Below are 144,179 nucleotides of genomic sequence, written 5' to 3' on the forward strand. Positions count from 1 at the left end.
ATTGAATTAAAGTGTTCTGGAACTGCAAGGTTCGAGCTATGGCAGTGTGAAACCGTCATTTCAACAAAGCACATGCAGAAGAGGCTGGCTTGGGCTCTTTCTGGCTTTTTTCTCTCCAATATATTGTGCAACCTTGGGAAGGCCTGAAGAGTCATGTTTTAGACATGACTTGCTTCTGTGGTAAGGAAGGTAGAGCTGTCCCCATATCAGGAACAGGCAGATCACCTGCATCCAAGGGCTGTTTCTTGGGGCCACTGCTCTTGCTGCATCTTCAACACTCCCGACTTGCAGTTAAACAGCTTATCCTCAAAGATCATTTCCTATTGTAAGGAAAGGACTCCACTCTAAAAAAAGAACGTAGTAGTGAACTTGTGACGTGGTGTGTTTGTGTCTAAAAAGTGCAAAACAAACAAAGCAAGGCAAATAGCTGATTTTTTTTTTTTTTTTTTTTTTTGAGCACTGTGTCAAAAAGGGGCTTTTCCACAGGGGAAGAAAATGTCCATGTTGCAGCAGATTCAAAGAATAACTTGCAGGATGCTCTGAAGTTTTGTTCTGTATAGCTTAATAGAAAAAGAGTTGTGCCATCAATGATGTATTTAAAGTGAGGTTTAGTAGTGGGGAATATTTTCATGTCACATCTTAGTTGGATTGCTGTAATTTTGCTCCAGTAAACCCATCTCATCAGTGGAAGGAAGGAGGGTGGTTGCAGGTCTGTTGCAGAGCACATCACCCTCACTTGCAGCAGATCCCGCTGGGCCACTTCAGGCAGTAAATCTTTGTCCTGGCTTAAGAGACTTCTTTGGTTACTAGTTTTCTTACAACATGATTCATATGGAGCTGCAAATGTTGAGCTGTTCTTATTGGGTTTTCTTTTCGAAAAGGAAAATCTCAGAGGGCAGGGGTAGCTACTGGATCCCAGCTTTCTGCTTGCTCCAGCCAGAGCCAGGCCTTCTCTGTCCACATGCTTGATAAACCCAAATTACCAGATTTAGTTCCCTCTACACTTTGCAGGTCCTGAAAGGAGAATCAGTTGACTGACTGTTTTTACGTATGTATACAGTATAAGAGGGAAGGAATGCAGAGATTTGTGACAGAACTCGGGGGGACAGGAGGATATTTTGTTTGTCTGTGCTTTCCTCAGGTAGAAGGGCGCTACTTTTTCAGTGGTACTATGAATCCTATTTCCCTTGTCACTTCTTTTAATATTGTAGGACTGCTTTTAATGGCAGCAACATAGCCAGAATTAGATCTAATAACAGCCATAGTATAGATAATCCTAGATGCAGCACCACATAAATAAACCAGACTGGGTATTCTTCAAAATTGTAAACATGAAATAAGAAAGGTGTGAAGTTAGGGGGTTGATTTATATGTGGAAAACTAGTGCCAAGAATATTGTTATGGGCCTGGCTCCTAGAGGCAAGATTTGTTAGCAGAAACTGTCTCCAAATATTTATGCTTGGCTGAATAATTGCTAAATAATTCCAGTTCTCAGCTGGAAATTCAGGATCAGGCCTAGCCCGAATGGGTGGCTGAGCAGGATGGTATATTGGTATTTTATACAGCAGGCCTCTTATTCAGTGACACTTGTAACTTTCAGGATATAATTAGTCTCCTTTTATAAAGTGCTTTTCATGGTCTGTCATTGGAACACTTCTTTTAGAAGTATTTCTTTAAAATAAGTGAAACACTTAAAAGCAATATATTCAGTGTTATTTACTTGGGAATTAGTGAAGAAAGTTGTGCTTTTCTGCTCTGATTGTGTACTCTGCTTTGCATGAACTCTATTTTTGTCAGTTAACAACTTTGTGTGTGAGCGTGAGATTATGCTATTACTGTCGTTATTTAGGCTTCCGCAGCTTAGGGACAAGATTTTTTTTAATGTTCTTTTTACCATGTTGGCTAATACTTACTGTGCTCAAGATTAATGGTGGGCTCCCTGTAAGGAGTTTTTTATGGAGAGACTCTAGAAGAAATTACCTCTTATGAACATACCGGGAAGAGAGAGCCTCATCACTCAATGCAGCTGGGAGACAGACATCTACAGTACAATATTCTTGTATTTTCCCCATCTCAGAGCAGTGTTACACTGATGTGGCAAAGGGGACTATTTTGAGTTTATGATCATGAAACAAAGAAACATTTTAAAGGGACCTTGTCAAGATTGGGAATTCTGACACTGGTACAGGCCCTCCAATAAACTGGTTTTTGGTTACCTCTGTCCTCTCCCCCAGACCATCCTCTCCACCCCACAAAATCCCTTCTGTAAATCTGTTGAAATAACCCACTGTTGGGATTCATAAAACAACTGATAGCAGCAAAAGGGAGAAGAATTGCTTCTGAGCAGAGGACCTCCAGGGCCTGGGAAGGAGCAGTGGGCATCACCATCTATTCTACAGACATGCTGTGGGATCTGAGGGCTAGGGATACCAAACAGTGTGCTCTTGACAACAGTAAGCCAATGGATTAGAGTTTTCAAAAGGCCTTATCCTCAGAGGTGAAATGGTGTTGATCACTCTTGAAAGTCATGTACTAGGAAGAAGACATATTTTTCCCAAATAGATTCTGGGGGATTCGTCCAGGCTTTTACATGAGTGGATTTGTAACTCACTGGCGTCACCAGACTTTTGGACAAACCTGCCGTAGGTTGTCACAGTAGAACCAAAATCTTTCCTTGTCCTCCCTTCTCTCAAATCCCTTTTCTAAAGTGCTGGGCTGCCAGAAGCACTCCCTCTCCAAAGGAGGGAGAGGCAGTTCTCTGATGTTAACAAATGACTGGTTGAAAAATGCACCCCAAAAATTGAAGACTCTAAAGAGACGTTATTGGACTTATGGAAGATAAGATATCTTGTATCACTTACACGTACAAAGCAGCACCTATCTTCTGAACCAGATATATTTTGAATATTTATGCAGAAACAGCTCCTTTATGCACTTTCAAATGTTCCTGATCTAGTTTAATCAATTAAAACAACATTAAATGCATTTGAATATCTGAGCTCTTTCTCTTATCAATATAATTCTCAAATGTTTTCTTTTCAGAGCCCAAGGTGATGAAAAATAGATTCATTTACTCTATTACTTCTTATAATTGTGGCTCCAAGATTTTTTTTCCCTAATTTTGAAGCCACAAGACTTTATGTGGCTCTAAAACTGCTGTTGGTTTTCATACCACAATACTCAAGGGCATATCTCTCCTTCAGGCTGCTATTGTTTGCAATCTGGAGATAAAGGCACACTTGATAAAACTCTTTTAATGATGTTAATATTAATACTTTGGTGGAATACTTTATCCTCTAGTAATAGCTTTAAAGAGTTTGTTGAGATTTTGTCATCTCATACATTTTAATAGAATATTAGGTTTGTGATTAACAAGAAAAATATATCTACCTGTTACTTTATTTTACTTACAGTGTCATATAACGGCTGCCAGTGGAATAATGTATACCTTGCACCATATGTAGTTCAGCACTCATGATGAATACTTGATGCTTTAGACAGAAAGTGAGGTGCAAACTAGTTATGAGCATTAGCATAGGCCACACTGTTCAGTGTCAGTCCCTTGGGAAGCTTTTCATGAAGATAACCTGCTCTGAGGGCAGGGTTTGAAGCACTTCTGTCTGAAGGAGGGAATACTCCCTATCCCATAGGTAACACAGCTGCTCTGATACCCCCTTTGAGAACAGAAGGTCATTTTCTTATCTCTAAGACAGCAGCATTGTATAGGCTCTGGAACTAAGCCAGGAGCCTGTAGTTTGTCCCCCTCTGCTCTTTTGGAAAGATTTTATGCACAAGGAAGTAAGAATATTGGCTTGAGAACACTTAACTGCAGGACCATGAGGAGGAGGTAGATGAGTCCCGAGCTGTGGAGAGATTTTTTGGCTGGAAACATCACTGGTAACTGTGTGTGACTGCAGTTGCTGAAGCCATCCATTGCCCCTATGGAAGGAAGCTCAGGTTAGTCTCAGGACAGGGAGAACCCACGCTGGCTCCAGCTCTTGAGGAACTTGTGCTGCAGAGTATGCAGCACAGTATGACATCTGGATCATTGCAATAAGGTCTGCTCTCATAAAAACTGAGATAAAGAAAGAGTTTGGGGCTGATCAGAGCTTAGGGACATGCCTTCACTACTGCCTATCTAACAGTCATGATGCACACTCCTTTGGCTCCCATTTCTAACCCACTTTTGCCGTATTTGTAATGGATCTCCTGGGTCTCAGCCAAATCAGCCATCCTCTGAGCTTTAGATTCAGGTGGTCACAGTCACATTTCACTGTACTGTCTCTTTCAGAGACAGGAATACTGATGGCACTATTGAATCTGCAGCCAGTTCTCCAACAAATATACAGGTGGGCTAAAGTGAAGGCTTCAAGAAAAGGACCTATGCTCCTACATGAGAAGCCTTTCCATAAGCTGTAGCATTGCTAACAGGGTTTCTTAAGGAACATGGAAGCAGACCTGCTTAAGGCAAATCTTATCTGAACAGTCAGTGGTAGTGAGGAAGCATTTGCCAAATAGGCCATATTTACTTGGCTGTGGGGGAGTAGGGAACCAAACTCTGGTCCCCTTGGTGGAGGGCAGCACTGCTCTGCCCGGCATGGGTCTGCATCAGAGCAATGTGAGCGATATCACTATCCTTGCACGGGTCAATCACTTCAGATGCTATTGCATTCCCAGCTGCATAATTTATTGTGGCTGCCACATGAGGGCTAGTGAAGACAGCCAGAATGAAGTGCTGTGCCAGTAACAGCCTTGGTAAATTAAGTAGTGATGGGTCTGAGCAGTAAGATTCTGGTACGGATCTGAATATTGAGCAGCTCGAGTTCAAGGGAGCTGGGATCCTGGTTTTGGGCTCTGTCCCATTTAGAATTACAGCAAATGAACCCATCACCATTTTGAACCCAATGTTTCACACTGTGATAGTGGCTCTGGGAACACTTGATGAGCTGCTGTCAGTCAGAGCAATAAATTGGCCAGCTTTGTGTCAGCTGATGAAAATGCTGCAGGAAAAAGTGCAGGCTCTAAATGTCCTTCGGTCTTTCTACTCTCAGGCCAAAAACCAAAAGATCTTCATAATAATATAAATGAGAATGAATTCCCCATATTCCTCTCTCTTTCAAGCTGGTAAAACAATCCTCTTCTTGCAATGCTTATTAGAGCTCAATTCTTTGGGTCACAGCCAAGTATAGCAAAGCCACTGCAAATCAAGGAAAATAAACATTCTCTTCTTGCTTGTCATTTGAAGTTATCTTAACCTGATTCTAGCTGAATGCCACTTTGCAGAGACTCATTACAGACCCCAACTATTTCTTCACCTGAAGGAACTTGACTCCTCCTGAAAAGCTTCTTGGAGAGGAAAAAGTTTTCATCCCTTGTATCTGGAAGGATTTTAATCTTGATACTAGGCAATGTGCAGGATTCATGCTTCATGACAAGCTTCCACCATGAACTAGTATGGGACTTTAAACCTTTTAGGAGTGGTGTAATGTGTCGAAACCTAATCCTGTTTGGAGCTCCATAAAAAGGTCTAATGGCTGGTGAGCAAATCAGGAAGACTGTGCTGTTAGTTCAGCAAGCTCAGTATGTACAAGCCTTTGGATTGTTCTGAGTGTGTCTTTTAATCTTTCAGGTACATTATCCAGTGTGTAATTTTCAGGTGACACTTCAGTGGTATGTTTAGCCTGGGAATAAAGCTTCATTGCAAAATAGTGTATGTCGATTACTTTGCAGGAGCCGCAGATAAGGTGCTAAACTCTGTCAGGGAGTGTAGCATGACAGGAGGCCTTCAGGTTGGATTAAGAAAATATTATATAGACAATATGGTAGCCTTCTTTTATTTAGTGAGGAGCTGGACTATTATTAAACTAAGCTTGACAATCTCAAGTATTAACACTCTCCTTGACCTGTGTTAGATGTCCTATATGTGCATGAGTACTAGAAATATCGAACTAGCAAAAAGGAGTGATTTCTTGCCGAATGCTCAGTATTCATGACACTAACTTTTTCCTTTCTCTTTCTGCTGCTCCAGAATTAATTAATACTATTTTCTGGACCTCTATGGCCAGGGAAACTATTTATCAGTTCATTTACAGTTTGATTTTGCTATTCTAGATGTAATTATTATTCCTGGGAATTTTTTCTTTCTTTTAAATTTTTCTTCCAGCATCATTTCTCTTCCAGATAATTCACATTGCCCAGTGTAACCTTGCTATCAAAGATAATGGACTTTCTGAAAGACTCTTTAAGTCCTTTTTTCTATGAATAATCCTGATTGCTTAAACAGCCCATACGGCTTCCATGAGATTACTTGTTTAACTAATGGTTTCTCTCTCTTGCCTTACTGTCTCTTTCAATCCATCTGGTAATCCAAGGTTATAATTGGTCACAAATACTTTGTTAATTTGTTTTTGCAGTTCAAAAAGGAAAAAGTAATCACTGAATGCATGGTTCTTCTTTGCTCCCTTTCTAAGGCTAGCAGTCCTGGACAATTCAAAATTCTAGTGAAAACCTCTAGCAAATTTTTGAATTATTTTCAGCTTCTCAGCTCTTCTGACTAGTTTTTTTGAACTCCTTTTTCCAATTATAAATCTACTGGCCTTACCTAATACATATGCATGACAGTAAGTCTGACAATATCACACTACCAATATGATTTAGTAAACATGGTTATTCTGAGGAAGGTATTTCTGTCTTGACAGTACCATCATGTATTGTGGTCCTACAGAGCCTTTTAAGCAGTTGCTTTTTCCTGTCTCAGGAGAATTTTTCAAGTGTGACAAGGTGATAATCTATAATAGGATTTCTGCCTACAGAGTACTCACAGGGGTTTGAAGCTAATAACTTTAACTAAAGATATTAAGCATTCTTGAAGGAAGCATGCCCAAAGAAAGACTAATCTCAGTTCTGATGCAGAACAATAGATCACCAACTTAAAGGCTAACTGATGAGTGCAGATGTTCAGAGATCATGGCTAATTACATCACAAGCTGGCAACCACTGGATTCTAAGTACCATATGCTGTTTCTCAAAAATAAGTGATGCTGCTCCTATCCAAGAGGCTGCCACCACTGTCAAGAAGCTATTAAAAGAGTCTGGGGTCTCAGTGGATCTGCACTGGAGCCAACGATGTAACTTTGAAGCTGCCACTTTACAGATACAGCCTAATTTTTGAGTGCCCAAGATCTAGACAGCGTGCCTCAGTCACAAGTGTGGGTTACTGTCTGTTCCTCCCAAGAACAATCTTGCTTTCTAGTATTAGATGGGAAATTTGGTAGTGAAATAGGGTGCTTATGGTAACAGTAAAAGCTACAACATTATTAGAAGCATTCTACAGTCTACTGTTTGTTCTGTGAATCTTATCACCAACCAAACATTGGAAGAGTTTTACCTATTTATTCCGCTACATATCAGCGGTGAAGAAAATAAAATATTCCACAGTAGTTTCACATTAAATTTTTCAAGTAGCCCAGTTGTAATGATCTGTATTCTGAGAGAATATTTGTGCAAGAAAAATTACATATTCCATATAAATCAGTGACCATTTTTAGTGTTGGTTGGATGTTCTACTTCTTATATCAAAAGCTGATCATAGGAATTGAACAACTAGCAACTGCAGTAAAAAAAACCCAGAACACGGGGGGAAAAAAGGGTGAGTGCCAAGGGCTCTGAAGTTTCACCTCCTAAACACAAGACTTCATCTTATGTTTCATTACAGTAAATGGCAACTTGACCTGCAATTTAGGGAATACAGCCGTTAAGAAATGCAATGTTAAACATCCATTTTTAAAAGTCCATTCTGTGCAGTTTTTATGATACATTATTTTCTCTGAATTTCAAATGTCAGCTGTCTCATATAGGAAACACTTTCTTCGAAATAGATTCAAATGGAGAATAAAAAAAAGGGGGTGTTTAGCCAAGACCAGATATCGTCAAAGTAGCCATACTTCAAATAGGAGGAGCTCTAAAAGGGCAGCACAGAAAGTTAGTTACCCTAACAAATACAGACATGAAGTTTCAATAAAACATGAAATTTAGTATTTGAAAAGGCAAACCCTTTACATTCTGACAGTAATTTCTAGCTCATAACACCTCACAAAGCAATTGCTATCGAGAAAATCTTCATTGAGCGAGAGATGCCTCATCAGGTGTGCTGGAGCGCTTGCTACACTTGCACCTTCCTGAAATTGCTTATAACCATGACACTTACTGTCCTGCTGTTTACTCGCATTTAAGATTAAGAAATTATTCATTGTTTAATACAGCATGTAATGCCTCCCCTAGAAAACACCTCCTCTGTTCAAACATACCATGTATTTATTATGAATGAAACTCATTAATAAGTAGTGCAATCAATATTTGAGCTCTCACAAACATCAAATGCTAGGGGCTGCTGTTTGGCTGCTATTCGTCTTAATGTCAGGATTTGGAGAACAGGTTGTACTTCAGCAGAAGTATCAATTTCCATAAGTCAGAATCAGAAGTCGTGTCACCTGTTTTGCCATCTATCTATCTACTAAATCTTTCATCTGCCCGTTATGAATACGCACACACACTGCTGTCACTAGTTATGGCTGCAATACTTACTGGCTTCACTTCCATAGTTTTCCCCACCACTGTGTTTATGCCTGAGTTGGGAAGATCTTCGTCAAATAACTTTCCATTGGTTTCCTCATTCTTAACCAGAATCTCATTGCCATCCACACTTGTCTGAGGCACTTCAATCTAGTCCATCTCCCAAAACCATCCAGACATCAGGCTACATAGTATCACTGTAAGTAAACATATAATACAGTAAAAACTAAGAGTGTAACAAGATCAAAAGTATAAGCAGAGTTCATAATGTCCAGCTGGACTCATTAGTTGTGTGAAGGCAGACACCACAAACCGTCACAGGAATATAAATGCATGCAATTTAATTCTGTTACACAAGTATTTTAGAATGTCATTGCGGCACTTTCTAAATTGAAAATTTAGTCTTTTATTTTGGGTCTCTTAAGCAATAAAATACCTACATGTTCCTATAGGAAATATAGGTACAGATTTCCCAGCTCATTTTCTGCTATAGATCTAGAAATTTTCCCCTGTCCTTATTTTTCACATTGTTTTTCTTTAGGTATTTAAGAAGCACATTTGCACAGCAGTCCAATACAGCCTGTGTAAATCAGTGTCATTCCATCCAAACAAGCAGAGCTACACTGATTTACACCAGCTGAGGCACCAGCTGAAGCAGGTTGCAAATTTTGTGGTGGTTTTTGACTTCAGACTTCCTCCTTTTTCAAGGATATATGTTATGAGATCTCTCCTGTAAAAGGTGGACAAGTGCATTGTGCTATTCCTTTTGAGAAGCTGTGTAGGTTTGTGCCACATGTAACTCCTAAAGGTGTTTTTAAATGTCCTTGATTGTTCTACTAAGTCGGCAAGTAAGCATAGCTCTGAAGAGACACAGTTTTCTTACTTTGACTTTAGTCTTCCATGCTTCCTTTTTTTTTGAATAGTGACATCTGTAATGCACGACATGTTAATCAAATAAATACGACTTCAAGCAGTGCATAGCTGAACTTAATTTTTAAGGAAGAATATTCTCCTTCTTAAGCATCACTGAAAGCTTATACAAAGGAAAAAGAACAGTTATCTGCTGAACTGTATCAGCGTCCTCTGATATAGCCATCTTTAAAGCACTCCTTTGGGTAATAGTACTAATTAAATCCTGCAATGCTTATTCAGTCTTCTGTCCATAAAAACTCCCACTGATGGGATCTGAGAGTCCTCTGAAAAGCAGGGCTAACTTTATTTACGTGTATAGATAGGAATTCAAATGCCTAACATTACTCAGACTTGGAAAATGTTGGCCTCTATGCTCAAGAACCACAGAATAAGAGACTTTAGAGATGGACTGACAATCAAATAAGGTCTTTCTCAGCCTCCTACCAGTATAAAGAAACTACAGTGTATACTGCTGGGTAGAATTTCTTTCAAGGGAAAAAAAATAAGAAGCATTGAAATCACAGAAAAGGAAGTCAATAGTGAGATTCCACAGTACAGATGGAATTTGTGGGACATGAGTTTAAGGTAATACACAATTACAAGGATAAGCTGTTTCAACTATTCATACATAATGCTCTGTTCCAAAACATTTGTAACTGCTCTAGAGAAAAGCTCTACATAAAGCCATCAATATCAGAAAAAAAGGCTTGTAGAAACACTGTTTTGATGGAAAAAATCCAACTAAATTAAATTAAACTATACAGTAATGTGAGCTAGTCCTATATGAATAAGGATAAGTCCTTAAAATTTTGTCAGTTTGGTGAATAGCTCATGGCACAATGGTGATTCTTCTGTCAGCCGTGGTTTAATATCTAATGCACTGTCCCAATTTCTGTGATTTGAGCAACAGAGTTCTTTCCCACCTGAATTAGATCTTGTTAGGAATGACTTTTTGATCTGCCTGAATCTTTCCAGGTTTGGGGGGTGGGTCCTATATTCTCCATTGTTGTTTACATGTCAAGTCATTGTGAATGTCACAATGTCTTATTAATGTCTTCACAATGTCTTAATAATTCCGTTTGACCTTGCCAGACCCTAGCACCTCTGGTTTTGAAACTTTAATGGAAGATCAGTGAGACTGCCACTCTGAAGTCTTTCAAAGCTGTTTACATTTTGATGATTTGGATTTCTAAGTCCTGAGCGTTAAGCATCTAAATCCCTTTGGCCTTGCAAAGCTAAGAGGACTGAAGAGAAATGGGGATGGTTTCTGTACAGCACTTGGAAGAATATCAGGTAGTTTATTTTTGCCTGTTCATCCAGCTGCTCAGCCATTTACCATCCTAATAAGTCTAAGTAGGCAACCTTCTGTTTCCCTAAGGAGTCTAGATTGCCTGTGGCTACGTGGATTGGTCTCTAATAGACAAAATATCCTATATACAGAGGAGGTCATGCTGGTGCACTGATGTTTACTTGGGGAAGGGAATTTGCCATCACTGTCTGTCTTCTCAGATGTTTCGCAGGACTTTTCTATCCCTTCTGAAAAAGCTGTGTATCTTCCATGTTAACCTCCTACCACATGCTGAGGTAAGCCTCTCCCCTCTGCTTGTCTGTGGGCACTGTGCTATCCTGAGATACAGGAACTCTGCACCCTGACATGGGACTGGGGCTGATGCAACTCAGAGAGCTGCTTGGCATGCAGTGTGCCTGATGTGCTTGGCGGCCTGGTGTTTCATGGCTAATCAGCATGTGCTGGAACACAGACAGCACCATTTACAGTGGAACTGACCCTCAAATGTCCCTTTCTGGAAAGAAAGCAAGGGTCAGATTAAAGCAGATCTCGTGATGGTGGTGGCTAGGCTGGAAGCTTTCTTTGGTCTTGATCCTCGCTCCAGGTAACCTCTAGCACAGCAAAGGCCAGCTGGGAGACTGCCCAAAAAGAAGGGCAAAGACATCTTTGGACCCCCTGGCAGCCAGCCACTATGGCCCCACCACCCCTGTTCACAGGCTTTCTGGGCTAGCCAGTGGGCTGGCAAGCCCGTAGGGTAAACCACTCCTGCACAACTTGGTCTTTGGGGACAGCAGGCTTTTATATGATGTCAGTTACATCAGTCTGACATTAATATCTCCAGCAATTAGTGCCTTGACAAATCAGTCATGAACCGCAGTTGATTTTAACAACCAAACAGAGCACGCTGCCACTAGTAAATGAAAACAAGTTTTTCAACAGCAATATTTTAATGCATAGGAAAGAGAAACAGATAGTACCTGTTGCTGAGTACTTTGCATTGTGTTTTGAAGAAAACAAGAGCTTTGTAGTTTTGTTACATTTTCTCCCTTTTTTTTTTTTCTTAGTAGAAGATCCATTTTTCAGGCTGGACACAAGACAGCAGAGGAGAAACTCTCAGGCTTGTAATTCCCTTGAACAGGCAGTGAGCTTGCAAAGCAATTATGGACTTCTGTCGATCAGGATAAATAACCTCTCTGAACTACAGTGTTGTACACAAAAAACCAAAGCATATCCTACAGCAATCTCTGCTGTGCTTTGGTCTAGTTTCAACTTGCCAAAGACTAACTAAATATATATGACTTTCTCATAAGCTTAGCATGGTGTTACATTCTCATGAATACCCTGAAAGAACTGCACCTGTGTCTGGGGATGGTGGGAGACCAGGAAGAGCAAAGCAAGAAGACACAAAGAATTCCTTTTCCAGTGACATTTGGTAGGAATTTTAGGAAAATAAAACCCAGACTCAAAATTTCCAGGAAGATGACAGAATATGTGATTGACTGAAGGTTTGCTTGGATCTTAGTGACTGGGTAGCTAAATGTCATATCTTTGATTCCCATGTATCTATCATGACATTGCTTTTATTCCCTGACACAGAAAGAGATGTGCTAGTATCCTCTTTCAGGCTTCTGGGAGAACTCAGTGGTAGGGATAGGAGAAAGGAGCAGATCCCATGTTTCAGTAGTGTTCGAGGGCTTCTGGCTTCCAGACAGTGAAAAAAGGAAGTGGGGTAGTTAACGAAAGCAGAGGATAGGGAGCAACAGCATGCTCCTTAATGAACAGGTTTTCTCCCAGGATCAGACTCCAGCCTGTGGGGTTGTGTGGGAATCTCACTGTCGGACCAGGGTGTTTCATCTGAGCCCTCTTCCACTTACCATCATTAATGAAACCACAATCTTTTAAATAAGACATGACTTAGCCATTACTTTCTGGTTATATTCCAAATGAGTAATCATATTTTACACAGGTTGCACACTCTTCAGGGAGAGTTTTTGATCTATACTCACTATTAATAACAGGGACCTTTGCAGAGGTAGGTGATAGCTGATTAACATTCTTCCCAGGACCTTCTATGTTTAGATGTTGTGTTGATAATGCTGTCTTCTGGTACAAGTGCTTAGAAATAAAACTCTAATATAATCGGCAAATTAGCTGCAGAATAATAAGCTTCATTACAGCTAGCCAGCTACTCCAGCCTTCTGCTTTTATCAATGAATTAAAAGCTCTTCATCTGCAGTTATTACTGTAACATGACACGGCAGCAATGCTGAACAGTTGAGAAGGCGATTTTGCTGCGATAAGCATGGTCCCCTACAGACTCTGTGGTTCTGTAGCATGCATCCCTAGCCATGGGTTTGTTCTCCATAATCAAAGATTTCATTTAAAAATAAAACTGCATTAAATCCAATGTGCCTGTAAAGGCAGCTTTTAAAATGGTCCTCTAGTGTAGGACAGCGTCAGGATGTCAGTCTGAGTCTGCAGGCAGACAGGAAATTATCAAGCCTAATTCAGTCACTGCAATCTATGCATTTTTGCAGGGGACAATGAGAGAGTGCTCAGGTCCCTGCATAAAGAGTAGCCGTAGCAGTTAATGTTTATAAAAATCATACTTTCTCTTTGGACTTCTGGATTTCCCAGCGGCTCTGTGTGGAGCACGGGGTCTTCACTGTTGCCAGAGTCTTTTTCTGAAGTATTTGTATTTGTCCTAGGTAAAGACTGTAACTTTCAATCCTATTCTTTTTTGAGATTTAGAGATCTTTATGCTGACACTTTCTTTCTGTGATATATTTCCCATGATGTTTGCTAGAATCCTATCTAGCCTTTTTGGGCTTGCGTTAGTAAACAACTGTATGATGAAAAACAGCTTGAAAAAGATTTTGAAAAATAATTTAAAAGCAGTCGTCAGCTCAAAATCTGATTGGAAATCCCTACTGAGTTCAGTAGAAGTTAGCCCAGGCTTACATCTCCCACATACCTAACTAGAACTCAGCTCATTTTGAAAGAGATCTTGTCACTCCCTGGCTTTGGCAATAACCAAACCCTTGCCTTTTCCAGGTGGAAATTCCTTTGAATGGTGGTCACAAGACGCAAAGACCTTGCGGCAATGGTGGCAGAATGGATGGCTTGGGTGCTTGATGCCCAGGCCTGAGAAACTCCATTTAAAGCAAGAAGTCTGCAGAAACCTCTACTACATTTCTCCTATAGCAAATCCTCCTGCATTTTTTCGTGCTCTAGGCAATGGTAACAGTGAGATGGCATTTTACTGGCTCTTACTAAGTTTGGGAACTGCTGCAAGAGAAAGTAAGACCAGAAGAAAAGAGAGAGGTGTAATGTTGAGGCTGTACTGCAGCCACCCTTTCCCCATTGAAACTTTTCTCAGGTGTTAAAAGAAAAAATAATCACTAAGTAATGCAATAACACACTGAGAAAGCAGGGATACGAAATCCTTTTCTTTTAAAACCCTCGTTCTCCCACTCCATCTCCAACAGATCCAGTTACAATATTTTTGTTATTCTTCCCCTCTTCTTTCTTAAGCTCTTCTGAAGGTGCTCCTGTATGGTACATTAGCTGAGGCACTGGAATCGACCTGTGTTAACTTAATACAACCTAATACTCCCTGCTGGCACAAATGGAAAGTTGACATGAAGGTGCAAATGAGTATCCAGCAGATGCTCTTTAGGCTGCACTGCAGTTCAGGGAAAGTTGTATGCACTCATAAGTTATGAATTTAAAACTGTGAAAAAGCCATTCTTTCAACATCTAGAAAGTCCTTCTTCCTTTTTGGAAGTTTCTAGCCTTTAAGCTTCTTTCTGCAAGGATAAGCGTATGCATTGAGTGCACCCTATGGAGTCAAGAACTTGGAAGATCTTTACAAAGACCCTAAATCCTTTTCAAAATGAAAAAACTGAAAGCAATCTCAGCCTGATTCTCAGTGGCTTTTGAATGCTTTAGACACGACTACACAGTTCAGTATCTGGAAAAGAATAGCTGCCTTTTTTCCTTTTTGCAGAAAATTGTATTTCTGAAATAAACTCTTTTGCTGAATTTGATTTTGTGTGTGTGAGAAAAGCATCATTTTTCAATGAAAAATTTCAGCTTCTGTGCAAGAATACTCAAAGAAATGTACTTGGTTTTTGTTAGTTAGCATGACTTTTTTTGTGCATGTATTTTGGAATACCAGTTCAAAATGAAACGCAATTTTGAATTTCTTCCAGACTTGCCATGGGAAAACAACATTTTTCTAATAAAACAATTATTTTTCCACGGTTTTTTTTTTTTTTTTAATAAGGAAATGTATGTGGGTTTTGTTGTGCTGTATTTTAATCAGCTTTAATAATGATTAATACCAGACATCAGTTTTTACCAAGTCTTTATTGGCACACGCCACAGATAGCACATATATTATATGTTGGCTCCAAACAGAAACAGTCCAATCCAGGTAACATTAGCCTTTGCAGGTGCTGATGGAAGGTAGGACAGGAAACGCTCTGCCCCTCAGACAACCCTGCTGCTCATTGCCAAGGAGCAGAGGGGGCCTGGCGTTGCCAACTAGCCAAACTTCTCCTCAGCTGAATCAGTAACACTGCTGGTATGCCAGAATTTATGGGCTTCCTGGTCATCGATATCTTGTGATGGAAAAAGGCCAGCTGCTTTCATCCAGGCCAAGGCAATGGTTTTCCAATGGATGGTCCATCAAAGAGCCAGTTAGTATCTATTGCACTAACTCTTTCAAGGAATTTTTATTCAGCTTCACTGGGTCTGAGTGTTGGTTTGATTTCTGTTGCACATTCGTTTCTGTGTAAAGATGAGGCAGGACTATTTCTGCGCCAAGGAGAGGCCCATCATTGCAGGAGACAAGAGAACAAACATTCTCACAGTATAATCAATCTTATAGAGCAGATGGATACAGTAATTAGAGCAAAAACAATTTTGCCAAGAATATTAACATTTCAACAGTTTATCAGAAAGGGGGTGTTGACACCGGTCAATAATTTTCTGATTATTGCAAAAACATCTTAAGTTGTTGACTATTTTGTGCGAAATAGGACAGACTAATTTTGGCCTCCTGACCTTGTTTACAGCAATGGGAGGTAGCATTGCCACCAAAATCTCTTTCACAAAAACAAACAAACAAACGTGTTTTCCCATGATTTGAAGGTATTGTAAGCCATAAAGATGTATGGGGTTTCCAAAGAGCATATTTATTTATGTTTTGCTCAGTCTCATGATACTTGGGTGCATGCTGCAAAAAATTAAACGACTGTTGCCAACAGTTAGCACAAGTCAAGCTTACCCATTCCTCCCCCTCTTCCCATGTATGGATGAGATAAACATTATGCCTATGAGCCCAAAAGAAAGAATAATAATGAAAAAGAACTTAGAAGAATCCAAGTCCATCAAAGTTTTAAAACACTCCCTTCACTGGGGAGGGAATAGCTTCTGTTTTGTTCCTACCAGCTAACTGAAAAACAGGCAAATCTTTGTGAGACACGGAGGAAATACTGGAATAAAATGAGTATAGATGAGGGGTGGGACATTTTGCTGCCATTAGCATATATTTCAGTCATCTGCCTTTAATTTCCTTTTTCCCTCCTCTATTGTTTCTTCCAGTTTTTCAGTATCAAGGCAATCCTTCCCATTCACATGTTTTCTCCACTGTGCTCTTCCTCGCTTGTCTCTGATGGTGTTCACTTGTCTCTGTTGCTGTTCTCCTAGCACAGTATCAGTGCTGGGCCATTAGCACCGTTACTTGTGTTACCCCAGCGGCTTGAATCATTATGCTGTACTGAAGGACCCTTTCACATACCTGCTGGAAAGAATCCCTCTGTGCGGCAACACCATGCCTTGATATAACTGTTGATTGCACATCTGGATGTGAACATTTGAGAGAAGTCAGCATAAATTCCCCTAAACAATTTCTGACCCTATAGGCAGCCCTATAACTCACGTTCAGGTATTGTGAAAGGACTGGAGATGCAGCTATGAGTTCACTTTTTGCCCTGTTTTCCCTTAATGCATCACGCGAGCTGGGCTCTGACAGAGCCCAGGAAGGAGAAATCAGCAAAAAGAAGGAATTCCCTTGATGTCAGAAATGCCCTCTATCCTACCTGCCAGTGTTGAAGAAGTGGATAGAAGACCAAGCACATGTCCAGACAGAAATCTGCACTTACATTTGCTCATCTTGCATGTTGCATACAATTTCTCACTAGCAGCAGTAACACTTAGCAGCTGTAACTTCACATCCCTAAACTATGGTGGTACAGATGGTTTGATACCGATGAGCAGTGCTTGCAGCAAAACTGAAGAGGTGTGGGGTAGTATGGCCTTAAATCACAATTTTAGCCTGAGTCTCAGTGTGAGGTGAATATAAGGCCAATTTCTACCATAAGTCAGAACAACACAAAGGCTGTTTCATGTTGTGCTTGGTTACCCTTGACCTCTGTGGGACCACAGCAGAACTGAGGGCTCAAGTGGATGAGTGTTTTGCCCACACACTTCTTTTTTCCCAGGCACAGTCTTATCCTTGGGATGTGAGATGAAGAGGTTCAGTGCGCGAAAGTGTGAAGGTTGGCATCAGATTGCTTGATCCTCCCCTCAGAATAAGTATTTATGACTTGTGGCATGTTTCCTCCTTTGTTTTTCCTCTTGACATTATTCCAGTGGGTTTGCTGAAGCAAAGTGAAGTTCAGGAGGCAAGTTTGAAAATGCCTGCTGTAGATTCTTGTTCAGCAAATAAGTTGGAAGCCAAGGGCTGTAGGATCCCAAGTCTGAGACTGCTCCAGATACCTTTAGGTTGTAGGAACATCTGCCCCTGTGCCTATTTAACAAGCTGAGGTGTTAAAACTGACAGTCAGAAAACTTTTGTCTCAGGTCTTGAGCCTCTTAGTTATTTGCTGGCTGTGTGAAGGGTAGAGCTGGCCCAGTTCACATTGTGGCTGCACTGGGTGGGAATTGGATGTCACATTTCACATCCTTTCTTACAGCAGCAGAAGCTTAAGGTTTTTATTATGATGTCTATAAAAGAAAGCATCTTTTCCCCTTGCCCTAGCAAAGTGGCCAGAGACCATCAGGAGAGCTGCTCAGCAGCTGCGGTAGAAAGGGGGCAGCTGCTACTCAGAGCTCTTGCAGCTGCTCCATGTTGGACCCGGTGGGTTGAAAGTCTGGACTTAAAAGTCCTTGTGAGAATAAATGCCCCATCTACTAGCTGTCTGGAAGTGTTTGTGATCAACAGCTGATGTATTGATTAAACAGGGGAGGCAATGGGTAAGCAGATAGACTTATAATTGCAAAAATAAAGAGCAAACAAAATTGAAGCTAAATCACTGGAAATCTGCCCCTTTGCATCTTTAAAGGTCAGGAGTGTGGAACAAAGATCAAGTAGTGCAGGAAGTGGCAGGGGAATAAATGCCCTGAAGGGCCTAAAACAGTTTGAGTTTTGGCCTTAAAAGTTTGTACAAAGCATCTCCCAAAAGGAGATGGAAAGGAGGAGGGCAATCTGAAGCCAAGCCCTAGAGCAGACAGTGGCAGATGCCACACGCTGGAGCAGTGCTCCATGGGACACGATGACAGCCCGAGGGTCTGCCTGCACAGGAATGATACATTGGATTAGGCTATTCACCCTGGCTTCAGGAATGAGCTGTATCAAATGTGAAATGCAATCGCATTGCTTTGATCTGCTTTCCCACGGTGCTTTTTTTGCCCAACAGTGTGCTTGCAAGTGGTGTCAGGCTCATGTGCTATGTGGTGCCCTGGGGAGGTACACCGAGCTGCAGTGACCATCACTCTGCTTATTGCTCCCCAGAGTGTGCTGCAGAAAGCCCAGTGACAATTGGAGAAGACCTGGGATCTGGGATCAAACCAGTACATTTCTGTCATTCTTCTTCCAGCTGTCCTATAATGCACCCTAAGAAGATTGGGAGTGATGTTTCGTGAGGGGATGATGTAAATACGTACATCTTTACTTTTTTTTTTCTCAATCCTCCCTGAAGCCCTCACCTTTCCCTGGTGTGAACCTTTCCAGTGGGCTTTTGAAGAAGAGAAAGGAACAGGTCAGCTAAACCTGAATGTGTCCAGAGGAGGTTGAAAGAAAGGTGTTACCACATAATAAAGAACATCCCAGTTTTGTAGGTGAATGGGGTCAAAGGATCCTTACTTTACTCTTGCTGCAGTTAAAAGCATAGTTGTGAACAGTGGATGCACTGGTACCATGGCAATGGCCAAAATGATTTGGGTATAACTTTTTATGCTGAGTGTGTGGGAGGGAATGTTTTGTAAATATGAGGTGACTTACTCCTCAATGAAATTATTCAGATCAGTTGTTTTAAAGTCTGGTTATGAATAAGATACGAAATAAAGCACACTAACTGCATTTAGCATACCTGACCAAGAACAAAGTGCACATTTCAGCCCATTCAAATTCATCTCCCTTGTGACTACGGAGGACTCAAAGCAACCCTGTCCTTGGCTGGATGCCAGACACTGCCCACATGGATACCATCGGTGCGTCACAGAAATACAACAGTTCTGTGTAATCTCCACATGTTGTCCGGCACTATGGAGGGGAAAGCAGTCCATGGCCTCTTTAAAGCAAGGTCAGACCAACCCTTAGCTTTCACAAATTCTTTGAACTTTTTTAAGCTGTTTGTGCTTTTAGTATGAAGGGGCATGTATAGCAGTGAGTGCAGCAGTTACAGCTGCTCCCTTTTGCTGTTTTTTAATCCTGATAGGTGATAATTTTAACATCACCGCTAGTTGTGTTATGAGAAATGTGAATTTCACCACATGATTTTGCAGGTTTTTGATAGAGCAGCAAGCTGCCATTACCTTTTTCTAAGCCTTCTCTAGTTAATCTTTCCTCTGAAACAACTCCATTCACTCTTTCCACATTTTTGCAGGATATCCAGTATGTCAGCCACAAAGTGCTCCTCACTTAGTTTTCCCTGGTGGCTAACTCAGATCCCCTTCAATTTAAACTAGTCTCACAATTCTCCAGTCATCTCTAGGCATGACTGCCTCTGGTAAGTTTTTATCTAGATATTTCTTCTCACCTTTCCTCCTTTTCTATCTCCTTCAGCCTCTCAGCTAATATTAAATTGTTATTAGGCTGGGGATATAGCATTTTGCCTGCTAAGGCAAGCCAACACCACCACCTGTACTTATTTCAGAGTCCAAGCTGTCATGCTGATAATGATAAAGAATCACTTTTCCTACACTTGTGAAAGGACATCCTCGTTTACCTTTTCCTGCCGTGGTTTGCTCTAAGATAAGTTGTTTTCTAAATTGCTTTCTCTGGGTAAAAACATTGACTGCAGATGAAAGGAAGTGTTTAGGTTGATGATGGGAGGCTAAAGAAGAGTTAAGCCATTTTAAGGCATGCTACATGCAGGAGAGCCCCTCAGGATGGGGCAAGAAGGGACACACAGCAGTGGGTAGTGCTGCTAGTGATCAGGATAGTCTCCTGGTGTAATAGGGACGTGAAAGAGCAACATCTTTAAGGCTGGTCATGCAAAGACTCTTTATTTTATAATGAGAATAAGAACTTCAGTGCTCCCTTCTTTAAATTCTGTTCTTAGAGAAGGTCTCCTGCTAAGTTTGTAGGACTTTGCATGAATTTCTCTGGCCCCGACAATTTCAGATCATTGCAGCTGATTCTTTAAGATAACTATAGCAGTATGAATTCTCTCTCTGAAGCTTCTTGGAGCAAGTTACTTGCTCCAAAACCTCAGAATTGTGTGTGAGCTTTTATAAATCTGTGCACCCACAGAGGTCATGGGGTTTTTTTTTCTATTCTCTTGAACTGCGATAAACATCTGGGCTATACAATACATTTTAATTTTTTTTAACTCCCCGGCACATCTGGTCTGAGGAGGAGTGGAGCTGTAGGAGACAGTTCAGAAAAGTAAGCTCATATTGCTTGTGGTTGGATGTGATCCTGTTTTGCAGCCTGGATGTTGCTTTAGCACATTATGTGAGTAAGCAAGTAATCTGGAAAGAGAGTCTTAACAGCATCTGCCATGGTTGCTGTTAGTCTGCAGCTGACGAAAAGAATCCTGCATGTCCTACACACAGGGACAGTACCAGAGGACAGTTAGGGGACCTCTTTTGCCAGCTGAGGACAGCTGAGGAGGCTTTTGTGTTATCCTAAATATTGCCTGCCAAGACAAATCCCATGATTGGAGACCATTGTACCATTTCAGGACAGAAATATTTTCCATGGAGTCTTGGCAGTACCTTGAAGTATTTCTGGGTATTGCTTTAGCACAGCTTGCAAAAAGAGCCTGTTCATCCATGCAAGGGTAGCTATTGTGACTTTACCAATGCTCCCGTCTTTGTTTGGTACCTTCCTCTTTCCTTTTCCTGCTTCTGTCTGGTATGCATGTCCCGTTGCCCCCTCTACTCCATCATCTCAGAAACTACTTATCTGCCAGTGGCTTTGCTCCAGTTGTCACTTTCTTTCTTATGCAAGTGGCCTATTCCAGCAAGTCCTCAGGGCTCACTCACAGTGTTGATGATAAAGGGTAGGTAACATCAGATATATACAGGACTTGCTGCTTCATGCTAAACTGTGGCACATATACGTGAGTGCTAGCATGCAACTGGGAGAGATGAAATTTGGGCAAGATGACCCAGAGCAGGAAGGCAGCAAAGGCCAGGCCAATGTGAAACAATGCAGAGTGGGATAGTGGGAAGAATGCCAGCAGCAGAGCAGGAGGGAAGGCTCCCGTATGAACCTGAAAGCAAACAAACTCGCTGCCAAGTAGCGCTACTCTTGCTCCAAGGAGGATCACTTATTGCAGTTTGAATTATTAGCTCATTTGTTGTAGTAAAGGAACTGTGTGGACACAAGGCACTGTGAGGAGGCCAAGCTAAAATTACATCTCTGTGTAAAAAAAGGCCTGGGAGAGTATTTATATCCCTCCTTTGCCATGGGACTCTTATTCAAAGCACAATATAAATCATTATGTAAAAATCAAAATACCTTTGGTCTCTGCAATGTGCCCAACATCAAAGCACAAGTACAATAAGTTAAGCAGGATTGCTAATACTTGATATTCAAGTAGATCTTCTGTAGTATCTAATTTATACTGCTTTTAACATATGGGGCATTTGCTTTGGCAAGTGAACTCAGCAATGTCTGATGCTTTCCCAGCACACAACCAAAGTACTGACTTAGTAAATCACTGAAACAAACCCACCAGCTTGGGGGAACCTTGCCTTCTTTCTCCATTTGCTGCACCTTCCCAACTTAAAGAAAAAATTAAGTGGAATGATTTACTTTAAAATGTGTACTTTTCTTCTGCATCATCTGACCAATTGAAAGTATCTATACAAGACACCAGTCCAAAATCCTGCATTGCAGGGTAGGGAGTCTTTACAACAATAAGCAACCTTTGTATGTATGACTGGGGTTTGAAACTGTCCCCAAGCTTAGAATATGGGGCCTCTTTGGTTTTCTTTCAGGCTTGAAAAGCTTACACTGGGCACTATAGTATATACACATATATCCAGTCAGTTAAATATAGATTAATGGGAATCAGCAGGGAGTAAAAATACTCCACTTTTAACAGCAAATGCCATAAAACATGGCAAAAACTTCAGTTTTATAACAGAAAGTAAGTCCTGCCATCCCCACCCAGTTTCCTCTTTTTTAGGTACTTGGACTTCTTTTCAGCTTAAATTCTATTTCTAGTAAGCAATACTCTTTCTACATACTTTCTTAAGTACATACAAAAGAATAACTTCATACATTTGCAGTGAAGTCCTACTCACTGAGTTTTGCTAACAGCTTCCCAACCAGTAGTGTTCTGTTGTCTAAATTTGTGTTATTACAGAAGTCCAGTTTGATTTCTTAATCTTTGCAGAAACAGAACAAGGAACAGAAAAAGACATAAGCTAATTTTGTAGGTAGTCTGACTGGTCCATGCTCGCAGTGGCTTAACTCTGAATGGCATAAATGTCTCACATCTGCATAAAATTGGGATCCTTCATACCTGTATCGCCTTTGAAAATGCTACTAAGAATTTAACAAAAATGGGTTTGGTCACTTAGGCCAAGTTAGAAGAATGGACCCACAGCCCACTCACTGGGACACAAAAAGGCAATGATTCAAACCTCTGTGCAGGCAATATGTGACTACGGAGGCTGAACTACTTGGAAGATAACCTTAGCTACGCTAGGAGAAAGAACAAGATAATGGAAAAGAAACAGCTATAATAACCATCTGCAAGCACACATGGCCTCCACTTCAGCACCCATAAAACTTAGAAGAATAAAAGAAAAGGAAATTGCTTTCAAAATAGGAAAGACAATTTTATAAACATTTCTTCTTATGTTTTTGTAGCGTGTTGGACATGTTGCCCTGTTTCTGGTATTAGGAGTACTGTGTGTATTAGCTTTTAGCATGAACAGGAGTATATTCCAGGAAAGTCTTACTTCACCTTCCCTCCTACCCTGCATAGGCACACATATTAGTTTTAAAGTGTATTCTTTTTTTTTTTTTCTCTTGAGCATTCCTACTGTAATGGTCACTTGGCACTTCAGCCAGCCCAAAGGTGCCACTGGTATCATCCTGCATGTCAAATCAGCTTGCACTGCCTGGGCTACATTTCATCCTGTCTCACGGCTGTGAACAGGAATCTGTCCTGGCCCTGCATGGCTGCCTGGCTGTACAAAACAATGATTCCATTTGAAATAAGTGAAGAAATCCAAGCATGATCACAGTGGCTTCCCTGGACTAGGCTTAGGTTTTGCCCTTTTGCAACCAGCATTAGTTTGGGCTATCAATAGCTTTATAACTGCTGGAAGTCCCCCACAAGCAAGGGCATTGATTGTCTTTTCCTTGGAATGGAATGCGAAGTTACACATCCCTGTCCCTCCTAAGCCTTGTTTCCATCCTAGAGTGGTATTAAGTCTCATCTCTTTTAACTGGACTGGTTCCCAAGCCCAAATAATGGTGCAGCCCCAACAGCCTTGGAAGCAGCCAAGACGTGCCACAGCTGGGAGCTGCTCAATGAACCCCAAGGGCACTGAGACAGAGCACCTGGGCAACCTGCGGCAGTTTTAAATGCATGGAATGAAAACCTGCTTTGCTGCCTAATATGTGTCTTCCTAAAGAGGCTAATTAAGTGAGAAATTTGCTGCAACCTAAGAATCGTTTGTGCCTTTGAAACTCGAGTTTTGCAAACTTTCAGTCATTTTAGAAGAACTGAGCTGAATTTGAATCCTGAAACACACTGGGTGCAAGCTATTTCCCTCCTAGGAAAGGTAGAACAATGTCTGCTCCACAACTTCTAGCTGCAGACTTTCCTTTAGCCTAGACATGAGCCCTGCATAAATTCAGAGCTCACCAACTGTTATGGCTTTATCAACAACCTTATTAACAATCATGAAAAATAATCTATCTTAGAAGGGGACCACTATGTGCGAAGCCCATCTTTCCTATTTACTTTGTGACTATTAATGTTTTTTTTAATGCTTGTACATTAGTGCAAGGAATAGTGTTAGCATAATTCTAGTGTAAAATAAAATCAGCTGTATCCATTATAAGTGCATTACTGCCAGGAACTGTAAATATGTTTATGCCTGATAGCCTTTTGACTCAATAATATCCTGCTATCTCTGTTGGGCAGGCAAGTTTTTAAACCAAGAAAAGACAGGTTATGATTTTCATAACCAAACTGGGTTTCCTTTTGAAGTGCATTATCTAAATTCAAGTTTTAAGGAGGTCATTAAAGAAAATCTGCCTGTGATTTTAAAGGAGAACAATTGAAATGTCATCTTCAAAGTGGTGGCAAGAAGGTACAATGTGCACTAAGAACAAGTTATTCCTCCCAGATACACACATACACAGACAAACCCTGCCATATCATACCATACAAACAATTTTAATTGTGTAGTTACAGTCAATAACCACTCCTAGTCAGAACATTTCTGCATAAAGAAAATTGTGATACACTTATAAAAACAGCCAGCTGTAACAAAATAACTGGTGTTTTCATAGCAATAAACTCATAAAAAAGAAATACACCTTTATACAGAAAATTTATACAGCTGTAGCTTTAAAATTGATTGTAAACCAAAGGAAGACACATTGCAAACATCAATTATTTTCACATTAATTGCATAAGTTTCTAAGGTGATCTATTAGTTTTATTTACCTAAGCTTATTTGCATGATAGTAAAAATTGCATACAACAATAAGAGTGAAGCTTATAGTATGAATTGCTTGGATAACATAGAGCACTTTTTATAGGCAACTGTGTAAAGCACATTTTCTCTATTTAAAACTTTTAAGACACTTTGTTTTACTGCCCATCAAAATACATTTATAAATAGAAAAAAAAAATCAGTATGATAACAAGAGAAGCAATATTACATTTAACGGAAACTTCCAAAAAAATTAATTACAACATGATGCTGCAGGATCTACAAATAAATAATGAGGACTAAATTGTGTTTCACATTTTCTTTTTCATTTTCTTTAAAACCATGTAACAATAAGAATGGAAAAAAAAAAATACAGTGACCTTTATTTCCAAAAGAAAACAAATCTGAATTACGGCAGTGCCATATAATACAAGGCATTTGTTGGCATATGTTATCTTTAAACTGCATTCCACAGTCTATAGTTCTTTTGTAACATACAATAGTACAAGAGTAACAAACTCTTTTTATTTTATTTTTTTAAATAAATGTGAGTTTCCAAAGATCAAGTGTGGAGTGCTACAGTAATAATTAAAAAAACAAGAACAGAACAGAAATGAAAAACAGTAAATCACAAAAGTTGTAATGCTTGTCTGAAGGCTCCAGAATCAAAATCACTGGTATCATGCTTATTGGGTACACTCACAGTGTATCCAGTGAACACAAATTAATATCAAACAATCCTCAACGCCTCATCTGTTGCTGCGAAGCAGTTTGTAAAACAGAGTAAAACATCTAGTGCAGTCTGCATTATCCTTTTTTCAACTTTTGTGCAAGTTTTGGAAGATTCATTGGCCAGACAATGAATAATAAAGGTTTTCTGACAGAACTCAAGATGGAATTTTCATTTCATTAGTAAATACCAGTGGCACTGTTGAAATAAAATAATACTTTTAGATCAGTCTTTCAATTCAGCATTAATCTCTGTGTTCCCTTCTACTGATAACTCTTCTTCTAGTTTAACTGAAAAAAGCGTGTTTGCATTTTTGTCTTGGATGCTGTCTTCTAAATCCTTGAGCAACTCTTCTTCCTTGTACTCTGCAACATCTACCTCCAAACCAGAATTGTCCTTCAGCTTCCCATGGTGCTTGAGATAATATCGCTGGTTCTGAAAGAACTTGATAATGGTGTACTTGGGCAGGTCAAGCTGAGCGGAGAGAGTCTGGATTGCTTCTTCATCTGGATACAGGCCTACATCTTGTATGAAACTCTGTAGGATCCCTAGGGCTTCAACAGAAATCTTTGTTCGTGGTCGGGGTTTCTGACGATTTTCATCCTCAGATTCAGCTGGTGATGCTACTGTTGGTTGCCTTGGGGGTAGTCTGGGACCTGGTTGCTGCTGCTGTTGCTGCTGTTGTTGTTGCTGTTGCTGCTGCTGCTGCTGCAAGACAAAGCACAGTGATTTTTTTGTACATGTACTCCTGCTTACATGTTATGCTACCAAGAAAATCCGAGGTGTATGTGTGGGGTATTGCAAAGCTATAAACAAAGACTTAGTAAGTTTAAAGAATAAAACCCAAAGCAAACAAACAAAGAAACAAGGTCCATTATTGCTGAACCTGAATTAAAATATGAGTTAGTAACTCTGCATACCTCACAAGTGTCTGTCTGTGTGTCAGCAGAGCTGGGGATAAAGGAGTGGTGGGACAGAGAGATGGAAGGAACACTCTGGCTTTGTCTGACTGAAAACACCTATGATGTGACATCGACGCAGATAGCTGACAAATTTTAATGAACATGCTTCATGAGTCAAGTGCAGAGAAGGCAAAATGCTAAGTAGGTGACATAGTGTAGGATTAACTTGACCAGCTTAGCCAGAACTGTAGCGAGGGCAAAGTGAGAAAAGTGCCAGATGAGGGCAAACGAACAGGAGCTCTGCCAGCAGCAGCAGCTGCTGCCCGAAAACAAGGGCTGCAAATCTCTAGCAATAGCTAGACTAAGGGGCTGGGGGATCAAGGAGAAGGAGAGCATTTTAGCTAAGAGTGGAAATATCTCACTGGTGATCTGACCTTGGTGTGAACTGAAGTCTTGTCAAACTTGCAACCATTACGACAGAATGTGTTAGCTGCAAGTGCCTGATGTCATGCTGTCAAACCCAGCCTCGGCAAGGACAAAGGGATCTGAAGGTGGGATATTTGTATTTCCCCTTGAGGCTCTGACCTCTCTTGCCTGTGGTTTCAAAGAGGGTCTGTCTTGCCTGTGTTCAAGTATCCCAACGTATATACAGGGAACAAATCCATTTACCTGCTTCTGTGCTTGTGCTGGGGATTATTTAGTTAATATTTATAAAGCACTAAGATGCAAAGTTCTAAATAAGTTGCACCATTACTATTAGAAGGGAACATGCTGCATTCTAAAAACTCAGGCAATAAAAATGAGCCAGTATGCACATCAGAAGAATAAGATAAAGCAAATCATGATGTAAATAATTAACAAGAGCTTAAAATCAAGTTTTGCAAGCATGGATTCAGAAACGTTCTTAAAAGGTGAAGCACTGAGCTCTAGGGAAAGAAATGCTCTTCTCATGTACCACCAGAATACAGCACACTACAGATTATGTTTGAAATCAAAAGTAAATTTATCAGCTACTGTTTTTGTTGACAACTCTTTGCTTCACAGCACAGGAAGCACTGGTTAGCAAGATATTTTGGATCAGCAAATCTCTTGTCATACGGTACAAACCACCAGTTATTATTAAAAAACAACAGCAGCAAAACAAGCAGTTGCTATCACTACATTTAATTTCCCTTTGTGAGTCTCCCCTCAACAATTTTTTGTGTGATTCTAGGGGTTTCCAAGCTTGCAGTTGCAGCTCATTTGGAGATCCTAAGAAGCACAAAATACTGTACAAATAGTATTGTAAGTATGGGAGGAATTATAATTCTGCTCACTTTGTAGTGCACTTGTGGGTGTAGAGACTTCGCATAGGTTTCAACACCCAGTTTAGAAGCCACTGCTTTAAGTGATGATCTTATTGTAAGATCTGACACAAATGCCAGTGGAATTAGGGCTCTTGCCTCATCCCTATTCACAGCCTTTCATGTTTTATGGTCTGTGAGCAGTCCCATTCAAGGCTTCAATCCCAAAGAGATTCAAGACTACTGCCAGCACATTATATTCTTATAAGACTGAAGGCTTTGTATATACAGTTTGAAAACTTGTGTCTTAGCTACATATTTATGCATCTACAACAGCTGCCACGTGGAAGAGCAGAGACAAAACTTGGGCCCAATCTCCTAATCCTCACTCTTACAAGCCATATTAAGAGATTACAATGCAACTGCTTGTGTGAATAATATTTGCGAGATCAAACATACAACTTTCATCAACAAGGCAAGAAAATCTAAGTAAGTGACAGAGTGGTTGAAGGTTTATACTCTGCATAAGCTTTGCCTTTTATCCCTTTAAGAAGCGATTTTATTAAAAACAATGTACATTTTCAAACAAGTGCTGCTTTATTACTCAAAATAGATCTTTGTCCTTTGGCTAAATCAAACAGCAAGTTTCCAGGCTTTCACAATTATTTTAGTACTTGATATCCTTAGGGATTGTCTTATTCAGTTTGCTTTATCTTTAATATATACTCATGTTGTTTCTCGCTGCGAGATAACTCTATCCTTCCTAGCGCTGTAAATATTTTTCTGTATAGGTAATACAAATGATACACTGGGTCTCAGCTGAGGTTGGGAAAGCATGGGATAATATCTGCCCTTTAAGAGGGAGCAGTTAACGGGCTGACCTCAAGTCTTTTGTGAGAAGGGATTAAAAAGTCCCCAGCTTGGAGAGACAGCAGTCCGCATGGCCAGCCTGAGGCTTTCAATTTGCAGTGCCAGTGTGAGCAAATGGTGTGCTCCCCTCTGGAGGATGGGGCACCTCCAGCAATGCCCCAGAACAGAGCATAGCTGTTTCCAAGCCCAGTGGCACGGGTCCTACACCCCTCTTCTCTCTCTGACACAGTGCCCTTGTGCCAGCTCACCTGCGGAGCAGCACCCAGCCAAGGTCCAGCGGTCAGCAGGCCTGGTAAGAAAGCGCCTCTATGCTCTCCTTTCCCAAGGATGGTGGGAGAGGGGCTCTGAAGGAAAAACAAACAAACATTGGCTCACACCAGCCTCAACTGGGGATAAAGTGGGATGAGGAACCCTCTTCCCTTCATTCCTACGAGGTTTGAGTTAAGCTTTTGAGCAGCAGGACAACAAGGTCCTCCTGCTTTGCTGATAAGGAGTTTGACAACCAGTGCCAAACACCTCTGCCTGTTGGTCCTGCAGCCTGTCCTGCCAGGGACAGCTAGCACGGAGGCTCACCCTGCCCCGCACACCGCGTCCACCTAACCCAAACAAAAGCCATGGGTGGTCACACGCTCTCCACTGAACTCTGGTGGTGGACGGCAGCGCGCTCTTATCTCGTACCGGGAGACCTGCATTTAGCCTGGCTGGGAGGAAAGAAACACTAATTTCCTTTGCTTCATTTAAAGCTTTATTTACTCAACACTCTGCGGGATTGGCCAAGGTAAACTAACCTGAATCTGTTCTGCTGGCACATGGATAATGTGGGAAGGCCTGTCACCATGGTGATGAACTGCATTGCTTTCTTGTTCATAAATGGCATCACGTTCAGGCTGAGGAAGACTGAGGAACCTTCGGATCATGGAGAGATTCTCCCAGAGGGTCCTGTTCTCTGGTGAGGGATCTTCTTTCCAACGTAACAGCTCACAAAGCCACCCCTTGAAGATAACACCAGCAAAACATTAGTTTTTTTCCTCACTTCAGGAGGGGCAAAATGAGGGTGAAACACGTACTTTAGAGGTGCTGCATTCTTTCACACTCTCCCCAGCGGGAAGGGGCTTTTACTGTACAGGCTGGGCTTAAAGCAAACACTGATACACCGAGAGGCTGCTGCGCTATCTCACAGATCCTTGCCAACTGCAAGTGTTTCAGAAAGCACCTTCCCTTTGGTCCAGCACCACAGTGTTGCTGTTTGCTTGCTCTGAAACAAACGGTTGCTGGAGGGAGAATCCCTTACATGCTTCCCACTGCAGGACAGAGGTTTCACTGTTAGTACATTCTCTGTGGTATTTTCTTTTATGCAAGGATACAGCTGCCCGAGAGCACTGACCTGTGTTTTTGGAGCTGGCTGATTGTCTGCTGAGCATTTTTTAAAATCCTGGTACTACTAAAGACAAGGAAGGACTTCAAATACCTGCCTTGACTGTAGGGCTGCCTAATTCAAATCATAGCAGTAGAGGAGCTCCCTAACATCCTCTGAGAAGACAGGAATCCTTTCACTAGACAAGTAATATCTGCCTATACCTGCTACAAGTAGAGGTGGCTCTGCAGATTAACTTATTGCAAGTGACAGATGATTATCTACTTCAGGATTTTTCTTATAGATCCAGAAAAAAACTACTCTCTCAAGTTTATGTACAGAAACCATACGGCTGGGGGGTGGGGGGAGCAAGATATGCTCAAGCTTCTGACATACCCTTTATACCATTTCCATACAGCAAACTGCCTTCTAATTCAGATGTGGTTTTGGGATACATACTACAAAGTCAGCTACAGAATCTCGCACAAGAACTGCAGTGGCTGCTAATTTGCTTCTAAAAGAGACATACAAGTTCACCTTGAAAATTTAACAATTGTTTTCTTATGTCTTCTTAAAATTTAATTGAGGGTTTTTTTCTCAACTCTGTACTGGTAGCTTTAAGAGAAGAGTGCAGACACTCCAGCTGCCACAGTGTGCATCAGCAGCAATTTTTTGGTATAATAAAATTTAGAAAGAAAATATTACATATATAAAACACACATACTTCCTTTCTTTTAGCTTCAAGAAAGGATCTGTTTTCAAAACTAGGTCCATGCAATTTTATTTCTTAATGCTGTAGGAAAGATAATGTGACATTTTATTGAATCAACAAATAATATAAATGTACAGAAGCTTTTAGATCCTTTTTATATATACTGGTAGTTGGAAGATGGTTTACCCAGACTAGTTTACTAATACATACAATAGAAACACAGATACAATATAGACATGTATTTTCTTGAAGACATTCATATATTTAGCTAACAGTTAATAAATGAAGTGTAAAAATATTGCCACAATAGAAAGAGGTGAAAGTAAACAAACAATCTAATGCAATCATATTGTATACAAAAATATTTAGTGAGGTATGTATAAAAATTTGAAGTATATTCTCTTGGATGTAAGTGGAAAACTGAACAAATTACATAGGAGAAAATGTCCCCGAGAAACAGAAATAATCAAAATGACAAATGAGCAGAGAAAGCAAAAATTTAAATGGGACCAAAATATACTGGGTGCTCACTAGGTGTGTGAGGGAGGGCGGAGAGTAGTGGCAGCAGAAGGGTTCCTCTGCACCTCATTCTTTGACCACATGCTAAGGGTGGATGCTGGGTACTGCCCCAGGGTATAGCAAGCTGACCGGGAAATGTGGCCAAATGCCTTCAAACAGAGCACCTAACATATAGCCTGCCGCAGCTGGAACTGAGTGGCATGTTTTTAAAACAGGAGCAAGGGTCTGTGGATTCTCTCTCCCCACTGTAAGGCACCCTGCTAACAAGTTAATGCACAAACTCCCGGTGACCCTAACAAAATCAACTTGTTGCTCATAGTTCTCCGCCCACCTTGCCTCTGTGGGTATATGTGCTGCGTTGCCTCAATAGCAGGATTAGTTTTCTGCAGTGAGTTAAAATTGATGCAATCAGAAAACATGGGTAGTTTGCTGGGGCCAGAAGAGAGAAGATGATGTAGGGAAGCAAATCTAGATATTTTAATTGAAATGCAGGTCTTAAATTTTTAATTAAAAGCAAACAAACCCCCCAAACAAAACAAGAACTAAAACCCCACAAAACCCCCGAAAAGACCCCGAAAACCCCCCGAAAAGACCCCGAAAAGACCCCCCAAAACCAACCAAACAAAAAACACACCCTCTCCCCAGAAAACCAAACCAAACCACACCACACCAAAACAACAAAACACAACAACACAGGCACAGAAATAATCAGCCCATCCTGAAGCATAAAAATTGCCCTTTAGTTGTCTGGAGTTTGCACTGTTTCACATTGAAACTGTTGGCCTTCTTTCTAATGATGGTGAAACAGGGAGCAGAGCTCACTATCGTGACAATTTGGTAAAAGTAAAAAAAAAAAGACAAGACAAATGTCCCCTTCCATGGCACCTATTCAGACACACTGGAAAAGAAATTGCACCATGCATTTAGAAGCTGCACATATTTTGCCTGGTGTTCACGTGAACTACAGGTATCTTTGGGGAAAAACAAAAGATGGTTGAAACTGTTTGTAAATATCCATTAATAAAAACAGTTCCTAAGCAATCACATTTTGTGTTGATTAAACATATTTCATAATAATTTTGTTAACTAAGAAATTCCTTCTCTCATGTCTTTTCTGTTGCTACATTTATTAGATCAGACCTTATTTTTATTAATTAGTGATAGCTAACATTCTATTTCCAGTATTTCTCTATCAACTTTTGCCCCAAAATAATACTTCTAATTCCTTGCGTAAAAATGATTTGATGAGTTGTAACCTGAAGCATGTCTCTGCTAGCCTTTTGCGGAAGCAGTGATTTTGAGATAGTGAAATCAGATGTCTCTGACACGGTACACAGAATAGACTGATATTCTACAAAAATGTCTTTTGCAGAGGGTTTATCACATTTTTAAAGAAGTAGACATACTCTTACGAAACATACGATGGGCCACATGGAAACAACCAACTGAATTCTTCTAAAATTACAAAGATATAAACAGGTTTTTTGTCTTCATGGTATTTCTGAAAATGCTTATGAAAATTGATCTCACAAATATTCTCAGAACAGATAGTGATAGGCTGTAGGGCTTTACTTTGTTAAGAGACTAAAAATTTTGTGCCGATATGCTTTGCTTTGGCTCAAATTAACCAAAAAACCCCGTAAGTATTTAATTTAGTTTCAGGTTCAGAATTCTGACATAAAGCTCATTTGTAGAAGTCAGCTAAACGAGAATGCTTGAAATGCTTTTATAAGTTTTAAGAAATGTAATCGCACAGATTTTTGTAATTGTGAATTTTAAGTTCTGTACAATTTTTAAGTTTTGTTTTGCTTCCATTTGACCTAAAGAAACCTAAACTGCTGTAGTTAATGCAGTTCAATTTACAAGTGAATGTAACGGGCTGGCTTTTCTCTTCTGATGCTCATTTAAGTCTAAAGCAATTTGTCTAGTTCAAATAATTTATTTTGAAGGAGGGCTTGGATTTTTAGTATGTTTGTTTTCTTTACTGTCTTAGAGGAAGTGGAAAGGACCACCACAAAATAATAAGGAAATCTTTGTAACTCAGATTAAATCACAACCCATTTATACAGCATATATAGTGTACTGCTAAAAAAAAAATAAATAAATAAAAAGCCTTAAAATAATTAAGCTGATATATCTGTGCAGTAAGGCAAACCCCCCAAAACTCTGCAATGACATTGGGAACAACCTTGATTTTTAAACAGAGTAAATTTGCCAGGCAACATTACACTGAATATAAAGAGAGTACAAAGCAAAATATAAACATTAGCCACATGTAAATATGTTTGGAGAACTTTCAGGATGTTACTACTTTTCAAACTGACAAAGTTTAATTTGACACCTTCTGTTCTAAAACCTTTGTTTCTATTCAAAATCACGCCTTTAGCTGCTATCAATCACTATGCTCTCCCTATTACTTAAAATACTGGCATGGGCCCTGGATAAGCTGAAAATGCCATGCAGATGAATTCTGAGATAATATGTTCAAACCTGTTATATACAACACAAATCCTGTAAAGTTATGTATTGTAAACCTACATTTATTGGGAACTAAAAGTCTTAAATCCATCTGCTACAAAGAAAATACTGTTATGCACTTTCAAGTAACCAAGTACCATCTGCAAAGGTCTTGCTACAGTAAGCAAGAAAATGGTGAAAAAAAAAAAAAAGATGCTAAACCTAAGATATTTAAAATAAATAAGAGTCTTCTGTCTGGTTTTCTGATAAGGATTTAGTAAAGAAACATAAGACAGTAGGAGAAAAAAACCTGTGAAAGCCGAACTGCCAAGCTATTGCTGGAAAAGCGCAAAGAGGATAACTGCCAAACATTAGACTCTGCAAGGCCCATGAGCATGCTTATTTTAAAGAAAGCATCTATGATTTTTATCTGTGCACCCAAATGCTATTTTATTCAGCCTGACCCGAGCTGTGTTTAAATAAAATCTTCTGCTGTTTCACATAGAGTTTCTAACAAATTATTCCTGCTTTCTGGTATCTTTCTTATTAAAAGAAAAAAAAAGAAAAAGAGATTTGAAATCTGCACTTAAGGTGTAAATACCCTAAGTAGATCAAAGAGAGCAGCATTACAATAATGAAAAATATTCTCTGGGCAAAGCTTTCCAAATCAGCAACAAACACATCTAGTCTGCGAAGAAACGGCTTCAAGGTAGAGCAACTAAACTCTTTTAATTTGGTGAATTTGTTAGAGTGATAAAAATTTGCTAACTCATTAATATTTCTTACAGAATAACAAAGACTCCTCATTTTTTAGAAGAGCTGTAATTTGCCTAAAAATGCAAAACATTTTAGAGTATAACTGCTAAGACATGAACAGTTTTTCTTCAGTATAGTATATCTAAGATTATTTTGTATCATTCTCTGGGGCATATAGTATAATAAAAATATATGGTGTTAAAAGAAAGCAGTCTAAATAGGGCAATATTTGATACAAACATTTTAGCAGAAAGTGTGAATGCATTTCAGGATCTACTGCGAACAAAGACTAAGTACATAATCCATTAAACAGTACTTCTAACTCAAAAAAAATTGAGTATTGTAGACTAAACTAAAGTAGGCATTTTGAATGAGCACATTTTCAGCAACTAACTATAAAGCTAGCAATTTATCATTCAGCAAATAATTTTCTACTTTTAAAAGAATCTGTAAGTGTTACTTATGCTAATGAAGACTGTTTTTAATCTGCCCACAAACATGCTAATAGAGGGCAATTTTTTTTATTTACAATGCTGAAGGCACTCCAGTTTATAGAATACAGATATGAAATTACACTTGGTAAAATGGGCTCTTAATTGTCTGAGCAACCCAAATCCTTCACCTTTAGCACAAAAGCTTATAGACAAAACAAAGGAAAAGAACTCATGAACTAAACTTCAAATATTGGCTAAACTTTAAATATTGATTTTTTCCCCTTCAAAAGCCATCCAACTCGCTTTACAAATGTCATTATTATTCCAAATGCTTGCATTCATCATAGATATTTCCATTTCTTTTCAAAATAGAATCCACGTATAGAAAAGAAGAAAAAAGGCTGACATCACCCCTACTGTATATGTGTATAGTCTTAGTCTTTAGTATTAAACTTGTAAGCTGCTCATTGCACAGAAAGGTTGCTTTTGGAAAAGTCATAATACTTTGAATGTGATACATAATGGTAGCAAAGGAGTACTGAAAGCATTTTAAATTATTTACTAGGTTAAAAGGGTGAAATGGTACTTTAAATACATCAAATTTCATCATCTGGGCCATTTTTTGGTGGCAAAGTGGTATTGATCTTTCCAAATGCTTAAAATTAACTATTTCCAGAAGGTCATTATTTGATTAAAGGCATTAAAGTTGAGGGCAAGAAATGATGCACTTTGTCTTCTTTCCCATTCAAATAATTGTGTAATTTAATCAGAACTATCCCTTCATGTCCTGTAATAAAAATGTTTGTCTTAAGATATTGTTCTTTACCTAACATATTAACCTTTAAATGTTATGAAGTTCTTAAGAATAATCTCTGCTTAGAGAAAATTCTTCCATAATGCAATGAAAGGATCTCCAGCATTTAAATTGATAAGGCCAAATTTCCCCTGCACATTGATTGGAAAAAGCATTAAACCCTTCAACTGAGGTTTCTCACAATGTTCAACAGGATCAAAAATGCAGGGAGTTCTGAATCAGAAAGCTCATGCATATGGCATTGAGAAGCAAAATAAGCAAATGTCACTTTAGCACAAACAAATGTGACAAATAAGTAATGATGGACACTGCTTTAATTTATCTGGGAAAATGCTGTTTGTGTTACATTGTACTATCTGGAAAAGTACAGCAGGAAAGAACACACAGGGTAAGAACAGAGTATTTCATTCAAAATTCATTTTCTGGCTGAGATTACTTAAAGCTGACTTCTTTCTGGGTGTAATACCTGTGGGTTCAGACATGGAAACAAGCCTAGATGACAACAGTGGTCCTTTTTAGCCTTTAAGTTCTTGAATTTCCTGATTGCAACAAAATTTATTCTGACTGCAGGCTTCTCTTTTCTAAAATACAGAAATTGTCCCGGTTATCTCTTATGCAAAACTGAATAGTCCTAAATGCTACATGGAAGAACTGAAGCCTGTTAAAAGAAAGGCTACTGAATACTTTTCTAATGTTTTACAAAAAGTAATACTCTACTAATCTAGACTTAGTAGGTTTTGATACTGATAAACACATTTGTTAGTGAAAATCCTTTCAATTCAGGTGGTATTTTCAAGTAATTTCAAACACTGACTTCTGTGAGGCACATACTTTTGAGCCATTTTAAAAACTACTGTGAATGCTCAACACTTGGATTTTCCTCACAAAACTGGGTTCCTTTAACTCAATAAGCAAAAGCCCATTTTTCAGCCCGTTCCAGGAGACCAGTAGAGATAATAGAATATGAATGCCTCTTCTTGAGATGTGGCCTTAAGTGATAATAAATGTCCCACAAAAGATGGTTGCTTTAGTACTTTATTTACGCTAATCAGCCTTAAGATTCAGGCTTTGCCTTTGAGCATTTCCCTAAATCAGAGAAAGTTTGAAACCTGAAGCTGTCCTTTATCTTCAGATATTTCTGGTTTATCTATTTTACTGGCTTTCATTACTAAAACATTGAAAGGGGAAGCCAGATGTGAATTTTAAATAAATCTGTATCTGCCATCATAATAGATGAGATTTAGCAAAACAAACAAACTGAAAACCCCACAACCTCATAGGGCTTTTCAGAAAAAAGGTAAACTTCACTAGCAGGAAAAAATTCCTTTGAAGAATACTGAAGCAGATTATGCCATTTCCTTAAATGTCTTATCCAACCTATTATTTAGTTATACCATCTGTCTGGTTGTTACCTCCACCTCTTCTTTGTGAAAGTGCAATGACCAAACAGCTAGCAGTAATATTGATTGTATTTCACCACAACATTTTGGTGCTATCTGGGGGGTGGGGGAAAGGATTCCTAACATCTCTTTTTCCCTCTGCCTTTCCTCCTCCCCAGCTGCAGCGCTTAAACATTAAATACGTATTTCCAGTCTTGTAAACATCCAAATAAATAAATAGGAAAAGGAAACTTGCTAAAACAACCTCTAAGATTCAATGAGCAAACAAGTACAGAAACAAAATGACCTGGAGAGCTGTGGCCCTGCTTCCACAGTCTCGACCCTCCTTCTAGCTGGAGTCATGGTGAGCAGCCAAGAGCCACTGCTACCAAAAAACTTGTCAGATTAAGGTCTGAGACTGTATTCAAACCTGGTGGGTACGTTGCTTGCATGTGAGCACCTGAGACGTACCACCAGCTCATAGAAAGAAAAAACCCTAAAATATAACTCTAAAACTGACTGAAAACGTAAGTATCATTAGTTTTAAGCTGACTAGAGAGGGAGTTGAGTAATCTGAATGAAGGGCTTCTCCCAAGCTTGGTTTCTCTGCTCTCAGCCTCCTCCACCTTTCCTTTTCCTTGTTCAAATGTATCTTTTTTACAGTACTGCCTTCAATTGCCTAGCAATGATAGATAGGCACAAGCCCTAATCAGAAACATAACGTGCATGTCTTTGAAATCTTACATAAAATGCAACTGCATTCATATGTAAAATGAAGGGAAAAAAGTAACAGATGCAAAAATCAGTGGGTGAAGCTTTATTCTGCCTTCCTCTACTCCAGATCCTTCCTCTTTCACTCACACAATTCAACGGGCACTGTAACCATGAGACAATGTGTGACAAAAATGGACTTAACAATAAAAAATAATCTAAACAAAAAACCCCAACTACTAATTATGAAATAAGTCAGTCTTAGTCTGGTACATTACTTTTTATAGTACAGGCATATAAAATGGGTCAGTGGGTTTCACAGAGGGTGACCAGTAATATATAGCCCTTTATCTTCTGTTTAAGTAGAGAGAAGTACTGATTTCACTGCAATACCGATGCTTCCCTTGAAAGTAAATACAACCCTAAATCTAACCACGACCCTTAATAGCCCGTATTTATTTATTCTTAAACATGCAATCAATTTTTGTATGGCAGCTATATCTGCAGTTTAGTTAGAGAAGAGTCTTTAATAGAAAGAGCCTGGCAATTTTAAAAATCTTTTTTCTACTATCAATTTACAAGTGAACAGCAAACGTTTATTATTATGTTGCTAAAAGAGATTTAACATTTTGCTTGAGGAAAGACCTCCAGTAAAAAGGCCACAGGGCTAAAGTGTCACTTCCATAATTACTTATACTTCTGTATATCACACTGTTGGAATTTCTTAAGATTATAATTTTCCAGAAGGAGTAATTTAAATCCATGGCTTCTTGTCATATGTTTTTTCTTTCCAGAATTCATTTTGGATTGGGGGAAGATCTACCACACACTGAGGAATCACAGGCTCACAGATATTTGGACTTCATTGTAAATTCAGTTCAGCTGACAAGATGTTCCAACAAGCGACATCATTCCAAAACATACACAGCTCAAATCCATTCTCAGACATCCTTTCACATTTTTATGGCCTAACTAAATGTTTTCATGTAAATTTGAATTAGACATTTAAATATTCTGAGCAAAATTTCTTTTAACTTGTCTCTTGCAGTTCAGCTGGCTTCTCTGGCTCTCAGTTTTGTAGTGAGGAATGCTTAATGCTCTGATAATGCCAAGGGTGAGTGGAGTCTTAAGGAAACTGAAAAGAAACTTTTCCCTGACTTTCCTCTAGATTTTGTTAAGCACAGAAACAGTCAAAAAAATTAATAACACCCATTACCTCCACGCAGTTAAAAAAAAAAAAATCTTTAAAATCCACATCTGTGAAAGACAGACACCTCCCAGCAAATGAGAAGGGAGCAGACACAAGCTTATATCTCACCCATGGAAAGATAACGGCAGTGAAGTCCTCAGAAAGCTGAAATAGCCTTACTTGTAGCATGCTTGCTTGGGGCATAGACTTAAAAGAATAGGAAAGCTGGATCAAAAGGGAAGCTGGAGAGATCAGATTTCCCCTTCCTCGGTGGGAACCAACATGAGGGTTTTCCCATAGTTTGCCATCAGGATGGGGACGAGCAGCCATGAGGGAAATGCTCCTAGGCAGAGCAGCTCTTAGTCTTAGACTTTTCCTCACTGGCCAAGGAAACTGCCAGCCAAGCCGAGCCCCACCTCTACTTTCAGGCCAAAGCTTCTGCCCTTAAATCAAGCACTGCATGGAGCAGGCACCCTTCTTCCTGTCCTGATCCCTCTGTCCCCTTCTCCCAGTGAAAAGGATCAACCTCTTTATTTAATATGAGGAGAGAGTCTTAATTACGAGCAGCAAATGATTTATGCTGCCCCAAGTCAAAAATAAAAAGAATCTCACTTAAGCCCTTCATAGCTTAAATGAATAAAATAACTGATTTTACATAAACATTGTAAAGTTCCTGCACCTGTAGGGCTTTGGCTTGCATGTTACATATACTAGAGATGCTAAGCATCAGGGCTCAGCAAAATATCCAGTTACCTAAGTAAACCCACAGACTTAACTGATACGTTTGCAAATCTTGCTCAGTGGGGGTCCAAAACTTCAGTGAATTTGCAAAGGACCACTCAACATATTTACTTCACAAAGATCCTGAAAACTATTTTCATATGCTTCTCAAATGCTGTGCTGAAGTAAGGGAACATGACACTGCACAGGAATAAAACTGAGATGAACACTGAATAACAATGTGTTTTCAGATAAAATTTGGCAGATTTGGAATTAGATAAATATTTGCAAGTTGGAATTTTCCCCACTTAGCTAGCTGCATGCTTGCCCTAGCCTGATCATATATGCCAACAGCCTGGGGTAATTCCTAACCAAAAAATCTAAAGTTTGACTTAGAGGTTAAATTGGAAGAAAATAAAAAAATGAGAGACAGTGAGAAATTATTTGGAACAGTGAAATTAAAAATTATCTGGAACAAAACATTGTTTCCCTTATCACTTGCACCTAGAGATCCTGTAACATTCTTTCAGGTGTAGTATGTTTTGAATTTACCAGTTTAACATGAAAGGAGAAAACACACATCTATTATTGTTCACTCTTTCCTTTGCCCAACAACCCTTCATCTGAATTGTAATCGGCCACTCCATTAACAAAAGTTTTCTCGGACTGTTACTGTGTATTTGTGTTTACATAAGATGCCTTTATCCTTTGCAGCATCGTGTTTAGCAGCTTTCGTTTTTTCAGGACGAGTTTTACCCTGTCATTTCCTGTTTAGTTACGGGTTGAGCTCGCTTTTGTTTTCTGCGCTGTTTACTTGTACCCTGCTTCCCCCACTGCCGGGAACCACGGGCTGCTCGCTAACTCCTCAGCCTCCTCCTCAGCTCTGCCACTACAGCTTTGTTTTCATTTCCATACATCATTAACTCTCGTACAGCTCACTCAAACTTCACCCCCTCTTTTTTTTTTTTTTTAAAGTGCTTTAGTTTCTCTGTGTTAAAGGACTGATATGCTGAATCTTCAGAAGCCTCCTTAACCAGTGATCTTCCCACAGGAGGCACGAGCATCCTGAGAAATCAAGAACACAGCTCTTTCCCTAGCTAAATCTGCGTCACCATGTGGGGAAAGGAACGATGTTTCACCCATGAAGCCAGTAGCACTGGCAACCAGCCCTTAGCTCCTCACCCCCCCAGCAAAGCCCAAGGGCCTGGGGTGCCCATTCTGTGCCCCAAGCACAAGAGGATACTTGTACAAAGTGACCGTGTGAGGGGATGATGTACCTGGGATATGACTCCTGCATGCCGAGCCAGCAGTACGGCAGGAGAAAGAGGCAAATGGAGTGAGTGAATGGTGAGGGTGTATATGGCAGAGGAACAGGGTGGGAGAAAGAGGACAGCTAAGAGAAGAGCTGTAATGAGAGGAATTACTGAGGATGGTGAGATGAAAACAAAACAGAAGGTGAGCATACAAGAAAGCAGGAAGAGAGATTAAGAAAATCCATCCTGCCAGAAACAGCACCTCTTGTCATGCAGACAGCAGGTGCTGCTTGGGGAAGAGCTGATTCATACATCTGGAGTGTAGGAACCGAAATACCTCTACCTAAGAATGAGAAACTAAAAATAAAAGACTCAAAGGAGGTGGGAGAGGGTACCATGCTTTTTTCCTTTCAGCAATCTAGTGCTTCCTAACTACACTTTTCTTGTATAGTTTTGTGAAGAAATGAGAGCTGGATTTCTGGACCCTTACAAGAATCCTGACCGCTCATTTCAGCATTATCTCTTCCAATGCAAGCCCTTCCTGCCCTCCTCTTTGCCCTACTCAAGACTCATTTTTGAGACACCTGCAGCCATAGCACCTCCAGGATGAGATTCCCCCTTTGCTTGAGGTCTGCACAGACCCAGGGGGCTGAGTAATGGAGGTGGCACCGCGCTGCCAGGAGGCAAGGGACACTGACTGCACACCTACGCTGACCTACTCCAGCTTAGCTCTGGAGGACTCGTAATGCAGCCTATAACTGCTGGCCAAGTGGTGCAGGCATGGGTCTTTAACCCACTCTGCAACAGTCTTAAGGGGCATCGATGTAGCCAAATTTTCTGCTACAAGCAGTGCCTTCAGTGGCTTTCAGAAACTATCCTGCTCACCTTTTTCTGACTGACTTTAAACAGAGTCTTAGCTCCTGTCTCCTCCACTTTCAAAATTGCCACTGCATCACAAATCACTGGCAATGATCACTCTTAGTAAAGCTATGGGGTTTTATTAAACCTTTCCTGGAAGCCTTATTACAAATTAGATTTGATGAATTTCTATCAGATGCACTGGACCACTCCTCTTGCCTGACAATACCTGCAACAGCTTCTGAGGAATGTGCTCAGTTTCATTCTGCACACTTACTTTTTTTTTTTTTTTTTTTTTTTGTCCTTGCTGTAAGAATTGTTTTAGAATCTTATAATCAAAACTTTGGACCAACATTTCATTCATTTTGTCTCTGTGTAGGAAAAGCAGCCAACAGTGATCTACTAAAGGATAGTTTAAAAAAAACCCCAAAACAACTTAATATTGAAGGCTGTGTAATTAGGGGAAGCTGCACAATTTAATTGAAAAAAAAAAAGTTTATAAAAAAGAAAAACAATTTACAGACAACATTTAGTTTCCTAAAAGCTAACCTGAATCTGTTCACGTAAGAAATACTGGGATGTTTTAATAATAAGAGACATAGAAGTTTTGTCAAAATTCTAGACACTTTGAGGATTCTTTTTTAAAATTAATCTTTCCCCCAAAAGAAGATGGGAGGGAAGATTTTATCAGAGAAAAAAAAATCATGGTGAAAAACTTGGCAGAAAATTTTATTTCTACTAAATTTAGGCAGCAGTGAAGACTACATTTTTGGTTAGAAGCATTTCTTACAGCAAGGTGTTTGCTGGCATGTTATTTTAAAAAGCCAGCACAGTAGGATGACTTCTTTAATAAGTGGGCATAAAACCCAGAGATTAGAAAGTCTCAGAGCGAGACACAAAACCCCCTGTGCAGTATCTGATTTCTTTGCCAAAGCAAGGAAGGTTTTTAATAAAGGTCATGGAGAAATAATCTCCAAAGACGGCAGTCTCTTCCCCCCTATATGTTTACTCTTTTATTTCACTCCTTTACAGTGAAAGCAGACCTTAACATACACACACACACACACAAAAGGAAACAACAACCAAAGAGGAGGGAAAAAAAAAAAAAGGAGCCTGAAATTTTAGTTACACCACATGTGGTTTTCATTTGTGAAAAATGAACAAGCTGTTTGTGGTTAAACTGTCTAATCTGCTGTTATCAATCTAGCGCTGCATTCAAGATTTACAGGATACATCAGCTTCTGTGCCACATTAGCTGTAAAAGGGAGAGGGGGTGGGAGGAAAAAGGAGGAGGAGAGAGTTTATCCTGAGGAATAATATTTCCAATGCAGCCACACTCACACTACATCTGGTTGTGCTGGTAGCGGCAGTTAAATTGAAATATTTCACAGCGTGTGTCAGAAACATGCAGAATGGTAATTATGACAGATCTGATTAAGCCTGAGTGCCACTAGCTCCCTGGCCAGCTCCGGTTGTGCAGGTGTGACCTTGTGCGTGCCTGCGTGTGTAAATAAAATTAATTACAAGCGAGAGGGCGAAGGCTTCGGTGACATCACAAAGCGGAGAAACTCCCAAGGGGGAGACCTAATGGAATATTTTCCCTCAGTCTAATAATACAGTTCATATTGACTTGAGGTAATTAGTGGGATCATTAAAGCAGTTTTCCCGGCGTATTTGGCTGCCTGATCAGATTAGTGAAAATGTTCTTCAGAACAAGCCCTGTGTGGTCTGCCAGAGAAGGAGGAAATAAAAAGCAACAAAGCATATTTTGGAATGATAAGCAGTGCTGGACTTTTTGCACGGTATTTTGCAGGGCCGGTCTCGGGAGCTGGGGCACCCAAGTCTCCTGTCTGGTAACATCTTTCATCCTGGGCACACGTGCTCCCGTGGCATGGCATCTAAGACTTTTTAGATTTGTTCCTTTACCCTTCGAAACTACACCCTCACTGCTTACAAAAACCAGATAAAAGCCTTGCAGAGCTGCTAGCCTCTAAAGAACTACATTAAGATAACTGGGGGAAGGAAGAAGAATATATGCATGCTCAGCTCCCCCCTACCTATCCCCCAAAAGCTAGCAGAAGATTGAAGGCACCAGTCTGAGAATTAGTAATGGTTTCCTTTCATAACAAGCTTACCCCAGCAAAAATCAGAGAGAAAAAAGAAAAAGTTTAACTATGATATAAAGTCTTCCACGGTAACAGAACACAGAGCCCTAATCAAGAAATGGACCATTTGTTTAAAAACAGTCTATTGAGCATGCTCTACCTTGCAAATGGAATATGCCAAGCTCTGTCACAGATGGCAAGCTTTGACAGTTCCCATCCGTAGCGTCGATACTCGACAGTTCAGCACAAGATCAGTGACATTCTGTCTCATTAGAGCCACGCTAATTATCACAGCTAGTTTCAGGGGAAACCATGTGTTGCAATGGTCAATTTGAAGGAGTCTGTGCATCAACAAACTGGTAATAAGGATCAGACACCTTATTATATGACAGCATGCTGCCTATGATCTGATTTACTGAATCAGAGGTACTGAGGCAACACTGAAGCCTGATGGGTTATGGAATCGCGTGTACACAATGCGTATCTAAAATATGCTTTAAAAATAAAAGGGAGCTATATAGAAACAATACAAATAAAAATTTTAAAACAGTGAAGTTATAATGAGAACTTCTTTCATTTGTCATTAAGACATGCAGAGATGTTCAAGATCTTGTCAGCCAGTTTTATCTTTAATCAAATCATATAAGATAAATAATTCAAAATGAAAACTGTGAAATTATGGATTATGCTAAATTACAATTCATTCCATACTCTGATTTTTCAGTTTCAATAACATGTACCAAACATTCCTTATGTTGTGCCGTCTTGCTGCTTTAACAGAATTTCATATTTTGTAAAGAGCTTCCTCTACTTGGCTCTCTTTTTTCATTTGTACATTTAATGACTTCAACTTGTACTTCTAGCTTCTCCCACACATCCGTGCTCCTTCCACCAGACAAAAATCAGCCAAGAGCCCCCCTTTTGCTGTTTCTAGCCACCTGCAGGGCCACATCCTGCCAGGCGCTCAGCAATCCTAGCCCCAGCGCCTCCCAGGGACATGCTGCAGGCTGAAGCTGTGACAGCATTAACTCCTGACCAGCGCAGGGCAGGTGTGCACTGCATCCCTCCAGGGAAGCTCTCCTTAGGGCTCAAATATACAGCATTTCTTGAAGCTGCTACCTGTTCTTTAAATGGCCTCTATGGGGATTGTAAGCAGCTTCTGAACGGCTCATGCTGCCACCCACCTGCCTGGGAACCTCTAGCTGGACCCCACATGGAAAGCATGCTCTGGAAACACACTTTTTCATCAGTGTGTCAACAAATCCAGCCTTTGCCTTACGTGTTGAAAGGGCTGCATGGCCCCAGGGAGCTGTCTGAAGAGGTCAACGTAATCCTTTTCCCTTGGCTTGAACCACTTCAAGTTTTAATGCCTTCCCAACACCCCCCCCACCGGCAGATTTCCATGGGCAATCGCACATTTATATGAATCACCTTGGAGATTTTAAGGAGGTTCCTCTTCAGTGCATCTTTGTTTACTTTTTACTAGCGGGAACCCAAGACTCACTGAAGTTAACCCACTCCACCAAGGTCATGCCAGTAATGTGGGATATGGCCAGAATCAGTGCTGGCCCTTCTCCAGGTCTAGCCAGGGTGAGTGACAAGTGAGTTAACTGAACTCAATTTTGACACCTTTTTTCTGAGAATTGATTAAAAAAAAAGAAAATCCTGAGGAAATTTTCTGAAGTTTTAACCTTTACTACTGAGATGTAAAAAAAGATGAGGACATGGGGCAGAGGAAGCACCTCCTTAAGCATTCATTTTGTTCCCACAATAGAAACCCGAAAACCTCCTTCCCTCTGACCTGGGTGAGACAGAACATACTATGACTCTGCAACATGGTATTCTGTGGAAGAAACAAATCAGCTCTATCTGCCAAGTTTCACAGTTTCACTGAATGACACGTCGCTTTATGGGGCAATTCCTGATCGCGCGAAGAAGCCCATCTTGCTTTCTCAGTTCACACTCTTCCTCTCCAATCCCTGCTGACACCCGATCCCATCCCGACTCCTGTTGCTCATGGCACCTCTTCAGCTGCCAGAGCAATCACCCAAGGGTAGCAGAGCGGGGAGGAAAACAGAACAAAATAGTAAAATAAAATAAATGGAAGCTGTTGTTTGGTGCAGTTCTGCAGAGAGTGCTTTCCAGCCACTGTATCTCACCTTCCCATGAGGGCAACGGATTTATTTCCAGGTGGACCAGTGAAAAAAAGGCAGACATCAGAGCACAATTTGTTTCCACCTCGCGTCTCCCTGTGCAGTATTCCTCCCCGCTCTACAGAGAATTCACTGTATGCCAAGGCGGAGGGGGGGGTGGGGGGGAAGAAGGTTTTTAAGCCAAGACTTAAACCCAGGAAGTGACTCAGCTGCTCTGAAGGAGACAAAGGCAGGAGAGGACCCGACAGAGACACAGGGTGATGGGAAAGGACTGAGACCACTCCCGCTCCCTAGGCTGGACCCTGCTGGGGCAGCCTGAGGTGTTGTGCCCCGAGGAAACAGCTTTGGAAATAAATTTCAAGATCTCCCTCTTAAAGCCACATTGTTACCAGAGGGTTACTCTTGGTGATAAAAAGGTTTCTTTTCCCCCAGCTGGAAAATAGTTGAATAGATTGTTCTATATCTGCGGTAATGGCATGTTACATCTTCGTGCCAGATCCACAATACCGTGCTTGTTCAGTGTGGGAAGCTGTTTAAAAATGACTTTCCTATTAGAGTATATAGCTTAGTCTCTAGATGGAAAAAGCCAGATCAACGATATAGCATTTATAAAACTGCTGGTTAAAAAGATAAAAAGTGAGATAACAGACATCAATTTTTCACTATAAATCTCCGGGTTTACTACAACATTAAAATTTCCAGTAAAAGCAGGGTTTTATATACCTGAACTCTAATGGCCTATTCTGAAAATATTTATGTCAGGAAAAGCATGGTATTTGCATGCCAAAAGCAATTTAGTGCCAATATTTAGCATTCCCTTCCCATTTAACTCCTTCCCTTCTACTCAGAGTGTTAGATGCTCTGCTTAATGCCTACCTGGTGTGCCTCTGCACACAGCCTTTGGAGGAGGACACTCCACGTGCACACTAAGGTGAAAAGTCAAATACTTCTAATAAAATACCACTGTACAAAATACTTGCCTGATGGCTTAGAATGGAGTCCCTGGCATGGACTGAACCAGTGATTTTACCTCTATGTCTTGCATGCAAAACAGCTCATTTCCAAGGGGCTAACCGTCTAACCAAAATGAAAGATGGGGGAAGAAGGACAGGAAATTGGGCAACACAATGCAACAGCTCAAAGTAACGGGTCAGAACTCTCTGTAATAAGATGAAGTTTCTGGATGTATGTGTAGTACTCCACTAGCTTTATTCTAAAACTAAAACTGGAGCACAATTCTGTGAGAGGCAAGTATCTCACCTTCAACATACAGGCATTTTTATTCAGTGAGAAGGGGGGACATTTTTTCATGTAGCCAGCCACATTCAGCAAATAACAGGACTGATGCTGCAGAAAAGCACTGACTTTAGCTATTTATTCTACTATAAACTCATTTATAGGTATAATAATGCAAGCTAATGTCCTTATACTGTAACATATGGGACTCTTGGAATACAGAAGTTTATATGATTTCAGTTTTTGCAAACTGTAATTTTCTAAATTTAAGAAAGCTTGAGCAACATAGGATGATTTTCAGAAAAGTTTTGCTTTCTTCCCAGCTTTGTACCAGCATGTGTAGGCCCCAGCTTTTCAGGATAAGCCGTTAACATAAATGTAACTTATCAAACCACAGCAAACATACAGAAACACTAGAAGTCTCTACTTGCTTCATCTCTCTGGGCTTTTAGGTTTGGGTTTTTTGTTTGTTTGTCTGTTTTTATGGAATAAAATTAAATTTCAGCATCTGTCACCATCAAGAAAAAAAGCTCATTCCTGGCTCCCATGTGAAAACATTGTAACCAATGCACAGTTACTGAACCATGATGCCTTAATGATCATTACACAAATAAACTTTTTTTGTTTGAAATAACGAAATTAAGAATGTGCTTTTATAATCACTTGAATCAGGCTGTCAGGTTATAAATTTAATAAACCCCCCCGTATGATTAAACTGTAAAAGTAATGTGTACCACACACATCTATGTGTGGATTCTTTTCATTTTGACTTATTCAGGTGTGCTGATTCAATTTTAGTAAACAATGCTGTTAGGTTTGCCATTCTGCCACAAAAAATCAGCAACCTGGGAGCAGGCACAAAGCATTTGGTAAACCCTTCTGTCTTCTTTTTTGCATGCATTTTTCTAAAGCTTCTTTTCAACAGAATCTAAGAAAAAAATACGCAGACCTAATAGGCAGTCAACTTGCAATAAAAACATGAGGTTTTCAATACTGACATTAGTTTTTTGTCAACTACAGTTCTAAAACTCCCCAAAGATACAATGTATTCAAGCAGTCTGAATTACAATATCTTCCTTAGCTCCTCAGTAGAACCATAGTAACTTTTAAAGTATATATTTTGAATTTAAAATAATTTCAATTTATGCTGCAGATAATATATTGATCCTTAAAAACATAGAAACTTTAAAAATATATACAATGCATACAACCTTATACAGGAAAAGAATTCAACATCAGAAGGAATATTCTAGCTGAGTCCCCAGTCTTGTTGCAAAGACAGTCTCTTTTCTTTGGGAAAGCCAACAAGCCACTAGCAAAGAGTGCCATGAACCTACAAGTAAGCAAATCATCACTCACCTAAGCCACAGCTCGACCTCACTAACATCACTGCAATCTCTTCTTGTTCCCCCCAGCCACCATTGCCCTGTGCTATGACCTCTGCCACACCGAGCCCCCGTAGCCAGCTGGTTTGTTGGGCATCAGGTCTACATGTGGTCCTCTGTCAACCAGGTAACTTGCCAAATGCACTAACACAGCAGAAGGGAAGTTGCTTGTTTTTTACCTCAGCACTAGCTAAATAGAAACTTCTGTAGCGCATCATTTAATAACTCTTCTGTACAAAGTGCTCTTGTCAGCAGAACATTATCTGCAGTCTCCTGGCTCAGGCAAACCCAGCCACCTTGCAGATGCCAGCTGCTTAGACACCCAATCTAATGTTGACCCAAATCAGTTTCTCAAAAACCAAAATTAATAAAAAGGCCCTCCAGCAAACAACTATCTTTGGCCACTGGCAGAGCTGTTTTAGGTCACACACTGTTTTATACCACAACTCCAGACTACACTCAGGAGTTAATCAAGTTTTTATACCCACAATATGATAAGAGCAGCAATGTTCAGTTTTAGTGATATTAAAACCAAAACTATTAACCAACGCATCCTTCTCTAATATGTGTCCTCCAGACTTTTCACTAACTGGAAGCTATTACTCTAGGATTTCCAGTTCTAAGCAGGAAACCAATAATATCTCCAAATTAAAAACAAAACAAAAAAACCCCAAAACCCAACAGCAACCCCAAACCAACAACAAAACAACAATGGATCTCTCTCAAGTGAGGTTCTATTAATAATATGTTTGATTGAGCCTCCTTTTTGTGCAAGGGAGACTTCTTTATCCCTAGAAATATTTCTCTGTACCACAGATAAGCCCCAATGCAGATTTTTTTATGATACAGATAACTCCTTAAATATATGTGGCTGGGCTACATATCTTAAGTCTATTAATTGGGACTAGTAGGCAGCTGGTTAGAGATGGCCCAACACATCCAGTTTACCTAAAAGGTTACTTCTGTGAAGCAGTTTTCTACTACAAATGGCATCGCTAACTACAGACCAGGACGCTTGCTTCACATGTAAGTTAACACTGCATTGCTTAAACTGGGGAGAAAGATAACCTCTGAGAATACAGGCATAATCTCCACAATAAAAGAGAAAAGAACTATGTGTTTGGTGTTGTTTGTTTTCTATACTTGGTAACAAAGTTTGTACAAGAAACTAAATTTAATACTAACGGTCTAAAAATACCTGCACCACATCTTCTGGAAGCTTTTGCGCTTCTCTTTGATTAACTGTCTGTTTTAAAGTCTGCACTGGAAGAGCTGTCCCGCCTAGCAATTTTAAGACTATGCACTAAAATAAATATACTATCACACAAATCAGATCAGATTAAAATTATGTGGACCAATAGATTGGCTCCATACCTTAGTTTTGTGGAGAACTGCAGTGGAAAGGGGAAGGTGTAGAAAATGGACAGTTCTCTACCCCCAAGTCTTGACATGTAAATAAAGACATCTGAGGAGCACACAGGTTGGAAGCTGCTGTAACATTCTATCATAATTAGAAACATTTCAAGAGCCCTGTAATTTCCAATCAAAATTACAGTAATTTCTGATATACAAGCCATGATTCATGACAGAATTTTTACATTCCATGGGAGATTATAGTGGCCTGATGTATGACACACTGAGTACAGCACTAACATAAACAATTCAGTTTAATGTTTAAACAGCACTTGGTGTTTAGAATCCCACAATAAAAGAAACATATTATTGTAGAAATTATCACTTTGACAGTGATTGAAGGGAAGGCAGGCATGTGGCCTATAAAGCTGTAATTTTTACAGTCCACAGCTTGAGTTTAATCATTTTGATATAACATTTCCAAAATATCCCTTTAAATGTTCCTTACAGCATATAACTTAGGAGACAACATCCTTTCTGTACAATGAAGTGAACTCAAAGACATGAACAACATGGAAGTAAAAAGTTAAAAACTGTTATAAAGAAAACCAGCACTAAAATGCTGATGGCCCAAGAAACATTAGTCTAACTTCATTATCAGCTTTCCCTGGAAGATGCTGTATTTCCCTATGAAACAATTTTAGCAAAGGAATAGTGATTAAGTGGACTTAACATTTAATCTAACGTGAAAATTCGACATTGTAAGCATTGGTACCTATACCATTTCTTTCAAATGTTGGTATAAACATAGTTCTAGTCTTTCGCATTTTTCTGTATGTTTTCAATTACTTCTTGAGCACATTCTCACTTAAATCAATGCTTTTGCGCACTCCGGTGATCTACCTCAGAAGACATGCCACTTACGATAATCACACCCAACAAGTGCTTGCTGATTTCCCTCTCTTGCCACTAAACTTGACAGAAATTCTTCACTTGAAGAAAACAGAACAGGAAACCAAACAGCAAAGGCTTAAAACTGAATATGTAATATATACACACATGCAGGTAAACAAGCAGCCATCGTATTCCATAATGATCATTTATGTTTTCTCAGATGTAACCTGTACAACTGTTATTTGCTGGTTTTTTTTGTTTGTTTTTTGACATGGACACTGCTGCTCCACATCCCATGCACAGCCTCACCAGCCAGTCCAAGTATTTCCACAAAAAAACAGAACCTCAGAATTCAACAGCGCCATGTAACTGCAAAACACCAAGGCCTCAGATGAATTTGCTAGCACTACACAGAACTTGCCCACACCTTCTGCCATGTCCATGCTAGCTAAGAACTGATGAACCTGATACTTTCTGAGACATGCAAGACTCACGGGCATGCAGAGAAAGCATCTCACAGGTGGGGAAGAGGGAGGGATGCGTCTCAGAAAGATGCTTCTCAACCTGCCTGGCCAAGGGTAACCAGAGGTTACCTTTGGACTCACAAGGAGCTCCAAGCTGTGGTACCAGGCTGGTGTGCTAAACCAGCCATTTGTTATAACTCATACAGGAACAGATCAAAACCGGGATGGGGGAAATAATCACACAGACAGGGAGGCTATTGCGCCCTGGGAACAAACTTTACCTGGCTTTTGGTTGCCGCAACCTTTGCAAACAGTGCTTGAGACACCTTAGCTCTCTTCATTTCCTGCTGAATCTCATCATAAATGGAAGCATTAATGTTCATGGAATTATTTTCTGTCTTTCCATTCCTCTCTGTGGCAATAGTAGCAGTTTTGACCTAGAAAATAAATTTTATGAGATATTTTTCATTATGAAGAAGTTATTTTCCCCTCTTTCCTTCCCCAAGTAGCTTCCCTTTCCATTTTATTCCTTTTATTCAATCTTGCTCTGATGTTCTTTCAGCTTTTCAGATATCTATCATTATAAGTTATTCGTGGTTCAGGCAACTGGGAAACAAGAAAATTCAGCATATTGTTAACAGGTGAGTGCATCTGAAATATGAGTTATCATTAACTGACCACTTTGACTTTCAACAGCATAAAACAAATTAGGTGCAAACCTGTCAAACAGTCTTGTAAGGACTGGTGAATCCTCACATGATTTCTTCATGCAAGTTAAGTGAAAATTGTAAGTGCAGCATAAAAGAACCTCTAATGAAATAAACCCCTGACAGATATATCTTGATTCATGCCTTATGTCCAGTACACTCAAATACATGATAATGCAGAAAAGTTGTGGCTTTAGATTTAACTTTAAAAAAATATTATCTTACCCGTTGGATTCTTACACTGTTTTTAAGAAAGCATTAATTTAGAATAATGAACATTTTAGCCATTCATTTATGAGATTAAGGTAGGGCTTTTTTAAACCTTAATTGCAGTTGTATTTCACTTATATACAGCAAATATTTATTCTTCTTGCAGTCCAGGTAAAAAAAAAAAAGGCAAAAAAAAAAAGCACAAAAACAAGACAGAATGATTACACTACCACATCTGTGCTGCATCTGCAGCATTAAGGAAAATAACAAAACATACATCAGTAGTGACATGATGTGCAGAAGAAAATCCTTTCCTTCAGCCTCTGGAAATGACTGAAGCGATGTTTTGACATCAAGAATCATCCCACCCGGGCTACAGAGCAGTTTCTGCAATATCAGTTGAGAGGTACAAAAAATCACCAGGTACTCAGCTTATCCTACAATATTCTCAATAGTTAAGGATAACATCTTTCTTTAGCAGCTACTCTTGCAATGCTTGCCCAAGATTAGTGGACCTAATGGACCACTAATCCTAAAGCAGACCAGAGAAAAGGAAAGATTGGATTTCTGCCAAGAACCCACAAGGTGATGATGCAAAATCAAACCTTTACATTTCAATTCAAATCTAGTAGTTCATACGGAAGCTCTTGAGAACTGCATTAGTGTAGCCATGCAGAAGTTACACGTCTAGCCTAAGTCAGTCATTCAGGCTACCTTGAAATGTAATGGACAGAGCTTGGCACTTCCAGAGGGTGATTCAGTCTACTCCAAAGTAGGTGCCTAAACCCACACTTTCGCTATCAGTTTAATCCAGTGCAAGTCAGCATCTTCCTGTGCTCTAAAGTCCCTTGAGGTTCAAAGGGAAATCATGACAACATAATTTATCTTCTAATCTGACTCTCTATGAGCTTTCATATGTCACAGGTCTCACAATATGAGTGCCAAAGGTGAGAGATGTACTTAGGCAAATCATCAGCCCATCTTTTCCTAGAAATGTCACACTCAATTTGTGTTAACTATCCTCCATAGTGCTTTCAAGATAAAATAATCTAGCCCAGGAACTCGGAGTGCACACCACTTTTGTTGAGCCTGATTTGTCTCTGAGGCTTTTCAAAAGGAGATGTGCTAACACATGCCCATTAGCTGCAAGAGACAGAACCCCAGCAAGAACAAGGCACCAACACACACCTCCACCTGCCACCTTCTGTCAGGCATTAACAACTTTCTGGTATCTGAAAACATGAGTCCTAAATAAAAAGGAAAATGAAGAGAAATCCCAGAATGTGGCATAAAGTTTATGTTGTGATTTGCTTTCACCTGAAAACAACTGGCACTTTGCAGACATGAGCTGGAGAGAGAGGTGTTACCTTTTCTGCAGTGAGATATTTTCAGGTAATGCCACAGTAAAGGATGGCCAAGCCTGGTCCAATGCCTGCTCAGAAATATTTGAGGCACTTGGCAGTGGGCAGTGTGAGAAGCAGCAAACGAACCTCCCTTCTTCCTACCGCTGAGCAGGAAACACATGCCTCACACTGAGCAAATCAGCATGTGGCCACAGGAGCAGGTGCAGCTCCTGAGTACCATGCAGTGAAATCATTTGGGAATTCCAAAATCAGTGGCAATTTTATAACCTTTAAAGTAAAAGATAACTGGCAAGCATTGGTGATGTTAAATATACAACTGGAAACAGCCTTCTCTGCTTGCTTGCAAAAACCAGGCTAAGATAAACTACAAAATGAAAATGAGAAGGTTTTGTCAACACACCTTCTTGGACCTCACGTTTAAATTTTGGCAAAGTTATTTCACTCATTCCCAAAGAAATATTTCTCACTTGTAACTAATCTTTCAGGGTCCTAAGGGGAAGATGAGAAGATGATGGTGTTCAGTTAGCACACACAAATCCATGGTATCTTTTCAGAAGGAAACATTTTGCTCTTGTGACCCTGATCAAAATGTCTTCTGTTAGTACATTCCCTTTTTGATTGCTACTCAGCTTCAAAAGACAAGTTTCACATTGTAGCAGTACTTCACTGACCACTTACCTGAGTTGCAAACACCCAGATAATCAAAACCAAGACTTGCACACCATGTTGGAGACATAATTTAAACTGTGTATCTTGGCCCACACTTTCCAATACCCAATTTACTACAGATATGCATTTAACCCGAAGGAATGACTAAAATCCTCATTCTGGTTGGTAAATCACATCTGTTTTTATACAGGTACAACAAACTCAACAGCATCTCATGTAGCACTGAAGTTAAACTCCTGGTGCCTTCAACTGGTATTGCATTAGGAAGAGAACAACAGAAACCACTAATACAGAATCATAGAATGGTTTGGGCTGGAAGAGACTTTTAACGATCATCTAGTTCCAACCCCCCTGCCATGGGCAGGGACACCTTCCACTATATCAGGCTGCTCAAAGCTCCATCCAGCCTGGCCTTGAACACTTCCAGGGTTGGGGCATCTGCAGCAAAAAGCCATATTAGGCCCAAAAGCTTGAAGAGAATAGAAGCCTTAAAAGTTATAAAATGATCTGTTCAGGAATCATTAAGAGTTGTTGTTCACAGCCATCCCCTCACCCTCCCCAGTTTAGATCATTGCCCAAGTATAAAAATTCTTCCCCTGCTTCTTAGTAATTTCTCTTCAAAGATCAGGCATAGACCCTGGCTGGACTAGATGGACCATTGGTTTGCTCTGGTCTGATGAATTCCATGCAATAACGCTAATTAACCTCTTGGAGAATATCCATACATAAAATTGTTTCATAATTTATACATAGCAAGCATCTAGGCTGTTGTGTTGAATTTAGAATTGAGTTCAAGACAGAGGCCGCTTGAAGCTGGGTTGAAAAAACACCCTCCTCCTCAAAAAACCCGAACAGAAAACAAAAAAGTCCTCAATGATGCAACTTCAGGACTTGGGAGAGGAGGTGGAAAAAGTATTCATTTTGGAGAGAGAAACAAAACAAAACATAATCTCTCATCTTATCCACACTTAAGCACACCACCCACACTTATAGCCACATTTTCTGTTTAGGAAAGAAACCATAGATCAGCTAATTTTTTTAACTTGATTTTGCAAACACTAACTGAACAAGGGAGCTATATTTTACAAACGTAACACACCAAGAATCAGAAAATCATTTGGCCATCTTCCTGTCACCAATCAATTTAGTCTTCGAAAAATACTTGGGAAAAAAACCCAACCCAAACACACCCATCCCCTCATGGCCAGCCCAGATACATCTCATCAAATAAGACTGATTACAGCAGCAACAAGTTCTGGATTAATTCAATTTTCCTAAACAAAGGACAGTTTTTTTTATAGAAGGGATAACCAATCTGAGGAGGTTTTCACAAACATGGAAGCTCTCTTCTTCCCCATCGAAAGTGAAACAAAAAAACCTCTTATAACACATTCTCATAAGTACTGCTTTAGCTTGGGAACAAAAATCTTCTTTAATCCTGGTTTAGCTTTTAATATTACATCGTACATTAAAATTCATAAAGTAGTTCATTCCAGGCAAAACAAACTACTTTTCAGTTCTGCTCTGCAAATAGCACAGGAGGTACAATAAATGCTATTGCTTTCAGAACAGCTTTCATCAGGACAAGGTTTACTACTCCATTATTACAGTGGCGCCTGGAAGTGCAGTTATAGTTAAGTATCAGGGTTTCCATTAACTCTCCTCCTCCATGGTGGTTTTCAAGGGGTGGTGGTGAGAGGGTTGCATTTATTATTTTGTGCATTTTTACTTTCATTAAAATGCAACTTGGCACAAAGATTATCAACCAAATTCTCAAGTAACAGTTTTGTTGGTGATGATGCATGGTGTGTGCATCTATCTGAACTCCAGGCTCTACCGTTAAGATTCACAGGAGCTCGTGTTATAGAGTTCCTTGCAATGGAGGTTCACTGGTCCTCAAACACCAGAAAAGCAGTGCCCTCCTCTAGACCAGTCTTTCAAGAGTGACATCCTGTCTCTGGGACCCAAACAGAAACTGCTTTAGCATGAAGGAAGTGCTATTTATCTGTAGTCAGAGGAAGGCCAGGGATGAAGTTTTTTGTTAATTGAGTAATCAGAACCATAACTCATGCAATATTTGTTGATACTTCTTAAAACATCCTTGTTAAAATGACATTCTGCTCTTGACATTACATGAGCTCTGTTTACAGAGAGTGATAATGACCCCCAAAAGTTAGCATAAATTTACTTTGGGGAATATTGGCTTTTTTTTTCTTCCTTCTAGCTTGGAGAAGTTAAACTGTCTCAGTGATGCAGTACCTACCTGATGGAGGTGCTAATATTTATAAACTTCAGAGCCCAAGAGCCTGACAGACAGGCTTCTGCCCCAGGAGGTAGCAAGATGAGAAATGTCCAAGGGAAAATCCTTGTGTATGCTGACTCCTTGTGCTCAGTCCACCAGCATGGAATACAGCAGCAGACTTTTACAACTCGCCCAGCTTAGGGAGCTATACATGTATCCCAAAAGCTCATGCATTAGAGGCTAATGATTTCAATTGGAAAAAAAAAAAAAGTAAGAGTTTGGTTTTTTGCTTAAGTCAGAGAGAAAGCGAGAAGTGAGGGAGACAAAGAGCTTCTTAAAGGATTTCAAAAAAGAACTGGAAACAATCCAGATATGTTAGCTCAAGTAGCAACTAGTAAGAATGCTGTAAAAATGAGATAAATTCAACACAGTTCCTTCTAACTCAGGCACCAGGGTTTATGCTTGGTGAGTTCCTACTATCGTATCAGACCTCCAAGGTCACGCTTTCTGTTTCTGCACGTAACAGTATGCAAAATTCACACAGAACAAGCCCAGCTGCTAAATGGTTAAGTCTGCTCTACTGTCTGGCCACCAGTTGGCAACACAAAAATGCAAAATAGATCCTTTTCAGGATGTTTATTTTCACATCCTTCCGAAACTGATAACTTGCAATTGCAAAATAAACCTTCATGTGTGGCATATTAGCTCCCATTTTTCATGGTTTCATAGTTTAATTGTCTCAAATGTTACACTGGTCTAAAGATTTAATATTAAATATGTTGGCTCTTGCGTAAATTGTGTTGTCAGGATAAACGGTCTACTTTGTCTTTCTATAGTCATCTAAGAAGCTGACAGCTAAGTTAGAAAAATCTTATACTGCATTCCTATACAGTGAACTTTAAATAACTGCTTCTAATAAATTTAATAGCAAGAATGCTAGTAGTCTTATTTCCTTAGTATCAAATATTAAATAAACTGTGGACTTGGGGGTGGGTGGGGGGGGGTGTGTATCAGAGCAGTAGTTTGCATTAATAATTTTGCGGTATCCTAACTATAATTTATTTCTGCTACAATTTATAGTTATACTTGCCCCTGCAAAAACTAGAACAATTAAACTATTATTTCTAGCATTAAGTGTACTTATGTTACCAACACAGATACGTCAATTTTCAAACTCAGAGCTCTAAACATTCAGTAGCAGGTGGCAAGCGCTTCACATGTTTATAAGTGAGTAATTCTGGCAACATGTAAAACAGTAGCACAGAATCGCAATTCAGAGTTTTCTACATCCTCCATCCATCCGCTAGGTAAAGTAAGCATATTTTGCTGAACAAAATAGAACAACCAGAAAGATGACTGTTTTGTTCTGTAGATATCAAGTATTAGTCTATAAGGTTTCCTTGCTTTTCTTTTGAAAGGGATCAAAACTGTATGCTGTTTCCACTTTGAACTGTCACAATTAGGTTAACTATACTCCTGACTGCTCCTAAAAAAATGAAATGTAATTATGAAAAAGAGCACAGCAGAGACAGACAGATCCCCCCCCCCACCCCTAAATTTGGACTTACAGTATGTTTTGTCAGTTAAGAAAACCCCTAAGTCTCACTTTCTTTCTGACTGCCAGGGATTTATGCAGTTTAAAGTGTGAATTAAAACCAATACAAGGACTACCTCTGACTTGACATCCTTCTGGAAGGTCCTGTAATTAACTCTGTTCTTTATCTGTGAAATTGCCCAAGACCACTTGAGACAGAGTGAGACATTGCCTTGGCAGAAAGAGATAAGTTAAGAAGGAGGGTTAGCCTTTGCTCTGAATTACCTGGGCTGTGGGAGCAGGTACAGATATTAAAACAAAATCCAATGTTATTTTAAACACAGTTATCTATATTTAACTATTTCCCACTAAAGCATTACTATATAAATAGATTCTCATCCTTTATCTTGAAAAGTATCTATAGCGTATTTCACAGACTAAACTTAGTTAATGATAACAAAACTGGACCATTAATTTTAGACAGTCTGTTCTTTCTGCTAAGAATTTTTTCTCTTCTTGTGTAAAGTACTGCAGCAGGTCAAAGTGATCTGTCCTCATTTTCTTACAATTCTGTTACTCATTACGTTAGTGTGGTCCTTAGTATCCATTAGCTGAAGGAAAATTAGAAAAATAATCTTGAGGAATTTACAGCATTGAGAACAAGTATGGCAGAGAGTCATAAGCACAAGCCTAAGCCTGGTTAGTAAAAAACTGCTGTGTTTATGTACTCAAACATCACAAAACTCCCACAACCCCAAAGCCTTGCTCTGTATAGCAAATCCAGACTGCATATACACCATGATTCCCACACATATGCAGATCAGTCTGTTTTCTCCTTGCATAGGTACAATCTTGAGCCACATCAATGCAGAGTATTTCAGAAAAGACAGGTTTTTGGAGTGTTCACTGACAACCGTGTTTTTAGTTTGTAGAAAACCTACGCATTCCTACAGTAGAAATCCTACGCATTCCTACAGTTCACACCTGTATTCCTCATGTACCCTAAAATCACCATTAGAGTTTCCTTGATAGACAGAAGGACTACACCACTGAATTTCTGGATAGCACTAGACCAAACTTTATCACTGTGAGAGAATTAAACCAATAGCTCCACTACATTTTACAGAAATCAATAGGAGTTTCATTTGAACAAGTACTAAATGAAGCTTTAAAAAACATATCCATATCTTTCAAGTGTGATGGATATACCAAGTCTGTTATGTTACCCAGTTGTCAGTAGCTCAACCTGGTAAAAGTGTGCCCAGCATTTTGGGATGAAGTCTTCTTTCTCCATCCCTTTAGTTTTACCTGTTCATTTTCTGGAAGATAATTTTTAAGACAATATGATGTACTCATACTTCTGCTTTCATTCCCACTTAATTTAGTGGTCCAAATCCTTCAACATCGCTATTTGAACCTCTAACACTAAAAACAACACCTGAGAATTACAGATAAAAAAAGACAGCTAAAAGCCAGAATTTTAAATAATTAAATAAAATTAACAAAAAAACTCTGTAGGGGCCGTAATGGATAGAATTTATCTTAAAACTAGAAAATAGGTAGTAATAAACTGCTGCTATTATCCATTATACTTCTTAAATTTAATTTGCGATATGGACTGCAAATAACGATTCTTCAAGCATTAAAAACATGCCAACAGGAAAGACTTTCTTCTTTGTAAGAAAGGTATCACCCAGGAGGACAGCAGAAAAACACAAAGAGCAAATCTCAGGGACAGAGAGAGTGGTTTACTTGTGGAGGCCGGGTAGGTGGTGTGCTTATGAGAGGCGCAGGGCCCATTGCGGAGGCTGCATTCAAGCTCCTTTCCCTTTCGTCCTGGTAAATTCGATCTCGTTCAGCTTCTGGCAGCTGCAAGAAGTTCTGCATAGCCCGAAGGTTTACCAGCAAGGACTGTGAGGCAGTCTTGGGATCCTCTTCCTTTCGGAGGATTTCTGAGAGCAAGCCCTGCAGGGAGGGAAGAAAAAAAAATGCTAGAGAGTTAGCCTAGGTGAGCACCTGCAAAACTGTCCTCTCCAAAGCCACTGCTTATCCGTCCTCTTTCTTCTTTCCACTGGGCTGAGAACGAGAGCAGCAAATACACTGTTCACTCCACAGAGAAATATATTAATGGCATTTTAGGTAGCGAGAAGAGAGCCTCAATGGTACCCTTAATTTTATTAAGCATCTGTTTTACATACAACATAAATTGAATCTGCCTAATAGGTCTCCTTCTTTTTACTGGCTTAACTTGCCATGAAATCTTTCACAGTCGACAGACAATCACAAGACATTAAGAATAAGTGAAATACAGATAGTCCAGAGGCATGACACTGGGGCGTTCTCAGGCTTTCCAGACAAAACGTATAGCCAACCAAAAAAAAAAATGGCTTTGCACATTTCTAAGCAACTTAAACAGCTCTTTGAAAGGAAGTGGTATTTCACAACTAATCTGAGATGATAAACTCACAATGTTTCTACAGTACTGCTTAACTGACTCAAGTCCATGTGCTTTTACAAGTCAGTATTTGTTCTGAGAGTTTTATACTGGAGTTTAACAACAAGTTAGGAAACCCGCTGTTGAATGCTCCCTGGTCCTTCAGCCTCCTCCTCCACCATCCTCCTTCTCCCACCTCCTCTTTTCCCCAGAACAAGCCTAATTCTCACCCACCCCATTGCCTGGGCTATTCATCTGAACACCTGCCATGCAGGTCCCTTTACCTAATTCCATTCCTAATTTCCTAAATCAGCTTTTGTCCTTTGAGTACTTTCAAAGTCCAACAAGGACAGATAAAAGCAAGCACTGGGGAATAAGAGAAAAGCAGCATGCAGGGCATCTGTATAGTAATGTCAGAGATGGGCAGGCTGCAGGCAACAGCATGCCACCAGTGGCTTGTACAGACCACATCAGGTTTCCTACACAATCATTTTGTCTTGCTTCTCAGCAATGGAGCAGGCTTGGGCATCTGGGACTGTTCTTCCTCCCTCCTCTTTTCTGGTGTCCAGAAAAAGACTTAGAGGGCAAACAAATGAATTACAGACAAAAGTGGCATTTGGGTGGAGGATAAGTTCTAAAATTTTTCTTAATAATTAGTCTAATAATAAACTTACTAGCAAATATTGAAATTAAATTCTTGTCTGCCATTTTTTTTGCTACTTCTAAGCACTCAAATACACGGTTACTGCTGTTTGTCAGTCGTAGGGTTACATGACGTCCAAGAGAGGTAAAGCTGGCTGCAGAGCATAGGATGTACAGAATAGTTTAGGTTGGAAAAGACCTTTAAGATCATCAAGTCCAACCATTAATCAAGAACTGCCAAGCCCACCACTAAACCATATCTCTCAGTGCCACATTTACACATCTTTTAAATACCTCCAGTGATGGTGGCTCAACCACTTCCCTGGGCAGCGAGTTCCAACACTTGACAGCCCTTTCCATGAAGACTTTTGTCCTAATAGCCTATCTAAACCTTCCTTGGTGCAACTTGAGGCCATTTCCTCTTTTCCTATTGAAACAGTACCTTGGGAGGAGACTGACGCCCACCTTGCTACAACCTCCTTTCAGGTAGTTGTAAACACATGTGATTTCTGACTGCTACTGTGCTGAAAACAACCAGGACTAAAAAGAAGAAAGAGAAACTAAACTCAAGTGGACTGGCAGGAAAGGAGGCTCTTTACTAAGAGCCAGCCAGCCAGCCCAGTGGCAGCCACAGCAAACATCCTTGAGAAATACTTCAGCCCATAATAGAAAATATTTGCTTGTATAAGTCCTTCCCACATAGTGGGCAGCTAAAAAAAGGAGTAGAAAAGGCTGGTTTTCTTGTATAACTTTTTCCCCCTCAGTGAAATAAGTAAACAAAGAAAATAGGTTTTTGTATTTTTCCTGTATTTGTCAGTATAACTGTTGCTGCAGGACACCTCTTGGTGATTAGAAATGCCATTAAACATTCATCCCTGTCTCTTTCCCCCATCACTGCCATGAGCTGGGAGCAGAGGAGACAACACAGATGCAGAGAGAGGAGTGGAGATGAGAGAGAGGGGGGAAGGCAAGGAGAAGGTGTTTGCTTCTAGGAGCTTTGAACCTAAAGGTCAGAATATGTGAGAAAATAATATGAAACATAAGGTGCAGTACCACTCTCAGGCAAAGTCTTAAAATACAGTTTGCCTGCTTCAAATATTGCTTCCTTGCTACTGCTTCAATATTCTGAGAACAAAACTTCAGCCAAAGATTGTTGGACAAGATGTAAAATAGGAAAACCCTAGAAAGAAATCATTATCTCTCACATCCTGCGACATGCTGACATGCAGAGATTTACTGTTCATTTTACCAGGCTTGAACTGGTTTGCCAAAATACAATCTTGGTGTGATCTCCTGATATTGTACCTCAGGTTGAATAGAAGCTAAATGCTGTTTTGCAGAGAGATTATCAACACTGTTAAGCTCAGGCTCCTCACTGTCCCTCCAATGTATTATTTCCTCACTGGAAATTCATTTTCTTAAAAAGTTACCAGATCCCATTTAAAAAAAAGAAAGTTTACGTGTCACTGCAAGTATAATTCATTACTAACTGCACAAAAATGTTCAATAACAATTATTGGGGCTTTCAAAAGCTAATTATAAATTCCTTAAAAATGGAGATAAATGAAAGTGTCTGCCAATATGAACAAAAACACTGCCTGTCTGGCCCCCGGTTTGTCCCCTCTTTGAACGTAATCACTGATTCAAATAGATTTTATCAGCCTGATAGAACTTCAAAGCTCTCAGAAGACATTTGCCCGAAACATGCAGAACATCCCTGAATGCTGTTCCTCTCCTTTGCAGGGTGCTCCCATCCCATGTCCAGGTGGAAAATTATTCACAAGCTCCACCCATCAGCCTGGATCCCTGCCAAGTAAGTTATAAGCAGACACATTTATCTGTGTCGCTTAGTAGCAAGAGGAGAGCTGTCATGGTAGTGTAATAGCACCTTTTTACCTTTTATTCAATAGTGATATGGATAGTGTGCTTTTTCTTAAATTACACTACGAAGAATTATATGAATACAGTGGCAATTTCTGTTATACTTAAGCAGGCAAATTTCTCTCTACCACATAATTTACAGAACTCAAATTCAATAAAACATTACATGATGGTCCATTACTGTTATCAATTTTGAATAATCCATCTTCATTTTTCATTTTACTGGAAAATAAAGTGTGCCAAAGACAGAGTGGAAGGAAAAAAAAAAGTGCCTGAGAAGGTGGTTTGTGTAAACTTGGATTTTGTTTTAAAATTACACGGAGCCATTTATTGCATCCAAGCGTTCTCCCTCAAAATAGCAATTGCCCAGAATTAGTATTAGCACTGTCCTAAATACACGGAAGTTTTCACATACGAGAAAAGGCATCAGATCCCAGCAGCTAATATTTTAAACAAGCATGGGGGTGAAGCAGAAAAGAGGGTGAGAGAAAAGGTATATGGCAGAAACAGAGAAGTACCCAAAACCCTTGAGATTAAAAACCGTCACTGGTGGGAAGAAGAAAAATTACAATAGCCAGGCATGGCAAAAGCAGCCAAAAGCGCCCTCTCCTTTCGCAGAGATGGAGCCGAGAGGTCACGTCTGTACAGCAGCGCCTGGGTTCATGCAGCAAGTGTTATGGTTGAAAGCGTACACAGACACGGGCAGCCCTGAGTTACGGTTCCAACCACAACCATGACTAACACAATTCCTTGCTCACACAATACATACGTGTCAGCCTGCCATGAACCAGGGATAAGCTACACCTCCAAGTCAAACATCAGCCTTGCTTGTAGGAACCCAAGCTTTCCATTTCCTGACTCGTGTTTGCATTTACAAACACACAACAGAAATGTAAAGGAGTTTATTTATTTATGGCTCTGAAGATGGTTCAGCCTATGCTTCACTCCAGCTCTCTCAAAAAGAACAAACAGTAGAGAACCTTCCAGTTTGACTGCAAATCTGCAGGGGCAGGCTGAGCCTCTCTGCTGATGGGAGGCTGTGGCAGAGGCTGTTGTGGGGCACTGTGCTTTGGAGGGCTGCCCTGATGCATCAGCATCATCACCCTTGTGGCTACTTGGTGCCACCTGACCCAGTGAGTGAATTACAAATGCTATTTTCTGGCCAGCAAAGTGCAGGAAAATACTCTTTCGAAAGAGCAGAGGTGTCTGCGCTGACACCAGCTGGAGAAAATATTGCGTATTCAGTCAAACAGCAACTGAAACACAACAGATCAATTTACCAAAATTACCCTAGCTAACAGAGAGACCAATAGACACATTTGGTGAGCCACAACTGGTAGCCATGCTGGAGGTGAAACTCAGATCTGCCAGCACAAATCCTGACTCAACAAACTTTTCCATGGTGCACTACAAAGAGGGATAAGAGGATTCAATCAGCTTATTTGCAGCCAGCGAGCTGGAATCGCAACTGCTGAAGGACAAAACTTCAGACCCGTGTGCACTCTGAAGCCTTCTTAGAAGGACCACTGTAAAATTTCTTATGGGGAGGGGTGCTCCATCACCCAAATCTGCTTCTGCTTCCAGAACTGTTCTACTGTGCCTGTGTAGATGTTATTTTTCATTCAAGTCATAGCTATCTGGATTCCTCTGATTAAACTTTGCAAGGCACTCCCTGAGAACCACACAGTTTTGAAACTACAATTTTGAAATTAAGGGTAGGAGGGATGTTATACAAGAAGATAATAAGGACACCCTTTCAGTTTTACAAGGTGTGTCTGAGGGTTTTTTCTGCCTTATAAGTAGATGATAATTAGGAAAAAAACCCAAACAACAAACCACAAAACAACAACCAACCCCCCAAAAATATAAATCCCCCCAAAAGACATCCTATTTTTCAGAAGAAATTTTACCAAATTCTTTCATTTGAGCTGGGAAGAGGTACAAATATTTCTAGTAAATTTTTGCTGGTTTTGCTCCCAAATCAAAAATTCTTGAAAATCAAGGCCAAGTGTTGAACTTCCATGCTAAACTTGTGGAACCCACCCTTTCAGTCTAAAACCACCACCAAATTCTGTGTTCATGTTGTAGAGCACAAGTCTTACAACAAGAGGTGCCAACATGGTCAGTAGTTTCCACCAAAGTCCATTTTTATATTAAGTTAAACTACTCTATCATTCACTTCCTTCCTTAACTTTTACACTGAAAGCAGATCTCCCCCCTCATCCGAGACCATATCTCAACATTGGGTTTTTTTTTGTGCAGAACTCCTAACCAATTTCAGTGAGATCTTCTACCTTTAGAAACTGACGGCACGATATGGTCCTTGGATGCAGCTCAAATATGCTTATGACAGTTTCAAAAATGTCAGTGGTAAGCCTGAGTTAGCTTTTTATCTCAGAAAACGGTAGATGGATTTAAACAAGCACTTTCACTTGCTCTAGCCAAAAAGGAAAAAGAAAAAAGAGAAAGGATATTACATCAATATTAGAAAATAACATCTAAATAGCATCAGTTATCAAAGTGCTGCCCTAATTTTAATTAAACATGATGTATCCTTGAATAAGCTCTGGTGAATTCAAAAGTACAGCAAGCAGAACAAATGTACATATTTTCATGTAAGAATCACAGGTATCTCTACCTGTGTTTATACTTGGACATTAGCTGCGACTGTTGGTAAAATGAACAATTTTCAGTTTTGCAAAGGTGAAATGTGCCTACAACAAACTACTCTGGATCTCGGTGGGGCTTCACTTCATATGAAAAGCATACTGAGATATGTCTTCTCAACAATAAGGCTAATATTTTTTAGGCTCCTAGTATTTTTCCTGTTCCCTACATTTGCCACAATGCATAACATAAACTTACATAGCTATCTGCAAATATTAATTTGATTAGCTAACACAATTTGTAGGACACAGAGATACTACTCTTTGATTGAAAATTGCACAAATACGTTACATGTCTATTTCATATCTCCTCATGGGCTTTGTTTTCAACTTTCATTTTGGGGCTTCCTCACAGTTTTGGGTCACTTTGAACACATTTTACCAAGCTGGCTAACCACAACATCTGGGAGAGGCTTCAACAATATTTAATAATGAAAATAAATAAATAATAACAATAAAAAAAGTAACCAAGAATCAGTATTTGCATTAGAAATCTGGCTCTACATTTGCATTCATCACATCTCAAGAGCATCTTCTCATACTGCGCCATACAAATTCAATGTCCACTCAGAACCAATCATCCTTTTATTCAGGTAACAAATACTGTGCTCATGCACAAATGATAGGTCAAAAGCTGCATGAAAAGCTAGCTGACAAAGAAAGAACAGATTGTACTTTGGAGGGGGAAGAAAGTTGAGGGAAAACAAGATGCTTTTAGGCAAGTCTGAGAAAAAAGTAAATATTTAATAAACTATTTATTTTCTGAATTATTTGCTTAACTTTTTGTCCAAGTAAGATGGCAGCTGCAAACCACTGTGATTTGAAGCTACTATTACTAATTCAATACTTTGTATTGTCAATAGCTAAAATATTAAACACTCTATTAAACAAAATTGTATGTCATTTTTCTGTAAAAATAATAACTAAAATTGCCTGGACCTAACTTACACAAGTAATCTTTGCATGAGTTCATGTATCCCATGAAATTCTGTATGAGAGACCCAGATCTTGAAAACCTCCTCTGCTGCTAAAAGGAAAGACATACACACACATAGCTCTACAGAGAATTCACACAATGACTCTACTTTCTCTTAGCTAAAGGAGGATGTAAAAATTTTTAAGGCAATAATAATTCAAAACACTTACAAATGACATGCTGATTCAAACCTGGTACCAGTGCATTTGAAATGGAATTTTTATTATCTAAGCTATGCAGGAAGACACATCAACATTTCAAGAGAAGCCCAAATTATGATTTCTTTTACTGTATTCTATAATGGACAAATACTTGTTCCTTAGGTTTAAAAATGTGGAATCCAAAGCAATTTTACCTACATCTTTTTATAAAGTATTTTCTGTATAAAAAATATTGTATTTTATTTTCTAACAGACTTCTAAATTTTGAGATCTTATTATTTGTACTGGATATACTGACATTTCTTCCATAATTTCTGCTTGATTAAATTCCATGCAACATGGCATTAAGTTAAATTCATAGAGCAGAATAAATTATAACAGGGTTAGCTTCTAAAACAGGTGTAAAAAATAACACATTTTAGTGTTACTTATCAGCTTTGCTAGGGCTAGCTGGTTTTTTCTGCATTGAAGAGCTGAAGTATATGTTCTGACGTGGACATCAGCAATCTCAGCAACTACTGTTTTTGCAACAAACTACAAAAATACATGTAGAGTAGATGATCTAAAAATAAAGCTTTTATTTTTTAATCCTGAAAAGATGTTATTAGGACTTTCACTAAAATAAAAATAAATAAAAACAAGAATAAAAGACCATCTCCAGTATACCTGTAAAAGAAGACAGATTGTTCAGTGCATGAATGTGGTCAGTATACCTTCGCAACACAAAAGGCAATCTGTTGGGTGACTTTGTGAATGGTTCTGCATAGAGCTGTTCATTTCCTTTCCAGGGAAGATTCAGCTATTCGTAAACCATCACAACTGGAGAGGAACCAAGGTGTCTGTAAGAACAGTGGGTATTTCCACAACTAGTCACTGAAGATTTCTGTACTGTACCAACATGGGCACTGGTCCTGCAAGGAAGTGTGGCTCCTTCACAGGAGCTAAGTGACAAAGCAGAAATGAGGAGAGACTTAAATGATGATAATTACTAAACACAGAGAGAAAGAAGGGACTCTTAGATTAAAGAAAAAAAGAAAGAGAAAAAAGACGACTGACCTGAGTTCGGTTAAAAGCCACACGTGCAAATACTGCCTGTGAGATTCCTGCTCGTTTCAGTTCGTCACGGACCCACTGGTAGATTTCGGAAGACACCTCTGTGTTTGTTGAGACCTGCTGCTCCAACGGCTTGTTCATGGATCTACTGACAGGAGGAGGGTGGTTCAAGTACTGTTGGTTTAAGGACTGCTGGGCTAGAAGTCTGTTCACTGCATACTGCTGGTTCAGCAACTGGGCCATTACCAGCTGCTGATTTACCAGCTGAGGGCTAATGGGAGTAGATACAAGTCCAGGGTGCAGGTTTGGAAGCGGGGTCCGAACTGATGGCTGACTACCATGAGAAAGCTGAACAGGGGATGGAGGCTGTTCGGCTGTGTTCCCTGGGACCGGCTGCTGACCGAAGTTGACATGGTTGGCACCTTGCTGGGATAGTTCAGAAAGGCTATCCATCTCAACTACGGTGGAAAAAAAAAAATTGAAAAAGCCAACATAAGACTGAAAATCACAAACTTTATGCTCTTCCTGCTAATAAAAAAAAAAACAAATATAAAATGGCACTCAGGTTCATGCTTCCTGTACTCCAGCATAGATTAACAGGCACGTAACATCACTGTTGCAGCTATTTGCCTTCAAAATTCACCTACAAAAAATTGTACAGTGAAAATTTAAAAAAAACCTAAACCAAAAACCAAAACTACTAACCAAACAAAAAACCCAACCAACTGGTCATCATCATCACTGGGCCCTTGGAGGAACCAGCGGAACATCAGAGGCAAAACCACTCCTTTGCTTTATGTGCTGGAAACCACACAAGGCAAAGGAGTAACTTCCTGAGAGTTTTGCAAAGGCACAACGCAACTAAACCTCAGGTGTGTGGCTGCAGAGCACATCCCCACAGTGATGGATGCAAGGGACTTCAGACATGGCAATAAGCAACTAGAGAGGGGGCAAAGATCGGAAACAGGAAACCACTCCGTGTGCTGCAGAAGATGCAGGTGAAATGGTCAGTGCATCTGCGCAAAGAGTAGGGGGACAGTTACAGGAAAGCACACCCTGACTAAAGAGAAAAAGAAGCCCTTGGTGACTGGTTTTGTTCTTCCTGTGGTGTCCCCCACCACGACATCTGCAGTTACAGGCACTGGAAATCTGTACCAAGCAGGGTGGGGGTGTGGACCTCCCCATGCTCTGCTAATTTCTAGATGCTGCATCAATTGTATGGGACTGCTAGGAACTAGTATAATTTATGTAAATTACACAGATGGGCTGCTTTATCTTGCAACCATGTATGCATGGGTTTTTTCAGTGACTTGCAACATGGTTGAATTTTTTTCTTGTATTAACTCATCTGCCTTGACACACCCTCCTTTTTAATTAACAACACAGTCTTTTAAACTACAAGAGTTCTTACAGAATCCCTCTCGTGCTTGATAAGACAATATAAATGAGTCCAGGCTGATGTAAAGGACTTGCCTTTTTATCAATGTATGGCATTTTATAATTTTAAACAATCTCAGTTCTAGAGCTTTGTCAATGCTGGTCTGCAAATAGTCTTAAGAAAGCATGCTGTATTTACAAACCAAAATGCCAGTATCTTCACAAAAGTGTTAAGAGTGATTTTTTTCTTATAGTAAAACATATTTTTTAAAAAATAAAGGCAATGTTTGAGCTTTTCAACAGTAATTATGATCTTCACTAACAGTCATTCAGCGCAAGACCACACTTTCTTCCACAGGGATGAGAGCCAACAGAAGAAATCAGCACCTGGATTCCCACCCACAGCCTTGGTTCCCCCTCTGGCCTATCATGGGTAGAAATTAACAAATGAAAACCAAGCCAGTTGTTCTGCAGAGAGGTTTGGTGTCCATAGCGTGGATCAGTCCCTCAGTAGAGCATCAGCTTGTTCCTCATCCCTATGGCTTTGGGGGCAGTGCTGCCTCTCACCCCAGCATTAGGTTATGGAGGAAAACATGGAGGAAAACACACCCCTATATGTGTTTCCTATGCACTGACTTCACTGTCCCCCAAGGAATGGGTGATCAACCAGTCCTGGCAGTTCAAGTGAGGAAAACTTCGAAGAGTTGCACAACGCAGGAGCATTGCCACCATGGAGGTGGGAGAGCCTGCTGTGGAAAGGTCACCCTCCCGTGCAGGTGCTGAGCTGCCTTGCACACAGACCACAGGAAACCAAGTGAAATCTTATCACCGACGCTGGTGGTCTCGGAACAAGGGTTCGGTGTTGCACAGAAGGTACAAAGTAGATAACAGAAAGAAGCTGCCTTTTTTTCAGTAGTGAAAAGTGGAGATCAACCCAAGTGGGCCATTCGCTTGGAATAGTAATTCAAGCAATTATCACAAAAGTGATGCATTGTCTTCATTACAGCCTTAAGCTATAAAAGGCAAGGAACCCGTTTTGGTAGACGAATGATTTTGCTTCAAATACTGAAAGCCAAGTCAAGCTCAAAATTCAATTCTAATTGAGGTCCCATTTCTTCATTCTGTTGAAAACTATGGAGAAATTTTCTGACACAAAGTGTTCAAAATCATGTTAACAGGTTTAAGAAATAGTTCTAAAAATGGGAAAATACAGAAAGATAAAAGGTATTACAGAATTAATATGTCCCACTGATGGATTTTTTTCTCTCCAGTAATTTACTTGTGCTTACTACAACAAGCAAACAATTGTCACAACAACTATTTGTTTAAAATGAATTGAAATCAGGGTCCTGAAGTGAGAGAAAGATGTGAATTTACAAAATTATAGAAATTCTTGTTGGAAGGCAGTAATAGTTATAGAAACCTGTTTCTTTAAATACAGATTAGCCGGAGCAAGAAAAAAAATACATACATTAAGAAAATCAGTCCGTCACAGTTCCAGGAACAGGTTTTTAAACTATTATTCTGAGCGGTAGAAGATGTCTAGATTTACAGAATGACAGCTTTACATCTCTGGCAACCCAAGTCAAGTTTGGCTGTTTCAATAGCAAATATTTATTTAAATGAATTCTTCCACTATATATATACGTTCTACATCTACTCATCAAAAGCATCCTAAACTTATTGTGAAGGGACCTGGCTTCTTATATGAGTGTGACGGACCTCGATGTGACACATAATGGTACATATCCACCATTGCTCCAAAAATTTTTTTTTTTTTGCTTACCCATCATATCTTTTGCCTTCTTGAAATGTTTATACCACCTTCCAAATTCCTGACATTTTGCTGCTGAGACATTTGCATAGTAAGTGCTGTTCACAATGGAAGAAATCATACTCTGTGTGAAAAGGGGAGAAGAAAAAAAATATCTGTAATACAGAGCAGTACAAGTCAAAGCACAAGTTATTTCAATTGTTGAAACCATTATATTTTTAGAGTTTGAGAACCATATTGCATTTTTAATCTTATTATCCAAAGGCTTTCAAAAAACTCATTAATTGAGCATAAAACCAAACCAAGGTATATAGTAAATGGGAGGGAAAAAAACCAAAACAGATGTACTAAGGGAAGAACAAAGTTATTGACCAAGAAACATCAAACAGTGGGATGGGCACTGGATGGAAGAGGCTAATCTTGAAAGCGCATTTTGTCTATACTATTTCTGCTTTTAAATTTGATTGACCCTTCATGTACCCACACGAGGTTACAGGCATACAAATCCTACACTGACTCCAAAAATGCAAGCAATGCCTCAAGTTGCCCATGCCCATTCCCCTTGTGATACTTATTACAGGGCAGACCCCAGAAAGCCATAGGATAAAAAGTTATCTAAATCACCTATTGGTGGGATAAAACAAGGGGGGTTGTAATAGAATAAAACATGCATGCAGTAACTCATAATGAATCCAGACTTGCTTTTCCTGAACAGAGTATTTTAAGTGATTTACAGAAACAGGCTTATGAAAAGCTCTTATTGTCATGTTGTCGTGGTTTAAGCTAATTCTGTAGCTGAATATTAGCTGTAAAATAGACCAAAGGATGATAGAAATGATTTTTTTCTCAAAGGTTCTCGAGATATCAGATAGCTACAGTGAGAAATTTACCTTCTGCTCAGTTTTGACCAATTTTAAAATAGTGGAATTTACAATGCATAAAACTTTCGGTTCCAGTACATTCTTGTACAAAATCAAGTAAGACTAAGGCTTGCAAAATGATATAATGCTCCAACTTGAAAATTATATTCAGTATATCATGTATGAAAAACAAAATTAGCAAATGTATTTTCAATAGACTGAACTTGGCTACACTTTAGATTTCTATGTGGAAAGTAGTTACTTTTAGCTTAACTACAGGAATCGTCCGGCATATTGAGGAAACAATGAGAGTCAAGAAGACAAAGCCCTGACTATTATGTTTCTTCACTATTCAGCATGTAACATTTAGCTATATTTGTGCTATCATAAAATCAATGTATAGCATCAACCTTTTGTTACACAAACTGCATAACTCCTGGAAGAAAGAGTTTGGAGTAAAAATGCAATAAATATTACTGTAAGTCTTTTTTTATAAGGACAGTTCTGCTTCTGAGTAAAAGTATCTTGATTATTGATCTTAGTGAAGTTCATTATAGCCATTTTCTAACGTATTACTCAGTAACAAGCTATTTGTGGAGGCTTAGAACTGCTAGAGTGAGGCAGTATTATTTATGCCAAATGTGGATACCGTCTACTCTCCAGGCAGCTATTTTAATGTTTCTCTGAATCACCAAAATTCTTACCATTCCTTGATATTAATCTGGCATTTCTTAAATTAGCTAGAAGCCTTTTGTCAGCAGTAGGAAAGGAGAATGAAATCTTAATAGACTACAGCAGCTCTAGCCTGAATGACCTGAACCAAGCTCAGCTGAACCCAATTTCAATTTCCAGTATAATAGCAGCATCATTAATGTCTAATACTTACAAAATTATTGTTTAAGCTCTTTTACAGATTAAACCATTTTAAACATGGGCACGTGATACATATATCCTGTGGATCTGAACTGGTGAATTATATGAATGCACAGTTACTCTACATGCAAAACCTGCAGATCTGCATGTGGAAATTGGGGAGTTGCACTTGTAATGGGCCACCATCCCATATTAGTCTGTGCATATTTTGAGGATGCCACTTAGGCTTCAGGGTGGTTTTCTCTCATTTTACTTTGCCCCTTTCAGACGTCTTCTCCTGCCCAAATAACTTCAGTGAGTATGAAAACACGTATATCAATAATAATTTTAGTAAATTACCAATTACTGATGAAGATCTCTGTCTAGGATTTCCTAGTCCTCCTTTCCATGCCATTTTACAAGGAATATATGGCAATGACATGGCAGTTTGTGACATCCTCTGCTTCTTCAGGAATAAAATTAATGCAGTTACTTTATTTTACAGCCAAATTTAAGCTGGCCTGCTTAAATAACAGTGCTAGGAATTTCCCCTACTTTGACACGTGAATTTCAGGCTCTGATGGCTAATACTGGCATTTTGCTCCAGCTCTTCAAAGTAGATTAAAAAAAAAAAAAAAATAAAAATCCCACAGACATTCTCAACACATTTTAAAATGAAAATTATCCTGAATTTTCTTTGAGAACACTTCATGCAAACATTCAAGTGATATTACCTACGTTAAGAATCCTCATCAGGAGGAATCAATGATTTATTTACTAATTCACTGAAGGAAAAATTTTACAAGCCAGATAAAATATTACTACCTTGTTAACTCAGAAAATAACTTGACAACATTGAATTTCATTGTTTCTATGCTTTATTTATTGTCATCAAACTTGCAGTCACGTCAGTGCAGAGAGATGCACTTTGCTACAGAAATTCCTGTATAACTCTTATTGCTGTAGAATTTCTATCTGTTTTAATGGCAATCTACATACACGAATGGCCATTATGGTTAGGGCCTAAACCTGAAGATTAACCCTATAACTTAGGGGTCTTCAGAGATCCAGAAGAAATAGTGAACTTTTTCTTATTTCCTGGGTCATTACACAAAAGGAGCTCCCCATGTCTTGGCTTACACTTATCAATAATCAAAATGAAAATGATTGTATTTGAAGCACACCATTTTCAGGTACAACAGTACATAGGCACCCCTTATCTGTAAGGCACAGAGGCAGATGCTTTCCATGTAGAGGGATGACAAATACAAGCATATCATACGAATCTTCAAATGCATCACATTTATCATTCATAATCTGATTTTTTTTTCACACATCACAAAAAAAATTGATAGAATGTAAAACCTGGCCACAGGATTTGCACTCTTAATGTTATTTCCCAGAAGTTTATCCTTGAAAGTAAGTTGCAAGACTTCAAGATCCCAAACTTCTGTCTTTCCCCTCTCTCCATCCCTCCCCCACCCCAACCATGTCACTAGCAGTCCTGTTCTGAGAATCAGGAGATCGCATCTGAAATGGTGCCACCTTCACAGAAATCCCACTATTCTGGAATTATACCATCTGCTGCAGCCCAAGTGCTCTTTTTTTAGCCAAATAAGTTAATTATAATTAGGCATCCAACAACTGTGTGGAGGTAGGGGTAGAATTCGTTCTGAAGTTCAGATGAGGTTCACCCAGCGCAGTTTGAACCAAATCCCATTCTCTCAGGAAGATTAAATACCAGAGATTTGAAAACCAGACACCATCATTTTTCAAAGAAGTTAGGGAACTCCCTGGGGAAATATCTTCAACCTCAACCAGAACTCTTTTCATATGCCCATCAAATAAAACCTCATAAAAAGGTAGAATCAGACACCTTTTGTATTGTGCCAGATTCTAAAGCAAGGTGCATCCTGCAAGAAAGAGGAAGGACCCGAGCCTTTTTTTGCTGGCTGGTCAGTGCAGCCACCACTGCAGGTGCTACAAAGGAGGCATTTCTGAGTCACTGCCTCTAACACTGCTCTCCAACCAGGTGAAGTATTGTCCGATCATCGTTAGAAGTATACTGTTGTCCTTTTTGCAAAACAACAAAAACAATGTTAATCAGGTTAATTCAATCATCTAAACCAAAACTGTTCATGCTTTTCTGCCAAATCAACCAACCACAGCAAAATCTGTTATCAGTGATTGCTCAGCTTCCAGTCAAAAAAGCTTTTAACCCCCACAGTCCCAAAACTTCCCCTAAATAACCTTAAAATTATTTTTATATGGGCAGAATGGGGTTGTTTTCATGCCTCATGAAGGGGTAGTTGGGCTGCAGTATTTACACAGAACAAACACATGCGAACAGACTTAGCACAGAGTAACAGACACAGCAGCTTCCTAAAACAACTCGGCTGAATTAGATATTGGGGATTCCTTTGCAAATGAAACATTTCCCTCAAAAGAAGCATTGTAGCCAAAACTTATATAGGCCTTCCAGGTTGTTTAACTAGGAAAAATAATCCAAGCTTTTTCGCAACTCATTCATTGGCGTTTAAGGCTTCAAGCCTGCTTGGTGGAAGGGGCAAGGGCTGCAACAACTTATTTACACAATTATCTAAATACGATTAAACAGCTGATGGACAAATATTAAACTGGAAAATGTATAGTCATTTCAGCTTAATGTAATCCTCTTTCTGTAAACACCCAAGATGATTTTTTTTCAACCAGAACAGTCCTGACATCTCATAAGCCTAAGGGTGAATAGCAAGAGATTGTTTTTGATAGTTATAAATATTCAAAAGACATGCAGACCATCTGCTTTCATAATACAGGTAAAGCAAGACTGAAATGGTGACTGCTGTATAAAAATGGTTCTTTTAACAAAGTCTTCCTCTCCTCGAAAACTATAAAGACAGATGTCAAAAACTGTTTACACAGGGTAATCAGGAGCGTGCAAAATGTAATATTCCTTTTACACACAGTGCTTGCTAAAGACATTTTTTTTTCTTTTTCTTCCCATCTGTGTGTTGCAACACATTTCTACAAGTTAAAAACATTTTTTCAAACAGAGATCTCATGAATACCCAAAAACATGCTATCTGGTTTCTGAATGCTAATTAATTTCAACTAAGGAATCTGATTTTTTTTCTGTAGGAAGGAATGCATGCTTTTGAAATGGAGTACTTCAACAATAACAGACACTGAAAACAGAACACCCCACAAGTTTAATTTTGCACTAGTTTGACATTGGCTATTTTCACAACTGTTTTACATTCAAACCCGCATCTGCTAAATCTGGCTGTAAGACAGACAGCAACTATTCTCCTGCTTTTCAAATGAGATTTTATTTATGTTTTACTATTTATCAAGTTTTTCAGTATAAAGCCTTGTAACAACATAATGGTTTTGTCAAGCGGTAACTAGAAGATACCTCATCTTCCAAGCAAAGTATGAACAGTGCTGCCCATAAACCCTACAGTCAATTTTCAGAGCTGAGACACTAATCTTGACAGTAACCTTTTAATGTATTATATTAATGGCACAGAGGCGTTAAGCACCTTTTTTATAATTCTCAATAAAATGAACATTTACTGAACAATCTGTCAAACTACTGGCTCAATTTTTTAAAGCCAAACTTTTAAGGCTCTATTCTATTTTCTCTTCCATGAATCTTCCACTTTACGTCCCTAGACACCAGCAGGGTAGCATGTTCCAATGCTACAACCCTTACAAGTCTTTGTCCCTAGGCCTAGTTTGAATAGTGATAAAGTTGCAGAACAGAACAGAGCTTAAAGATTGGGGAGGGGGAGTGTGGGGGAATCTTTTCATAAAGGACAGAGGAACTTTGTTTCCCCCAATCCTAGTCACTATCAGCGCCTTTTGTTTGTGTGGAAATTGCAAGCATCAGTTTTAATACAAGCCATACTCTTAGGAGTGCTTATTTCCGAGGAGGCTCTACATTAACATTTTTCAAATGAGAAGGGAACATTCAAGCCCCAACCAGATAACACAAGATTATCCCCAAATCAAAAGATTTTAGCCTGCCTGAGCCTACGCCAGCCCACATACTGCAGAAACTCAACCAGGGCAAAATGTTGTTCCTAGTGTTCTGGTATGGCAGAGAATTAGCATCTGCCACTCTGAATAAAAGCAGCCTAAATATATCCAGCCACTAGCTGTTTCTTGGACAAGGAATCATGAAATGGACAGTTTAATTGCATATGAAGAATTACGTTAAATTCCTTGGTCCATTACTTCGAACTATAGCAAGCAATGCAATGGAATTTGTTGTCATATGCCCTATAAACATGTAGGATAAGTGAAAACCCCACAGATGGACAGAGAAGAAAAAAACTTTTGTTTGTGCCTTTGGCATTGCACTTGGATGGCTATCTGACCTCCATACTGTTGCCAGGGTCAGGAGAAGCAAGGATCTGCACAGCAAATACTGGTCATATAAGTTAAAACTGCCTAAAGGCAGACTTAAAATGACAACACAAGCTTTTCTACTAATATATAACCATGTTTTTCCTCCTTTCTCCTATCCTTGTGAAGCCTAAATTATCCCCTCCTCCTTTTCTGCCTTTTGCTCTCTTTAAATATTACAAATGTACATATTAATGTAAACATAAAACATTGAATGTAACGAGGAAACATATAAAACAAAAAGAACCCAAATCATATATACACAGGTTTATGCACGTATAGGAATATACCCCCCCACAAGAAGAGTTTGAAAATCAGAAATGAGGATTCAGCATCTGAAGGAACTGATCCTTGCACTATTTTTACCATTTTGTAATGTAAATTCCCAGTTGCTGCATGACAGAGCAGCATTCTCCCAATGTTTTCCAAGCATCTCCCACTGACGGATATAAATAAAACTCAAATAAAAAGCTGCTTCCCAAGATACTAGTCTTATATCTACAAAGGTTAAAAGCTTAAAAGAGAGAAAGATAGGTAGGTGGGAAATGTTAATTCAGATTTTAAGAACTTCATAACTGCTTCACAAGCTTTATGGCATAGTGCCTTAGACTTAAAAAAAGGAAAGAAAAAGGAGTCACAACCTCAACCTGTAAAAGATAAGGAGACATAACACATTTTTGTATTCACTGACAGATGTCCAACATGAATCTTTTTAAGAATCCTGATTTTTATTGCACACAGAAATATTGTAAATGGTAAGTACTTAACATTAAAAGCCCTGGCTAAAGCTCTCCTAAAATCAACCTGGATAAAACATAAAATGCAACATAATCAGTATTTAATAAGTAATTCTCATTTATTTCATGGAATGAAAATGGTCCTATATTTTGAGGGGTGAATTATTAGACCCTAAGATTTTGATTTTGCAAGTGCCTTTACCAGAACAGCTCTGAAACCTGAGAGCTCCACAGGGTAAGGAAAGCACTATCAATTTTAGACAGGAATCTGCTTAAAGCTGTTACGAAGTAACTAGATTGCTCTTTTAGCTTGAATTGGGAATGCACGTTTTCAAAGGCTCCCTCCATTGCTCCTACTTCAGTGCCCATCACAAAGCTATTTTGGGTCATACAAGCAGAATTTCTGCTGGATGAAAACCTAACCCGAAAGCTATGCTCCAACCACGGCTGCACCAGGGCAAAACTACTCCAAGGTATGTCCCATAATGTGGAGACAGGGTCCTCAGCCCCTTTTCCAGGTTGATGCTGCTCCTACATGAGGCAATTCACTACTTGAAGCCTGCATGCCTATACTCATCTCTTCTCCTTAGGATGCAAGGAACGAGACTAGAGGAAGCTGAAGCCCAGGAGGACAATCTAGATCACGCAGAGTGGATATGAATAGGGCAAAACAGTATTTCTTGTACAGAAAAAAATCTGGGGTGAGGCCTTGGTGGTCTCAAAGACTGATCTGGTGAAAATCCGCAGTAAGAGACACCTTCAGCCTTCCTCTCAGGTGGATTGCTTTTATTTCCAATTATTCTGTTCCAGGTCAGAGTGCTTCCGACTTGTTTCCTATCTGGAAATGCTAATCCTAATCCACATGCTTCCAAATGCTATCCTAATGCAAATGCTTTGTCTGATAAGGGTCATTTTAAATCTATTAATGCATTAAATTCAGCTTTGGGCACATAAACCTTTTGCACAAAACAATGTACACTCTCTTGATAGAGATGTTGACAATAGCTCTATCTTCAACGAGCCTCAGTGGTTGTTTTCACTACAGTTTTTGTAAAAGGCTCTTCAAAATTGCCTAGCGTTATCCATCACGTTAAGGAAGATTTCCTTGCTGGGAAATAGGACATGATTTTCAGCAAGTCTCTTCTCGGATTCCACTGTTCTGCTAGGCAAAGCATCAGATGTCTGGCATGAAGTTGAGCCCTAAGGCACAATGTCCAGACAAGAAGTCATCAGACTCAGTAACACCAACAGTTGTCTTGCTGAATTTCTTTTGGTGTTTAGGATATGCCTTTTCTTTGATCCCTTTTCCTACACATTTTTTGAAGACTTTTCAAGCCAAAAGGGATCATTTTAAGCACCTATTTGGACATTACATCAAAAGAGACCCTAGAAGTTCATCTAGCAATTTCTGAATTCAGCCAAGTTACCTGTGGCTGAGCTAGAGCAAACATCTGATATTGATCTGAAGACTTTTTGTGCTGGACCTTCCACCACATCCTGTGGTAATCTCTCTTAGTAGCCGTGTACCTTTTTCTTCTTTTAAATGTACAACTAGCTTCTAGTTTGAACTTCATCAATTTCCACTCCTAGTCAGTGCCTCTCTCATTCCTTTGCTTGTTTAAATACCCCTCTATGCCAAATGTAACATCCCTTGCCTCTCCTTTGTTTAAATGCTTAAGTGCCAGATTTATTGTTTCAGGCCATGTGCCTCTTTATGAGCCACCTGTACATCTGACTATTCTTAATCATATAGATAAGAATTCTATGGGGATATTTATGCTGTTAAAGGCCTATAAATAATAGACTATTTTCTGTCCTGAGAAAAATGTAAAAATTTGCCAGAAGAAAAATCAGTTATAGTATGAAATTTGTTATGGATTCTTAATTTCTGCTAAGCAGTCATATGAAGGTGGCATTTTAAGAAGCTATGTTAGCCAAGACACCAAGTTTTGCCTGTGTGTTGCTGCCTTGCACTGAGAAGAGTTTATGAAAACTATAGATGCTCTGAAAAATCATGAAATATGCCACATTCAATGAAGGTAAATCAAGAAAGAAGTACGCCAGCTAGCTTTCCATGTGGAATCTGCACATGAACATTGAGGGTATACTTATTAGCAGATTTTTCTTAGTTACCCCTTACATTAAAATATATAAATTAGAAAAAACATAGCTAGATTAGGTTTAGCACACAAAGCTCATCCTTAACAACAAAGTGCAGAATAAGGAATGCAGCTTTAGGAGCTTGGGGACATACTAGCTGGCAAATACATTTTGGTGGGATTTCATTGTCATGCATACATATATACATACAGAGAACCACCCAGAATTCTGAGAGAATCTTTATATACTGACTCAACTAAAAAATACCACTAGGTAAACTTAGGGAGCTGAAATCTCCTTTCCATTTCTAGGAAGGCCATTGACACTAATGTCTTTCTCGTGTGCTTCAGTTTTCCATCATCACAAAACCCATCCTTCTCCATGACAGTTTACTAAGAAGTAACAAATCCTTTGGAAAGGTGGCACAGCCAGGCACAGGTTATGGTTTAGCACAGTGCAAGCTTATAGAAGGACTGCAATTCTCAGCATAGGAAATCTTAGGCCTCAACAAATAAAATAAAAATAATAGAGACAGGTGTATATGAGTAGAACCTTTCATCTGTTCCCACCCCTGGGGAATGGAACTCTTCCCTTTTGAGTAATTTATCCCATGGCTTGGAGTCAGGCAGGTCTGAGGTTGCTGCTGTCCTGAAAAACCTGTCTTCTGATCACTGCTGCAAGGCACTGGAGGAATCCGATACTATTTGTACTGTTCATAAAGAAGTGTCCAAGGAAAGATACAAAGCTCACCACCGCCTTAGGTTTTCCTACCATGTTTCTTGGAAATAGAAAGGAAGAACCTAATTATTAATTAAAAAAAATTAGAAAGTGTAGGGGAGGGAGCAAGCTTCGAGAATTTTGCTCAGAGTCTGTTTGAGAAATGCATCTCTCTCCTTCCTAAGTTATGATTAGAGCAAAGAAATGCAATGAGTCTGGTCTGACAAGGTGAGAGTTGCTCATGTCTTAGCACTGCCTCTCAGTAAGGTACCTCTCAGTGGGTCCTGCTTTGCTTTCATTCCTGTCAGGTAAAAAATTATTACGAATTCAAGTCATTTTCTCCCAAAGCATCTTTTTGCCTACACCCCTGCGTCCCCTTAACATAAGCATACCTCAGCTTTAAATCTGCTGACAGTGACGCTACAGCACCTACAGAATTTGCTCAGCTTTTGGGTAGGTTTTATAATCTCGCTGATCTCTGTGCCTCCCACCACTGCTAGTAATAACTGAACCAGTCAGGGAAGGTCTCTGCAAACCAGTCGCAGCAGTGATTAAGATGTAGACATACGTATCTCCTCTCCCTTTAAATAGAAGGCTTAATTGGTGATGTGGATAGCAGCTTCCTAATGGACAGAAATTAAACTCCATTTAATTCCTGAGCAGACACTTCCAATGCACAGGCTTTACCACACATTCGGAGCGGGGAGGGAGGGGGAAGGAAGGAGCCGCGTGCACAACTCTCTCTACCTCTGACAATCACTGAGGAAAAGCAACATGAGGACCAGAATGGCATAAGTGTGGCAGGTGTGAATTGACCTGCACTGGCAAAGCTGCGAGCTGGGAAACTTGCAAATCACATGATTGTGCAATACTTGGCTCCAGTCAGTGCTATCATGTTCTTCGTAAAAAAAAAAATAATAATAAAAAGAAAAAATAAAAAAAAAATCTTAAAAGACATGTACATCAAGTTAACGGATTAACTGTCAAGTGACATTACTGAAACAGAGACAATGTATTTCTTTATTGTTAATGAAATTCAGTTAAAAGTGAAGGAAGTGATAAAGAAAGTACTGTTTTGTAATGTATTTTACATAAGAACGTAATATAGAAAGGGAAGTGCAATTAAATCTTAATGTGGACTTTTTTATTTTTAGTTTATCATCTGGTTTACATTTTGAGCCCCTTTGCAGCAGTAAATTATGCTGGCATTTCTTAGGGAGTAACTGCCATGTTAATTTAGTTTAATAAAATAACTGACAGAAAAGGGGGAAAAGAAGCAAGAAGAGAGAGTACCCCCCCAACACTCACTCCTTATCTTTAGCTAAGTATTCAAATGCTTTCTATATGAATTGTCCGTGGTCCAACTCCAGCACCATGTAATGATACAATACATTACAACACAGTACAATACAATCTTGGGTTTCTGTAGCGCCCTTCATGCAAGCATCCCAGGGTGCTTTACAATCATTACGAGTTAAAATTAAAACTGAAGCACATACAATTCCTAATAGAATAATTTTAAAAATGCTAAACAGAACAAATAACTTTTAAGTCTAGATTTAAAAGTCCCAACAGCCAGAGCTTTCCTTAGTTCAATTGGCAATGAGCTCCAAAGCTAAGGAGCAAAGCGACTAAAGGCTCTCTCATGTTATGTTAAAGGATCTCTCATGTTGTTTATACTTGTGCAGTACTCTACAGCCAACTATTTGCCAATAAGACGAGAAAGAAAGACTTATTTTCAATCCTGCTTTAAGGAACATTGGAGGAGTTGCTTGTTAACCCTCTAATAAAGTTATGGGGAAAAAATAAATAAATCAGGGTTTGCACTTGGCCATGACTGCGTTAAGAAGCATACAAGAAACAAGAATGAATAAACACAGAATTTTGTAGCAGTGCATTACTTGACTGCCTCTAACGTAACAAAAAAGGGGGGGGGGGGAAGCATGTTTTTATATATATATATGTGTGTATATATATAAATAAAAGAACATCATCACAAGTATTTAAAATGCGAGTTAGCCTATATAACATTTTAGGACCACTAAATGAAAACAGAAGTCAGGTAGGACTTAGTTCTACAACAAGTGCACATTTTAGGAGGAAAATGTATCAGAAGAAAATGTGCTGTGCTCCTTTTTCATTCTGTCACTTCCCTAGAGCTTGAAGTCCATATAATGCAGATAACCATTCACATGACACAGTTCTCAAAATTGCTGAGATACAGTCCCATGCGGTTAACACACAAAGTGTGGAGCACAGTCCCAAAATTGTTATTCCCTGAAAACACATGAATTTTGTACTTTTTTCATTGGAGAGCCTGGGAAGACAGCTACTTGGATCTCTATAGAGCTGAATTTAGGAGTAGACAAAAAGAAATAAGAAATTAATTGGACTCTCCTCCACTATTTCAGAAGCAGAAACACAAGACCTCGTAACAGCACACATACTAAGGGACATGCTGACACCTTACAGAGTCCTCTAAAATAAGGGACTGCATTTCTTTGAGAAACAAGTTACACTGCTCTCCTCCCCAGATCAAGTGCAGGACCTATAACTGTTTTGGAAAGGGATTCTTGACATCCTGATTTTAATGTTAATCCTAATGAAGAGGTATTAAAAAAATAGCTATATATTTTCTCTTTTCACAGGGCGCTGCTCAGATAAAACAGCTGCAGATAGAATGACACAGATTTAACACTGAGAGTGTTTAGATGCATCTAAAGAACATAAATCAGTGATCAAAAGATCAAGCAATTGAAAGGTTGAGCGCCCTGTGAATGTCCTCACACAGCTCTACCAACATGTGCATTTCATCTTCCCCATCCCATCAGCAACAGGCTCTTTACTGCCTGTCCTAGCTGGATGACTAAAAATCATGGGCACAAATTTTAGTAGTTAATTGAAAATGTTTTAAAAATCTAGATAACAGATCAGCATGAAGAGACATCAGAGTGAATGCTCTTAAGCAACTGAGGGGTGGGTTGATAGGCTCTGCCTGCCAAAACCTGAATCCAGGCCCTCAAGGATTTACTTCCCTGAAATAATTAATGACATCTTTAAAATCTAAAGTATAGTAACTTCTAAGTTACAGAAAAAGGAGCTACATTCCTTACTCAGGTTATTAATTACTGGGGGAGGGGAGGAAGAGGAGAGAAGGATAGAAGAGAGTCAGAAGCAACAAAGAAATCTAAAGACTTGATCTCAGGTCTAGGCAGGTAAAATTGAAAGTGTAAGGTAAAAAAGAAAACCAACCACCTTTCAGTTTTGTAAAGCATGAATTAAAAATTGCTCATGAAAAGTATGTATTTTGGCTACTTTTAATAGCTCATTCCTTGGTTATTTATAGGTCTGGAAATTTTAGTTTTAGCAAATGCAGCTTTTTTTTTTTTGGTAGGATTTTGGAGGTGGGATGGTCAGAACAGCAGTGAGAAAATGTGAGAGGATTTTCTATCATGCTGCTTATTTGCTATGATGCCAGGTGCCTTCAGATCAGGTGAACTGAGAAACACTGATGTTCTGAGCAAGCTTTCTGTCTGGCATCTCTGCCAGATCATACGATGTCGGCACGGTGTCTGCATAAAACAACATGCAAATTCTGGGCAGGATATCTGAACAGAAAGGAAATTATATGATCTATATGGTGCCCATGTCAGATGCAGACAACCATGCACAACAGACAGAAGTTTGATCAAAATGCAATCAGGATAGCTATATTTATCACAAGTGCAAAGCTATTCAGACTTGGGTATCATACCAGCACTTGCTCTGTGTGCGCATACATTTCCTGGAATGCAAGTGTATATCCCTCTATCCGACAAAATGCTATTCCCTCTTCATCAGGAGCAAACTTATGTAAAACATTACAGGCATGGCAGAGGGGTGGGGGTGTGTAGGCACACACAAATATCTTAAAAAAGAAATTAAACATGGAATGTCTGTAAATGACTATGTCCCTAAGTATCACAGCCTCTTGATACAGTGCACGCAAATATTACACACCCCCTACAAAATATGTAATAAATAAATAAACCATGAGATTTGAGATTCTACTACACATCAGGCCTGGAATTTCTCATCCATAGTGCACAGACTATTGGTTGTATATATACAAGCAGGTTCAAAGGATGAGCAAAGGAAAAAAAAAAAACAAACAACAAAAAAATCGCCCACCTTCACATTTCAGGACGCTATGAGGGAAAAGAAAAAAATCCCTTGCTTCAGAAGTGCTTTTGCAGTGGGTTTGATAAAATGCCTGTTTGTGAATACTAACAACACTCATTTAAAAAAATCTTTTTGTAGCAAAAAAAAAAAAAAAAAAAAAAAAAAAAGGCAAGATAATACCAGTGGAAAAGTCAATGTCATTTGATCATATATTTTCAAAGGGGTGCCCAGATACTAATTCATCTCTACAATCTCTTCATTTGGTAGGTGACTTGTTATCTTCTTTTCGTGGTAAAGGTTACAGGAACTCAAGATAAGGAGTACATCTAAATGTTCAAAAGCAAACAATGAGTTTGTTCCAGAATTATTAAAAGAATTTCTGATAGCCCATGTTCTCCTCTCCCTCATAAAAGGTTATTTAGCTATATGTGTGTGAATATATATATATATTCACAGAGAGAGAGAGAGAGAGAGAATGAGAGACAATATAATTCAATAGGGACAAAACAACTGTGGAAGTAATGAGAGACTTCTGCACTTAAAACCAAACCAGAGCAAAACTGTGAAGTATGAAAATTCTAGCACTAAGGCTGAGTAAAGAGATGGAAGGACTAACATTAAATAAATAAAGGCAATAGGCTTGCCTGCCTGATCACTTTAGAACAGCTCCCAACAGACCAAGGTAGAATAGAGCTTCTGTGCAAGGGGTTGGAAATAAGAATTGATGGTAGAACAATTTCTTTACAGCCCTTTGGAGACTGGAGAGCCAAAACAAGAGGGAAATGAGATCTAGGCCACTCGCGAGATGCACCAATTTAATGGAATGCACAAGATGGCCCAAAATTGAGTGCTAGATTAAATTCCAAGTTGCCTTCCCCAACAAAAGAGGTCTGGAAAGGAAGCAGAAATTAAGTGAGCCATGCATATCAAACACGAAAAGTCTTTCACCTGGCATTTGTGTATGCTGCTCCTCTCTAGCAATAAAATCTGCAAACCCGAGGTAAAGCATGAAAATACACACTGCAGCATACAGTTCAGAACAAGCTTGGTTTTCCATACAAAATTGCAGCATGCTTTTACCTTGCCTACTTGATACCAAAAATTTGAGAACTAAAACCTCTGGATAGATGCTTGCAATTCCACAGCAATTCAGAGACATGCATTTGCTCTGGTCCATCACGAGTACTTCAAATTAAGTCAACCGTGATACCCTGTGGCATAAGCTCATACACTGAGTGACAAACCTGGGCTTCAGGTGTGGTCACAGAACCCACAAAGTGGGACAATTACAGTAGGTTCAAAAGAGACCATATATTTAGCTCTCCTAATGAGAGCAAGAGTCACAGTGGTATTTTACCAAGGAAGGCATGAAGACGTCATTCCTGTATGCCCTATGGTTTTAGTTGGACAAGAAAAGAAATGGGGAAGAAAAGAGAAGAAGGAAAGAAAACCTACCTAAGTAGATGATGCTGTTAAGTTTTCAAGACTCTATAATTAAGACAAACTGGATCTCCAAGTTTGTTTGCTCACATATTTTCAAGCTATTAAATATATCTGCAGTATAAAAATAGTCTACTTGGGTTTCTTTGCAGTACATAGAATATCAGTATTCTGAATAAATATGAGCAATTTTTTTAATACACAAAATGCAAGATTAATTAAGAAAATACAGTAAATTCTAAGTGACAATGATGACTCTCAGTTTTCCATGCTTAGATGGGGCTTTGGAGATTCCATGCATTGAGCACAGCAACTTAGATACTTTACAACAAATCCTTCTGTACCTACACAAAATAGAGCACTGCTAATGACAGTAACGATAAGTTACTCTCATTTCCACTTTCAGTCACTTTTCTGTAGTTAATAAATTATATAACAGTGTTAATAAGTTATGGTACAGTGTCACTGCATTAGTTTGCATTTGTGATGAAGCACTTCATATAGCATTACCTATGCCCGTGGAAGTACATAACGGGAGAGACCACTCCTCTGCTCTTAGAAGAATCTCCCATGATGGCATTTTGATGGACCCTCTAAGGAAACACTGCCTCCTGACCTCTGCCGTGCTCTTACATCTCGCCTCTGTTGCAGCAGCACACCACTGCATGGCAATTCGCAAACTAATGTGTTTAATAAAACAGAGACACTCTTAAATCAGTGTCCCATCCATATGAGAGATATACAGTAAGTTATTAGTTAAGCAAATATGGGAAGCATTCAACTTAATTTAGTCCTGTGAAAAGGACACCGTCAGATCAACACGTCCTCCCTCAAGCTCCTGGATGGAAATGGGAATATCTAAACTGACTGATGGGTTCTTGATCAACCACTGTAACAGCGGTTTTTTTCCAAAAGTTAAGAATAAACAAATGTATTTTAAGCGTAATGTGATTTGGTCTTTGAAGAAAGAAGAAAAGGAGAAGCTATTTAAATTCTTGCAACCCAACTACCACAGTGCTAGTGAAGATAGAGATGACAAAATAAGCATGCTTTAAACAACAGAATCAAGCTGACGGCTTTAAGTATATTCTTTCAGTGCAAACCAGTAAACAAACAGCCCAAAAATCAGAGTTCTGTATCCTGGGGTTTTGGTTATCTCAACTGCTAATGTCAAGAGCTATTATTAGGCAACATGGCCTTTGTCCATTAAAATTATTATATAAAAATCCAGTATAATTTAAAACCCAACTTTTTAAAAGTGTAGTGATAGAATTTTCTTGAGTACCATGATATGAAGTGAAATATCTAGTGAAATATTAATTTTAAAACCTTTTTTTCTGCTTTATCATTGCATCATCTACTTATATACAGAAGCTGCTATGGGAAACCTGGTGTCCAAATAAATATGCCATCTCGATAGAATTTATTTGCTTTCCACCAGTATCAAGTACAAGCCAGCACTATTAAAATGGAGAAAAATCCTAGATTATCTGCAGCTTCCATAAGCCAGCAGTGCAAAAGTTCACATGCTTTTATAGTAGGCATATACAAGATAACTTTGCAGACACACTACTGGGATGGTTTGCAACCAGTGAAAATAATTTTGATTATTTCCACTTCACAACTTCCTATATTGGAGCCACTGAAAACAATCTAACCATAAGGGAAAAAAAGCAATGGGAAAACAGCCTGCTAATATATCCGCTGGAAAGACAGACAGAGAGTAGTCCTTTATAGATTAACTGAAGTCTTTCAGAGGCAACTACTCCAATATTCTCAGCAAGAGAAATAAAATCCCCATAAAAATACCTTGACTTCCTTAATTTCCTTTCTCCATTCCCTACCACAACCAGCATCATTTAGTTGTATACTGAATTTCCCTCTGCTGCTGCACAACATACACATTTTTTTTAATTTAAAAGGTGGAAAGAAATATGATGTTCCCACCATAGCATCATTGGACACCGCAGTGCACAGAAAAGTAAGTTGTGCCTTTACAGTAACCGGACAAAACAGTTACAAAAAGAATGGCAGAAAAAAACAATACTGCTAAGGCTTGAGGAAAGCATCAGTTCAATATTTAGCAATGCATAAATTGAGGTTTCATTTTTGTTTAGGTATATTTTGATTAGAACTAATAAATGACTGCTTTTCCTTTGGTTGCTTGCAACAACAACACATCATCCAAGGAGCTTTATTCTTTATTCCCGTCTCATATAGCATGCCAAAGACTGTCTCATTTTATGAATTAGCATTTAAAACTACTGTAGGTTATCTAACAAGCATTCAGATTCAGTAGTACTTTTGACAGCAATAAGTAAAGAGCCTTTTAACATCTTGAACACATGTGCTTGAAAAAAGTAGTTGCATCAAAGCAGTTCAAAGACTAAAGACAAAAAAACAGTTAAAATCCAGTTTGCTGTGAGACAATTTTAGTGTGGTGTAAACAACCTTTCACGGCTCCCCATGGGAAACGTTGTAAGACTATGTTCAAAATGAATCAGGCATATTTATAAAGATCATGAAGTGGTCAAATGAATTTGCATATTTGGCAGATTCACTCCACGGGTACTACTTGCTACAGTCTGTAGAAATCTCAAATCTCACATCACCGTTGCCTATAGTGCTTTATTATTTATTACATGTTATGCTAAGTACCTGTGAAAGGGGACATTCCTTGGCCAATGAACTCTGGTTCATATCCTTCAGTAAGTCCTTCAGAGCATTTCTTACTGTTGTGTGAGACCATTGTTCAGGAGGCAAGTCTTCTAGTTTAGGGCAACTATTTGAAACACAGATTAGAAAAGGGATTATTACAAGATTGCATCCTGCTGCAGAACATTCCTTTAAGACAGACAGATTTCATTTTGCGCATCAAGCAGATGCATCTGGAGATTGCTCTCGGTCTCCTGATTGTTCCGATTAGTTAATTACTTTATACAACACATCTGCTGTATTGATGCATGAATTATACATCAGCTGCATGTGGCGACTATTTTTTCATGTTACTTCTACCTTCCTGCTCTGATGCGCTTGGTAAAACAATTTAAGGTGCAATGCTTTCTCACAACTGATCATGAAAAGCATTAATATATTAACCGTTTTTTTTCTTTTTTGTTACTGTGAATTTAAGAACCTAGACAGCAACAATAAGTGTGAGCAAGTCATTCTTCTACAAAATGCACACAGATGGTACTGTTCATGATATGCAAAAATATTTTTCTCTTAAGTAAACTTTATGTAAAATGCCTTCTTGTAATGCATCATTTAATTGACTAAAATGCAATATAGTTTTAATGAGATATCCAAAGAAAATCTATGTATCAGAGCTATAAAACTTTTCAGCAATAGTATACTGTAAGTTAAAGAAGAATTAGAGTAACTAAAAAGGAATTTAGATAAGCCTTTGTACTTTGAGCACACAGCACAGTGGGAATTAAATACGAGCCATAAGAACAGTAAGAGCAGACAAGTAACAGTTCAGGTCCCAGAACTGGTATGCAACTTACCTGTGTAACTGGATTTTCAGTGTGACCACATGATACACGTCTTGCAGCATGTCTGCTACTGTAGCATCGGGGGCATCTGTCACATAGGAGAGTGGAACTGGATTCCACTTCCCAACCTGGATAAGCCCTGAGGGATTTTTATTTTTTGAGGGGAGGGGAAGTTGTCAAGAAGGGCAGGAAAAATTGAGGGGAAAAAAAAGTAATTTACCTGTTAATTCCTAGGGGCAAAAGAAGTATCTGATTTTAACAAGATCACCACCTTTGTTTCTAGCCTCTTAAATCTGGCAAAACAAAAGAACACCCCCCAAAAAAAAAAACTCCCACCCACACATCACCAAGCATAGGCTTTATCTGTATTATGAAATTATACAAATGCATTTACAGTCGTGATTTTTTAATACATATAGAAGTGTATTTTCCTAAGTTCCCATGAATTCAAATAGGATATGATATAATACCATTCCTCTTGCTAAATTAGAAAGGATTTTGCAATGCAAGGACTGAGTACAGAAAAAAAAAACCAAAACCCCAAACACTTTGCAGTCTATAAAACCATCAGGAACAAAATAAAAGAAACAGAGCTGGATATTCAGTCATAAATGCAAGTTGACTCTCAACAGTCCATCTGCTCAAATATGCTTTACACTTCCTTGTGGATCCTCAGTGGAGCAGATTATTAAGGTCAATAAGCATACTAATGATTCAGTTGAAGTCTTTTTTTTTCTTTAAACAAACAAAAAAAGAAAAAAAGAGAAGAATTTACCTCCACATTCCCCACGAACAAAACATGCAGTAACAAAAATACGTGAATGCAAAAAAGACACACAGAGACAGAATCTGCAAGAAGTTTAAGAAGCAAAACCTGCATCGCGATCCTGAAAGAAATCCTGCCCCTCCCCCAAGGCCCCATAAACAAACAGAATTCATCGTACAATTTTGTAATCGTATTTACCTTTTGCTTGGGCAGCAGAGCTATGAGAATATCCAAGTGATAGCAATGCCATTTCAATCAGTTGGTTGAAAAGCATATCCTTCCTCACCAACACAAATTCTGCATGCTCCTCCTTAGAATCGTACTCAATGGCATTTTCATAATGTTCTACTACACAGAAAACTGGAAGCATACTTCCTATTAAAAAAATATTTAACATATTAAACTTGAGTTATAGTACAGTAGGTGGGTCTATACAGCGTTATGTAAATAAAACCTGTACAAACAGGCAGAGGAGGCATCAAGAATCATCACAAATATTTGTTAAACATATTCCCCAAGTCCTTTCCCCTCACCCTCCCCCAAAAAAGAGAAAGTTCTACAAAACCTACATCTCTCTGAAAAGCAGAAATGCAAATTTATCTCGCTTGATCGGTTACAGATTTAAAGAATTACCTTCTATAGAAGTAACAAGGTTGACTGAAGAGAAGTTGATTCTCTCTGTCCTGCCTGATTTGTTGTGAGTAGCAGGCAGCATGAGAACCTAAATACATACTGCAGATGCCTTCACTGTAAGCCATTTTAGTACCAGCTACATAATTTTGTTCGTTAACATTAAAACTTTCTTAGTCCTGCCAAAAATATTTAATTGCTTTCAACATCAACAACAAATCACCTTGTGTGTTATACATTCCCTCTGAAAACAGTACACAAGGAAACAAGGCAAAAGTTAACACTAATTCGTGCTTCATTCACTGAGTGCACTTGAGCAGTACTTTCACTCGCATCTTTAAGAAACAAATCAAGATTTCAATGCTGTTTTCAGAAGTGTACTTGCAGTTCAGGGTTTGGTTTGGGGTTTTTTTGCGGTTGTTGTTGCCTCCTGCCCTTTACATTCCACATTTCTGGTATTCATATTGCTATTTTGAGAAGCCTAAAAGCAACTACTAATTTCCAGTTTTGTAACATCATACAACAAACCCTTCCCTACATTGCACAGAATATTAGGCAAATAACCTTTTCCTTTTGCTTTTTTTATTTTTTTTCCCTCCCTTTTGACAACAGACAGAGAAGTAACTAATGATCCAAGCTGGTTTAGGGACAAAGTCTTTGCTGGTAATCAGATTCTTAGACTCTGTGAAAATCCCTCCCGGCCTCCCAGACGGACACAGATGACACAATGACCTCAGACCTGCAGTTTTAGGCCCCAGTCCTGTCCTGCTGTTTCCAGCAGTGCAGGTTGAGATCCCTTAATGACAGAAAGCAAAAGAGTTAAAAGCAGATGTACAGAACTGTCTTATGGCAGCCTGCCAGAGGGGTATCATCTTTAGCATAAATGATGACAAGGGTTATTTTAACAGGGCACCCAGGAACTCCAATTAGTCCTACAATGTTAATGCCTCTACAACCACTGCCCTCTAGACTTACAGAAACCTCCTAACCTGCTAAGGTGCATCAGGCATGATGTAGTACAAAAAGAAGATTTATTCTTGATAATAGATAAACGTTTTAAGACCACGTCTGTTGATTTGTGCTCTAATGTATAGCAAGAAATCACAATAAAAAAAGATACCTCTTAAGCACATATATTTAAACTACATCTGTTCACCAGAGAGTCAATCTCTGGCAAACAAACCCCTTCAGGCTTGCTTGGAAAAGCTCACAAACTCACTTCAGTTTGCCCAATAGGCTCAGCATGAAAGACAAGACTAAAAGCTTGCCAATATTTATGTAGTGCAGGAAGGACCTTCTTTTTTTGTTTTTGGTTGTGTTTTTTTTTTTTCTTTTTTCCTTTGGGCTCTTTTGGGGGGTGTTTTTATTTTTTTTTTTTTTCTGGTTGGTCTGCTTGTTTCTTTTAAACCTAAGTGAGATTTGGTCAGAAAAGGAGAGAGGACCAAAGCAAAAGCAGTACATGCACACTGGTGAGTTCTTCGCTGGTTTTAATTAAGGTGTGGAGAGCTTTCTAACACACATGATTCATCTGCAGAAAGGTGGTGGGTTTTCTTTTTCCTCCCTTCCAGGCTCTCACAATTGATGTTTGACCTACTACCGCCTGACTCAGCGTAAGGGCTCAAAATTCTTAAGTAGTTTCACCATTAATACCTGAAGATAAAATGTAAACAAAGCTTCATTTTAACAAACAGTGCAGACATACTGCAAAGCGGCCAAAGCCTATTTGTTTTTCCCCTTATCAGTTCCTACAAATTAAGCTGTGATCAGACACAAAACTAGCAACGCACTGGTAGTTAGCTGCGTATCAACACACCTTTTGCCAGGTACAGAGTCTCCCGAGTTGCAGCATTCTGGAAAACATGGTACTTTAAACAACGCAGGAGGACCTCCTGGCTAAATCCTGATGTAAAGCGTAGATTATCAGAGGTGGATGCTGGTTGTGCTGCACAGGTATCATCTGACTACAAATCAAGCCACTAAATCTTTTAGCAAACTGTCACTAGTGTCCTTCTGTTAATGTGAAAAATGTTATACAGGAGAGCACAATCTCAGCTGGCTGATCACTCCCGCTAGCACTTGGCAAGACCTCCAAGTGCAGCAACTTCATAACCTTCTAGTATTAAAGGGGAGAGCATTGGTCACTGCTTGCTGCTAAAAATACAGCATGATTTAAACCTGAAGGCAGTGTTAGAGCTTTTGCTGCAGGTTTACGAGTCTGTGTAAACAGCACGTCTGCCATAAGGAGCAGTGAAGTCTGTAGAATCCTTGTCTAAAACTGTCCTGGCATTAAAGTTTGCTGTGCAAATATCACATAATACCAGAGACAGCTGAAATCTCCTATTTAGGAATTTATGGAACTTATATGTTTGCAGGCGTCAGAAAGTCCTTTTTATATAGCCCCACTGCTTCACTGTACAATGTTAATGCACTCTGCTTGAAAAGCCGTAATAAATTATATTTTTAATGCTCTTACCCTGGCTTTCTTAAGATGCATACATTCTTGGCAAACAATCAATAAATAGGGTAATCATGAGCAGAGGCCAAAGAATTTGCTGAAGTGCTGTTTTTCCATTTTTAATAGATAAAGATCTAACAATACGGACTGCTGTGTCTGTTCATTTTAGGATCAATATATTCTTTGTTTTCGCCAAACCGAGGAAAAAATAAATGATTGTACAATAAATGTTATGCATCAGACACAATGAAATTCCTCTGCCTTCTAACTTTCTGCATTTAATATTCTTGGTTGCATTTTTCACTTTGCTTCACAAATGCAAGAAAAATCTGGATTATAAACATAACCGATTATATGAAGAAAAGTAGAGGCTGTTTTAGAGCAAACACCAAATTACATGCAGCATATTTTGATTTAAATTAGCAAGCCTGCAGGACATGGTCAAAAAGGCTTACACATTTCAATAAGCAAAATTTATAGATTATTGTCCATTAAAAGTATTTTCAGTGCAAACAAAAGCCATCCATATACAAACATCAATGATTCTAAATGTGCCTTTTCCTTGTGCAAATGTCTAATTACAGCAAACCAGCCACTGAAAAATATGACACCCAAGTTGTTCATTGTTCAATAATGAATTGTACTTAAGAAAATAAACTGCAAAGATTGACATCATAAATGACTTTTCCAATGTGATACCTAAAGATTTACACTCTCTCCTTTAAACCAACTTGCAACTGTTATGGAAATAGTGCTGTCCTTCCAAGCTTGGACCATCATTAAGAGGAAAGGCAAGAATTTGTTTTGGGGGTTTGGTATTTACTCCTAGATATTTTTGCATTTCTTAGCCCAACACTTACTCAAAGAATTAACGCATTATATTACTTCTATTTCAATGTAGGAATTTCCTTTAATAAGAGCAGCTAGCCTTTACCTTAACAAATATCAGACTCCACCCTATAAAGCAAGATGCTCCACCCAAGCATGAAGCTTACATTTCCCAAATGTGATTTATATCAGAGTTGGGAATATATAGTATTTTAAAATGGAGATTTAATCCTGAAATATAAATGAAGTAGAGTCTGCAAAAGTATGCTTTCCTCCCCCAAAAAATATTATAAATCATATTTCTCTAATGCAGAATTATCAAAAGTGTTACCTTTTCTAATATTAGTTTTCATCAGGTGTCCAGAGTGTTTTAAAGGCACTCCTTGCATTTTAGTTCCTGTACTTCCAAGTCTTCCTCTTCCTAATGGACTCCCATTCTGTTCCAAGCGCGCAATTTTGGCTGGTGGACCCTTCGGATCGCTTACATTGTTAGACATTTCTGAATGTTCTTTCCCCTGAGTTGCCTCGTTCAAATGATCCATACTCAGTCCCGCCTCTAAAGATCACCTGCCATGATTCAAAAAAAAAATATATATGTTGTACACGTGTGCGCATATGTATACGTACACAGCCTGCATATGTACAGAAAGAGAGAGAGAGATGTACCATAAACTCATAAAGAAGAATAAATAACTATTTCAACTGGAAAGAAGATGCCTTTTTTAAAAAGAAACAAACTTATTCTCCAAAAATGACCTCATACCGCAGTTTACAGAGAAATCGCATCATAATCTGGTGGAATTATTTTTTAAATGCCAACTAGAGTATCCCTTTAAAAAAATACATATCTTCAGAGATATTCTACTAAATCAGAGACAGACTGAAACTCATATAAATAATGATGATTGTCAAGGTACATGCTCCAACACAGCTATTGTTACACATCTCACAGAAAGGTTTGTTATTAACCCTGGGTGTTTTTATTATGTTGAAAGAGACGGAGACAGAGGAAAAAAAGGATTCTAGTGAAACATTTCTCAATCTACTTGATGAAAAACATGGATGCACAACAGTAGAGAAATTGTGAAAACTTTAATTGAGGGAGCAACAGATTTATTAAAGATGTAGAATATTGTTCATTTACAATTCCTCCCCCCTTAGAAATAAAAGTTAAAAGAGAATTTAACATTTAGCTCTGGAAAGCAGTGGCGGGAGATGGTTGCTTTTGAGTTTCCTAACCAATATTACACAAAGAGTTTCTCAACTTTTGCAAAGTTCAAAATATGCATACAATTTTTTTTTCAGATGTTCAGCTTTAAGTGTTAAATGAAGTAGCTTATTGAATTATGAAAAATAACTGAGAAGAGAAGGTAGCATCTCACAAAACATGATGCTAGGAAAAAAATAAACCAAACAACCCAAACGCAATTTCTACAGTACTTTTGAAGCCCTTAAATAAAAAATAAAAAAGCCCTGGGTGATGCTATGTTACGTGCTGGCACAGTTATTTGAAACCAAAATGCAGAAGTAATTTCTGTATCAAATTAAGAAAAGGTACATGTTGCATGCTTTTATTTCCCTTTTTATAAACTTTTGAAACCTCTATCCATGAGTAGCAATTCCATTTAAATCCCTAAAAATCTCCCAAGCCTAGAACATAACAGAGCAAGTTTTGAGAATTTTTGACATTCATCAGAACCCATTTTACCGATTACATATATATATATATATTTAAATACATAAATTAAAAATCAGTAGCTGAGAACAGAGACATCTTTCTGGTTCTGATTTCATTCATCAATACCGTTGTGACTGTTAGGTATTTTACCCTACCTTTCCCTGCCTGAGAAAGGTGTGACTACACTGACAATTATGTTATATATATAAAATAATCACTAAGGACAGGTGACTAGACATTAATTTATGAGCTAGTATTTACATTAGCAAGTAAAAATACTAATACTGGGGAAGTCTTATTTAGAAAGCTTGGTGTGAATCTGATAATTGCTACTTTCCTTCAGTTGCCTAGTAATTCAATATATTTTCTGCACATTTCATAGCAAAGCCTAAACATCTTGGGATTTTTGTACACACTTCTATGCCATTGATATACATGCCAGTGATTATTCTGTAAACTATTTTTTTCTTCTTTGAATATCATGCTGCTTTTCCCGATAGGGTGAAGAAAGAAGTAATATATGAATCTGAACGTTTACATGCAACCTCAAAAATGTCACTGAATAGCTGAAGTTCAGAAAATTGTTATTTTGCCTTATGCTATAAGGTGACAGGCTAAGGTTTACCATTCATCCTGATCCCATCTGGCTTAGTTTGTGTGCCTCATTACCAGTAAACGTGCCTATTTTAGCCACTTTTCAAAGGGATTTTTTTTACTCTGTTAACTGCAGCCTAAGCAAAGAATTACAGGCTCACAGGCTCAAACCGTTAACATCTTCCGATGTTTCTGCCGATGCTAACATACTATACGGCTGCTTTTCTGAGACTGGTCTCTCACAAGAATAAGAGGATTAAGAAAAAAAAAAGGGGGGGGGGGCGGGGGGGAGGGGAGGGTGAAACCAAACCAAAAAAAGCGTTGAACAAGAAAATCCTTGTCACTTTTGGCAACTTCAGAAGTACTCTAAGGCACCGAGGTTCTTTGCTACAAAAAGTATCTAGTCATCATGAGTCAGAATTGCACTACATCGTGTACAGTAAATAAAAGTGATAGATCACAGTTTAGTTAATACACTGACTATAATCAAAACACCAAATGGGTCATTTTCGCTTGGCCTGAGAATACCCACCCATCGGCATCCTTTCCCCGCTTAGTCATCTTGTAAAAAGCTTTATGTTACAAAGCAAAATTACATGCACATAAAACACCTAATTTACTCATTTAAACTCCATGCCCAAGGCTAAAGTTCACTGAAACCTCAGTTTGGAATAGTGATGAGCAACAACTAGCCTGGCCTGCCCAGGAAGAGGGTTGCAGGGAAAGAACTATCATCTCCGCCAGTTCCAGGCCAAGAGTTTTCCTGGGTTTCACATTTAGGCATCTTTCGTAACTACAAGTTTTCATCACAAGGCACTGAGAGAAGAGCACAATTTCAAGGCACAGTTTCCCAGAGACAGCATACACGTATGGGCACACCGCACAATTTCTGAATGAGAGTCGGTGCGGTATCTCCTTTTGTCGCGATGTAACGCTGCTGGTATTATATTATTTCTTTCTCTCCTCCTGAATCAGCCCCCTCCCCATGCCTTTCCCCTCCTCTTCCCTCCCTCCCCCATAAAACCCCATAATCAGATCTGAGAGAGGCTCCGCACTTATCCGTTCCATATGGCTCTCACAATCCAGGCCAAGCTTTCCCTGTGACCTTTTAAAGAGACAAAGAAGCAAAGTACTTATCTAGAAACAGAAACACTGCAGTTTTCTGAGTGAAATTAGCAAAACCGACCCGAAACTCACCACTTCAAAACTTGACAGCATATAAATAACAAAAACAAAGGAGGTTTCCTTTGCAGCCCGAGCTCTTGAAGAGGAAGAAGTTCAAGACTGATGTTTTCTAGGTCCCCCCCCCTTTGGGGAAGGGGGAGAGGGGGGGCAGCAGACCTGAGGACTACTTCCCCTAATAGTCTCTTATTTTTTCTTTTTTTCCTTGTTGCTATTTTCCTCTAGGCGGGGAGGGGCAAAAAGAGATAGCGAGAAACAGAGTAGCCATGAGCAAAAATGGCAATGGACAAAAACCAGATTAAATATCTTTTACGAGAGAGCCAGTTTTCGAGGTTTAGCAACGGAGGAAGGAGCTGAAGATCAAATTGCTCAGACAAGTGTAACGCTCAAAAAGAGGAATTCACCATCATCATCAAAAAAGATAAAGTAGCAGGTTAAAACTGAGGTGGAGGGTGACTTAAGTCTAGCTATCCTTTCAAAAAATCAAACCAATGCGTACAGGAGCAAGTGAGAAAGGGGGGTATAAAAAAAAAAAAAGGCAAAGGGAAAAAAAAAGGCAGCTTTTCTATCCAGTGTGAAAAGCAGAAAGTCTACTTCTAGGTTGTCACTTACACTATTATTCTCCAATAGGCACCCAGAGGAGCAGCACACACAGAAGGAGCCCGCTCCCCTCCCCCTTCGCAAAAATACACACCGTAACAGCCCCCAAACTTTCTGCGGAAACCTCAGCCCCAGAGATCGCTACTGGAGATTACAAAAACAACAACAACAGGAAAAAAAGTGTAAAGAAAATTGCAGGGAAAGGCACGGAGATGCCACTTTGAATCTCGCCTTTGCGGTCCGGGGAGGGAAAAAAAAGAACAAAAAAAAAAAAGGCAGAGAGGACCTGTCTCCTCTCATTTACCAGGGGCTGGTGTGCGAGGGGGAGGGAGCACACTGGGGGGGGGGGGGGGGAGAAAAAGAACAGAGGGGAGGAAGGAAACACACACAAGGCACACCACCACCACTACAAAAAGTGACGAGGTTTCACTCCCTCCGAGTCCAAAACCGGGAGGAATTAGAATTTAAAAACCCCAACCCTATTAAAAAAAAAAAAAAAAAAGGAAAAAAGAAAACCCCTCCAAAAATTGATTCTGCTTCTGCAAAGGAAAAAAAAAATCTGCTAACTCCGAGAAGAGTTTCTCGCCAGAAGGGATAAAAAATATAAAATAGAAAGGTTGCAAAAAGCCAACAACAACAAAAACCAAGCCAGCAGGAAAAAAATAATAACTGAAAAAGAATAATAATGGTAGGCTTTGTTTTTTTGTCTCTTCCCCCCCCCCCCCCCCCCCTAATTCTCGCTTCCCCTGGCTGGCTACTATGGTTGTTATTTAGGCCGGTTTGGTGGTTGTTGCTGGATGTTACATGGATATATCTGTGTGTATGTGTGTCCCCGGACGGAGCTGCCTTGCTCTGCTCTCTTTCCGCCCCCCCCCTCCTCCTCCTCTCCCTCTCTCTCTGTTTCTGTCCCCATTAAATTATTAGTTGACTCATCACTACTCCTCCTCCTGCCGCTGCCGCCGCCGCCGTCCCCTGCTCAGAGCCTCCTCTCCTCCTCTCCGCTACCGCTCGCTGCCGCTGCTGCCGCTGCTTCTTCTTCCTCCTCCTCATTTTAATACAAAATAACACCGAGGCCACCGGCTTTTTTTTTTTTTTTTCCCCCTTTTTTTTTTCCACAGCCCTAGACGGGAGGAGGACGCAGCCTCCCTGCTGCTGCCCGGAGCCCTTCCCGGCGGCCCCGGATCATCCGACGCGTCCTGGGAGAAAGAGAGAGAAAGTGGCAGAGGAGGAGGAGGAGGAGGTGGTGAAGGAGACAGGCGTGGGGGAAGGGAGACCGGTGGGGACGAAGGGGAGGGGAGGTCGGCAGAAGCGAGGTGGCAGAGGGGGACAGCAGCGGGACGGGGGCGATGGGCCCGGCCGGAGATGGGGGGGATGGCCCGCCGCCGGCGGTAGGTGATCGGGAGGGGGCCGGGGGAAGAGGGCGTGCGGCTTCCGGGCGCGCACGAATTTGCAGCCAGCTGGGTGCGGGTGAGGCGGCCCTGCCTGCGCCGCTCACAATGCCCACCGCGCAGGCAGCGCGCCCCCTGCGCGCACGCACGCACATGGCAGATGGGGGCCTGAGGTGGAGGGGGGCGAGCCGGCGGGAGCGTGGTGTGGAGGGAACGGGGGGGAGAAGAAGAGGAGGAGGAGGGGCGGCAGTGGTGAAGGCTGAACAATATCCTGCCGGCGCCGCCGAGCGCGCCCGCCGCGACAGCGCAGCCTCCGCCCTTCCGCGCGGAGCCTGCGCGGCCCGGGCCGCGGCAGGCAGGTGCATCGGCGGCAGCGCTGCGGAGCGGGTGTCCGCGCCGGGAGAAGCGGAGCGGGGTTCTGAGGGGACCCTCAGGTCGTGGTGGCCACCGGGAAGCCCGCAGGCCCCGCGGGGAGGGAGCGGCTTTTCCTGTCCCACTCCCTTCGGTGCCCGCAGTGATGGAAGGAAAGCAGCGGGCGCGCTTCGAAAGTGCGGCAAAGGTCGGGGGAAACTGAGCCCGTCCATCGGAGGGCAGTCCCCGCCGGGGTGAGGCGGTGGGCGCCGCGGCTCGCCAGACAGCATTCCCGAGGGGACAGTAATGCATCACCCCGCGTCCGCAAGGGTGAGATCCCCATCACTCCAGACGCGGGATGTCACAAAAGTGTCGCCGCGGCGTGTCGGCAGTGCGGGAGTGAAACCGCCCGTAAGAGGTGTGAGCAGGAGGTGGTAACTATTGACAAACCGAACGACTGCGAGACAGACATAACTTTTTTCCCATCATGCACCTGGAAAAAAAGTAACCCGACGAGACCAACTTGAACGCAACAAGTTTGTACAAGCTACGAGATAAGAGAAAAATTAAACTTTATTGATAAAATGTGTAGCGTTTGAATATGCCATGTCTAAAAGGAAAGCTGCATCAACAGCCACAGGAGACGTGACTTACTGCACAGGCAGACATACAGCCAAAGTGTTTAGGGTAGTTACTTTAAAAAAAGCAAACAACAAAAAAGCAACAAAAATACCCATAACAAACTGCACATACACACCAGTGAACACCAGTTCTGTAACACACAAAATAGCACGGCCTCTGAACAAAGAAAAGGTGAATCAATAAATCTATGAAGAACAAAATTATCACTACACATACATCACTAACTATAAAAGAAGAGGAATACAGTGGGACTGGGTAAAGAAACAAGCTTATGTTTATCAAAATAAGCATAGAGGGCATGCAGGAAAAAAGAAAATGGTAATAGGGTGAAATACATGCAATATTTATCGCATTCATCAATGTACAAAATAGATTATAATCTCAGAAACAAAGAAATGCAACACTGGAAAATGAACCCGCTGTTACATAATAGTGTTACTCAAAGCGGAGTGAGTGGTGATGGCACGTACATAGGAAACACAAAAAGTTGTACCTATGTCGTGTGTCCTGAGAAAGGTTACTAAGATAGTTACCGAGAATGCTGAAAAGGAGGGGGAAAAAAAACCCAAGAAACATGTTTCACAAAGAAAAACAAGGGAAAATGTAGATGACATCTTCTAAACCGTACGATCAAGGGATAACTGCTTATCAGGTTGTTTATTTAGAAACCGATCTTTTTCCAACAAGATAGATTGAGCATTATTCAGTCCCTCTGACAAAAAAAAAAAAAAACATTAAAAAAAAAAAAAAAGGAAAAAAGGGAATGTTTATTTCCCAGTATGTTCGAATATTTGGAGGAAAACCGGTGTTAACTAGTTGAATTCAAACTTTGCAAGCACAAGTAAAATGTCCACATTGTATCATTTTTCATCCTCTTCAGGAGAGCCTGATATAAAGTAAACTTCAGCAGCGAGCAGGACTGACCACTACAGAGGAAAATCATGAAGGATGAGAGTTTCAGCTGGCACTCTGTTGCCTGCAGCCTGATGGAGGGAGAGGGCATTGAAGGTAATTTTTGAGAGATGTGGAGCTGATTAGAATGGAGCAGATATTTACAAATATGATTTGGAACAAGGTTTGGGACTAAAACACCACCTTGTAAAAATGAGTTAGAGATATGACTATAGCCAAAAAAAAAAAAGGAAAAAAAGAAAAAATAGGAAAAAAAAAAAAAAAGGAGGGAACCAGAAAACAAATAAACAAAACCCCAAATGAAGCAGCACCACTTAAATCTGCTCTAAAATAACCTTTGGTGTTCATAAACCATTCTCTTCATGGTCAAAAAAGTCCCAACCCTTAAAATGTTCAGATTAAAATAAAGTGATTAATCTAAAAAGCAGAGACACTGAATTAAAGGAGCAGGGAGATAACAATCTGATAATACAGGAGCACAGAAGGCCTAATAATGATATTATTACACACACTAACCAAACACTGACAAACAAATATTCTGTTAATTATATAATCATGCATATGCTTCCTATGCTTGAGCTACATGATTATGGAAAACAACTCTTCTTGAAACTGCATATATGTGCTAAACTATAAACTCCCTACAAGATGGATTAATCTAATTCCCCTACACCACTTATGCCTGATAAAGTATTTACTACAGGCTTGAAAGGTTGAGCATGGAAGCCTTGCTTTGACTAAGAAGCACGAGTTACTGAAGGCTGCTATGTCTTGACGTATAGGCAACAATCAGATATCTCTTATCAATACCAAACTACTTGGAATAAATTCAAGATACAGATATCTGATTTTCATTTGACCTATTCCAATTTGCACTTCACTGTGTCAACTTTGATATTAAAATGTTCCACTAGAATAAAGATATTTATAATAAAAACATATATAAAGAACAGAAGATGAATAGATATTGTCATGGATACATATGCAGGCAATCATTTAAACATGCGGCAATGGTAACATCACATTTTTCATAGCTTCTAGTCCACATTCAGCAGACAAATATATGCTTAATAAAGCTTATTAATCCTTAATAAAGTTGCTGCACTGTGTTTATGATATATAAATGTATTTTGCAGCAGGTTGTGTTGAAATGAGACAAATACTTTAAAAGTTGGACTGCGTTTTTTAAGCCCACAGTAAATTAACTCTCGAGTATCAGTCTCAGTAGCTGCAAAACGAAACAAATTCTCCAGTGTAGCATGCTGCCTCGGTGCCTTCTAAGGTCTCTATTCCAATCTTTTCTTGTTCAAAATAAATTAGGAAATATGGGCCTAAATCTTGAGCCTTGGCTGTTGTGCAACACAAACAGAAGTGACCTGGCAGCAGAGCAAAACCAGCACGTCTGTGTATTCTTTTATCAGATTTCTTTGGGGAGATCAGGCTGATTGGGTTTTATACATACGTACTTCTGACAACTCTGCGGCCATTTGGGTAACTCATGAGCCCCAGCCCATGCTGGAGGTAATGCAGAGCTGTGCAGCAGCAGTGGGACTGCCAGGAAACTCACTTTTGTGGGGATATGAATATTTCCCACTGCAAGGGGTGATGTGTGCACATCTAGGGCTAACAGTAACTGCTGGGCAGCAAAGCAATGAAAATACCTGTCTGTCTGAAGGTAAACATCTATGGCCAAAAGGTGGATGTCTTCCCAGTGGGCTTGTGCCTAATTGCCACCTGGGTTAGATAGAAGTGAGGGTTAAGGGGAAGGATGCGCCCCGCTGTCCTTTCCCACAGCTGTCTATCTGTGCACAGTCACCACTACGATGCAGACCCAGTCCCACAGCCGTATAAGTTTTGCACCTCTGATTAAAGTTGTTTTACTGTCTCCTCAGACTGACTTCCCCTCTGTTTTGCCCTGAACAACAATAGCTGTCCGACACTGTTCAAACACTTTAACCAACCTGACTGCGGCAACCTCAATTTACATACAACCCAAGAATCCGATGCGCACCGATGTGAATCACAGCGTTCTGTGACATCCCCCACGCTGAACTCAGAAGTTACATACCAACCTAGATTTATTTTTTTTGACTGCAACCTGCCCCAGCCTGGATAGGATGCCTGTCAAAAAGCAAAAGTGCTATGAAATGAAATTCATAGCACTGAAAGGCATCACACACAAGCTGTCGTCCCCTCTCACATTTTGCATGAGCAATTTCTGCTCGTTTGTGTTCTCTCACACACGATGTCCTCAAACAGTTACGTAAAATGAATATTTAACTTGCGATAGTCAGCTGTATTGAACTGCACTTAATTGCTTATTAAGTGAAGTAAATTACCCTTACCATATTCGTCAGAGGTGAAAAACCTACATATATGGCTACACGTAGTGCATTCATTAGTTTATGGACCCCAAATCCCTTGGAAAGTATCAGATATCTACACAATGTCCCATGGTGCAGCATTTTGTAGCTGGATGTCTCAGCTAGCTTGCAGATATGTAAAATCATATACAAACAGACATCTCCCTATTGATTGCCTCTGTGACGAGGCTCGTTTACTCCCGCAAACATTTTCTGCAGTGTATTTCAATCACGTAATCTTTTTTTTTGAAAGGAGTTGAATAAGAATATGCAAAATGTGGTTCTGGATAAAACAAGTTACTTTTAGTCAAACTACTGCACCATTTTGCATAAGTCCCTTTCATAGCTGTATGTCTATTTTGACTAAGATGCTTGTATAACTGAAGTAAATACATACATTTGCTGATGTGGCCCCAGCAGTCATTTTAGTTTGTCCCTTGGTGCCAAATGAGTCACAGAAGGAAAACTATGGAGTAAAACCCAACAAAACTGTTTGGTATGATGAACTAAAGGGAGAACAAGACCGCTAATGAGAACAGAAAGTCTTTCACCTCTGGCTGCCACAAGAAATCCTAACTGGTTGAAAGTCTAATAGATGGGTGTCCACTTCCCCATAAAAGATCACAGCAACAAATATTAATAGATTAATCACATAAATCTTAATCTGTGGTTGCACAGTCTCTACCTGCTATGTGGACAAGTGGGGTTCACTTCCTAAACATACTGGCATTGCAACTACCACAGACACTATCCATACATTATTAAATATAAGACAATATTTTTTATGACTGTGGATTTCAGAACTACTTCGAATCGAAACCTTAAACTTTAAAAAAAAGTATTTTGTAGATGTGGACCATATCCTCTTTCACCCCTAACAGTAGACTAGATACTTGGTAAGTCCTGCTCGTAATTTCCATGTGGCAGCTACAGTTCTTTGTTCTGCCACAAAAAAGAACAAACGAAAAAGAAGGAATAGAACTTTATATAACAGTATTTATTGCAATTAGGCAGCTGGAAGAAAGGAGTAAAGCTGGCATCTCAGGACCAGCCAAGTTACCTGTGTCTTAAGTATATGTTCAGCAGGTCACTAATTTCACAGCTTTCTCCCCAAAGGTATAATTTTTAGGCCTATCATACAAAGATATTTAATGTGGGACATGGGGAGATGAAATAAGTGCAGTTCCTGTTAAAACCCTGATCATCATAGCACTAGATAACTCCTAGGCATGAGACAGGCGAATAATTGTTACCTAAAAGAAGAGTCAGTTGGTAAATGGGTTATTTTAGGGATGTGTGCAAGTAGAAGCTCTATTAATTTGTGTGTAAACCATGATCCCCAGACATATAAATCTGTAGTTTCAGTTATTTTTGCTTGTTAAAACAGAGATACACCATGTTATCTCCAAGGTGGTTTGTAATGTTGTTGACTGATTCTGCTTCTCTTCCCTTTCCTGACTCTACCACTCCACCCACTGCATTTTTTCTCTAATTTGATCCAACAATTCTAGGTGAGGATGAATTTCACGCAGCCGAAGCAAAGCTGCACATTATGGTAGAAAACAGTCTGAACTATTGTGCTTAGCACTACAGAGGATTATTCCGGCATTATTAGCTAGAGCTTAGATGCTTATGCCATCAAGCTCAAACCGCAGTGACTTCTTACATAGGAATACTTGATCAACAGGACAATTATCTTTTTCTTTCACCTGATAATATGAACAAAATCTACTGACAAAAATTGAAAACATGGAAGAGTTTAGGTCTAAGAAAATGGTTAGAACTGATTGATGACTTGAACTATGTCAAACTTTCATTATGAAACCCAAAACCACATGAAATGTCCTGTTTCCAGTTTCACTGTTAACTCAGAACTCTGCCCAGGTTCTGCTACACATTTTCTAAGGTTCAAAACCTTTTAAGTAAAACTGTGCCTCTAATTATGGTCAAACGTGGCAGGAGTCAATATTCATTGTACATAAAATACATGCAAAATGTGCGGTTTTGGTGTAAAACAAATTGAAAGTTGGTGGGTTTGGCCGAATTCTCTTTTTCTTCTAGGGCTCCTTCCAATCTCAAACTGAAATGATTCCACAATAACAAAGACAAAGTGAATGAGTCTTTCACAGTTCTTTTCAGCAGCAATTAGCTGCTAATATTCACAGTTCTTTTAAGAAACAAGGTACCTGTTAATATTCAGGCAATAACATAAAAAGGTATAGAATATGCAGTGTCACTGAGATAAAGGTCACTTTTACATGTGTTGGAGTGCACTTAGTTTAAATGCAAACATAAGCCAAAACCAAGTCACTTCAAAATGTTACTCCAAGTAAAACAACTACTTTTATAGATTTCCTGCTAAGTGGCTACAACTGAAACAAGCAGAGAGAGAGCAGCAGTTGGGAACCCACCAGAATATAGTATTTTTAGGTCAAAATTAAGTTAGTATTTTGGACAGTTCATTTATACTCATGAAAACACTGGAAGGAGATGACTGAATAGGTGTGTAAAAATTACTTTCCGCATTAAATAAGAAAATTTGGGTGAAAAGTTTGTATTTTATGTCGAGATAAGAAAAGCCAGGTAAGAAGAAACTGAGGCATGCACATGAAGTTTCACAGCTGAGCTTCAACTGCGATAGAAGAAATAACATTTGAAACTAATTATTTTCACATTGTCCATGTTAATTTCCTTAGGATCTCCTCTATATAATTTGCTTCTGCCAGGTTGTACTACAAACTCTTTCCTGTGTTAGAATTTTTTGCTTCACAACCGTAGGTAAGATGCTCACGAGAAATTCTGAAGTATTCTGCCATGAAAAAGCTGCGGTGCATTCTCTCAAGTAATTTTTCTTTTATTGGTATACAGATGGAAAATAACCCCGCACCACATCTGAAAATGTTCCGCTTCGAAGGTAGGTGGAGCCAGGTGAAGAAATGCTCAAAATTATTGCAACCATAGAAGAGTAATGTCCAAATCAACTTAGCCCTGTTGCTGAAACACGGGACACCTTCAAATACAGGAGTCCCTCAGCACACTGCCATGAACAAACTAGACAAAGGCCCTGTCATCTCACATCTAAGCCCGTGCTTAGAGCACTTTTACATATTTTTGTGTGAAAAGAGACAGAAAACATATTTCTCTCTTTTTTTCCTTAATACCAACTGGTTGTTGCTGTGGGCATATCACAAAGGGTTATAATTCTTTTTTCTTAATTTAGGTCTGTGAAAATCTTTCCATGTCCAAATGAAATATTATGCCCAGTCCATACTGAACTTTTTAATAAAAAGCAGTAAAGCAATCTGCTTCATTGTCAAATGATTGAAAGAAATTTAATTAATGCCTTTGGAGGGAACGCCTATATAAGTATCACAATCACAAGAATGTGCATATATGCATATATGAATACATATGCACAGCCACAGTCTACCCTGTTGCTTTAATATTATAACACTATAGGCCAGGAGCAACTGAAGGCAGAAGAGAACGCATAGAATTTAAAATATCCTGGTGACACAATTTTGAGGTTAAATGACATTGTGTAATTTATTAGAAGATTAAATGCTGGCTTCATCACAGGGCAATTTAGCCCTAGAAAAGGGAAGCAGTATAGAATGCTCACAGACAAACAAATTAAAAATAGTAAGCTATAAACAGGGGAAAATGAGTTTATGCCACACCGACAAAACCAAAAAGAAACAAAAAAACCCAAACCCCAGAAGCAAAAAAACACAAAGATGCATGAAAAGCAGTATGCTATGTTAGATGTTTATCTATACATAAGAGACAGGTGTCACAAAAACAAAACAAAAAAATCATGAAGCTAAAGAGAAACTTTAACTCACCAGTTTCCATCTGTTATATCTGAATTCATGCATAATTGATTATCCATGACTGGTAAGTTCTTTTTTTTCACTAGCCTAACACAGTTTTCTAAACATTATGTGATAAATCACCACCAAAGTAAAGGGTGTTTGAGAAACCGTAAGGGCAGAATAAAAATTTTTTAATGAAAAATAACATGTCAGTTAATAATAGAGCTGACCTATGTTTAAGAGAGAAATTTTAATCATGTGCATATTAAATATTAATAACCTATTCTGTTATTGTTATAATAAGGTTAAGTAAGCTTCTCCATGCTTAAGGAAAGAGAAAAAGTAGGAATATCTAACAGTGAAAAAAAGCACTGAGAAGCAGAGACATAAGGAAAATGTGTCAACAATAAACAAGAGGAAATGAGAAAGAAGGAAAAGATGAAGGTGGAAACTAATCTCTATGTGTCATTATGACTGCCAGAGTACTGGCAAAGAAGCAGCATCCTTTTATTTCAATTTTAATCATTTCTGAATTTTAATACCCTGCTCCTTTTGTAATTCTCCTGGCATTCCCTATATGCATCCATCCCAGCCAAAACACCAGTGTAAATTAAATGGCACGCAACCACACCACTGATGTAGTTCTCCCAGTAGAACCAATTGAGTGACCAAAAAGCAGAGAAGGTATGACTACTTTGTGTCCCTGTAGACCATGGGCCAATTAAGTGACTTAATGTTCTTCAATTCCTTTAATTTTGAAAAGAAGGGCAGTGGTTAGGTAACCCAGCAATATAGAGCCATTAAAAAAAAAATAAAGCAAGCCAGTAGTAATACAATAATCAGTGACCATCAGGGCCTGGAAAAATGAGTTTGCTCTCACTGGCACTAAGGAGCATCACATGATTATTTAATTACAGCTCTAATTTTTGTCTCGTGGATGGCAACATATCAACAATTAATAGGGCAAATAGAGGAGACTGCATTTTTAAAGAGACAGAACCTATGTGAAATATTGCTTGGAAATGCAATTTATCAGACAGTATAATGCTTCTTAAGGCATATCTGTCATCATGACACACATAAAAAATGGTACTGGTTCAATTTTCTTGCATGGTGTGTACAAAATTCTTCTGGAATGCTTACAAGATAGTAACTACACATACGAGTATCCTAATTATCATTTTAAGTGGCAATGCAGTAGTTAGCTTCTTGTAGGACATGCAGTCCAAATAAAGAAAGTATTGGAATCACAAGTCTCAAACATAAAAATGGTATCATAAAATTATTACATCCTTTATCTGATAAAGATTGTAACAAAATTCTTCAGGAATGGCCAAAAAGATTATGGTATTCAGCAAGTCAAGTGAAGGAAAAAAGAAAGAAAGAGAAAGTCAAAATACAGTCAATGGGACAAAGACTGATACTGATTGATTGACTTTACTGTTTTTCTTACAAAGCATACTGAAACTAGGGGCTCCGCACCAGTATTGTACCCTTCCTGCACAGTGCTGCTAGGTAAGAAGTGAAAAACAAAACCCAAAAGGGGACATACATGTGATCAGTTGCAAAGCTCTGCTCTAAAAAGCTGGATGCAGTTCCCCTTATGCTTCATCCTGCAATGACCGCAGTTCAAAACATGGGGAACTGTGGGAAGTCCAGTACATGGAAGAGCAGCACTTCTCACAAGCTTCACAATTACAGGAATCCGCAAGTGTAGCAAGAGAAAAACTGTAATTTTATGTCCCTGATTTTTTTTGCAAATATACTCACTTTTCCACAGTGATGTGTGGAGCAGGTTACAGATGCTGTAAATTTGCAGTATCCAGAACATATTTCATGCAATATTCAATATCTGAAGATAGGAAAGGCGAGCTCCAGATTTACTCTAAACATTAAACTGTACATGTGAAAACCCCACCAAACTACTCTTAGGTATTTCTTTTTAATCTTGTTTCTCAATATACAACTTAAACATGCTTTTTCATTTGGTATTCTAAAATCTATCCCTTGAACAAGCAAAGAAACACTGAAAAAAAAAAGCTGAACAGCACTTCAAGTTTAACTACAGAAGAAATACTATTACAGTAAATGCCCCATTCCTCTTGAAAATTGTGTAAAATTAAGTTGTTTTCATTGAAGACATTAACATTCTGGATTGGAGATCTTAATCTATAATCTTGAAAAGAAAGCTGGCAAGCAAGAGCTTGTATGTAAAAGTATATATCATTCTTTTTATGCACTGGTTACTATACAGATAACATGTCTCACAAAGACTGTAATTAAATGTCTAGTGCCAAAGTAACACTAAAACGCATACAGTATTATTATATTACAATGAATCCTTAGAAGCTAAAACTGTCAATTTTTTTTAAGTTTTAAGATGCCTTTAATTATTCTTGAGACTTCTTACATTTATCAAGGAAGCCCACCTATGATGAAAAGCATTAATGATATAAAATCTTTCTAATACAGCTCTCCACAAAAATATTAATTTAGACTTTGATTATAAACATTTTAAAACTCACTCTGCAATTTCTCACCACTTCGTTTTTTGCCTTTGGTCTTTCTGTGAGTTTGCGTGCACGTCCTCCCTCTCCCACTCTCTCTCCCCTCCTCTCTTTCTGTCTTTCATTTAACACGTTACAATTGGGAATATCAGGCATGCGTTATGCTTAGGATTCTTCTCCTGGTCATTGAAAATGTTTTTAATTACCTAGCTGTTACAAACATATATATTCTAAGTGCAGCTACTGAAAAGCTACCGCCTCTGTTGCACTTTTGCATGTGGGTACGAGTTCAGAGCAGAAATTCTTTGTATTTGTGCTGTACAATGTTTTTCACTGTAGGAGTGATTTACAAAGATAAAGAATTACTTCATCCTTCAATGTTCTGTGAAACATATATATTACTAATTTCATAGCTGAGTAAATAAACTGGGGGCATATTAAGGCCGCATTTATAGAGGGATTATGTGCTGCATCTTTATTTTTTTCATACAAAGTTGTGAGTGCTGAGCATTTTCAAAATCTACATTAATGACTGCAAAGACGGCATGGTCAGTTATTTATCCAAGATCACATTTTTGTCAGGGCTGAAACCAGAATCAGGAGTCCAGACACACAAAAAAAAAAGATTACAGGTGTATGTGATATGAGTGCATCATCACTTCTAGTGAGCAGCAAGTGGAACAACACACAAATGATTGCTGCTGGCCAAATAAATCCTGTCAGAGCAGGATTCTGAGAAGATGAGATGCACTCGAGGTTTAAAGCACCTCCCTTCTCTCCTCAGGTCATATCATGTCACAATGTGCCAAGGGAAAGAGCAGGTAGTCACTAGGAATTATGCGAGGCCAACACAATCAACACATGGCCCATCCCGATGTCTGCACCCTGGTGTAGCTGGGTGACTGAGATCCAGCTGCAGGCCATCAGACTCTTCTGCCTGTCTAACCCACCGTTCACAACAGAGAAGCCTGAAGTGGCAAGAGCTAATTCTTGTCTGTGGAGATGTCTTTCCAACGATGCTTTACAACTGCTCAGAGAGTGAAAGAAGAGCTGGTGAAAGGAAGCCTTCTTACGACCTATTCTAATCCCAGCGTACACAAATGCACACAGTCTCATGGGAAAATCATAGAATCATAGAATAGTGAGGGTTGGAAAGGACCTTAAGATCATCAAGTTCCAACCCCCCTGCCATGGGCAGGGACACCTCACACTAAACCATGTCACCCAAGGCTCTGTCCAACCTGGCCTTGGACACTGCCAGGTATGGAGTATTTACAACTTCCCTGGGCAACCCAATCCAGTGCCTCACCACCCTTACAGTAAAGAATTTCTTCCTTATATCCAATCTAAACTCCCCCTGTTTAAGTTTGAACCCATCAGTCTCCAAAGAGATCACTGCGTATTGGTATTCTAAATAAATAGCTAAAAGTACTAAAAGCTGCTGTACCCCCCAGTGTGTCTGAGCACCTAACACTGATCCCCTATAAGAACTGTAAAAACAGAGGTCTACCAATCTCTGCAGTGATACACCAGCGTGAATGCGAGGAAAGTCAAGCCCAACAAGTTTAGGAGATATTTACAATTCAGACGGTGCCTGAGGTATATTACTACACTCTGCTACTGCACTCTATTATTACTATGACATTCCTACTACACTGCACCAGATTTACACAGGTTAAGAGTAAAGTACAGCTGATACAGGGCTTGAGGTCCAGATCATAACAGATGAAAAAGCGCAGTACTAGCAAGTCTCTTTAAAATGAATATCTAAGATTTATACCTACTGAGAGCAACGCAGTGCAGAGACCATCTGAATGCCGACATTTGCAAAGCAACAAAATGGATATCAATTAAGTAACGAAGTGTTGGAGATAACTGTGGTAAGCGTAGACACCACAGGATGGCAAGTGTTCACAAACACCTACAGTTTTGAAGGGCACATTATAGTATATCCTTTCTGAAGTAACAGTTACAAGTTGTGGTTGGGGCTGTTTGGAGTTCAGGGTACCGCTGACATGGGAACTAACACACGAGCTAGCTTAATGTTAAATATGGTAATTTCAGAAGCTGAGGCAAAAATGGACCTCTCAGGTAGGGGTTATTAATGGAATCTTCTGATGGAGAATTTGGGGAAGCTTTCTGCAAACTGTGGGTTATTCTGACTGTGGTGATCTTCAGTACAAATGCCAGCTACTTGGACGCAATAGTCCAAGATTAAAAGTAACATCAACAGGGTTTTCTGACATGGACTTTATAAAGTTGCAAAATTTCAGTATAACAAGCAATAAGAACTGTAAGTTACTCTTTAACCGTCAAACTGTTTTATTTTTATTTTTTTTTTAGAATCAGTAGCAACTTTGTGACAACTAAAGTTTAAAAAACGCACTTGATTGCATAGTGACAGATTTGCAGAACATTTTTCATCACACACACATATGTGCTTTCAGTTATTAATAAAATGCTTCTGCCCTTAATCTGCCATTGCCTGAATATACAATTTCAGTGACTTGGATAGACAAATACTGTTAAGGAATTCTGTTTTCCCTGTTTGAGATGCAATTCAAATACACCCAGTAAAACTGAATACTATGTCTTTAAAACTGGCTCCTGCATGCCACAGAAAGGAATACCGAGTCACTTTTCTATTAAGTTCCTCTTGGAGTAGAATGATAACACAACTTTCTTTTCTTCCTCATCCCCCTTTCCTTTTTTTTTCCTCATTATAAACAAGGAAGAGCCGGCTGCCCTGGGTAACACCACAGGTAGATATTAAAAAGGAGACAGCCATTATTTAGTGGCAACAAGAATATAAATACATGCACTAACCTATAAACCGGTGTTTACTTCAGGAAAGTAAGTCATATTTTTCCTCTGATTGCCGTGCTGTCAGTTTAATGTAGCGTAAATAAACAGTAGGTGCATGATAGCTTTAAGTAGAAAGTGTTCATTCCACAAGAGGAGCAGATTACTGAAGCCTGATGCCTATAATGGCAAAAGCAGGACTTCCATTTTACCTGAAAATATAGCCTCCTGTGCTAAGAGACTTGTGGCTTTTCTATTAAATTAATTTGTCAGAATTCTATGAAAAATATTATGTACTCAAAGAACTTTACCAAAAACATTCATTTTTGCAGCCCTCAACTTGAACCATTCGAAAAAACAAAAGCCAATCACTCCTCTGTAATTTCATCATCCCATTGCTCTAAATGAAAGCTTTATATAATCAACCTAATATAACAGAAAATAAAATGATATATAGAATTGCCTATACTTTGAGTTATTTTGTTCTTATAAATATATTCCCTCACTGAAAGTAAAAAAGTCCCCTTTGGAAAAAGAAATGATTTCTGAGAAGATTGTATATACACTCTACATCTATTAACATAAATTATAAGAAAGTAAAATGTGCCAGATGTGTTTAAACTGTTATAGAAGGAAAGTTTGTGGCTTCACTGGATATATATAAATATATCTAGAGAGAGAGCAATGGCAGTTATATAGAAGAAGGCAATAAAATGCTTCAGTAGTATCTATATTAAAATAGCATAGTTCCTAGAAATATGACTAAAACATTTCAGAAGTCATGTTTTCTCCAGTTTTCATTCAGAAATCAACTTTTAATATACATTTATATACAAAAATTATAAACTATTTTACTAATAAAAAATTTTCCCCAAATTCAGATGAAAACCTTAAGAAGAATTTCACATTTATCTGACAATGCTTAGATTAAAACATAGGTGACAATTAAAAGGTGACAATACTTCCAAAAATTGAGTAGTAAATGCAATTAAAAGATTTGTTGGGGCTTTTTTCCCCAAAACCACAAGACTTTGGCCAATGATCTTCTAAATGGCAGTTTAAACCCTCCTCTATCCCATGAAATGTGGGATGTTAGTGCTTATTCAGGACTTTCCTACTCTGAAAAGGTTTCCGTGCTGAAAGTGTGGACGTGCTTGCGTTCCCGGCAGAGCTGAGTGTGGCAGTGATGTCCATGGGATGCTGGCAAGGCTGCAGGCAGGGCTGGCCCTGCCTGCACTGCCTTGTCTTGGGAAGCACGGCAACCAGAGGGCAGGTGCTCCCCGGATGACCTGCTGGGCCTACGCTGCAGGCTAGGGCTACTGTGGCAGACCCTCTCTGCTTCTCATTCTGCCACAGCACTATGTCCCATTAGCAATTTACAGATCATCTCTGTCTGCTGTATTGTGCCTTCTCAGAGGTGCACAGCAGCAGGTTAGGATTCATGCGTGTGTTTGAAATAACAGGAGAGGACTGACTGCGAGAGTTACTTTCCTATTTAAAGTATTAAGAACAAAGAATATAAAAAGGAAACGGCCAGTTTTTCAAAGTGTACGCACAAAAAGCATTCCATTTAAATATTTTTTGTTCCAGTAAACTCTTTTGCATACAAAAGACTTATTTATTACATATTTGAACTTGTGGGAAAAAGGGAAGGAATGCACTGATTCCTGAAATAACTCTACAGTCTTTTTGGAGACTTTACTCTTCTGTGCTCTTGTTCTAGTCAGAACAGTTTTATTCCAGGGACAGAGGAATTCCTTGGAGTCAGTTGTTTCTTTTCCACTAGCTGTTTGTACTCAAGAGTGGGCATACATAGCATACTAGACAGTGTTTTAATTTCTCTTCTATTGCCTTATTATGTGCGTGTGCTATCTGTTCAGACGCATGCTTATATGTGAACACGTTGCATTTTCTGCCTGTTTTGTTACCTACTCCACGTTATTACACATTTCTGTGCAAACCATCGCTTCAGCTTGAAAAGCAAGGTAATACCAAGTGACAACCTCAAATAGAAAATGAATTAGAAAATGAGCGTATGTATAAATACACTAAAGAGCATATAGGAATACGGGACTGAAAAGAGCAGTCTCAAATCCTACAAATAGTGCTGCCGAGTAATTAGGAGATAGAAATTGCAGAGAACATCCTACATTCATGTCTTTACACTCTACGCTTACTGCTTCGAGTTGTTTTTGAATAGTGCGCCTGATTTGACACATTTCTATCTGGTGATTGTGTTAAATGCTTTAAGAGATAGTGAAATATCCAAGCATTCCTTGTGCTAACTGCAGCTGAAATTTTACACTTATTGTAACCTTTCCTAACAATGTGAGAAAAACAGAGTAAATATATTAAATTTGTTTCACAACAGATGCTTAGGTTGTTAATATTTAAGATGCCTATTCATGCTATTCCTGTCTGCACATTTGTCAAAAATGTAAGCTTGAATGCTAATGTTTGCCAGCAGACTACAGCAGACAAATATACGAATGCACGGTACCAAAATAATATAAAGTAGAAATCAGGGACTGCTGCTCGCTCCCACCCAAGCAGCATGGACCAGAATGAAAGGGCACTACCAGATCACACACCCTGGCTCCTCTGCATCTGAGTTTGCGAATTATTTTCACAGAAGCGCTGCGCTCACTTGGACCGACGAAAACCAGCGGAGAGCTTTCGTCAGTTCGAACTCATCGCAGCCTAGGAGCCGGTGCAAACTATTTCATCAAACTTGCATTTTAGCGAAGTTTCTCTCGCAGTCAGGGAAGCCTGGAGACAGGCAGAGGAAAACTCTGGACCGGGCAGGTGCCTGTCAGGAGCGCTCCCTGGGGCAGCCAGCGGCGACGGCGACAAAAGGACGGCAGTTCGAACAAAACCTCGGCTGCCGCTTTTGGAGACGGAGCGGAAAATACAAACCCCCATAAAATCCTGGAGCACACAGGCGCGCTCCTGGCACCGCTCCCCGCGGCAGCGGCACCGCCGGGTCGCGCCGCGGCTGGGGAGCGGGGGGAACGTGCCACTCGCCGCCACAGGAGAGCCCCCGCCGCCGCCCCCCGAGCAACCCCCGCGCCCCGCGGAAGCGCCACCGCACCGCCCTCCTCCCAGCGCCCCCCCCCGTTCGCCGCTCCGGCCCGCAGCCTCGCCCCGCGCCCCCCGCTGTCCGGGTGCCACCGCCCCGGGCCCGCCGCCGCCGGGCTGGCCAAACTTTGCCAAACTTTAGTTTTCCCTTCTTTTCCCTCTGCCCTGGTCCACCCGCCTCTCCCACCCGCGCCGGTATCGGGCGAGGTGGCGGCGGCGGGCAAGGGAGCGAAGCGGGGCCGGCGGCCGGCAGCAGCGCGGCGGCAGGTGTGAGCCTGCGCTGGCCGGGAAGCTCCGGCAGCGGCAGCGCCCGGCGGAGCTCCGCGCCTCCGGCCGCCCGGAGGTCAGCACCGCCGGCCTCAGTAAATCACCGCGGCGGGGGGCCCCGGCACGGCCCCCGTGTCCCCCCACCCCGTCCCCGAGGAGCGACGCCGAAGGAGCGGGACCGACTCACTCATGGGAGCGCAGCGGGCGAGGCCGGCGACACCTCCGGCTTCCGAGGCGCCGGCGAAGTTAATTGCACTGAAGTTCAAGTTGTCTTTTCACCCATCAGGAGTGGGCGTTTAAAGGAAGGAGAGCGAGGAGGAGGAGGGGGAGGGGGAAGGGGGAGAGTCGCTCTCGCTCGCTCTCGCACTCACACACACACGCACACACACACACACACACGCACACACGCACATACACACACACGCGCGCGCGCGCACACACGGGCATGCACGCGCGCACACACACGCACACACACAGACACACACACCCGCCCGCTCGGCTCCGCTCCCGAGCTGCCTCAGCAAGGAGGAGCCCGGACGGAAAACACCCGGGCAGCAAGGTACCGGCGTGGGGCAGCCCTGCCTCTGTGTGTCAGTGTGCGCGGCTGTGCCTGTGTGTGTCTGTGGTGTATCTGCCCCCCCGCCTCCCCGCCTCTTTCGGCCCCTCGGGCGGGGAGGTGCGCTCTGCCCCTGGGGAAGGCCCGGCGGGGCCGTCGGGGCAGTGCGGCGGCGGTGGCGAGGGACCGGCTGCGGTGGCGGCGGGGGGGGGGGGAATCCGCGCCCTGCATCGCCGCCAGCTCCGTGTTTGCTGCCTCCTGCCTGCGCGGCAGCGGGGCTCTACGGGGGGGTGGGTGGGCAAACCGAGGGGCGGCTGTGTGTGTGTATGACTGTATGTGGCGGTGGGGCTGACGAGGTGGAAGTGCCGGGTCGGGTGGCGGGGTGCATCCATCTCTGCCCACCCCCCCCGCCCTGCGAGAGGGACCAGAGCTCCGCTACGGCCCTCACTGCGTTCCCCGCGTACCGCGCCCCCCGATCCCCTCCCGCTCCCCCGCGTTCCCTCTTCCCTTCGTCGTTTCCTCGCTCCTTTATTCCCACACCTGCCCCCGCGGCACCCCCCCCCCCCCCGACCCCCGCCGCTGCTCCGAGGCAGGCAGCGCCCCACGGCCACCGGCCTTTTAAGGCAGCTGAGGCAGAAGCTCCGCAGCCGCGCTGGCGGCTTCCGCGGGACAGGGTGGCCAGGGCGAGGGTAGGCATCCCCCGGGGACGACTGCCCGCCCTCCTGCCACCGCATGGGTGCCCCGTCGGGGCCCGGTGCCGCCGCTCATCCCCCCCACGATTGTCTCTCCTGGTGCTTCACCTGGCACCACGTGCTCCTCAGTAACGCTGTTTGAGAATTGCCTTTATCCGTGTAACTTCTCCTTGGGGAGGGACTTGTTCTCTCTGCTTTTGTTTTTAAGACCTTCTTTCCCATCTTCGCTGCTGCAGGATTTGGAAGTGGAGTTCCTGGAGAGTGATCCTGGCAATGAGTGCATGTTTCCGTGAAAGCTGAGGCTGCTTCTTATTTACTAGGAGACTGAGAGGAGAGGGGACCCCGGATGTCAGTTCATTCTCCGTTTTATTTTGTCTTGACTTTAAGGCAGATTTCCTGTTTCAGCTATGGAAACTGACAGGTACAATTCCTCCAGGCAACTTTGCATGTCTCAGAAACAGGACGAAGACCATGAAGTTGATATGTCAGTGCTTTTCCTAGTTAACCAGTGGTATGCCCTTCTATTAATTGCTATTAGAAAGTGCAACCTTGTAGTACAGTTAGTGAATAATCATTAATCCATGGAGGATACACAAGCCCAAAGGTTAATAATAGGAATAATAATTAATAATGTTGACCTTGCCAGTAGGGAGTGTTTTTTTGTCATAGTTATTAAACGGCACATGGATTTATTCAGTGTACAGTGGTGTAAATTAGGACCCAATATGCTGAGTACCAAATTCTGCAGCAACACCAGAAATTATTTTTCCTCATTATCTCCATGATATCAGGCCTCTGACTTTTTCTCCCTTTAAAACGTATCATCCACTACTCATTTTAAGCAGAAATGCTGTGTCTTTAATCAATTACGACATTTGCACTAGAAAATAACATACAGATCTCTTACACAGATAAAAATTTATTTGCCTGCAGCTGATTTGTTGTAGTGCTTTGGACCTATTAATTTCTCAGAGAGGACTTAGTTTTTTACAGTCTTCAGGTACCACGGGGTAATAAATAGAAAGTAAATACAAAGAGGGCATTCTCAGTTTTGTAGGTCCAACTCTTGGCTCCCTAGAGCAGCCTCCTTGCACAGCTACTCTGACTAACCAGTACCCTTCTTTTGTCAAAGACCCATCTTCTTTGTCTGTATCAGACTCTTCTTGACTGACTGGTCAGTAAGTCCTAATAATAATCATGTTTCATGTCTCAGAAATCTAATAATCAAGTTACTCATTCTTATAAATTGCAGCTAAGCTATTTGGGTTAGTCGCATTATCCCCACTTTAAAGGCAGGGAAACTGAAACAGGAAAATTAACACATTTGCCCGAGGCCACGCATGGATTTAAGAGTAGATCCAGGACTGGAACTGAATTTAGACTGAGCTCCCTCTTAAAGATTCTAAAGTGCACTATGGAAAAAGCATCTTTGAAAAGGCAATTTAATGTAAACTTTATTTTTCATGAATTTTGTATATTAGTCAAAATGCACACACCTTTTTTCATATCACATTACCTTTTCTAAAGATAAGGTTTATACAGGTTTTTAAAAAGGTGTGGTGATGCTTTTCAACAACATAGTGCAGTATACTGTGGAAACAAGAAATATTTAATATGAGATTGTGAGCAGTAATGGGAACCAAATTGCTTGTTGTTAGGTTACAGTTAACAGTGTTTGCTGGGTGTTATGGTGTCAACAAAATATAGTGAGAAGTCCGGCATTAGTATCAATAAGGTGCTGTTGCTTACCTAGTGTGCATCAGTTTTCGCCACAATGCTCCTTCAGCACTTTCAGTATCAAAATACTTAACGTGTTTAAGCATTGAAAACATACAGGGCAACCATATACTGTGTTTGAGAGTTACAATATATAGCATTAAGCAGTGAGTTTTACCAAGTTGTGTCATTCATGTCAATGAGGAAAGACGTATACTGCCTGCCTTTTAGCGTGGCATGTCATCAAAGCTGTATTATGGGATGACTGAGCACAAATGGCATGCCTAAAAAGCAGGTGTACAATATAACTTTCTTATTACTGACACACAGATATTTCCTCTTCCTGAATGTCCACCCCCAGATGTTTGCTTGCCCAACCTTCTACAGGAACTACAGAAAGTCCTGCTCATCCTGCTCATCCCTAATGGCTGGGATTGTACAGTCAAAACCCTATACAGAATAAATGTTCACATATATTTTTATGTATTTATTCTGACAGCTACATTCTGAGCTTTTTTAGAGTCCTGGTTTGAGGGAAGTGGGTGCAATCTCACTCAAATAATCATTCTCCAATACCATTAGCATTACCTGCCAAAAATGAAAGTGGCATATGAATCACAGTAAGCCACTCATGAATTTGTCGATTTAGAGCCTGCCAAGGAATACCAGAAATCCACGATTTCAAAGTCCCACGACTTTTAGGGACTTTGAAAAATATGTAGGAGTACATTTATTCAAAGACCATCTTACTGATGACCCATTCTATAGGGACTACAGGCATAACCAACTAAAGTGAAGGACGGTATTAACTGGAATTATTTCTGTTCCAGTGTTTCTCTTTCAAGTGAGGTAGTGAAAGTGGTGAATCTGCTAGTTGAAACTATGTCAGAGGCCCTTCCTGAGGTGTCCCTTATTGAAGTGCTACTGTGATATACTGATGTGGAAATACGCTTTTGTGTGAGAAGAGATACTGGATCCTCTGGGAAATATCACAGATGCCTTCCAGTTCCTTTCAGACATGTAAATATCTTGATGTTTAGACATGAGTAAAGAAGGGTGGGAAGTGAAACGAGGAGTAGAGTGGGGTTAAAAGTATCCACATAGATCCAGGAACCAAATAAGTACATGTGGGTTGGGTTTTTTCTGTGTCTGGTGTTAACTGGGGCTTGAATTGAAATGTTCATTACTAAGAAGACACACTACATGAACACGTGCATACTTGAGAGCTATGTTGACCCAGTGTTGATAGAGAAGGCCACCTTCTTCCTTAAATTATAAATGATCAACAGAACTCTCAGTAATACTCAGATACTTAGGTCATTCCTAAGTAATATGTACCTTATCAAGTATGTTTTTTTTCAGCTTGTAGTACATGGCTAATGCTATAGCAGTGAAAAACACTAAATGCCATCTAGCACTTCATATGATTGCTTGCTTTTTGCATGGTTTGTTTTTAGCTAAGCACGTCAGAAATTAGAAATAATGTTTAAGTCTTTTTTACCTCTTAACTTACAAACCCAGAAGCCTAAGTTTTGTAATCTATTTATATGTTAGCACTTGTGAAGCACAGTGATAAAACCTGCTTAGTAGCATGGTCTACACGTAGCTGTCTCAGCAGCTTAATGACTTAGTTTGAGTAACTATGTTCCAACCTGTATTAGCATTATCTGTCATAGATGAAAAGGGCAGTGAACAGATACAGCCATTCTGGAGTGGCCTCTTGTGCATATGTTAAATGCAAGTGGCCATCATTAGCTGTACCATAACCTTGTCTGATGTTTCATCTTGCTGGTGGCTCAGTGGAAGACACTCAGGATTTTTTGAATGTGGCAGCTGCTTTCAGTGTATTTCTGCAGTCGATTATTCTACTCTTTGTTGCTTAAACACCAGTCTCCTGAGTTTAAGCCTATGCCATCTCACTACCTGAATGTCTCTCCAGAAAGTCTGTCCACTGAGCTGTGTATCATGTCAATAATAACAAATTCATCTGTCTGCCTCTGGCTTATGTTTCCTGCAGTAATTCACTGAAGGTTCATGTTTCCAGGTCCTGATGCTACACAGTACCTCAGTCCATTCGGCTTCTCTCCGAAATGGTAACTACTTTCTGCTTCACATCTCTGTTACAGGAGATCTTTTGATTACCTAAAAAAGTAAACTGTATCCTGTAATGTCCTCTTAAAACTTCTGCTTTAAGGAACAGGAGATTAATTTGTTGCAGGTGTATCAGTGATATCAGGTTCAATTCTGTTTTGCCTGACTCCCCTCTCTATCTTTGGTCAGTCTAAAATTACCATTTTGAAAGGATTGAAGGGGTTGTATTAATATTTGTGTGAACCACTTTTCCTGCACATTGTCTCTGGTTTTCTCCTTCCCTTTGGTGTCTGGTTTGTCTTGGCTGCTTTTAAAAATTCTGTTGCCTCTAGTGAGGGACTGCCAGATTAAACCAGTGAAGAGAAACCAGGTGACTGTCTACTTTTACAAATACAGGTTGTGTATAATAAATTCAGGTTTTACATCTATGCAAATTACATCATCATATGATTATGACTACATGCATTTTTTATCAAATATGGCATATATTTCACAAATTATATTTAACTTGTAGTCATGTTGCTATTCTTAATACCTAACTAGGAGTTACAAGATTGCCACTAGATCTTAGTAAACAGGTTTACGAAAACAGAATAAATAAGGCAAAAATCATCTTTTTTTTTTTTTTTTTTGTTGTAGTCCTAGTAAGTCCAGTGGAAAGGTTTTTCCTGCTATAGGTGATAATGTATGTAAACACTTTACCACAGAGCTGTTTAGAGACACAAGTATAAATGGGTATTAGAAACATAGAGATTTTGTAAAGGCCTAAACAAAATATGCCCAGAATCAGGAAGTTTTAAAGCAATGTGTTTTTGGTCTGGAGTTTACTGCATCTAGTTAGTTGGAAACTAGTTAGAAAATAGGATTTAGCACAATTCTTCCTTTGGGGTTCATCGACAGACAGGGCAGTTTTAGTGTAAAGCCCTAAGCCCTAAGCCTTGCAATGATTCCTAAACGTAGGTGCACCACACTTTGAATAATCAGTCAGCTGAGCTATGGCAAGGATTATGCTGTGAAGGTAACAACTCAATGCTTTCAGTGTTAACTGTCCTCAACAACTGCTGCTGGTTTTCTCATAAATAAAAGGATATTTTGGTGAGCACAAAGATGTCTCTGTTAATACTTATGTTGCGTCAATAAAAGGGTCTGGGTGGTGTGAAATGTGGGACTCAGGTGGAATTTAAGCATGTGAACAAACAAGTGTGATCCAGAAAACCTCTGCTAAGCAGTTGCCTAAATCTCAAAGCACTACGTTTGCCTCTCATGATTCATGCCTTGGAGTTAGTTACTTTTCTACCTGGGACTCTGGAGCAGCCTTTCAGGAGTGCACATGCCCAAGTTCTCTGGACGCCAGGACCATGACATTTGTCCATCCAAGTGTCCTGGCTGACGTGACCTCCTGGCCACTCGGGGATTATTCCCCAGACTCGCTGACATGACTGTCTTCTTGACAAAACACAGCAGGGTCACTGTGGTAATGCTGGTACTTAGTCATGGGACTTATTTTATTTTTATTTCTTTTAGGGGGGTGTTGTGTGTATTCCACAACAATTTAGCATAGCAAAGACAGAAATAATCCCGAGAAAAGTCAGTGTGTGCCTCAGCCCTGGGAATAACCTAAACATTAGATTATGATCTAAAGAATCTTAAAAGTTGTTTGTGCTCAAGGGCACTGTTTCAGCAGAAGGGTCAAGATTGCCTTTTCTAAAATAACCATCAGCCTGGTGGTCAGAGTCCTCCCTGGGGTGAGAAGAGTTGTGAATTGGGGCCTTTCATGGCAAGAGAGATGAATCCCATGATTGCATGAGTGCTCTAATCACAGAGTTGTTATATAGAGGGAGATGGGAAGCCAGCTTCTCCTCCAGCTATGTTTTAATAAAACATAAGTTTTGAAGGAAAGATCAGAGGAACCTATTTTCATAAAAAGAATCAGGGTGTAGATACTGAGTGGATGGAGGCATCTCTCAGACAGCCTTGGGCAGAGCCCTGTCTTTAGAGGTAACCCTCAGGTAGAGCCCTGGCTTTAGAGAAAAGCAGGATTTTAGATTTGGGACAAACTCATTTTTTCCTTGGTTAATTCCAGTCAGCTTATGTTGAAGTCAAGGCACGCTGTCCTGGCTGTTCTCCAAGCCGCCCAAATGTCTCTCCATTTACACTAGAGGAAAGTCATGCTCTTGAAACATGATTCTGGATACCTGGTAGGGAACCATGAGCTGAAAAATTTGTTGTTGGAGCACCAAAGGTTTTGGAGCTCAAGAATCCTTTATAGGATTAGGCCATAAACCGTATAAATTAGTTTATTCATAACAGTTGGTTTCATATTAACATCAATACTTAGTATCTGCTGGTGACTGTTTTTCCAGTATGAGTTTCTGGTCCATTTGTATTTTTCTATCACAAAGGACAGCACAGGAAACTGTTGGATTGCATATTACTTATAATGAAAATTCTCACAGTGTTTCCCATTAGAAGTTGTAATGGCTAGCATGGCTAGACACTCATATTGGTTTGAGTCCTGTGGGATACAAGGTTAGAATGATATTTTTATAGAGTGTAACTAAATTAAAATGAAAATACATACTAAAATTTTGACCTTTTTTAGGAAAAGTGTAATGATATTCAAAGATGCTTATTTCTCCATTAAAAATAATTTCATTTTACTAGTCGTGAACTTCAAAATCAGGGTACAATATATTCCTCCAAAAAAGATAACAACATGATGGGTGTTTAGTGCACAGCTTTCCCCTGCCATGGCAGCTGACTGCTTTTGCCACAGATAGGATGTACAGGCACAATTCAGACAGTCTGTCCCATGCATGTTTCCTTTCCCGAACTTGCTTGATAGAACTGAAGAGGAGGTTACAAAGCTGCCCTGGAACCCTTCCACTTGTGATCTGCATTCTACAATATGGAATATTCTAAATATCATGGGCTTTCCCTAGCTAACAAGCTGGTTATTCTGGCTATGCATGAAGATACAGATTTGGGTCTTAATTAACATCTGTAGTTTAATCAAACCATTTATGATCCTGAGAAATCTGAACTGTAGACTTTCTGGTTTTTCTGATGACAGACAAATGCCATAAACAAAAAGGAAGTAAAATAATGGTTTAGTATATAAAGTGTTTGTACCAGCTATGGTTGTGGTGACTTTTGTGGAAAACTGGGAATTCTGAATATCATCTTTTTCAGTGTCTGATGAAGATTTTAAAGGTGATAGACATGAGAATAATATATTAGGGGCCTCACAAAAGTTTTTGGTGTTTAAGTTTAAACTGTATTCTATTTAATTTTACAGGGGCTAACTCTCCTCCAGTGACAATGCTGTAAATCTTCAGCTAGGCCCACTTTTATTATAAAAGAAGTTGGCCCAGAAGAGAATTTCTAGAATAAATTGCTGTGAAAGTGGATTGGCCTGTTTAGTCTGGTGACCTAGTGAAACAGTGCAGGACTTTATAATCTTCAATGCAGACAGGTCTTCATTGTTGAAGGAAGCAGGAAGTGCAAAGAGGGCTGTAATTGCATATTCTTTAATAAGATATATAATTGTTGCTTTCTCCAAACAGATCTCAGACAGATTGTAATAGTGTGCACACATTGAAAAGCCTCTGAAACACACCCTTCTACCCTAATTTGTTAATATGTATTGATATATTCTAATGTATTTACACCCTCTAAAATTGTAGTCCATGTAGACCATTTCTGATGTGCAGAGTTCCTTAATCTTTTTTTTTTTTTTTTTGGTTCCTTTTAGACTGACTGTGGTGTAGAAAAAGATAATGGCGCAAGATTCAGTAAGAGGAAAAAAGGTCCAGTAGATGTGCTTCTTTTTATACTTTCAAGTTCCTGTCTTTAAGGGTTTATCATTGCCATTACTATAGCGGTCAGTCTTTACTGCAATGTCAGGGCCAGGCCATCTTTCATATTCATTGAAATACTGTTTTTTAAGAAAATGTTTTGTTTCAGGAAAATTCAAATTAGGAAAGTACATTTGTGAAGTAATATAATTTTTTTTTGCTGAATTTAAAGGGATCACATTTTGTGTTAGACTAATATCAATATAAATCTTGGTCAATATGAGGAAAAGTGGTGTTGTACAAATCCTATAGTAACTCCTGAATATGAAGTTCAGCAAAAGCAGACATGAGCTTCTCACAACACGGAACTATTTTTGGTGGCCAAAATACAGTTTTTCTTATTTCCTCCTGTTCTGTATTCTCTTTTCAGTCAAACAAACAAATGGTCTTCTTAGCTGGCATTAGGTATATAGCTTCTCATGAACCATGGTAACTGAGCCTTGAGATTTATGAACAATTGCTTAGTGTTCATCAATCTCCTTCAATCTGTAGATCTAAGAAAAATCATGCCATATGTTGGAAATGAGTTCAGTAGTGACTGTCCTTCAGCAGCTGTGCTGAATTTGCGTTGTTCTGCAGTGGCATGGACAGCTTTTTTCAGGACAGCTGAGATCACAGATACATATTAAATTATTGTAATTTCCATTGAGCATCATATTTTAAAAACCTTAAATTATTCTTTCTGTGAAATGTGAAGTTAAGAAAACATTAGCTGTTCATCCCAGGAGACTCACACCTTCAGTTTATTTGTAAGTGGACTTGTAAGATTCTCTGTGATGACCCAGCATTAGAATAATCAGCTAAAACATGTTAAATGTTTCAGGCTTTGTACCCATAAAGCTCATCTGTTTTTGTTTGTTTTACTACTGAAAAGAAAGTGGGGAAAAAAAGCTGCATTATCTTGTAAATTTGACACTGGCTTTAGAATATAGATACTCATCTGATAGTAACTGGCATGAGTTCATCAACTCCTTTTATATATTCCACTAATCAGTTACCCCTGATAAAGGCTTCCATTGTTCACATGACCTATGTGTGAAGTATCCCACTTTAGGTCCCTGAGGGGTATTCAATATAATCTATCTGATGAAGGGAGATTAGGACAGTCTGCAGCATCTACTGATGATATTTATACAACTGGGATTTAGAAAGATTTTATTAAAAAGAGTATCTGCAAGAAGAAGAAAAGGACCACTACTGTCTGTCATAATTGATACAATTTGTCTTTTTCAAAGCCATGTGTTGAGGTAAGTTGTATCCATACAAGCAGGAAAATGAAATCATGGTTTGCTACTGCTTGGTAATATTTATGCAGTGAGTCAAATCAACAATACTGAGGTTGAGAAGAACACAAACCAAGGAGGCTGCCCATGCAAATGATACATCCTGGTTGCTTCCTCATGAACTCTTCCATGAAGTCTTGCTGCACCCATCTTGATTGCATATGCTAATCCTGGCTTCTTAATTGACTCATAACAGATTTATCTGGATTTCCAACTTCCTTTTCTCTTTAGAATGTTAATTAAAAGAAAAATGATTACACTTAAGATATTCATGACAATAAGAGGTTTTTGCTAGAGGTGTTCAGAGCCAAATTTTGCTTTTATTTATATGGGACTATTTAAAATCAATGAGCTTAAGTCTATTTCACGCTAGGGACCTTTTGATACCCACATAGCAAAAAATGGCCTGAGAGAGAATGGAAGACAGTTCCTATAGTATGTTTTCTAAATTTTACCTCATATTAAGTAAAACTGAGAAAATGTCTCCAGCTTTTAGAATAAAATATATATAACGAGTCAAAAGCCAGTTTGCTTGGATGAAAACGAGCTCAGAAGTGCTCATGCAGACTAGCATATTCTCCCTCTCTTCCCTTAAATCAGTCACTGCCACTATTATTACTACTGCAGAAGTAGGAAAATGAGGGCTTCGATATTCTCGGTATGGAATATGGAGATTTTGAGTCATGTCACTAGCATAAATGGATAATTATCCTTTGTTATTTCTTAAGTCAGATGCAGACTATTTTTACTAATGATTTAGGAAATCCTTAAACAATAGTTATGGTTTTTGTCGTATGGACAAAATGAGATTTAATTAAGGAAGAAGTAGAATGAAAATGCTTTTTCTTTTTCCTTTTTTTAAATAAAAAACCAAAGTAATTCCTTTTTTTTTCTTTTTTTTTTTTTTTTTTTGCTGTTGTTTTTGTTTCTTCTTAGCAAGGCACTTTGCAGTCATTCTCTTGCTTGATACCCCACCATATTGTTGTTGGTGATTTGTTTTTGTTTTTTTTTTTTTTTATATACTCAGTAGATTAAATCATATTATCCTATTTGGGATCTTCCCACCATTACAGCTTTTGCCACCCATAACCTTATTTTATGATCAAAGGAGAAATAAAGGGAAAGCAGTAATGTTAATAGTCTTTCCCATGCAGTCTCTCTGGGAATGGTCTTTTTATAAGTGTCTTGAACTTGACCTCTCCAGAAGGCCCAAAGGTCCAACACACATTTTTAAAGTTGCATTTAAATTTCAATATTTTTATTCTGTGAAGCCATTTAAAACCTGGCCCTCAAAACACAAAGCATAAATCTTTCAGGACAGTCATACAGTAAAATTGATGTGTGCGGAAGAGAAGTTCCGGAAAACCCCTAAAGCTCTGTTGCTTTGCTTTTCATGTTGTTTTATAGATACGTTCCCTACAACACTAGCAAATAATCAAACAAAATCCAATGAATAATATTGTGATTTCATCACTCTGGCATTTGAACTTGCAAATACAATTTAGCAATGAATTAGGAGAGGAAAAGTTTTGCATTGCCCCACCCTCATTATAAAAATGTTCTTCAGAGCCAAACATTTGAGGCATTAGAAAGATTTACAGTAATAATATAAGTAGCTATAATGAACTTGGGAACAAGGGAGTCTTGTAAGAGGTTCTCAGAATGAGAGAGAGGGTTTGTAAGCAATTCTATCAACACTAAATAAATATTTAGGAAGATCGTCTTCTCTTAGTGAGTCTGTATAATAATTGTAGTGCTAATAGGAAGTATATGATTTGGATACGAGAAGATAGGTATCTCTGAGTCCATACAACTTGTTTGTGTGGGTGAATCTAGTTCTCATTAAAGGTACTGGTTTGACTGTCCTGATTGCTGCAGACTTCTTTCCATGAAAATAAGTCAGCTTTGTCACCAGCTGTACATGGTTTCCAGCCATCCCTCAGTTCATCTGAGGGCAGTCTCTTCTGTCTGCAATCTCTTTTTCTGGGATAGTCAGCAAGGCAGTCAGATGTGACAGGTCAATTTGATAATAAAAAATAAAGGAAAAAAGTATGTTTGATTGGATTTGACCTGTAGGTGGGGGTCACACCGTTGCCCATCACTGTAATGTCAGTGTGCACTCCCTCAAGCTTGGTAACACACACAATTCCTGTTTAGTTTTCTTCTCTTTGCTTGTGCAGCTTTCCTAGCCTCAAATTCCTAATTCCAAATACCTGCCCATGTGAGTAAACAGAGAAAACTGGGGAACAGGGAGAGGCAAGGCATGAGGGAGGCAGGCAAGAGTGGCTACCAGCTCCCTCTGGCATGTCTGCCCTGACACCGGCATTCAGTTCCTGCTGTCCTGCTGCAAAGGGAGTGGCTGGGACGGAGCATGACCTCCTGTTCCTGACACTCGCCCTGGCTTCCTGTGTGCAAAGCTGAGCCAAGGATGTGGGCACAGAAACAGGGAATCCCGTTGAAATTGCTGGAAAAAAAGCTCTCATTAACTTAATGAGATTTGGAACATTACAAGGGAACTCCAGCTGGAACCAGATCTGAACCTGAGTGCGAAACATTCCTGAATATACTACCACAAACTTGTTTCAAGGAAAATATGTGCTCAGACATACAAATGGCCAGATTCTGATCTCAGTAACTCCAGTGTGAGTGTCTTGACTCATATAAACTGCACTCAGAGGACTAGCCCTGAAGACTATAAAATGAAGAAACATACATGCAACAGGAGACTGTGAAAGGAGGGTGGAGCTAGGAAGATTTAGCCACACACCTTGCTGGAACACCTTAAGACAGGTAGACCTGGCAGCAGTTGGCTGAGACGGGACTTTCATCCTGCATAATCATTACTTTCCGTAATTAAGTGCAGAGTCTGACTGGGTTCACACTTCACTGTGCTGAACATAGTCTGCTCAGATCCCTGATACCAGGTTCCTTGTCCAGCTCTCACATGCACTTTGCTTTCACTTCTTTAAGATAAGTAGCTGAGCTGCCATGACTGTTGGCCTTCCTGGGGGAAGAGGACTGCCTTGAGAGTATCAAAAAGAGATGGAGGAGAGAAGAAACAGATTTTCCCTTCAACATAATATGATAAGGCAGCAGGCTGGGCTCAAAATAGGCAGAGGAAGTGGTGAATGACCCAGGTGATGACAGGCTTGGTGGCATTCTTCTGTGTGTATATAAGACACTTGGTTTGTCCCTATGTCTCCATACTATAGCTGAGAATCTACTGTAGTGTTCTTCTGGAGTGATATTCAGGCTACAAGTTTAGTCTGAAGGAGAAAGCCAGTCTGTTTCCATCTAGCTTATAAACTCTTGAAAACCATCAGTAGAATGAAGGTCTCTACATTGACTAGTCCGTACTCTTTTCCATCTGTGGAAGCACCACAAGCTCTCACTTTGATCAAAGTTAATGTGAGTTTTCCTGGAATAAGAATTGGCCCTTGATAGAGCCTTGACTTGTCACCTATTTAAGAGTGTTTTCATTATTTTCTGATTACTCACCAAGCGTTGCCAAATTTAACTTTTCTTTATTAAGTAATTTAATACTCAGAGCTCACAGAAAACTTAACATGTCATTCATCTCTTTCATTTTAACTGATTCAAAGCAAACTATGTCTTAAAGAAGATCCCTTTTTTTTTTCCCCCATACTGCACATCTGAACTTGCAGTGAGACTAATACAAAACAAATAAAAACTTTCTTTTTTTGAAACTTTTGAACAAGTTAAAACACATCCAGAACTCTATTCGCAGTAACTGATACTAATTAAAATGCCGAAGCTGCATTAACAAGAAATGAAAAGGAGTATTTTGGGTCTTATCTTTTGCAATGTGAATGTTTTTCACGCTCAGCTTTTCATTAATGCAGAAATATTATACCTTGTATTATTTCCGTGAAAAATGCTATTGCTGTTTGGCATTTTATGGGGTGTGGTTTATAATTTTATTAACACCATCTGTTGTTTAAAAGATAATATGGAATGTTTAAAAATTACCAAAAATGCTGGTGTACACAGAACCAGGAGCAACATTTGCAGTTTGCTCTTTGCCTGGCAATTTATCTGCACATAAAGCTGATTCATATTGAAACAGTTGTATTTAACTCCTTATGGTTCTTGTGATGCTTTAAATATCATCACTGCACTGTGCATTAAATGCTGTTAGTATCATGAGCACATTCTGTATCTGAAACAGCCTTGGCTGCCAGATATCCTTAAAAATACTAAAGAGCAAGGAGGGAAATAAAAGGCCATAGTATGTCAGGACTAAGGACCCTGTAGACCATCTTCAAACAGAATTACATGTCTTGAAAAGGGAAAGGCAGGCCAGCAAGATGAATGAGGAATGGACTTGTTTGCATGACTTATGTTTCTGCTAGAAATGCTTAGACACATCTTAAGGCAAAAAAAGAGTTTTTAATTACTGAATAAACCCTTTTTTCCTGAAGGTGAATAGAAACACAGCATCATGGGCAGGTGGTTTTACACATTTCACTCCACCCACAGCCTGAGAGCAGAGCCAGTTAAAATACAAAGGCAGGAGAGGTCATAAATACAGGAGGTAAGGGATGGTTGAGTGAACTTGGAGAAAGATCAGTGATAAAAGACCAGAGAGATGCCTGTAGTTGGCCTGCATCTTGGCCAGGTGGAAAGCTATTTCAGCTTTGCTTAAACAGGCAAACCATCATGGCCTTTTCTGATCTTTGTCTATTACCTAAGTGCTTAAAGTAACTAGCCAGCTGCATTTAGAGAGAAAGGAGAGACAAAACACAGATAGGAATTTGCCAGTCACAGTTTGACTCTTCTGGAATTATGGGGCAGAGAAAATTGCTCTCTTTTGCTAGAGATGTTCAAAAAAAGAAGATACTTTCCATCATGATCCCACAGAATAAAATCTGTAACACTTGAGCTTCCAGCTAGAAATTTCATATTTGAAGAATATGCTGAGGAGGAAGAGTCTCCTCTTACCAAGGAATGGAAATAAACATGTCAAAGAAAGTTCCATCAGCCTGTTACTGGCTGCCAACACAAATATTTTGGACTGAGAAAATCTGCACTTCAAACTAACAAGAATCCAGTTGAAAGACATTTCATTTAACTTGATACCATAACTTTACCTAAGGAAAAATGGCCTAACATAACTATTCCAGGGGCAAACAGTTCCAGCTGTTCTTGTACAGTATTCATATTCTGGGATGAAAACCCCAAACAAACAGACAAAACCTCCTGCATGGGTGCATATACTTTATCTTGGAATTAGGCTGGTTTTTATTCTAGAATAATTATTCCACTCACAATGCAGAGTAATTATTCCCAAATAAAGTCTTTTTTTTTTATTGCAATGAAGTGTCCACAGGGAGCTATCATGGAGTAGTTAGCCCAGAATTGCTGTGCTGCTGAACTTCCCCTGTGTAGACAAGCCTTAAGAAATCACATCCAAAAGAAGATCGTGGAGGGAAAAAAAAAGTGTCTGCGCATGTGTTACAGCATAAAGTGTGAGTGCTAAAAGTTATACATCATAATGTAGATGTTGTAAACCACACGTTTATCCCAGGAAGAAACACCCTAATAGCAGCAGAAAAGGCTTTTGTGGAAATGTGTAGTGAAAATTAATGCCTTTTGATTTAAAAGTTACTTCCAAATATTTCAGATTGAGCTTTTGTCTGTATTCAATGCAGATGCACTGTTTACTAAGCAATTTTATGGTATTCCTTCTCTGGATCTGCTGGGAAGCCGTGATTAACAGGGATATTCAATCTTTTGGAATATGGGAGCCCCAGTACAGTGCTGAGTCATAACTCCTTAAATGAGCTGAAATGCTCAACCTTTGGAGTGTGTCTCAACAAATTAAATTCAAGGGCAAGAATGAAGAATGCTTTTATTAGCTGAGCTGGTAAACCTCCTATTATATTAATACTTTACTGAGATGCATACTGCAGTCCACCCTCTCTCTTGCTTCAGGCAGAGTGAAATAACTGTATTTATTATATTTAGGTCATGTTTTCCTGCTCTCAAAACTTGTAAAAAGAAAACACAAGAATTAAGTCAAAAGACTCCTGGATGGAGTTTGTGGGGCTGGGCAGGAGTTTGACTATCCTGCCATTCTATGTCACTCTCAAAGCTTCCTTAACTATGGGTGATCCAGACAGGGTCATAATTTCTGACTTCTGTCATATCCTGGTGAGAGAGGTACCCTTACAGGATCCCTGGAGTTTCCCAATCTCGTTCCTGGGGCATACTGCGTGACATGCGATCGGATTTGTTGCCACTCCCACAGTCACTGTGGTATCCCTGCCAAAGCCCTTCTAACACTTGGTCCCATCCATGGGTGCCACCAGTATGCACACATGTTGCAGTATGTGGCCGTTTGTGTGGATGGAGAAGGTGGGGAGGAGAAACATAATGTTCAAGCATGACGTAGAAAGTTCTAGTTCTGTTGGGAGCAACCAATATTTACTGCCCAAGGCCCCTTGACAAGCACCAGTGTTAACTCCATGCTGGGTTTGCAGCACCTGGCTGGTGAGAGCTGCCACCTCTGAGCCCAGGTTCGATGTTTCTCGGCTGCTATGGGTATGTATCACAAGCCAGACAATGCTGTGGTGGCATCCCAGGCAAGGAACAACCAACCCTGCACCTGTAATTCTTTGGACAGGTAGAGGAGCACCACTGTGTCTTGTTTTGCTTTTTCCTTTTTTGCCTGGAGCAGGTAGGTCACCCACCCCAGGGCAAAGGCTGGTGGGCACTGTCTTCTGGAAGGTCACCAGGTAGCCCTCCCCAGACTGGGGGAGAGGAGCTTGTCGTTTGCAAACCCACCAGCCTTTCAAATCCCAGCAGCTGCAGGGGAAGAGGAAGCTCTGTAAGGTCTCTGCCAAGCCTTGCTGTGACCTTAGGTGCTGCCTCAGTGGGCACGGCTTCGGCAAGGGGAGAGCCATGTGCGGTGCCATCTGGGCCCACGCTGGCGAGGTGACCCTCCCTCCGGCACTCCGGCTGCAGACACCTGTGCTTTTGTCTGCCTCCAAAGCCCCAGATCAGGCTCCTCTCTCAGATCTGGCCCTGGGAACCTCACAGGCACAATCCCTCTTGTCTCTCTTCTCTGCAGACAACAGTGAGGAGATGCGGTCTGTGCACCCCAGATAGCCCAAGGCTTAGCAACGCACAGTCAGGATGTGGATCCCCATGGTCCCTATATCAGGATGGTGAAGGCACCTCCTGGGATCCTTGCTCCCCCCTGCAGCCACACAGTGGGTGCAGGTACCAAAAAGAGGTGGCTTGTCCCCTACCACCACAAGCTCTAACAGCTGCCCCAGAAAACAGGAGGGAAGTTTGCCCTAATGTGCCTTTGATTTCAGCCAGTTTGAGAGGACACCCCCAGCAAGTAGGAATAAATAATATTCTAATTATTGAGAAGAAGCTCTCAAAACCTGTAGGGATAATTTCCTCAATATGTAAACACTCTTCCTATTTTCTTGTCTAGGAAAATGTGGAAACCCCCCACCCCCCCCCCCCACCCCCCCCCCCAAAAAAAAAAACCAGGGTTGGGAGGGGTTGTTTGTTTTTGTGAGTCTTCTTGTTGTGTTTTCATCTTGCTCAGCAGGACTGCCAGACCTTTCCCTTCACGTTCTGATACTTCTTTGTGATCTGGATGCAAACAGTAATTGCAGAAGCATTCAAATTTCTCAAAAACATGTTACTGAACTTTTGTTTTAAAAGGATTGTCAGTAATGTTTGGGCTCGAATTTGAGAGCTGGCTGATGAATCCCATGCTGGAGTGATGTTATTCCTGTCTTATTTTGGCACCAGATACTGGTTTGTGTTGCTTTCAACTATTTTCAGTCAGGAAAATAATTGTGCTGATTCTGATAATCAGCCTGTTCTTGCACACTTTCTGAACTGTGATATTGCAAAAGGGTAATCTTGTTACCCTTCCAAACACCATGAGAGGATGTCACTCATATATATAATAAGTGGGGCAGTCTGTCCACAAACTGCGAGGTATTCTCATATTGGCTTGCACATAGTTATGTTTTTTTGTACCTTTTCTTCCTGCAATCCTGGTTGTTTCACTAAGAAAATGAGCTATGCTACAATCCAGGCTAATTACCATGTTTTAACACATTTCAAGTAAGAGTAGTGCTGTTCAAAACCATGTCAGCAGGTTGCATGCTCATGGGAGTACAACTTATCTTTCTACTCTGGAACACTTGTATTACTGTCCACTCAAACCCTCCTTGTCATGTCCTATATACCTCACCGTATTGCATGGAGCCTGCCTTTGGTCCATCAACCATTGTAACTGTAATAGTAAGAATGTTAACTATTTGACCATGATTTCTCTTGTCTTGTTTTCCCTTAACTTTAGGGTTTCTCTGCCACATCTTTCAAACTCTAAAACCTGGGGAAAAAGAAAAGAATAAATGCTTTTCTTTGTTTTAAAGCTTATTGCTTTTTGTTCTGCTATAGGTAAGGGAAGTAAATCATTCTGACACCTGAAAAGTCCAGGTAGTGCACTGATCTGCAAGGCAATACTTGTTATAGTTGTACCTTGCATGACTAAGAGAAAGGTCTTTTCCGTCCAGCGTATTTCCTGCATTTCTGTAGGGGGCTCATTTTGTGAATGCAACTTCTGTTGGGATTTACGTCCCCAGCATTCATTTGCAGAGATGTGCAAAGCAATCAGCTTGACATCTCTGGCTCTCCAGTTGAATCAAAGGGATTGAGCTTGATGTATATGGAATGATCTTGGCCTCCTGAAGAGCAACATGAGGATACCTTGTTGGTCTGAATATTGTTTTGATCTTGAGATGAGATAGGCGATGAAAATTTAGCCTGCATTTTCAAAGCAGGGAATGACTGGAGTGAAATAGGTGGCCTGGAATCTCATGGTGGTGGGCCTCACACTATTCACATCAGTTCTTTAGTTCTCCTTGTCAATTCACTTAGAAACCCCCTCCAACCAACCTTCATTAAACTCCAATGTTTTACCAAAACTATGTGTTGGAATGTAAATCTAAGGGACCAATGACAGCTGCACAGGCCACTTATGTAACATAGCTGTGTGGAGACACTACAGTCCCTATGGATTGTCAGAGGTGGAGCTAAAAATGGCATTGACCCTGGCATGCCATCTTGTGTACAATAATGTTTGTTTTGGTGAAATGTCCATGACCCCCTTTATTCCTTATTACACTTGATGTTTCACCTTCTGATTCTGAGGTGTATCAGAGTATAAAAACATGTCTTTTGTGCGCATTTTATATAAACAGAATCAATTTAAATGTGTTATTTCACTCTCACAGACCCAGCAAAAGGTCCCTTAATATTTGGGTTGATCAAGTGTGTGAACTTTACCCAAGTCCCATAGTGCTGACATCTCTGTATGATCCATAAAGAAACGTTCTGTTTACACATCAGCATGAGCCTCTACTGAGTTTAGATGTGGCTTGAAATATAGGACAGAAATTGAATGTAATAGTGAAAAGCATTTGATTTTCACATAAAAGTAGCAGATACAAGGTCAGCAAGTGAAACATGAATAGATCTTAGAGCAGCTTCCTGTGCCTAAAAAGGGGCTAAAGAAAGCTGGAAAGGAGCTTTTGACAAGGGCCTGTAATGACAGAACAAGTGGGAATGACTATAAATGGGCAGAGGGAGATTTAGATGAGATAATAGGAAGAAATTCTTTCTTGTGAGGGTGATAAGACACTGGCACAGTTTGCCCAGAGAAGCTGTGGCTGCTCCATCCTTGGCAGTGTTCAAGGCCAGGCTGGAAGGGGCTTGGAGCAACCTGATCTAGCGGAAGGTGTCCCTGCCATAGCAGGGGTTGGAACTGGATGATCCTTAAGGTTCCTCCCAACCCAAGCCATTCTGTGATTCTATGTGTGTTACTAACAATGCTTCAGTCAGGCTGTCAGTCTGAAGCTTTTGTTCAGAGGATAGTGACTCATCTGTAAATATTTACCAAGGTGGCAAAATTGGCACCAGGGAGCTTGCACTTAAAAGAGGAGGTTTTTCTAAGCAAACATTTTATCAGAAGAATAGGTGCTCCATCTTGAAGTTTTGTGAAATGATGTAAGAAATTTCTACTCTGAGGCGTAGTATCCTAATGCAGGACATACATATGACTGCGAACAAAAAATGCACAAATGGATAGTTTTGCATTTAAGTTTCGCTTTTTTTATTTTTTTTAAACCAAGCTTGGGTCGAAGATTTCAAAGAAGAAAATAACCAGCTTTCAAATACTTAAGAATAATTAAAGCATAATTCCCTTGTGTTTTCAGGAAAAATATATGTTCTAATAAATCTCAGAAGTGTTATTTCACTTGGAAATGCATTTGAAAGAGCTGTGTTCTCAGAAGTGTAGTCACATTAGAAGTAGTTCATTAAAATGATTCTAACTTTTTGAAGCATGTTAAGTCTGCAGTATCTATTCATGTGAGGTAAAATTGCAGACTGAAAAACTTGTAGATGTCTGATAGTACAGAAGTTACTGTTGTTATAAATCAGTCTTTTCTGTGGTTAAATGATAGGGTGGAGAAGGTGAGGGTGAAGCCAGTAACTATCTTTCTTCTCCATCTAATTTGAGGGAACATTAAAAGATGAATGAGAAAAGCATTTTCTTAATTTTACAGCAGCTCTTCAGCTGAGTTGAGCTGCTGGGTTTTTTTTGCTTTCTGGTAAAATGGATCTCCATTGATACAAAACAATGTGTGAGATATTGTCTTTTCCAGGGCAGCATGCTCCTAGACTGCAGAAACAGGATTTCCAAGCTGTATCAGATGCTGTTTGGGAACAGCTCTGCCTCTTATATGTCAGCTGCTATGTTGTAGGACACTAATGAACTCTAATGGACCTTAATGATAGGCACGATCTGCTCAAACCAAAGGTGTACACAGGGCAGCACAACTTCACAGCAGGACAACAATCAGAACTGATGTGCAAATGGCCACTGGCAGATGCTTGTTAAAGATCAATGACTTTTCCTTTTCTAATTTTATTTCTTTATTTTTGGGGGGAGAAGTCTTTGGTGGCTTTCTAATTTACTAATTTAGGTGACAAAATGTAAACAGGAAATGAATCTCTTAACTGTAGGGCTGCACAGCCAGGATCCTCACTTTTGAAGAGCAGCACATGGTCAATGTCTCCGAATATCAAAATGATTTTATTTAGGTGTCTCTTTTTTGGGAAGCTGTAAAAGAGTTATCTGATTTACCATGGTCTGTGAAATTGCATCCAGGAACTGCCTAAACTTCTATTTTTTTTTTCTCCGTCATTGTATATTTATTATTTAGCTGCTGTGGAGTATTTGGTCAAATAGTGAGATTATATTTACATTCTAGCAGTGATATGTGGACTAAGTCAAAGATTAGGGCTGAATGATGTTATTTTGTGAGCTGTTTCATTCTTGTTAAATGAATAGCAAAAAGATTATTCTGACCTAGCAAGTTTATAATCAAAGTCTACAAATGGATGGAACAAGGGGCTAAGGCAGACGAATAGCCAGTAAACATGTCAGGAGGAAGAGGAGGAGGAGAAGAAAAGAATATTTTTTTCCACTCTTTACCTGTTTGGTCACTGTTTCTTCTGGGACACAGATTCCAGGAAAGATTATATGCAAGTGAATGAGTCCTCCATCCTGCAATCACCTGTACAGGTGACTAAATCCATACATTTGCTTTAGAGGATTGAGGCTTTAGGGGTTTACACTTTTGTACTTTTAGCCTTATGTTTGATTCTGGTTTTTGGTTACCTTCTTGTCTAGTGTCATAGTGACAAAATAGCAATCAGGCAATTCTGCTTTTATATTTACAGTAACTTTGAGTGATCATATGGGGACTCACACAGGAAAGCATAACTTACTTTGAACCTCCTACCCTTTTCTCATATATGGCTTAAAATAAGTAGGCACAGTTATCAAACTCTTGTCAGGACTTGTAATTTGTCTGCAATAACAAGGTTAACCAGCAATAGCAGTCTATGCTCTGTGGTTGCATGCCAGTAAAACACTGACAAATTGAAAACTGTAATGAGAATAAACACATTATGAATATACTGAGCACATTGACACTTTTACATTAGGAACTGCAGCCATGGTAAGTTGACTTGTCCTAACCAACCCCTCCATTTTGAAATAAGGCCCCATTGTAAACTTATTATGTGCTCTAAAACAGTGGTAATAAACATGTCCTGTGTGCCATAATCCTAGGTTTTCAAGACATGGTTTAAAATGATTTGCCTGTTTGGTGTATTCCTACTTCCCCCAGTAAACAAGACTGAAAGTTAATAACAAGAATGGTTTCATAAATGAAAACATAAATTGTCATGGAGCTGAATAGAGTTATAATTTATAGACAATCAGAATCTTCAAGCGATAATTGTTCTATTATTTTTGTTTGGGTTTCTTTCAGTATTTTTATTTTTTTTTCCCCTGCCGACACAATTTGGCATGTGTTGATTAATAAAACATGCACTGAAAATCATTTTCCAGCAATGAATTCTCCTAAAATGAGCTCACTGATGTTCTGCAAATCACATAGAGGATTCTGCAGATAAGAAAGTGTGACTTCCTGCTTTGGTGTATAGCACGTGTATATGCGGTAAGGACATGAAGGGTGGTTACTACACCAGGACTGAGAGCTATAGCTCTAAATTTGGCTCTTTGCACGTAGAAGTGGAGTGAATGGGGTTGTTCAATTCCCCTCTGCCTCATGCATTGTTTCGGAGCATGGTGCAGCACAGTCACAGGCAGTTGGTGCAGTGGGCAGCCCTGGCACGGAGAAGCAGAGCTCTCAGCAAGCAGGTGTGTTGTAGTCAGGAGCGAGCTCCATTGGCAGTGCTACGTGGGAAGGTTTGTCCAGCAATTGCCAGCACTGGTCCGGCACTGGCTAGAGCAGTCATTATCTTTCTGCTTTGTGTGAGCCTTCTTAACGTCTGTTTAATTTTCCCCTCCTTCCTACCCCTCCAACAGGTGAGGTCTGGCCGGTACCCAAAGGGAATATGTCATGCAAGAGAAGGACGGCACAGTAAGAAGGAAGCTTTGGACCCCAGAGTAATTCAGGTAACCCAGGGTGATGCTGCCGGTGGCTGGAAGTGAAAGTGAGTGCTTTTGAGTCTCCAAAGCTGTTTATGCTGTGGAGGATCTGCTCCCAGACGAGCCCTGGCATCCATGCAGGACCTGACAGGCTGCCTGTGGGTGTCCTAGGCAGCCCAAGAGCTACAGCACTAACCTTTGTTGTCACTCAGATTTGGGGAGCAGGATGTCAAAAAGGCAAAGGAAGGAGGTGGGGCCATAGATCTATTATCCCTCTTTATCAGCCTGTGGAGCAGGGCCAGTACCTGAGGGAACAGTGTGGAGCATGATTGCTCACCTCCCATGAAGACAGGGTGCATGCCTTAAGACTGTATCTGGGTGGTTTTACTATCTTGCCAAAAAGTCAGAAATTTCCCTCTTTGTATCAGGATGAAACAAGTGTTCTAAGGCAGCTCTGGAGAAGCAGTAACCTAGAAGTTATAAGAACACTTACATGGAAGACAGAGACTCATGCTGCCAGCCCTGATTTTGCTTCATTTGAATTGGACATTTGAACCTGCCAGAGGCCATGGAGAACGGATGCCCTGTTTTCATCACCCTGGCATTTTTTCAGGGGTGGGATTTTCCCCACCCCTCTGTACAAATCTCTTCTCCACCCTGTGTGAATTGTTTTGGTAGTGAGAGAGAGGCCAGACAGGAAAGATGAGAGGCACCAGTCTGGATTAAGACAGTGTGAAGCTACAGGATTGAACATTAGGCAAAGCTTTGTCATTGCCTTACTTCAATCAAGTTCCCTCCTGGAGAAGGACAGGTGATAGCAGAGGGAAAAGGACAACACTATTCCTCAGCAGTAGACTCAATCCCATCTTAATCTTGATAGTAGAGGTGACAGGTCATTGACACTGAGGAGAGGATGTGTTATTTGCAAATGCGCAAGGCTGCCTGCCTCTGTAAATGTTTTCTATGGGCTGTAATCATGTTGTCTAACTTCAGCGCCCTGAACTAACTGATGCAGGGGCCTACATCTTTCTGTGGGCTATACAGTGAAATCAGGCTCTCAGATCAGTTGCCTAAACATGGGAGTCAGTTGCCATTTGAGATACCCTCATGTCACCTGCCTGGCCTGCAGCTGCAGCTCTCCTGTAATGCCTGTGTTGTACCTATCAAGCTTGGGCTGATTTTTTGGCTACCCTAAATTATTCCAAGCACTTGATGCTTAATTCTGAACAAAGTTGGGCTCCTACTTTTAATTACCTGGAATTGAGACTTGTCTAGATGCCTGGAGTGAAGCATGCCTAAATAGGTGGTACGACAATCTCCTGTCTCCCCAGGGTCTGAGGAGATCAGCAGGGAGCCCTAATCTTGCAGTCCTAGCACCCTTGGGAAGAGCACAAACTTGGTTTGGAAAGTTCATGCAGGAGCTCACATCAATGCTGGGCTCTGCTGGCAGAGGAGAGTTGCAGGACTTATGTTTCCATCCAATCTCTTCTCACTCTCCTGTTTTATTTTATCTCTCCCTGGTGGTTGATTACTAGCCTCATCTGTGATTCTGAGCTGAAGCTTACATTAATACAATTTCTTGGATCACCTTCAGATTTTTCAGGCTTCTTCAATACAAATATGGTATTTGCTTTTTTTCCCATCAACAGACTTAAATGCTTTCCATTTAAGTAATTTACAGATTGGGGTGGCAATGAGCTGGCTCTTGGAAAATAATAAATAGACCAGATAAAAGTATTGAAGTAACAGTATTAATTTAGTAATTTTGCCTTCCCAATGCGTTAAATATAAAAAGTGATGCTCTACAATAATTTTCTTTTGAGTGAGCTGAGGTTTGAGCTTTTAGCCTAGGAACAACTTTTCTAAGAAGAGTGAATCATTTTAATTACTGGTTCTGTCAGGTCATCTTCCATACCGATGTGCTTGGCATATCTCTAATCTTTCTTGCAGCTACAGAAAACTTTTTCAGTGATTCTCTGCTTTTCTACACCATTATCTTTGGTTACTCTTAGTAGACAAGCTAAGGGTAAAACTGCTGCAGAGAGCAGTATCGCATGGAGTTGTGCAATAATGCACAGCTTCATGGAGGTTACTATGCTCTGCCAAACAGACTTTGGCTGATTTAACCAGTAGTCATCATCTCCTGTTCAATTTTATGTGATTTAGTTCAAAACCAACTGTCAGTCACAGTAGGGGCTGTGTTACTAAACTATCAGTGCAATGTCAAGCAAAAAATGCTTCAGGTGCATGGCAAAGTAGTACCCACTCAGTGCTTTTTTACATGGATGTAACTAACAGTGGAAAAGGTGTTGTAAATCTTTTTCATCCAGTCTTTCACTGTCCTCTTGTCTTTCTCCAAACTGTAACAATGACCACAAAAGGCTTGGAATATTGTTGTTAAAATAACAAGTGTTAAAATTCAACATTTTTTTTAAAAATTAAGTCCATTGCAATGAAAATTTACCCTTTGTAAATTTCCTCTTTATTTTATTTTTCCTTTCCGATGTTTAAGATTATATTAGCATTTTGTAAAGATTCTTGGTAAGTATGGATGTGGGAAAGAAATACTGCCAAGGTATCTGCCACATAGAGCTTAGTAAAACAAGTGCATACTCACATCAGAAGGAGAAATATACTACCTGACACCAAGGCAATGAGTTTGCAGAAGACACAAGTGCTCTAATCTCAGTTTGATTTTGTTTAATTTAAATATTGTTTTGTTCATGTTAGATTAGGTCTTAGAAGCTATGGCTGAAAACAAGACCCTAATGAATATGTAAAGAGTAAAGTGACACTCTAAAGAAAAATCTATTATTAGAGCTCAGCAATAAATGGTTTTCAAACAGCACTAACGTTTTCAAAAGTTATATTTCTCTTCCAGAAAAGGCTGAACTGTCAGAATCTTAAACAGTGAAGTATTTTAGTTACCATATTGCATTCTAGATAAGCTCTTCTATGCTCCTCTGTTTCTGTAGGCTCTGGTAAGCTTATGAAATTTCCTGCAGTCTAGAAGGGTTCAGTAAACCTGGGCTTATTTTCTGTCTTGAAAGATATAGAACATCTTTTCCTCTTCTTCTAGAATCTTTCTAGAAAATGGCGGAGCTTTTCTCATCACTAATTTTCTATAGCCAAAGAAGCCCTAGCTATCTACTGTGTGGGAAGAGAGGCTCTAAACCATAAACAGGCCAATAATACATCACACCATCTGACTGCAATGAATGGAAAAGGAAAAGATGGTTGGAATGGTGCCGGTGAAAGGTTGTTTCAACTGGAGCAGAGGAAAGAAGGTTGTCCAAGTAAGTGAAATGGAGAAGCACATGAAAAAATGATGCTGAAGCTTTCTCAGCTGCAAGAATCGAAATGAAATTTCCTTGAATACGTGTTTTGTAACTGTGCTCTCTAATCCAGGAAAGTATGCTAGAGAGAAAGCAGAAAGTTGTGATACTCAGGTTAAGCCCCACTGAGGCTACACTTTCTATCAGGGCACTGGTAAGGGCAAACTTTTAATGATACTTTTCTGTTAACATCTGATTGCCTTGTCTTTAACAGACAACTCTTTAAGAAAGTGTTTTAGCATAAATAGCATAATATGCATTTTGTGAAAGTAACAGAATTAAAATACAGTGCATGTTATACAAATAATTTAGGAACTAAATGCTACTGCCATTTTATTGAAGGAGCTGTTTCATAACCTTCCATCTCTTCTCTTTTTCATAACGTTGAGCACTGGCTTTAAGAGTTATCTCTGCCAAGCATTTGGACAGACATTGATTATTAGGTAATCTGCTTATTCTCTTGTTCTCTGCTTGTATGAGATGCACACTTTTTTATGTCTACTATTTAGCAGGTTTTCTCAACAATCTATTTAAACTAGGTAGAGACAGCTTTAGCAAGCAGCAGTAATATGTAAGTGGGATAAAATTATCTTTCAGAAACTTACACTTGATCTTGCATGTTTTCTTGTTATTAAGGTTAGCTCTCACTCTCTTTCTCTTTTTAAAATAAGCAGTCTTACATTTTTAGGTAGCCTGCCAATATAGTTGTAAGTTTAGGGTGTCAATTTTTCCTTCTCACTCAAAATTCAACTCATTTATTCTCCATGAACTTGAAATCATCTTCATAATATTTAGTCCCTTCTGGCTATAAAAAATCTATGAACTGAAAAAGGCATGGTGCACTGCTTTATAATGCTTA

The 144,179-nt window shown here is 39.8% G+C and overlaps 2 protein-coding genes across 8 annotated transcripts; one reads left to right on the forward strand and one right to left on the reverse strand.

Annotated features, from left to right (window-relative positions):
- Nucleotides 1-24,633: 24,633 nt before the first annotated feature.
- SATB1 (SATB homeobox 1) lies at nucleotides 24,634-117,242 on the reverse strand. Of its 7 annotated transcripts, XM_065666034.1 has the most exons (13): nucleotides 99,584-100,123; nucleotides 98,060-98,265; nucleotides 94,922-95,157; nucleotides 90,876-91,052; nucleotides 89,924-90,050; nucleotides 89,073-89,196; nucleotides 71,150-71,261; nucleotides 67,990-68,444; nucleotides 59,926-60,138; nucleotides 51,729-51,884; nucleotides 29,490-29,693; nucleotides 28,950-29,045; nucleotides 24,634-26,354 (listed from the first exon to the last, which is right to left on the reverse strand). In XM_065666034.1, exons 3-13 carry the CDS (start codon nucleotides 95,130-95,132, stop codon nucleotides 25,872-25,874), a joined length of 2,358 nt encoding a protein of 785 aa, XP_065522106.1. In that variant the 5' UTR covers nucleotides 95,133-95,157; nucleotides 98,060-98,265; nucleotides 99,584-100,123; the 3' UTR covers nucleotides 24,634-25,871. The 7 variants fall into 7 exon arrangements, with proteins under 7 accessions (XP_065522106.1, XP_065522107.1, XP_065522108.1 ...); XM_065666035.1 differs by lacking the exons at nucleotides 98,060-98,265; nucleotides 99,584-100,123 and adding an exon at nucleotides 116,957-117,242; XM_065666036.1 differs by lacking the exon at nucleotides 98,060-98,265 and having other exon boundaries at nucleotides 99,584-100,124.
- On the forward strand, nucleotides 100,690-118,149 carry LOC136008540 (basic proline-rich protein-like). The gene is made up of 4 exons (XM_065667966.1): nucleotides 100,690-100,794; nucleotides 107,169-107,214; nucleotides 116,359-117,057; nucleotides 117,365-118,149. The coding sequence occupies exons 1-4, from the start codon at nucleotides 100,690-100,692 to the stop codon at nucleotides 118,147-118,149; spliced, it is 1,635 nt and encodes a 544-aa protein (XP_065524038.1).
- Nucleotides 118,150-144,179: the final 26,030 nt, after the last annotated feature.

The sequence above is a fragment of the Lathamus discolor genome, chromosome 2, assembly GCF_037157495.1.
Source record: "Lathamus discolor isolate bLatDis1 chromosome 2, bLatDis1.hap1, whole genome shotgun sequence".
Lineage (NCBI taxonomy): Eukaryota > Metazoa > Chordata > Aves > Psittaciformes > Psittacidae > Lathamus > Lathamus discolor.

What these genes read in the sequence shown, in the direction of transcription:
- SATB1 (XM_065666035.1), bottom strand. Translation starts at nt 95,132, where the DNA reads ATGGATCATTTGAACGAGGCAACTCAGGGGAAAGAACATTCAGAAATG. An exon ending in CTGAAAATCCAGTTACACAG is followed by an intron (nt 89,197 to 89,923) that starts GTAAGTTGCATA and finishes TGTTTCAAATAG; the next exon opens with TTGCCCTAAACTAGAAGACT. An exon ending in TGCCAGCAGAACAGATTCAG is followed by an intron (nt 29,046 to 29,489) that starts GTTAGTTTACCT and finishes TTTTTCCTTCAG; the next exon opens with AGCCCCTCTCCCACCATCCT.
- LOC136008540 (XM_065667966.1), top strand. Translation starts at nt 100,690, where the DNA reads ATGCATCACCCCGCGTCCGCAAGGGTGAGATCCCCATCACTCCAGACG. An exon ending in GAAAATGTTCCGCTTCGAAG is followed by an intron (nt 107,215 to 116,358) that starts GTAGGTGGAGCC and finishes AAAATCCTGGAG; the next exon opens with CACACAGGCGCGCTCCTGGC. An exon ending in TGTCTTTTCACCCATCAGGA is followed by an intron (nt 117,058 to 117,364) that starts GTGGGCGTTTAA and finishes TCTGTGTGTCAG; the next exon opens with TGTGCGCGGCTGTGCCTGTG.